The sequence below is a fragment of the Rhinoderma darwinii genome, chromosome 1, assembly GCF_050947455.1.
Source record: "Rhinoderma darwinii isolate aRhiDar2 chromosome 1, aRhiDar2.hap1, whole genome shotgun sequence".
Classification (NCBI taxonomy): Eukaryota; Metazoa; Chordata; class Amphibia; order Anura; family Rhinodermatidae; genus Rhinoderma; species Rhinoderma darwinii.
In genome coordinates, this window is record NC_134687.1 from 393,989,746 (window position 1) to 394,128,555 (window position 138,810).

General features: G+C 43.7%; 1 protein-coding gene across 1 annotated transcript; it reads right to left on the reverse strand.

Annotated features, from left to right (window-relative positions):
* Positions 1 to 20,005: 20,005 nt before the first annotated feature.
* HSD17B3 (hydroxysteroid 17-beta dehydrogenase 3) lies at positions 20,006 to 101,654 on the reverse strand. The gene is made up of 11 exons (XM_075852394.1): positions 101,501 to 101,654; positions 71,698 to 71,744; positions 68,842 to 68,917; positions 67,555 to 67,662; positions 62,099 to 62,166; positions 59,997 to 60,032; positions 41,486 to 41,520; positions 41,138 to 41,219; positions 40,385 to 40,450; positions 34,171 to 34,320; positions 20,006 to 20,095 (listed from the first exon to the last, which is right to left on the reverse strand). Exons 1-11 carry the CDS (start codon positions 101,652 to 101,654, stop codon positions 20,006 to 20,008), a joined length of 912 nt encoding a protein of 303 aa, XP_075708509.1.
* Between the last annotated feature and the right edge of the window lie 37,156 nt (positions 101,655 to 138,810).

Consider the following 138,810-nt stretch of genomic DNA (forward strand, 5'->3'; position numbering starts at 1 on the left):
TATACGCCTCGTGTGAACAGACAAACGTCTGCCCATTGCTTTCTATGGGCAGATGTTTGTCAGCGCTATTGAGGCGCTATTCTCAGACGTAATTCGGGGGAAAAACGCCCGAATTACGTCCGTAAATAGGCCGTGTGAACATACCCTTAACAGGTCATTTAGGTGAGCTATCCTTTTCCTTTATATGACTCTGTCTCTTAATACCTTTAAGTGATATTTCACTGATAGCATTATATACCTTTTGCATGTGAGGAGATATGTTTTTTTTTTCAACTGTTCATACATAGATAACCATCTTTGGCATCTTTTCCCCCTACCTGTTCAATTGCATGCTAGGTCTGCCGGAATAATATATGTTCTTTTGGTAGCTAGTAATTGTATTGTAGATTCTGAGATATAAATTGCATTATGATAAGTGCCCAATTCCACACTCACGGAAAAGTGTGTTTTGGCTTACAAGTTGTTCCATATTTTTTTATATATTATTACCATTGTGTGTTTTAATTATATTCAATAAAATGTATTTTTATTTTGATACTTTGTGTAATTTGGTTTATATGACTCCCAATTTGGTCGATTCTCAGTATATGATAAGTATATGGAATTGGAACCACGTTTACATTTTTTGGACTGTATTTAAGTGTATTCCAACTACATCGTGTGAAGGAGAGGAAGTGTATCCTGAAGGAAAGACCAATTTGATTACACGTCTAGACTAAACATGCATGCTCAGCAGAGACAAAGATGAACTGGTATATCAGAGCTAATGGTTGTCGGCTGAATGATTGTTCATCCACCAGCTATCATGCGAAACTTTAAGAACCAAAGGTTCGAAGCGTGTACATTTAAATCTCTGCCTTGGGCACTAATAGAGCTTGTTCCATCACTTGTCCCATGGGGCCATTATATGTCTCACAAATAAAAAACTGGATCCACACATGTTAAAGGGGTTGTGTGGGATTAGAGAAAAGGTCTGCTTTTTTTTTTTCCAGAAATAGTGCAACGCTTGTCCATGGGCTGTCAGGTATTGCAGTTCGACCCCTTTCACTTTAAGGGACATTAGCTGCAATACCTAACTTCTGCTGCTTTGTTTTAGCGATCGGTGGAGGTTTCAGCACTCGGACCCACACTGATCAAAACTTCTGACATGTCGCTATTGCATGTCAAAAGTTTTATAAAAGTTTAGTTACACTTTAAGACTCTAGAGCAGTGTTTTTCAATATTGCTACATCAAGAACCCAAGTCACTGAAAATGTAACCAAGTACCCCAAGACTACAATCATTAGTTATAGTGCCCGCGTAACAAAGCCAGTCACAAATCCCATAGTAAGAACAACTATATAAGCGATACATAACAGTAACAGTAAGGCGGAATTCACACGACAGGGTTTCCCGGCCGGGTGCCGGCCGTTCATAAATCGGCCGGCACCTGGCTGCATTAGGAACAATAGACCCCTAATGGGGCTATTCACACGACCGATTTTTTGACGGCCGGGAAAACTGGCCGTCAAAAAGTGGGACATGCCCTATTTTCGGCCGGGTACCCGGCCGCCCGGCTCCCATAGAAGTCTATGGGGCCGGGTAATACACGGCCATCACCGGAATGTGTCCCGAGTGATGGCCGGGTCTACCGTCGCTCGCGCACTCTCTCTCCTCCTCCTCCTCCTCACAGTGCAGAGTGCATGTGAGGAGGAGGGTCATTTTTTGCTCCCTGTAGGAGTCGGAATCCCCAATCCCCGGCCGGGGATTGGGGATTCCGCTACAGGAGAAGTGCGTGACTGCACTGTCCATATATGGACACAGCGAAGTCACTCACTTCTGCAGCGGAATCCCCGACTCTATGGCCAGGGATTCCGCTACAGGAGAAGTGAGTGACTACACTGTCCATATATGGACACAGCAAAGTCACTCACTTCTGCAGCGGAATCCCCGACTCTATGGCCGGGGATGCCGCTACAGGAGAAGTGAGTGACTACACTGTCCATATATGGACACAGTGACGTCACTCACTTCTGAATCGGAATTTCCGACCTGTGGCAGGGAATTCCTCTCCAGGAGAAGTCAGTGACTACACTGTCCATATATGGCATCACCTACAGGGGGCTGGGTGGCATCACCTACAGGGGGCAGGGTGGCATCACCTACAGGGGGCAGGGTGGCATCGCCTGCAGGGGGCTGGGTGGCATCACCTACAGGGGGCTGGGTGGCATCACCTACAGGGGGCTGTGTGGCATTACCTACAGGGGATTTGGTGGCATTACCTACAGGGGGCTGGGTGACATTACATACAGGGAGATGGGTGGCATTACCTACAGGGGACAGGGTGGCATTCCTACAGGGGGCTGGGTGGCATCACCTACAGGGGCAGGGTGGCATCACCTACAGGGGGCAGGGTGGCATCGCCTGCAGGGGGCTGTGTGGCATCACCTACAGGGGGCTGTGTGGCATCACCTACAGGGGGCTGTGTGGCATCACCTACAGGGGGCTGTGTGCCATCACCTACAGGGGGCTGGGTGGCATTACCTACAGGGGGCTGGGTGGCATTACCTACCAGGGGGGCTGTGGCTTTATCTACAAAGGGTTGTGTGTGGCAACAAATTTAAATGAAATTCATCCGATTAAAAAACGGTCAGGGAAAAAAACGGATGCAAATCGGGTCCAAAACGGCCGGTAAAAACGGCAACACGGCCCGGAACAGAATCGGAACGGATGCAATCCGAATGCAAAAACTGCCAATTTTCCCGGCCGACACTCGGACCCTGTCGTGTGAATGAGGCCTAATAATATTGTACACTATTGTGCATTGGAAGTAATGTAGGCTTAATGGGAAATACTAAATTGTATTATTAGCTCACTATTGTGTGTTTACATAGTTTGTTCATTTGTTTGCCGCAAATTCGTAATGTAAGCCTTAAGACCCCATGCACACGACCGTAAAAAAGCTCCGTTTTTGCGGACCGCAACTGCGGTCCGCAAAAACGGAGCCATTCACTTTCATTGAACACTGACACCTTTCCGTAGCACTACGGAAGGGTGTCAGTGCCGCGGAAATGTTCCGGGAATTATGGAACATGTCCGTTCTTTCGCATTTTGCGGGCCGTGCTCCCATACTTTGTATGGGAGCACAGCCCAAAAATGCGGCTGTCAGTCAGTGGCCGACCGTGCCCGCAATCGCGGGCCGTGATTGCGGGCACGGTCGTGTGCATGGGGCCTAAAAATAATGTTTAACCTCATGAGACAGCGAACTCACTCGACTGTTTCCATAACTCCCATAGACTTTAGTAGAGAGACCTGAAGCAATCTCTTTATTTAGTTTTTATGTACAAGGACTTTCTATCTTCCGATAGTTGTGGGTTTCACAAGTAAGACCCCCACCTATAAGACATTTATTGCACAAATTCCAGTAGAGTGTTCTAGCACATAAATTCACTTTAGTGCAATTTAAAATGCTGAGAAGAAGAAGATAACACTGTCTACAAAATATTGTACTTTCTAGTTTTCCAAAGGAAGAAATATATTTAACTTTTCAAAGCCTAAAAATATACAGGACAGAGTAACAAATAGTATGTTATACATATACTGAGTGCATTTAAATTCTATTTTCTTGCATATAAAACATTGAAAAATATACTATCATTGCATCTAATTGTGAAGGAATCTGAATTGTTTGGTCTGCCATATAATGTTACAATAGTAAAACAAACCGGTGGACATATAGAATCTAAGTGTAGAGTGTGATCGCCACCATGTGGCCAAACAATGCTTAACATGATGAACGGTTGCAATATATTGGAAAGGAGTATACAGTATGTATATAATAGTGCGTGCATTTTACCATAATTAATGTAAATAACAATCACAGTGATCTATAGTAAATCAATAATAGTTATTACAATACAAAATAATAAAATGCATAACTATTCAATATTTTCTAGTGAATATTGAAGTGTTGCACTTTTGATAGTATTTACAGTCTTGTGTCAATGTGAACAAGTGTAAACTGCATTGTTGCCATTCTTATGTCAAAAACTGTTAAGTTGCATGCAGAGTGAAGAGGTATTTTCAAACCCCTCCACAAGCTCAATTGAAGTCTGTACTCTACGACATTAAAAGGGTTGTTGAGATTACAAAAAAAAAGGTCAGCTTTTTTCAATAAACGGTCACTCTTCTCCATTATATATTCTCATATTGCAGCTCAGGACTATTTAGTGCCACTGCCTGCCAGCAGTCCTCATAAAAAGGGCCTGGAGACTGCACCCTTAAACAATGGCTGTCAAATACATCCATAAACACTTCTTGTCAGTAGCCACATCAAAGTGCCCCCCATGAATAGTGTCTGCCATGTACTTCCTTCAAAAGTGCCTGCCAGGACTGCCAAAAAACTGCCTGTTAACTACCTCTATAACAAAGTGCTTTGCCAGGGGGCCCCATACACAGTACCTGCCAGATGCCTATATGCCCAAAAATGTTTCTTCCCAGTGCCTTCCCCTTTGTCCCCGTAAAATTGCCTGTTGGGTGCCCCTACACACAGTGTATGTCAGATGTTCCTCCATAAATACTTTCCTTCCAGGTGCCCCATATAGAGTGCTTGCCAGGTGTCTTTATAAAAGTACGTGCCATTCACACTACCCCTAAAAGCTCTACTAGACACCTCTAATGTCAACCCAAAGTCATTGAGACCCCCCAAATTATGTCATGGTTACTATTACTGCCATTGCAAGTCCTAGTCAAGCAAGCCAGTACTCGAAAAGCCTATCTCCAAAGTCTAAAACTGTGTGTGTGTGGGGGGGGCTGGGGTTATTAAAAAAAATATTGAAATAAAAAGAATTCATATGGATCCAAATTGCCACATAGATTATTTGGGAAAATGTCATTATTACTTTTGAATGCAGTAGGGTGCCTAGCTCCAGAATACATACAGGTTAGGAGAGTTTCTTACATGTTTGTATCCCAAAACATCATGGCTGCTTCATGGCGGAAGCATACTTTATTTGAGAAAACGTTTAAAAAAAAAAAAGTATTATTTATTTTATTTAGAGTAACAATTTACATAACAGACACAGAATGTATATTATATACCCCTTATCCACCCCCACCCTTGGAGAAGCAGGCTCGGGAGCCATGGGCGTAAATGCTCGTCAAGCAGCAGGGGAAAAAAAAAAGAAAACGACTTTTGACAGCAGTAGGGTGTCTAGTTCCAGAATGCATATATACCGTATTTTTCGTACCATAAGACGCACCCAGGTTTTAGACAACAGAAAATAGGAAAAAAAATAATTTCTAAAGAAATAATTTATTCTGTTTCACCACATTCTGAGAGCCAAAACTTTTTTTTAATATTTTTTTCATCGATTAAACGGTGTGAGGGCTTATTTTTTGCGGGACGAGCTGTAGTTTCATTGGCACCATTTTTGGGTACATACGATTTTTTTGATCACTTTTTTTTAATTTCATATTTTAAGCACTAAGGTGACCAAAAAACTATTTTGATGTTTTACATTTTTAAACTCACCGTGCGAGTTAAATAATGGTATGTTGTATTGGATCGGACTTTTACGGACGCAGCGATACCAAATTATTTTATTTTTTACATTGTGCTTGGGGAAAAAATGGGAAAAGTTTTTTTTTTTTTAATTATTAGTTTTTTTTACACTCCTGAAATTTATCTAACATTTTTTTTCTTACACATTTTATTAGTTTCCCTAGGGGACTCGAACCAGCGGCCACTTGATTGCATGTGGAGTTACTTGCTGAGCTACGCTGTTTCCCTAACGCCCATAATAGTGAATGGCAGTTCCAGAAGCAGCGTAGCATGCGAGGTACGCTGTTTCCATAACTACTGTTCAGTTCTATGGGAGCTACGGAAACAGCGTACCTCAGCAAGTTACGCTGTTTCCGTAACTCCACATGTAATCAAGTGTCCTGGAGAGCACAGAAAGCTAGGTTTAGGGGGCCCCGTTCTAGAGATAGGTGCGGGTCCTCCATCTGACATTTATGACATATCCTGTGGATATGTCATAAATGTCCTTCATAGAAAAACCCCTATAAATGCCGCGGGCGCTATTGACCGCGGCATTTAACTAGTTAAAGGGGTTTGCTATAAAACACATGTAGCCCCTATCCACAGGATAGGGGCTACATGTAAGATCGCTGGGGGTCCGACCACTGGGACCCCCAGCGATAAGGAGAACAGGGGACCGAAAGTCACCCAAAGCGCTACATGAGAAGCCTGGACTTCCGGGTTCTGTGTCCGGCTTATCTGTTCCGCAGCTCCATAGAGATCAATGGAGAGCCGCTCGTGCATACGCAGAAGAATCCCATTGATCTCTATGAAGCCGCCGGACTCAGAACGCGGAAGTCAAAGCTTCTCATGCAGCGCTCTTGGTGACTTTCCGTCCACGTTCTCTTTTATGGCACAACCCGGCTGTTCCTGGCCGTTAGAGCAGCGTGTCCGCTGTAAAAGACAGCTGACACCTGCAGTGTATGGAGCGGGCTCAGCGCATGAGCCTGCTCCATACATCATCCCCCCCCCCGCTCCATGATGTGCCGGCACGTCATGGGTCGGGAAGGGGTTAAGTAGTGAAGCGGTCATGGCAGAGGCGTAGCTAGGTTCTCCTGCACCCGGGGCAAACATTCAGATTGGGCCCCCCCAACTTATTTCCCGACATCTCCTTCCCCCTCACCATGTTTGCTTTCTCTACCAATCAATGAGATGTCATTTTTTTTTTTTCACAATTTTTTTAATGTAACTTGAGCATAAAAGCATTTCTACATTTTACAAGCGATATAGTTATATAACGTAGTTAACATAAAAATATATCAAAAGAAAATAAATTAAAGAGGCCACACACAGCCCCCTGTAGATAGTGCCACACACAGCCCCCCCTCGAAGTTAACGCCACACAGACCACCTGTTGTAGATAGCTCCACACACAGCCCCGCTTGTAGATAGTGCCACACACAGCCCCACCTCGTAGTTAACGCCACACAGCCCCCTGTTGTAGATAGCGCCACACAGCCCCACTTGTAAATAGCGCCACACAGCCCCCTCTTTAGATAGCGCCACACACAGCCCCCCTTGAAGATAGTGCCACACACAGCCTCCCCTCGTAGTTAACGCGACACAGTCCCCCGGTTGTAGATAGCGCCACACAGCCCTCCTTGTAGATAGTGCCACACACAGCCCCCCTTGTAGATAGTGCCACACACAGCCCCTCTCTTGTAGATACTGCCACACACATCCCCCTTGTAGATAGCGCCACACACAGCCCCCTTGTAGATAGTGCCACACACAGCCCCTCTCTTGTAGATAGTGCCACACACAGCCCCCCTTGTAAATAGCGCCACACAGCCCGCTTCCCCCCTGGTAGATAGTGGCACACTCCACCCCTTGTAAATAGCGGCACACTCCTCCCTTGTAGATAGTGCCACACACAGCCCGATGCGCCTTTGTTAAGTAGCGCCACACGCCCCCCTTGTAGATAGCGGCACATTCCCCCCTTTTTAATAGCGCCACACTCCCCCCTTGTACTTAGCGCCCCACTGTAAACAGAGCGGTGAGCGGTAGCCTACTGCTACCACTCTCCGCTCTGACTGGCGTGACTTACCGGAGGAGCTGAGGAGGTAATGCGGCGCAGGCAGCAGCAGAGTTCCTTCTGACTAGGGTCGGTGACAGCCAGAGCCGGCCTTAGGTTGGATGGCGCCCTGTGTGGGACTCTCTATTGCAGCCCCTTACACAAACCAAAAATTAACCACATATATAGACACGCACATACTGGAACATATATACACCGCGTTCCAAATTATTATGCAAATGTTATTTTTCGTTGATTTTCCTAGATAGTCAATGCAAATGTCAGTCAGCATAATCTTCAAGCCATCAACTGTTGGAGTATAATGCAAATTTTATTGAACAAATCTCCTAATGATAACAGATTTTTTTTCAGAAGTAAAAAACTCAAAATGCACTGTTTCAAATTATTATGCACAACAGAGATCAAAACATTTTAAAAGGTTGTAAAGAGAACTAAAATGGTAATTTGTTGAATTTGCAGCATCAGGAGGTCATATTTACAGAAATCAAAAGCTCTTTCAATCAAAAAAAACTTAGCAGGCAAAGTTACATGTTAACATAGGACCCCTTCTTTGATATCACCTTCACAATTCTTGCATCCATTGAATTTATGAGTATTTGGACAGTTTCTGCTTGAATATCTTTGCAGGATATCAGAATAACCTCCCGGAGCTTCTGTTTTGATGTGAACTGCCTCCCACCCTCATAGATATTTTGCTTGAGGATGCTCCAAAGGTTCTCAATAGGGTTGAGGTCAGTGGAACATGGGGCCCACACCATGAGTTTCTCTCCTTTTATGCCCATAGCAGCCAATGACACAGAGGTATTCTTTGCAGCATGAGATGGTGCATTGTCATGCATGAAGATAATTTTGCTACGGAAGGCACGGTTCTTCTTTTTGTACCACGGAAGAAATTGGCAGTCAGAAACTCTACGTACTTTGCAGAGGTCATTTTCACACCGTCAGGGTCCCTAAAGGGGCCTACCAGCTCTCTCCCCATGATTCCAGCCCAAAACATGACTCCGCCACCTCTTTGCTGACGTTGCAGCCTTGTTGGGACATGGTGGCCATTCACCAACCATCCACTACTCCATCCATCTGGACCATCCAGGGTTGCACGACACTCTTCAGTAAACAACAGGGTTTGAAAATTAGTCTTCATGTATTTCTGAGCCCACTGCAACCATTTCTGCTTGTGAGCATTGTTTAGGGGTGGCCGAATAATAGCTTTATGCACACTTGCAAACCTCTGGAGGATCCTACACCTTGAGGTTCGCGTGACTCCAGAGGCACCAGCGGCTTCAAATACCTGTTTGCTGCTTTGCAATGGCATTTTAGCAGCTGTTCTCCTAATCCTATTAATTTGTCTGGCAGAAACCTTCCTCATTATGACTTTTTTTGAACGAACCTGTCTGTGCTCTGAATCAGCCACAAATCTTTTCACAGTACGATGATCACGCTTAAGTTTTCTTGAAATATCCAATGTTTTCATACCTTGTCCAAGGTATTGCACTATTTCACGCTTTTCGGCAGCAGAGAGATCCTTTTTCTTTCCCATATTGCTTGAAACCTGTGGCCTGCTTTATAATGTGGAACGTCCTTCTTAAGTAGTTTTCCTTTGATTGGGCACACCTGGCAAACTAATTATCACAGGTGTCTGAGATTGATTACAATGATCCAAAGAGCCCTAAGGGTATGTTCACACGCTGAGCCAAAAACGTCTGAAAATACGGAGCAGTTTTCAAGGGAAAACAGCACCTGATTTTCAGACGTTTTTTGAGCAACTTAGAGTATGTGCACACGTAGTGACCAAAAACGTCTGAAAATCCAGAGCTGTTTTCAAGGGAAAACAGACCCTGCTTTTCAGACGTTTTTTGACCAACTCGCATTTTTCGCGGCGTTTTTCGCGCCGTTTTCGCGGCGTTTTTTACGTCCGTTTTTGGAGCTGTTTTCATTGGAGTCTATGAGAAAACAGCTCCAAAAACGTCCAAAGAAGTGTCCTGCACTTCTTTTGACGAGGCTGTATTTTTACGCGTCGTCGTTTGACAGCTGTCAAACGACGACGCGTAAATAACAGGTCGTCTGCACAGTACGTCGGCAAACCCATTCAAATGAATGGGCAGATGTTTGCCGACGTATTGTAGCCCTATTTTCAGACGTAAAACGAGGCATAATACGCCTCGTTTACGTCTGAAAATAGGTCGTGTGAACCCAGCCTTACGTTTTTCGCGGCGTTTTTCGCGCCGTTTTCGTGCCGTTTTTTCTGCCGTTTTTGGAGCTGTTTTCAATAGAGTCTATGAGAAAACGGCTCCAAAAACGTCCCAAGAAGTGTCCTGCACTTCTTTTGACGAGGCTGTAATTTTATGCGTCGTCTTTTGACAGCTGTCAAACGACGACGCGTTAATTACAGGTCGTCTGCACAGTACGTCGGCAAACCCATTCAAATGAATGAGTAGATTTTTGCCGACGTATTGGAGCCGTATTTTCAGACGTAAAACAAGGCATAATACACCTCGTTTACGTCTGAAAATAGGTCGTGTGAACCCAGCCTTAGGCCTCATTTACAAGAGCGTAATATACGCGCGTGCGACGCGCGTGCTTTTCACGCGTGTCGTACGCCCCTATATTACTCTATGGGGGCATGCAGACAGTTTGAGTGCGCTGAAAAAACCTCACGACATGTTCTAAAAATCAGCTTTTTTCGCGCATCACGCACCCATTGAAGTCAATGGGTGCGTGAAAACCACGAAGGTCGCACGGAAGCACTTCCGTGCGAACTGCGTGATTCGCGCAAGAGCTGTCAAACTGAATGTAAACAGAAAAGCACCACGTGCTTTTCTGTTTACAAACATCCGAACGGAGTGTCTTAGACATGAGCGAACCGAACTTTACCGGGTTCGGCCGAACTTGTTTTGACCGAACCCGGCAGGAGACAGTCACTGTGCAGGGTGCTGAAAGAGTTAAACTGGTTCAGCACCCTGGACAGTGACTTCCGATCCCAATATACGTGAACGTGTAAAAAAAAAAAAAGTTCTGACTTACCGATAACTCCCGGCTTCTTCCTCCAGTCTGACCTCCCGGGATGACAATTCAGTCCAAGTGACAGCTGCAGCCAATCACAAGCCAAGCACAGGCTGCAGCGGTCACATGGACTGCCGCGTCATCCAGGGAGATGGGGCCAGATGTCAAGAGAGGCGCGTCACCAAGGACGCGTCACCAAGGCAACGGCCGGGAAGTTCTCGGTAAGTACGAACCTCTTTTTTTTTATACAGGTTAGTCGATATGGTGATCGGAATGCACTGTCGAGGGTGCTGAAAGAGTTACTGCCGATCAGTTAACTCTTTCAGCACCATGGACAGTGACTGACGTCGACTAGCCTCATCTCTATGATGGCGGCTGCGCGAAAATCACGCAGCCGCGCATCTTACACGGATGACACACGGAGCTGTCAAGTGCCTTTTGCGCACGCAAAACGCTGCGTTTTTTACGCGCGCAAAACGCACACGCTCGTGTAAATGAGGCCTTAGGGTATGTTCACACTCTAGCTGTAATTTACGGCTGAAATGACAGCCTGTTTTCAGAAGAAAACAGCTGCGTCGTTTCAGCCGTAAATGCTCCTCCTCGTAATATACGAGGCGTCTGTGACGCTCGTATATCTTGAGCTGTTCTTCATTGAGTTCAATGAAGAACGGCTCAAATTACGTGGCAAAGAAGTGTCCTGCACTTCTTTGCCGAGGCAGTCAATTTACGCGTCGTCGTTTGACAGCTGTCAAACGACGACGCGTAAATTACAGGTCGTCTGCACAGTACGTCGGCAAACCCATTCAAATGAATGGGCAGCTGTTTGCCGACGTATTGTAGCCCTATTTTCAGGCGTAAAACGAGGCATAATACTCCTCGTTTACGCCTGAAAATAGGTCGTGTGAACCCATCCTTAGACACAATACCATCCATGAGTTTAATTGAAAAACTAATAATTAAATGTTTATGACACTTAACTCCAATGTGCATAATAATTTGGAACACGGTGTACTGTACATACCTAAAGACAGATATTTAGACATACAGGCAAATATACATACACACATTCTGGAATATATACATACAGGTAAATATATAGACGTACAGACACATATACACACACACACACAGACCGGCAGATAAATACACAGACAGGAACATATACAAATACATAAAAGGCACATTCACAAACAGACCCATATATACCCAGTACAGATGATGTAGTAGATTTCACCAGCAGCCCTATGTAACACCAGAGATAACACACAGTAATAACGTAGTGCATATAATGTAGCAGACATTACCTGCAGTCCTATGTAGCACCACAGATAACACAGTGATAAGTCTCTGAGTACAGATAATGTAGTAGTGTTACCTGCAGTCCTATGTAACACCACATATATCAGTGATAACTCTCTGAGTACAGATAATGTAGGAGAAAAAAAAGGGGAGGAAGCCTCCAGCTCAGCAGTCCTGCGTCTTCTATTCAAACATCGCTCGGATCTCCGCGACGGCCCATGGTAAGTAACATGGAGAAAAAAAAGGGTGATTCGATCCAGCGCTGTATAGTGGTTTAAAAAGGAATCAGTGTTCCCACTTTTATTATCAAAGAAGAACAGATAAAATTTGAAGAGACGCAGTAGCGAGGTTGTTTTGTAAAGTAGATGCCTACGCGTTTCAAACACTGCTTGTGTTCTTAATCATGGCTAGTAATAGTTACTAGCTATGATTAAGAACACAAGCAGTGTTTGAAATGCGTATACATCTACGATACAAAACCACCTCGCTACTGCGTCTCTTTAAATTTTATCTGTTCGTCTTTGATAATAAAAGTGGGAACACTGATTCCTTTTTAAACCACTATACAGCGCTGGATCGAATCACCCTTTTTTTTCTCTACAGATAATGTAGTAGTGTTACCTGCAGTCCTATGTAACACCACATATAACACAGTGATAACTCTCTGAGTACAGATAATGTAGTAGACGTTACCTGCAGTCCTATGGAACACCACAGATAACACAGTGATAAGTCTCTGAGTTCAGATAATGTAGTAGATGTAAGAGACATAAACACATGCAGAGACATATATACACACACACACACACACACACACACACACACACACACTGTAACATATGAACATACAAACACAGAGACACATACTGTATGCACACAGAGACACATACTGTATACCCCCTACACACCCATATACACACAGACACACATAGACACTCACCATGTATCCTTGCTGACAGGATCACAGGTTTCTTGCAGGACAGGCTGTGGGCGGAACTTCCTCCTCTGCTTCTCGGCTGTTATTTACTCTGTGTGTGTAACAGCAGAGCACAGAGTAGAGGCAGAGCCCAGTGGCGCCCCCTACATGCTGGGAGGGTGCAGCACGGGAGTGGACCAGTCTAGTCACCTGACCTGAGTCATCTGACCTCATGTCACTGACATGAGGTCAGGTGACAGGTCAGGTGACTGGACTGGTCCACTCCCTGGCCGTCAGAGACCCCAGTCAGAACGCCGCTGCGTGATTTCCTGGCTCTTCCTAAAGCTGATCGCTGCTGCAGGTGTCCGACATACAGGGCGCCTATCAGCAGCGATCAGCTGCTCTGCGGCGCCCCCCTCCCTCCCTAATCTATTTAAGCAAAGTTAGATGTGTGGGGTCAGGGCCGCCATCAGGAATTTCAGGGGCCCAAATTGTCTGGGCCCCCCTCCCGTGGCACCGCCCATTAACAGTACTCTGTCCAGTACCATATCACGTTCTTTGAGTGATACATTAAAAAATAATAATAATAATAATAATTCTACTGAACCAACTGCCTATTTAAAGACAGCAGCAGCTTCAGGAGTACATCATAAGGGTAGGAACACACTAGTAGGATACGCTGCATAAAACTATACAGCGTATCCGCCCCGGTAGCCACAGGGAATTCCTCCAGCAAAACCGCACCAAATAGTGGTACAGATTTTCGGGTGCCATGTCTGCTGCGGAAATCCTGCAGAGAAAAAAACCTTTTATATTTACAACGCCCGTAGTTTAGGCGACGCGTCTCTCTCTTTTGAGCGTAGCCCGGCCTCCTGTGATGACGCTGTAGTCCATGTGACCGCTACAGCCTTTGATTTGCGGTTGCAGTCACATGGAATGAAACGTCAGGACAGGAGGCCGGGTTGCGCTCAGAATACAGGATCGCTTCGCCTAGACTACTGCCGTTGTAAATATAATTTTTTTTATAAATTTAAAATAAAAAAATACCTTTTTTCTCATTTTTGCAGAGGAATCGCAGCATTTCCGTGCGCAAAATTCACAACTCATAGCACTTTGTTGCGTGTTTTAAATCCCCATTGAATTCAATGGGGAAAACCCGCAACAGAGGAGCAGCGATTCTGCAGCATAAGTTGACATGCTGCGGCTTAAAAAAAACAAAAACAGACAGCAGGTCAATTAATTTTTTTGCAGATTTACCGCAATTAATTTTGTTGCATAAAATTCGCAGCATGCACGCCTAGTGTGTTCCTGTAGTGAGTTTTTTGGCATTGAATTTGATGCGGAAACTGCATCGGAATTAGCGCCAAAAAACGTCCGAACTGCCTCTCATTGATTTCATCTGAAGTCAATAGGAGTCATTCGCGTGGGAAAAAAGTGGCCTGTTCTTTCTTGCTGCAGACACCGCCTCTGACCTCTTATTGAAATCAATTTTAGGCAAAAATAGCGGATTTCGCTGTTTTTTTTGCCCGTGGTCCTCAATCACTGCAGGCGAAAAATGCCTCAAAGAACGTGGTAAGAAAGTGTAGGCTGGTCAAAATCTGCCTCAAAATCCCTGAAGGAATTATAAGGCAGTTTCTTTCTGCCTGCAAAATACTCTGTGTGAACAGGGCCTAATACTTAATCAGCACTTTCAGACACTTTACTTACTGTGTCAGAAGAGCTACTGGCTCCCACTCCAGTCCTCGTTGTCCCACGTCTTCCACGTCCAGTCCTCCACCTCCAGGCTCCAGAAAATAGCGGGGATGGGAGAACGCCCGCCACTGCGCTATAACTTGAATCCTCCTCCTCACGCAGCTACACTTATATGTTGAGGAGGAGGTTAGTAAAAGAGAGAGTGGGGAACGTACTCTGCAGACAGCGGAGGAGTAAGCAGACGGGTGCTCGCGGGTGTGCGCGGGAGCGAGTGGACGGGTGCGTGTGGGTGCGAGCAGAGGGAGGCAGTGTTTGGCGGCCGGCCCCCATGATAAGAAGTGCACAGAAGCATTGAAAATAAAAATCAGGGGGGGGGGGGGGGCCCGCGGCCCACGACTTTTCTTTTTTTTTAAAGAACGGGCCTGTTTTTATCTACCAATGGAAAATCGGGCGGGTGGAGTGGCTTTAGCAAGCGGCGGCAGTCGGCGGCAGCAGCTGTCGGCGGGCCCCCTTTCAGTTAGGTTTGGTCCGGGCCCCTTACAGCAGTACCCCTAGCGCTGCACCGATGGCGGCCCTTTATGGGGTAGATATGTTTGACATATTCTGTTCTTTTAGGTTTGGTGGGTTACGTGGTTGTTACCTTTGGCCCATTTTACACTAGCGACTGGTGACATTTTTATGACCATACAATGGATATTTAGACGTTCCACATTGTAATCCATAATATCAATACATTTGTTCATAAATGCAGTCAAAGCGATAAAACATAATAGTGGTAAAAAATAGGAGGACATCTTTTTATATTGTACAATTCAACATTACACAAACAAGAAAGTTAATTATTATGCATGAACAATCCATTTTCTCCAATGACAAACTATATTTCTATTGTTTAAAGCAGTTAGCTTTCAATATTTACACTGAGCAATTATTGTTATGATGGCTCATAAAAGTTTAGATCTGAGGCCAGTGATTGGCTGCAGCGGTCATGTGGGATATACGTCATCACTTCGTCCAAGTAAACAAAGAGCAGTGGGGCCCACCAGAGTGGCGCCACTAGAGCGACTGCAGGTTTAACAGGTGACCCTAGGGCAGGATGAAATTCTTCACCAAGTGACTTGGGGGTATTTCCAAGATTATATCTGGAGTCAAACTGGAAAATGTTGCACAATCTTATTACCTACAAATGCATCCTCCTTCGGTCCTCCTCAGAGGATAAAAGGGAGTCTACATCCAAATATGCCTTGACAATAAATAATTCACTAGTTAAATATAATTTTACAAACATAATTATAACTAACAAAACAATATTGATAAAGTTGGGTAAATGATAAACTTCAAGTGTAACCCTCATTTAAAATTTTCTCCATAAATCGATAGTACAAGCGAATATAAGAAACTTTGTAATATATCTTATTAGAGAAAAATTCCTTTCTCTCCACTTATTAGAAACTCCCCCCTCCTCCTGCACTTATGCTTTAGGGTATGTTCACACGGCAGCCTCAGTTACGGCTGAATTTACGGAGCTGTTTTCAGGAGAAAACAGCTCCGGAATTTCAGACGTAATGGCATGCTGCAGCCGCTTTTCGCTGCGTCCATTACGGACGTAATTGGAGCTGTTTTTACAAGGGGTCAATGGAAAACGGCTCCAATTACGTCTCAAGAAGTGACAGGTACTTCTTTGACGCGGGCGTCTTTTTTTACGCGCCGTCTTTTGACAGCGGCACGTAAAAAAAATGACCGTCGGCACAGAACATCGTAAAGCCCATTCAAATGAATGGGCAGATGTTTGCCGACACTTTGGAGCTGTATTTTCGGACGTAATTCGAGGCTAAAACGCCCGAATTACGTCCGTAAATAGGGTGTGTGAACCCAGCCTTACTCTGCCTCGCTGAATGCAAATTTTAGTAGTGAATTCTGAGATGAAGACAGCTCACTGAGGGATCAAGTTACTGCTGCTGCCCATAAATGGAGGGCCGGCCTTAGGGTTGTGCGACCTGTGCCATTGCACAGGGCGCATCACTCCAGTAGGTGGAAGGGGGCGCTGCGCTGGCTCCCTTCTCCTGCTTGTTTCACAAGCGCCCGTGGAACTCAGGGGTGTCGCTACCGCTGTAGCAGCCATAGTGGCTGCTAGCGGTGACACCGGGCATGAGGGCACCCATGCCGCCCATCGGGATGGTCCCAAGGCCGGCGACGCCTCTAGCAGCCACTCCCTGCTCTGCTATCTACTTGCGCCTCTGCCACTGTAGCTCCCTGAAGGAGCGGAATCCCTGTGTGGCCGGGGATTCCACTACTGGATGGAGCTCTTGATGTCTCTGTCCATATATGGACAGTGACATCAGGGGCAACTCCTGAAGCGGAATCCCCGTCCACAGCTTTGTCGACGCTGTGACCGGGGATTCCTCTCCAGGAGAAGCCAGTGACTTAACAGTCCATAAATGAACACAGACAAAGGGGCTTCTCCTGGAGTGGAATCCCCGGTCACAGCGTCAGCAACGCTGTGGACGAGGATTCCGCTTCAGGAGTTGCCCCTGATGTCACTGTCCATATATGGAGAGAGACATCAAGCGAATGCTCCAGGAGCGGAATCCCTGGCCACAGGGGGATTCCACTCCTTCAGGGAACTACAGTGGCGCTATCTACTGGAAACGGGGGGGGGGGGGGGTGCTATCTGCAAGGGTGCTGTGGGCTGTGTGGCGCTACCTACAAGGTGGCTGTGCGGCACTACCTACCAGGGGGCTCTGTGGTACTACCTACCAGGGGCTGTGTGGCACTACCTACAAGGGGCTGTGTGGCCCTATCTACAGGGCGCTGTGTGGCCCTATCTACAGGGTGCTGTGTGGCACTACCTACAGGGGGCTGTGTGGCACTACCTAAAGGGGGCTGTGTGGCACTACCTACAGGGGGCTGTGTGGCACTACCTACAGGGGGCTGTGTGGCACTATCTACAGGGGCTGTGTGGCACTACCTACAGGGGGCTGTGTGGCACTACCTACAGGGGGCTGTGTGGCACTACCTACAGGGGGCTGTGTGGCACTATCTACAGGTGGCTGTGTGGCACCACCTACAAGGGGGCTGTGCAGTACTAGCTACAAGGTGGCTGTGTGGCACTACCTACAGGGGACTGTGTGGCACTATCTACAGGGGGCTGTGTGCCACTACCTACAAGGGGGCTGTGTGGCACTACCTACAGGAGGCTTTGTGGCACTATCTACAGGGCGCTGTGTGGCACTATCTACAGGGGGCTGTGTGGCACTACCTACAAGGTGGCTGTGTGGCAGTACCTACAAGGGGCTGTGTTGTACTATCTACAGGGGGAATCTGAGTGCTGGGCTGATGTTCATTTTACTGTGAGTGGTGGGCTGATGGTTATTTTACTGTGAGTGGGGGGCTGATGTTCATTTTACTGTGAGTGGTGGGCTGATGGTTATTTTACTGTTAGTGGTGGGCTGATGGTTATTTTACTGTGAGTGGGGGGCTGATAGTCTTCAAGTGGTTTCAACCTCTGCGCTCCAATTGAAATTAATAGGAGGCAGAAAATACCTGCGGCGCCCGTTTGGAGTGCTTTTTTGCCTGCGTCTTTTGCATTAGCTATAACGGCTTAAAAACCCCACAAAATGAGACAGATTATTTTTGCCTTACAAAAAACGCTGTGTGAACATACCCTACGAGTCTAGTGTTTGTTTTTAGCCATTTTCTGTCTTACTCAAAACTATTTTTGGTAGGGGTGCCCTGAGGAAATTTTATTTTTCCAGTGGTGCCTCGAGTCCGAAAAGATTGGCAAACTCTGTAGTAGGCTAAAGGATCACGTCAGCCTATGAAAGGATCCCGTCGTGGAGCAGCTCAGTTCGTTGTGGGAACAGGGCCTAGGTGAGTACAATTTATTTTGTTTAGCGCCATTGTCTAGAAGGGGAATGTGGGGGCTGAATGGCACAATCTACAAGGAGGAGGGAGGGATTATGACACTGTCTACAGGGTGGCTGTATGGCACAATCTACAGGGGAGCAATATCTACAAGGGGGGCTGTGTGTGGCAGCCAGGGAAGGGGGGAATTATACTGTTTGGGGGCCACTAAGCGGACATTATACTGTGTAGGGGTACTACAGGGGGCAATATACTGTGTATGGCACTTAGGGGGCATATTACTGTGTGGGCACAATTAGAGGACAAAATACTGTTTCCTTGAAGAGGTTATAATATATTATATTATTAAATATTATTATTATACGGTATGGGGGGGCACTAATGAGGCATTATCCTGTGTAGGGGCACTATATAGGGCATTATACTGTGGGGGGCATTATACTTTTTTATGGGGTATTCTTTTTATGATGGGGTGGGGCACCGAAAAATAATTTTGCACGGGGCACCATCTATCCTAAGACCCGCCCTGCATAGATGCCTTGGGAGAGGGTAGGGGGGAGTACCTTCAGAGAAAGACACACAGACAGACGCTGCTTCTCATAAGTGTTTTACTAGAATCCAGCACTGGGGTGAGACAGTAAAACACTTACTAGAAGCCGGAGGACATTACACAGCAGTACTGAGCAGTGTAGCTGTGAATCAAGCACTGAGGTAAAACACTTACTAGAAGCTACAGCAGCATCTGTGTGTGTCTCTTTCCTCTGTCCCCCTCCAGCAGCTCTCACCTTCTCCTGCTCCTCCCTCCCCTTTTCATAGACTTCTATGAACAGCATGTAACCTGATCTCTGAGTGAGCTGTCTGCATCTCTCTGCCTCACTGAATATGGATTATTTAAAAGTGAATTAAGAGTGAATAATCATTGCAAGAGACAGGTGGAGGAGGAGAGGAGCCTGATAATTTGAGAAAGAGGCATTATTCTCTAATAAGATATATTACAGAGTCTCTTATATACGCTTGTACTATTGATTTGTGGGGAAAAAAATTGTAATGACGGTTACACTTTAATTTAATTATTACACACATCTATCTATCTATCTATCTATCTATCTATCTATCTATCTATCTATGTATCTATCTATCTATCTATCTATCTATCTATCTATCTATCTATCTATCTATCTATCTATCTATCTATCTATGTAATCTATCGTGTACTAGTAGGTACAAATTGACTTTGCAAATACATTGACAATAATCCTGAGTGACAGCATGTATTAATCCCAGATCTGTGATCAGATTTCTGCAGGTTGATTCTGAAAACTAATTGCCAATTTTTTTGGTGCAGCAGTCTCCATTATGCACTATAAAATGCAGCCCTATGTTGTTTTCTATCGTAGAAAACGACTTAGTTGTAGTGCATTTAGCCACGTGCGGTCAGATAAGTACTGACAGTGTATGCTGCTCTTTCAATAACACAAGTGTTGTTTTACAGTTAATGTTGTGTGCTTGCTTTGGGGGCACAGTTTTGGTGTCGCTTTATTAATGGTGGAGCCTAAGGTGTTTTAAAGCATTTTTTGCCTATATGCTCCTGAGATCCAGTATTGGCAGCCAAATTAGGTAATATCTCCAAAACAATTTATTATTTTCTTTGTTTGAAGATGTTCAAAAAACACTCTTGTACTCTCGTGCTGTGGATCACCGACAGAGGAACTTGGCTCATGATACATCCCTGGAAGAAAAAAAAAACAAAACAAGAGTACATACAATGAAGGTGTGTTATTGTTAGACCTAAAAAAAAAAAATAAGAAGTTTGTGAACCATTTAGAATTTTTGCATAAATTTTAATTAAAATACGTTCAAAGGAAAGACAAATCAGGAGTGAGTTTCAGTGGCCCTAATCTATTTAAAAAGAAAAATATATAACTGAGTCTCATTACCAAGTAAAGAGTTGTAAACAAATACTACACATTAGACAAAAGAAATTTGGCAAAAAAAAAGATATGCCAACTAATTTCTTAAAGTATCTGTCATTTTTCAGGTTTAATTAGTATTCGTTTATGATATATCCCCTTTTGAGCATTCCATTGGATTATCTCTTTTACATGTTTAGTGTGTCTAAAGAAGACTGAAACTGCAGTGAAGGCTCTAACCAATAAGATTCGGTATAGCTCAGCGGAGTATATGAAGTTACGTTGTTGACCAATCAGCAGCTAAATCCTGTATTCTAAGAGGGCTGTACATGGATAGACCCCCCTACTAATAACTAATCTGCCACCATTTTGTTAGGATACATATATACAATTCAGAAGAGCTGCATTATTAAAAGGAAATCAAAGTCACATAGTGCAGAATATATGTATTATATGATTCTCTAATGAGTGCTCTAAAGACATAGAAAAGCAGAGTTTTGGTGACAGACTCTCTTTATGCTTTCATCTGTGTACAGATAAAAAATTCAATACTCCATATGATTGGTCACCTCATGAAGAACTTAATTTATAGGGAATATCTCATGTATTTAATTTTATTTTCATTAATTAGATTTAAAGGCCATGCACTGAATTTTTTTTTATTGTTTATTTCCTAAATATAAAGTTAAGCAACTTTCTAAATAGTCTTCATTAAAAAAATCTTCTACCATATTGCTACTGTAGAGTCTGTACATCTCCTGTAGATAACGGACTGTGCTACTGCTTCTAACTCAAATCCGTCAGTCCACTTCTGCTGACGGCTGATGAAATCTGCTCTCCTCCCTTCTCTCAGTGTTAGATGTGGCAGCAAAGAGGGGGAGGATGTTATAAACGGCATATCAGAGGGTAAAGAAATGGAGGTAGCTTCCAAAAGTTCAGGAAGGGCAAATCACACGGGCTGTCAGTATCAGGATGCAGATAGGAAGGAAAGCACAGAGGGAGGAGAAAAGTCTGAAACTAGGAGAAGCTTGCAAACTGAATATCAGGGGGCTGAAAATAAATTAAGGAATGAGGCTTGCAGCCTGTAACCAGTGGTGTAACAACCGACATAGCAGCCATAGCTACAGGGCCCGGGTCAAGAGGGGGCCAGTGCCTGCCCGCCAGCACGGCCCCCCCCTATGCCCCCTCTTTTCCTGCTATGGCTGGTACAGCGGTATCGACGCCACATTCAATAGTATCTGCATCTTTAGGACGCAGATACTATAGAACACTATGGCAGAGCAGGAAGGTATTTCCCTGCTCTGCCATTTTATAGGCTACAGGCTGTTCTGCCTGGAGCCTATCAGGCGCAGGGACAGGATTCCTGCGCAGGAGGGCGTGATGACGTCACTGGATCACCATGGCCTACGCAAGGATCCCCTCGGCGTTGTGGAGCAGCTCTGTTCGTTGAGGAAACGAGGCCTAGGTGAGTGCAATTTCTTTGTTTTATTTGTTTGGGGGGCTGTATGGCACTATCTACAAGGGGAGGTGTGGGGCACTGTCTACAAGAGGGATGTGGGGGGCTCTATGGCACTGTCTACAAGGGGGAGCTGAGGGGCTGTATGGCACTGTCTACAAGGGGGAGGGTGACAATATCTACAGGGGGACTGTGTGTCACTATCTACAAGAGGGGGTGACACTAACTACAGGGGGGCTGTACAGCACTGTCTACAAGGGGGGCTGTATGGCACTATCTACAGGGGGGCTGTATGGCACTATCTACGGGGGGCTGAATGACAGAATCTGCAGGGGGTGCAATATGACAGAATCTACAGAGGGGCTGTATGGCATAATCTAGAGAGGGGCTGTATGGCATAATCTACAGGCGGAGGTGGGGGCGCTGTCTACAAGGGGGAGGTGAGGGGCTGTATGGCACTGTCTACAAGGGGGCTGTATGGCATAATCTACAGGGGGGATGTATGGCACGATCTACAGAGGGGCTGCATGGCACTATTTACAGGGGGCTGTATGGTACTATCTACAGGGGCAAAGTATGGCACTATCTACAGGGGGGCCTGTATGGCACTATCCACAGGGGGCCCTGTATGTTACGCCCATACATGGGGGGGAGACACTATCTATAGGGGGGGCTGTATAACACTGTCTACAAGGGGGGCTGTATGGCATAATCTACAGCGGGGCTGTATGGCACTATCTACAGAGGGACTGTATCGCGCTATTTACAGGGGGGCTGTATGGCACTATCTACAGGGGGCTGTATGGCAGAATCTACAGGAGGGCTGTATGGCAGAATCTACAGGAGGGCTGTATGGCAGAATCTACAGGGGGTGCTGTATGGCACTATCTACAGGGGGTGCTGTATGGCACTATCTACAGGGGGCCCTGTATGGCACTATCTACAGGGGGCCCTGTATTACAATCTACAGGGGAGCTGTATGGCAGAATCTACAGGGGGGCTGAATGGCAGAATCTACGGGGGGCTGTATGGCACAATCTACAGGGGGGGAACTATCTACAAGGGGGGGCTGTGTGTGGCACCAAGGGGTGGGGAGGGAGGCCCAATCAAAAACTTGCTATGGGGCCCAGTCTTTCCTAGTTACGCCCATGCCTGTTACTTAGAGCAGGTAACCAGTAACATATGTATAAAAAAAATAATTTCCATCTCAAAGGTTTCCATTACCTTTAAGTTCTTTATGTAGAAAATAAATAATGAGGTCTGTGCTTTCATTTTACCCCTTCCCGACATTTGACGTATCCATATGCCAAAGTTGGGTAGGGTAAGTATGGAGCGGGCTCACGGAGTGATGCGGGTGTCGGCTGTTTGTTACAGCCGACACTTCAGAGTAACGAGCGGCAACGCGATCGAGCGCGATCCCGCTAGTTTAACTCGTTAAATGCCGCGGTCAATAGAAACCGCAGCATTTAAATCATTAGAAAGAGGGGGGCGAGCCCCTCTAACAGCTCATCGTGCCCCCCGCAACGCAATCGCGGGGGCGGCGATGGTTGCTATGGCTGCCTGGGGGCCTAATGAAGTCCCCCAGGTCCGCCATCTTTGTACACCTATTAAGCCCTGCGTGTCAGAATCACGATATACTGCAATACATTAGTCTGGGTGAAAGACCATTGATGACGGCCAAGAGAAGCAGAAACCTTAGAGATCTTTTAGTAAAAGGCCACTATACGCCAAAAAAAGTTAACTACTTTGGATCACGAGGACAAAGGGTAGGCTGCTACCCATGCGGTAACTGTGTTGCATGCCCAAATATCAGTAGGGCCACAAAATTTGAAACCGTGGATGGTACCCGATCTTTTGACATTAGAGATTACATCTCCTGTAGCACCACGCATATAATCTATTACGCTGTGTGTGGGTGTCCGAAGGTATATATAGGCCTGACATTTAGGGAGCTAAGAATACGTACAAGAGAACATGTGAGGGATATTGTTGGAGCGAGCGCCATAGATGATCTCACAGAGCTGAATACCCTGCCAAGGCACTTTAAATTGTGCCACGGATGTAATCCTAAATCCTTAAAAATCCATGGCATTGAGCGTGTACATTGTGGCATCAGGGGGGGGCAACATGAAGAAGGTTTTGGCACAAAAAGAGTGCAGATGGATTGTCCAACTGGGGTCCATGACACCATCTGGACTTAACGAAAAACTTAGTTTCGCACCCTAACTATGATAAGCTTAACCACCTATTACCAGCTTTCTATTTTTAATCCCTTTTTATTATTTGTGTGTCTTGTACTAATATATCTTTTTAAATAGGTATTTATTGTACCAGTTGACTATACTCTGAGTGCCCATATATTTGAAATAAGAACCTAAAACCCAGACGATTCTCTATATTATGGATTAAGACAAATGTGCCATATACGGAAGATCTGAATTTGTGACGAGCCAAGTTCCTGCCACTTCCCTCTCCCCCTTCTCTTTTCTGTGACTATTCACTTTTTGCCGTCTGTCTTTTACAGACGACCTTAAAGAGGCTCTGTCACCAGATTTTGCAACCGCTATCTCCTATTGCAGCAGATCGGCGCTGCAATGTAGATAAGAGTAACGTTTTGTTTTTTTTAAAAACAAGCATTTTTGGCCAAGTTATGACCATTTTTATATTTATGCAAATGAGGCTTTCTAAAGTACAACTGGGCGTGTTTAAAGTTATGTACAAGTGGGCGTGTATTGTGTATGTACATCTGGGCGTTTTTACTACTTTTACTAGCTGGGCGTTGTGTATAGAAGTATCATCCACTTCTCTTCACAACGCCCAGCTTCTGGCAGTGCAGACACAGCCGTGTTCTCGAGAGATCACGCTGTGACGTCACTTCCCCAGGTCCTGCATCGTGTCGGACAAGCGAGGACACATCGGCACCAGAGGCTACATTTGATTCTGCAGCAGCATCGGCGTTTGCAGGTAAGTCGATGTAGCTACTTACCTGCAAACGCTGATGCTGCTGCTGAATCAACTGTAGCCTCTGGTGCGGATGTGTCCTCGCTCGTCCAACACGATGCAGGACCTGGGGCAGGAAGTGAGTGACGTCACAGCGTGATCTCTCGATAACACGCTGTGTGTCTGTGCACTGCCAGAAGCTGGGCGTTGTGAAGAGAAGTGGATGATGCCGATTCGTCAGCATCATACACTCCCATTCACAACGCCCAGCTAGTAAAAGAAGTAAAAACGCCCAGATGTACATACACAATACACGCCCACTTGTACATAACTTTAAACACGCCCAATTGTACTTTAGAAAGCCTCATTTGCATAAATATAAAAATGGTCATAACTTGGCCAAAAATGCTCGTTTTAAAAAAAAAACAAAAAACGTTACTCTTATCTACATTGCAGCGCCGATCTGCTGCAATAGGAGATAGGGGTTGCAAAATCTGGTGACAGAGCCTCTTTAAATCTTTGCGGTTTATTTTAATATTTTTTTCATTTACACTATTTTGTATTTAATCAATTAAATGATTGAGTCATGTGGGAGGCGTATTTGCGTCTATACCTATGCTCCTTGATGCAGCTTTATATTAATTAATCCTCTATGTTTTTTTCACGATACACTTTATATCTTTATGTGGTTTTATAAAAGAATATAAACTTATTGCAATGTTTATATATGAATTTTTCAAAGTGAATGTTTCATTCACAATTCTCTGTATCCACAAATAGTTTAAAATTTTGATATCATGTGTTATTATATTTATACACACTTTTCCCTGTTTTGACACATATATCATCTACTGCACATCTATCCATGTTCGGTTTCTTGATCAGGGACACATGAAGTGGGCAGTCCTATGGCACATCACAAACACATATTAAAATTTTATATTTACCTCTCCTCTGTTCCCATCGCCCTATGGGGAGCGCGCTCCAGATGCACGTGATCGGGACTGTTGCTGCCCCCGTCCGGCCTCCTATAGTGTGGTGCGCATGTCTGGAATTCCTGGTACGCGTCAGGAACCCGGATGTGCGCCGCAGCACTGGAGGCCGGATGTGGGGCATACCACACTTCCGGTCGCGTCTATGGATGTGCGCCGCACACCTAGGAAGGCGGAAACATCCACGTAATTGGATCGTAATCACCTGGCTACACACTATTTAGGGCATAGATGAGTTAGACACCTTTATACCCCTTGAGGAAGCGGATATCGCGAAACACGCGTTGGGGTTTCACACACAGGCACCTAGGCTACCAGGACTCTTTACCATGGGTAAGGCTATCTGAGCTTTCTAAGTCAGGAATTTTGTACTTTAGCAAATACTCTTTAGACACCTTTGTCCTTAACATAACAGTACACATTCAAAACTAATAAAAAAAGTAAAAATTAGTTAAATAAAGTTGTTTTTTGTATAAAAAAATATATATATTAAAAGTTTAAAAAAAAACCCTTCTCCCATTTTCCCCCTAGAGCATAGTAAAAAATTAAATAAATAAACATAATTGGTATTGCCGCGTCTGTAAAAGTCTGAACTATTACAATATATCATTATTTAACCCGCACGGTGAACGGCGTAAAAATTGTAAACGCCAGAATCTTTATTTTTTGGTCACCTAATCTCCCACAAAAAATTAAATAACGAGTGATAAAAACGTTGCATGTACACCAAAATTGTATTATTAAAAACTACAGCTTATCCCGCAAAAAATAAGCCCTCATACCACTTAATCGACAGAAAAATAAAATCTGGGCTGGGGTCTGTATTACTTAAGGGAGTCAGGTCTGGGGTCATTATTAGTGTAGGGGGTCAGGTCTGGGTCTGTATTAGTTTGAGGTCTAGGGTCTGTATTTAGGGGGTCTGTATTTAGGGGTCTGGGGTCTGTATTAGTTTATGGGGTCTGTATTTAGGGGGCCTGGTCTAGGGTCTGTATTAGTTTAGGGGTCTTTATTTAGGGGTCTGTATTAGTTTAGGGGGTCTGGTCTGGGGTCTGTATTAAGGGAGTCAGGTCTGGGGTCATTATTAGTGTAGGGGGTCAGGTCTGGGGTCTGTATTTAGGGGTCTGCTCTGAGGTCTGTATTTATTTAGGGTGCTTGTACTGGGGTCTGTATTTGTTTAGGGGGGTCTGGTCTGGGGACTGCAATAGTTTAGAAGGTCTGGGGTCTGTATGTATTCTATGATCTAGTCTGGGGTCCAAATTTATTAGTCTGAGTAAAAGAGGTTGTCCAGACACATCAATAGGTCATCAGTATAAAAAAACGGTCTGTGCCCGGACAACCCATTTAATGTATGGTTCTGGGCCTTGGTGTCTAAATTTGTGTGCTTCTATAGAGGCTGGAATTGGCTACAGAAGTGATGGGCAAAGTTGTCTCACCAGGAGAAGTCACCATAACGGTCCGTGTCAGATGGAGAAGAAAAGAACACGAATCCCATCAGAGAAGACGTCACTTGTGAGTCACTGGATCTATAGAGCATCTGTACCCTCCTAAAATGTCTGTTGTAGGAAATCCTTGTATTCTACATATCTTTGTGTACCCAGAACTAATATACAAATGTGTGTTACCATTCCCATTGTCAAGAGGACGTGTCCCTACACAGTGTGATACAGTCAGCGATGGTTGGAGACTGTCAGTATGTAGAGACACAGCCCTTTGACAAGACGAATAATAACAACCATTTGTCAATGCTCGCACAAAAAGGTGATGTTCACTATAGACACGGCAGAGCGGCGGTGGGAAAGGGGAGCCCAAGTTTGTGGAACATCCCAGGGCCTATGGTCTACTTAATCCGCCACTGTGTATAAGATAGTAATTACTCACTGTAATTACTCACTGTCTGCTACTGAAACACAGCTCTGTCAACATATGTCTCATGGGACTATACAGTCTATGGGTTAAGTCGCCAGCAAGTGCGGTTAAATTTATTCGACTCCCCAGTAATGATAGAAACTCCAAATATCAGATTAGACACAAGAGAAAGAAAGAGTCAGAAACTATCAATAAATGTAAATTTGCCAAATGGCATAGAAAAATATATATTTTATTGGACAATACAAGTAACACGATTAAAAATAGACTACAAATCAAAAAAGACTGTATATCTCCAAAAGTATGGGAGAGGAACATGGGTCATAGAGGTAAAACAGTACAAACAACAGTTTATATCAGTGGTTATAAGTTTATATCAGTGGTTCTAAGCGGTTTGCAAACGATAGATACAGAGGAAGCGAGGGTTAATTATAACCATACACAGTATCGGTACATATCAGCAAAAAGCGATTGGTCTAGTAACAGGCATGAAAAGGATAAGGAACCTAATAGTTAGGCAGAGAGAATCTCGGTACGACCAAACCTGCTGTCTAAGTAGACATAAGTGTTTTGCAACTAAACCTGTCGCAAGCTTAGAAGAGTAAATGTATCAATCAATAGTCATATATTTAAAGTTGCAAAAGAAACACCGCTAGTACTGACCCATATCGTTCCAGGAATGTGGTGACTCCCAGAAGTGGAGAAACCCCAACGCGCGTTTCGCGTGGATGGCTTTTTCATGGCTTTTTCACTTCTGGGAGTCACCACATTCCTGGAACGATATGGGTCAGTACTAGCGGTGTTTCTTTTGCAACTTTAAATATATGACTATTGATTGATACATTTACTCTTCTAAGCTTGCGACAGGTTTAGTTGCAAAACACTTATGTCTACTTAGACAGCAGGTTTGGTCGTACCGAGATTCTCTCTGCCTAACTATTAGGTTCCTTATCCTTTTCATGCCTGTTACTAGACCAATCGCTTTTTGCTGATATGTACCGATACTGTGTATGGTTATAATTAACCCTCGCTTCCTCTGTATCTATCGTTTGCAAACCGCTTAGAACCACTGATATAAACTAATAACCACTGATATAAACTGTTGTTTGTACTGTTTTACCTCTATGACCCATGTTCCTCTCCCATACTTTTGGAGATATACAGTCTTTTTTGATTTGTAGTCTATTTTTAATCGTGTTACTTGTATTGTCCAATAAAATATATATTTTTCTATGCCATTTGGCAAATTTACATTTATTGATAGTTTCTGACTCTTTCTTTCTCTTGTGTCTAATCTGAAACACAGCTCTGCTGCTCTGTGACAGCCTACTGTGTCTTCTCTGCTTCAAAGCATTTTTAGGGATCCCCATTTTGGCGCCGACGCCTATTGCAGTTTATCCTAAGGCATTGGGTGTATCCCTGTGCAGGCAAGTTTGCCGGGAGTATACTGGCAAGGACTTCTGTTCCCAGTTTATCTAGAATACACTGCGGCTCACTCTCGTTCGGGAGCACGCATAGGCGTTGTCCATTGAACTGTATGCCACGCTCAGAATGAGCAGATTGAACAGGCATTCTGAGCGAGTGTGAAAATAAAAGACATGCCCCCATTTCCTGTAATATGTCTTGGTGTCTCTGCTGATAGAAACAGAATCTCCCTAACAATAGGCAGTAAATGGCAGATTAGGTGGACATGAAACCTCTAGTCAGGGCCGGCTCCAGATTTATATGGGTCCTTGTGCAACACAGACTTAGTGGGCCCCTTTGCAGGGGAATTCACTTAAAGCTGCAGTAAAACGGCAGTTTGTGCCCCCATATAGAAGTTAGGCCTCCAGGTTGTGCCCCCATATAAAAGTTAGGCCTTGTTTATGCCCCCATATAGAGGTTAGGCTCCCAGTTTATGCCTCCACATATACAGCGACCTCTGTAGATAATGCCACTCAGCCCCCTTTAGATAATGCCACACACCCCCCTGTAGATAATGCCGCACACCCCCCCTGTAAATAATGCCACACAGCCCCCTGTAGATAATGCCACACAGCCCCCTGTAGATAATGCCACACACACACACACACACACATCCCCTGTAGATAATGCCACACACAGCCCCCTGTAGATAATGCCACACAGCCCCCTGTAGCTAATGCCACACACAGCCCCCTGTAGATAATGCCACACACAGCACCCTGTAGATAATGCCACACAGCCCCTGTAGATAATGCCACACACAGCCCCCTGTATATAGTGCCACCCCCCCCCCCCAATGTAGATAGTGCCACACACACCCCTCACTGTAGATAGCGTCATTGGGGCTCCCTCTAACAGTGGAATCCCCGGCCAGAGCGTTGCCGAACGCTTTGGCCGGGGATTTCAGTCCCAGAGGAGCACTTGACATCTCAGTCCATATATGGACCATGATGTCAGGCGCTCCTCCAGGAGCGGAATCCCCAGCAAGAGCGTCGGTAATGCTCTGGCCGGGGATTCCGCTCCTGGAGGAGCCATGACAGCAGCATAAGGAAGCACCCGGTGGCCGAGTGAGCCCCCCAAAGGGCAGCGGGGGCTAATGCCGACCCTGGGTCTGAGCATCTGACTGACTGCTGAGGGCTCTATGGAGAAGAAGGATACTGCAAGTCTGGGGGTCTGACTCTGATGACTGCTGAGGGCTCTGAGCACTGAGCAGTCATAGATGATTAGACACCCCCTTGCAGATAATCCCCCATAGAGCCCTTTTCAGTCAGCGAGATGCTTAGACCCCCGCCCCTTTGAAACAGCCAAAATCCCCCACTTGCAAACAGCCAAAATCCCCCTGCAAACAGTCAAAATCTCCCCTGCAAACAGTCAAAACGCCCCCCTTGCTAGCAGCCCAAATCCCCCCTTGCTAACAGCCCAAATCCCCCCTTGCTAACAGCTAAAATTCCCCCCTTGCATACAGCTAAAATCCCCCCCTTGCTAACAGCCAAACCCCCCTTGCTAACAGCCAAAACCACCCCCCTTGCAATCAGCCAAAATCCCCCCCCCCTGCAGACAGCCAAAATCCCCCCCCCCAATCCCTAGCGTCGGCCGGCGATGACTTTTTTAAGTTAATAAGGGGCAGGGGGCAGGAGGCTGAGTGCAGTGAGCGGCGCTCAGTTGTTTTAAGACAGCACTCACCTCAGTCTCAGCCCAGCTACCTCTCCTCGGTGTCTTCTCTCCGGCGCTCCTGCCCCGCTCTGGCAGTGCGGGCAGCGTCAGGGGAGAGGAGGGGCATTTTCTAGCAGATGTGCCTATCGCCGCACGTCTGCTAGATAAGGGTCCTTAAAGGAATAGCGCGGCAGGAGGAGGGTAGGGAAAAAAATATGGAGAACGGCCCTAAAAGTTTACTGGAGGACCGGCCTAGGAGGCACCTGCCTCCCGGCACAGCCTGCCCCTGGACTCCCCGGGGAAGCCAGGATGGCAGCCATGATGAGAGCCATGACGGTAGCGTCAGCACCCGGCGTCCGAGTGGGCACCCCTGAGGGTAGTGGGCCCCGGCACTTGCCCGGGTTCTCCGGGTGCTGACGCCGACCCTGCCTCTAGTGGACGTTACTTTACACAGGATTTAGAAGGGTTAAACTGCAAAATTGTAATATAAAGTAACTTACACTTTTGATTCTTATGACTCCAGCTATCAAATGAGAAAAAGTTGTATGAAAAGTAAGTAACCATCTCCCTGATTCCAGCAGTGTTTTTTTTTCCTGGACTCCCCGTTCCAGAGATATGGCCCACTGTTGTGTTGCCTCCCTAAATGCTAATTTGCTGTAGTTAGCCAACAGGGCGTGAACTACCCTCAAGCTGCCTCGTGCTGATTTTTCAGCATCAAAGGCAGGGAAGCTAGCTCCACCCCATTGGCTAACTACAGCAAATTTGCTTTTTGAGAGTCAACACAACTGTGGGGCATTTCTCTAGAACAGGGATTACCTGCTGGACTCAGGGAGACAGTGCTGTACAGGTCTGATAACCAGTTCAACTAATATGACCTAGTGACGGGTCCTTTTAAAGGATATATAGACCTCTCTTGCACTGGTTATTGTCAGGGTTCATGAGTCCACCATTATATAAACATTGAACCAAAATCATGTGCATACAATATGTGGATAGCAAAGAGGAAACCACTACTCTCATAGAAAAACATTACTGCCAAAGAACCCCTGAAATGAAACAGAAGACTACTGGAAGGATGTTCTGTGGACAGAAGAGTCAGATCTGGAGAAATTATACCAACCATGAATACGGTAGTGACAGTATGATGACTGTTTTACACTCACTAGTTGACTATAGCCTGTCACCCTATTCTATGAATTCTTAATTGTACCAGCAAGTACTACTCTAATGTCCTGTGATCAATAAACTAATTGAAGCTAAAAAAAAAACAGTAGGCGACGTTTGCAGCAAAACAGGGCCCTAAACACACAAGTCAACCTACCTAGATCACTTGAAGCTGCCTTTAACTGATTCATATACGCCACAATAGATAGCAGAAGATGTGCACTAGTATAATAAGTATAATGTATATATAATACGTGCACAATAAGTGTTATTAGTCTTAAGGCCAGACTCAGATCTAATGAAAAACCTACAAACACAAATGGGTGTCAGAATAGCCTTACAAAATAAAATACATTCTTTATTTGTATGCAAAATCAATATAAACAACAATGATGAGTACCACAAGAAAAACCTGGGTGGCATCATAGGAGAATTTGCACATAAATAATAGAATTTAAGTTTATAAGGAGTATACACACACATAAGGGGAATAACCACACACATACAGGTTTTAAGTAAAGTGCAGCAGTACAAGCCTGGAGATAGAATAATATTACTTAAAGAGGCTCTGTCACCACATTATAAGTGCCCTATCTCCTATATAAGTAGATCGGCGCTGTAATGTAGGTGACAGTAATGCTTTTTATTTAGAAAAACAATCTATTTTAAACCACTTTATGAGCGATTTTTAGCTTTATGCTAATGAGTTTCTTAATGCCCAAGTGGGCGTGTTTTTACTTTAGACCAAGTGGGCGTTGTACAGAGGAGTGTATGACGCTGACCAATCAGCGTCATGCACTTCTCTCCATTCATTTACACTGCTTATACATAGTTATATAGCTTACATAGTTATATCGCTATGTGTAGCCACATACACAAACACTAACATTACTGCAGTGTCCTGATAATGAATATACATCACTACCAGCCTGGACGTGATGTTTATTCAAAATCCTCACACTTCTGAATCTTTTCTGTGAGATTCCAGCAAGGCAAGCGTAATCTCGTTTGAAATGACAGGTTACATCGTAATCTCGCAAGATTACGTTTGCCTTGCTGTAAATCTCACAGAGACGCTACAGACGTGTCCACCCCGACGGGCGTTTTGGAGTAAAGCCTTTGCCAAGACCCCAAACAAAGGCTTTGCGCTGAAACACGCGTGCACTACTGCACTTTACTTGAAACATGTTTGTTTATGATTATCTCTAACTATTTATAAACTAAAATACTAATATTTATACTGTATATTAAAATGCCCCTATGATGCCGCCAGTATTTCTTGTGGTTCTCATCATTGTTGATTTTATGGATTTTGCATACTATGGCTATGCTCACATCTGCGTCAGGGCTCCGTTCCGACGGAACGGAGCCCTGACTGACACAAACTGAAATCAAATGTTTCCGTTTCCATTACCATTGATTTCAATGTGGACGGATCCGGTGCCAATGGTTTCAGTTTGTCTTTGTTGTACAAGCGTTCCGTAGTTTTGACGGGATGAATACCGTAGTTGACGACGGAACCCTTGCACGACGGAGACAAACTGAAACCATTGGGACCGGATCTGTCACCATTGAAATCAATAGTGATGGAAATGGAAACCTTTGGTTTCAGTTTGTGTCAGTCAGGGCTCCCTTCCGACAGATAGCTCCGACAGGATGTAGGAACAGAGCCCTGACGCAGATGTGAACGAAGCCTAATAAAGATGTTATTCTAATATGTACGGCTATTCTGACACTCATTTGCGTTTGTAGGTTTTTCTTTAACTGATTCGGTTCTGTAAGAAGACACTGTAAACACTTGGATGCATCAATTGCTGGGGGTCTCACCAGGCACTGGAAAAACAGGCTTGCATACTTACGTTCTCTGACATTTAATGCTGGATAATTTTATGGTGTTTTAGATCAAAGTTATGCAAAAAGACAGACAATTGTGGAACCACCCACTTCACCCTCAAAATTTTACCTATGTGGTCCTAACTGATCAGGAGATCCACAGTTGTCTTATTTTCTTACAGAATGCTCCTGTATGCTATTGTCCTAAGCAGTGGCTGTCATGGCCCACATGGGAATCTGTATAGGGAATAACCCATGTACATGTGAAAAGATTAAAACTGTTATTCCCCATACAGGTTCCCGGGCCGGAGTAGTCATGAACATGATCATACAGGCAGTATGAAGCCTGTAAGTAGATATCCATGGATCTCCCCATTGATGGGAACAATATAGGTGAGACTTTGACGGTGGGGTGAGCGGCTATCACTTTAATGATCAAGTGTAACGTTTAGGTGCAACAGATTTTTATTATATGTTAAATTGTCTAAACTATATAAGTACATGCATAGTTCTAATTTGAATTTACCAAAACTGCATGTGCAAGGCAGCCAAATGTCTCACTTCCGTGTGTAACATGATTTAGTGACTCTCGTACAAAGTCTCTTGGAGATTTTGTTATTATATTTGTTGATGTGTTTTTTGTCATAGGAGTAGAAACACCATATGGAGTAACTGCCTGAGAGGAAGAAAGAAAGGCAAATTAAGCACAGATGAGAAGCATCAAGTATTAACTACAATAGTAACCACAAATGAGTCAATACATTTTCATTACACAATAATTATATTATTCTTACATTTTGACCTGCCAAAAGAATCAACTTTTTGAATGTATTTCTTTACATGTACAGTAATGTGCAGACATGCAGGGGCGTAACTAGGAAAGACTGGGCCCCATAGCAAACTTTTGACTGGGGCCCCCCTCCCCTGGGTGTCACACAACCCCCCCTTGTAGATAGTGCCTTTTTTATAGCCCCCCCCTGTAGATAATGCCATACAGCCCCCCCTCTGTAGATAGCGCCATACATCCCCCTGTAGAGAACGCCATACAGCCTCCCTGTAGATAACGCCATACAGCCCCCCTGTAGATAACGCCATACAGCCCCCTGCAGAGAACGCCATACAGCCCCCCCTGTAGAGAACGCCATACAGCCCCCCCTGTAGGGAACGCCATACAGCCCCCACTGTAGAGAACGCCATACAGCCCCCCCTGTAGGGAATGCCATACAGCTCCCCCCTGTAGGGAACGCCATACAGCCACCCCCCCTGTAGGGAATGCCATACAGCGTTCCCCCCCTGCAGGGAACGCCATACAGCGTCCCCCCTCCCAAAAAAATGCGACCTACAGTGTGTCCTACAAAATACATGTATCCCCTCTCCACAGGATCTCCACAGGATAGGGGATACATGTGTGATCGCTGGCAGCGATAGGGAGAACGGGGGACTGAAAGTCCCCTGAACTTCTCCATGACAAACCTCTGACTTCCGGCGTCTGCGCAGCTCAATAAAAATGAAAGGAGCGCTGGTCACGCATGCGCACAAGCACGACCGGTGCTCCATTAATTTCTACGGAGCTGCCGACACAGACCCCGGAAGTCCGAGGTTTGTGATGGAGAACTTCAGGGGACTTTCAGTCCCCCGTTCTCCCTATCGCTCCCAGCGATTACACATGTATCCCCTATCCTGTGGAGATCCTGTGGAGAGGAGATACATGTCCTGTGGAGAGGGGATACATGTCCTGTGGAGAGGGGATACATGTCCTGTGGAGAGGGGATACATGTCCTGTGCTCTATTTTGCGCCTTCAGGACCAGACACCGTTTAGCCATTTTTAGCACGTTTTGTTGGGCTAACGACGTGATTTTTGCGACTTTTTTTCCGTAGACAATGCAGGTTTAATTTTTTTATCGTTTTTATACACACCTTTTTTGCTATTTTAGAATTTTTATTCACAAAGTTTGAAAATAATAGTAAAAAAATAAGCTTTTTTACATTTCAGCTATTTTTTTTTTTTGGTAATAACATAGTTTTACCCTAAAATAGACCTTTTATTTGTGATCGTCATTGTCTACCGTAAATTTTAATATATTACATGTCTATATTAGGGTAATTGGGTCAGCGCTAGCGTTACAACAATGATTGGCGGGGGGGAAAGTTTTTTTTGGGGTGGGTATTTTATGTGTATTTATTATTTACATTTTTTTTTCACTTTACTTTATTATTTTTTTATTACTATGGTCTGTCCCCCAAAGGTCAAAGAAGACCTTTGGGGAACTTTATATATTTTTTTTCTTTCTTTTACACCCGGTTTTTCCAATGTAACTGGAGCTGCACAGCAGCCCCAGTTACAGGGGAAATCAGCCCTCTCATAGTGACGATTGTCACTAATAGGGCTGTGCTGGGTCTAGTAAGACCCAGCAGCAGTCTGTCAGTAACGGCACCCGGCGATCATGTGACCAGTCACATGATCACCGGGAGGAATAGAGACAGCGCCGCTGCTGCTGTCTCTATTCCTGTACACAGCGCGCATTCAGCGCTGTGTACAAGTGATCAGAGAAGACAGAAGCAGCGAAAGCTGCTTCTATCCTCTCCTCAGGGTCCCCGGCAGTCACTGACAGCCGGAGACCCGACATTCAGCTGCCCGATCGCGCGAGCAGCAAGTTAAAATCCGAGCCGTAGAAAGTCTATGGCTCGGGTTTTAAGGACCCTGACCGCTGGCCGTAAAAATACAGCCAGCGGTCGGGAACCAGTTAATGGAAGAGCGGGGAGATACCGTAGTGTTCAGTGGCGTCCCGCTGTAGCAGCCATAGCGGCTGCTAGCGGAGCCTCCGGCCATGGTCATGCCGCGGGCCCCGTAGCAGCCGCTACTGCTGCTACGGCGGTAGTTACGCCACTGCAGACATGGTTAATAAACCTTCATAGCACAAGCTGCAGAACCTGCTGTTATTAAGCCTTCTACTCCCTAAAAGTAAGGGTTAGGCCGGCATGACCAGGGGGACAGGAAGGTAAGGGGTTAACATTTAAAATAGAAGGATTAGTAGAGGAGTTAGAACAAAGAGTAGGGGTGGCTTCAAGGGATGAGATCAGGGGCTATATAAGGATGAGCAAGGGGTGCTGAGGGCCAGTATCAGGCAGTCAGCACAGGATTTGTCCTGCCTGCCCTCCCTCCCTGTTTTGTTTTATGCTGCATTTTCTCAGTATGGTTCTGTTTTGCTCTTTCTTTTCTCTTTCGAATGTACATGGCTGGTGGTGTTTTGTCGAAGATGGAGTCACGGTGGCTGGGCGGATCTTTGCGGGTCCTTGGAGTTGGTGGTAAATTGGTGTAGGGGGATTCATCGTGGGTATGGTCCCTCCCAAATTATACAAATGGTCAGTAGTCTGGCTTATTTTGGCTCCTGCTGGGTGGTGTCCCGTGGAGTGGTTTACACTCAGGGCAAGACAACTGTGGTTATAACGGTGCTCTTGAGCCTGTGGGGAAACGGCTGGGGGTAAACATATATATGGTGGGCAGTTTGGCACCAGAGTTTTGTAGCTCCAAGGACCCCTTTCTCATTGTGTTTTTATTGATGAAAATAATGGTTGTTTTATGTGTTTGTTAATAAACTGGCTGCTGTGGCCAATTTTATCCAACCCAATGTCTCGGAGTGTTTACTGGAAGGGGTGAGTTGAGTTGGGATAATAAAGGGGTTGGACCATAGTACAATAAAGTAAATAGAGTAAATACCAGCTGGAAACATGAATTCACCAACCACAAGCGATATGTAGTTTCCAAAATCTCCTATACGTTAAAGTGATGTGATGGGAATAAAGAACACAAGGAACGTTATATTCCTAGCATCTAATTACAGTAAGAGAATATGGGACCATTGCGCCAGAAACTCTCATATTTATATTTATGAATTCTTATTTTTATACTAGCTATACAAATACAGCGTTTGGTCAGATAACATGGTCCTGGATTGTTGCTTCTGCTCTGTATGTGGGGCAATGAACATAACAGGTATTTTACATCAGTAACTACAGTAACTAAGTAATCTACAAGTTGTCATTTCTTTTAGATTCATGAAAGAGCATTACAAGTAATGTAGACCTTATAAATGGTGTGAAAGGCATTTGTTAATTATTTTAATTGTGCTTACAGTATCATTACAGATTGGATTTAATGAGTCAGTGAATATTCAAGCTGTCGAGGGGTTGGTTATCTTACAGTTCACAATTTCCTCTACCCAGTTCTTCATTTACCACATAATGTCTTACTAACCACTTGATGTTTCCCATAATGTAAATAGATGTGTTAATTCACGTGAATAGGCATATAAGCTGTTAATTAAGGTTGTGTGTTCATACACAGTACCAAGGGCAGAACCATTTGTAAATATAGCATCACACGTTACGCAATGGAAGTTATTATTAAGAAATAGGATAAGCCCTATGAGAAAGCATGGGACATTTCAGTGCAAAAACAGTAAAAGCTGTGATTTTTTAATCTACAGTATTTTAACACTGGACATGAAAATATTTTCAAGGTTTAATGGTCTATTCTCATGTGTTGACAAGCAACAGTAGTGTGTGTTTTACTGCAAAGTTTTTTTTATGCATATTTTTGTCCACATGGTAATTACAGGTGAAACAAATGTTTTTAGTGTGCTTCAACTTTAATTGACAGATGGACAAAAACGCAACAAAAAAATGCGGTAAAATTTGCGTGACAGCTATCATAGACATCTGTCTTTGGGAGACTGATGGTAGACCCCCATACACATTTGATCATCAACTGATCCCGCTAAAATTTTGTCATTAATAGTACTCCCGTAGCAGTGCATGGTATCCCCAATGCTGAATGTGTATAGATGAAATTCCAACAGAGTAGTGCCACCATAGCATTACCAACCAAAGTGACTAGCGTAGTCCACCGTGTCATCATAAAAGCGGCAACCATAGTGCCCTCATATCAGTGGAAGACTCATTATCCTTAAACAGTACCAACCACAGTGGCTCCATAACAAAACCAGCCACTGCACCCACATAATTGAGCCAGCTAGAGTGCCCCATTGTAGCGCAACTCACAAAATACCCATAATAGCACCAGCCTCAGTAATACACTTACCTCTTCTGTGTTACTACACCACTCTTCTGCTCCACTCAGAGGAAGTTAAATGTGAGTGACTCGGAAGTAATTTCTCCTTCCAATCTCTTGACTTTCCACAGCATTAGACATTCACTCAATAACACTGCAGCAGTATGACGTAATGATGTCACATGAAACTTGTACGTTTTGGGGGAGAATATATAATCCTCCTTCTGATTACACCAGTAGAAATGGGATGGATGGGATTAGGTAGTAATGTTATGTTTAATCTTCTGCGGAATCTTTGCACTCGTTTATGTAGTGAGATTAGAGCAAGTTTTTGCTAGAGATTAACAAATAATTAAGACTCTTTTAATGGTCTTTATGACATCAATGAGAACAAGATTCTCATTATGTTTAGAAAAGAAAAAGAGGTTGATAAAGAATGAAATATTCAAGATGCATATTTCTAAGTATCAAATTATTTACCCATATCTGAAAGAATGCTACAAAAATAAAAAAGATCACTTATATTTTTTATAATCAGTTCGCTTAGAAACACCCCTGCAGCATAGTAAATCCACTGGTCACCACAAATAATAGAAAACAAGTTAAAGAGGCTCTGTCACCAGATTTTGCAACCCCTATCTCCTATTGCAGCAGATCGGCGCTGCAATGGAGATAAGAGTAACGTGTTTTTTTTTTTTTTAAACGAGCATTTTTGGCCAAGTTATGACCATTTTTATATTTATGTAAATGAGGCTTTCTAAAGTACAACTGGGCGTGTTTAAAGTAAAAGTACAACTGGGCGTGTATTGTGTTCGTTACATCGGGGCGTTTTTACTTCTTTTACTAGCTGGGCGTTGTGTATAGAAGTATCATCCACTTCTCTTCACAACGCCCAGCTTCTGGCAGTGCAGACACACAGCGTGTTCTCGAGAGATCACGCTGTGACGTCACTCACTTCCTGCCCCAGGTCTTGCATCGTGTCGGACCAGCGAGGACACATCGGCACCAGAGGCTACATTTGATTCTGCAGCAGCATCGGCGTTTGCAGGTAAGTCGATGTAGCTACTAACCTGCAAACGCTGATGCTGCTGCAGAATCAACTGTAGCCTCTGGTGCCGATGTGTCCTCGCTCGTCCGACACGATGCAGGACCTGGGGCAGGAAGTAAGTGACGTCACAGCGTGATCTCTCGAGAACACGCTGTGTCTGTGCACTGCCAGAAGCTGGGCGTTGTGAAGAGAAGTGGCTGATACTTCTATACACAACGCCCAGCTAGTAAAAGAAGTAAAAACGCCCCGATGTAACTAACACAATACACGCCCAGTTGGACTTTTACTGTAAACACGCCCAGTTGTACTTTAGAAAGCCTCATTTACATAAATATAAAAATGCTCATAACTTGGCCAAAAATGCTCGTTTTTAAAAAAAAAACAAAACGTTACTCTTATCTCCATTGCAGCGCCGATCTGCTGCAATAGGAGATAGGGGTTGCAAAATCTGGTGACAGAGCCTCTTTAAGTGGGACTAATGTTGTAGAATGCATTCACTGTACACTACTGCATAGTATGTTGGTGCAATATGAAACATAATAAATATACGAAGTCTGGAATTTTATATTAATTACATAGAAAATAAAATGTAATTGATTGTTGTCTCAAAGTTACATTACCTGTATAATAATCCCTTTAGATTTATACTCAGCTTGAAGGGCTTTGGAGAAAGTTGTAACAAACGCCTGTCAAATAAAGTACAATAACAGTTCCACACATTAGTGCAAAGAAAATAATACAAAAAAACAAACAAAGTGTAGGGAATCCTTATTAAACTAATACCAATTATTTGCTAACAGCCTGTGTATGTAATGGAGGAAAGGAACAGGTAAGCTCCCTGTAGATGAGTTAGGTTTTTTATTTAGTATGATTCGGTGAAACATGCTCGCAGAGTGCACAGACATACTGAACTGTATTCATGGTGGTATGTAACTATAGATCTAAGCTTGTGCAATGCACCAATTCTATTGCGTATGTGTAGGACAGGAAGAAAGGGAACCATAAGGCCTAATGCACATGACCGTGTGTGCCCCCCGAGTCCTGTCGGTGATCCGTGGAAAGATAGGACATGTCCTATCTTTCCACGGATTGGAGATTCACCGGCTAAAGTGAATGGGTACGTGAATATTATCGGGTGCCACTCAGATACCGTGAAAAATGGCCCGAGTGGCGCGCGGTTGTGTGCAACTGGCCTAAGCCAATGAACTCTCCCCTACTACCATTATCATTACTACATTACCAACTCCTGAGTCCAAATAAGCTCAAAAGAGGCTACAAATACAACAATATTGTGTTGCTTCTCCATATTTTGAGCAAGATTTATCAAAAGCCAGATCATTATATAATACAGTGTGCACACCAAACTCACTTACCTTGGAAGCAGAATAGATAGCATAAAGTGGGCAAGGAAAGCTACCAAAAGCAGAGGAAATATTCAAAATAAGACCTTTTTGCCTAAAAAAAAAGTAAAATAATATAAAATAGTGATATATTATTTACATTATAACAACAGTTTGATGAATTTTTTGTCACAAATAGTATGAAATGTAAAGTGGTTTATACTTTATTGTAAACATTTACATTTCATCAATGTCTCCTATTTATTGCTTTCCTAAACAGTGTACCTCACGGGTATAGTTCAGGAAATAACTCAGATGGAAACCATACAGTGGCAGATGTGTTTTAGTAAAATGTAATAGAGTGCAAAAATTACACTTTACCTTTGCTCCATCTGCTTCAATACTAGTCTTGTCATCTAAATAAAAATACATAATATTTAGTATACAATATATATAATTTAGATAACCCAATTAAAGGACCATATTAGTATTAAAAATTGCAATTAGCAATTATTTGGACTGAGATGTGGGGAAAATGGAGTCCAAGTTTGAAAGTGGACAGGGCTCAGCAGGGGTTTCCTCACTGGTCTGCAGGTACACAGGCCCAAACGCAGCATGCTGTGATGCACTGTGTGTTTTGACACCTTGCTATCATAGCCAGAAGATGAGCGATTCGAATGTACACAAATAAATATGGTCCAAATTTCCCAAAAGTTTTAGATTTGGGGAAAATTTGGGTGTTCACAGAGCACAAATTGTGAAAAAATGGCGGATACAAGCAAGAGCTGGCCACCATTTTAGAAATGAGAAAAAGGATCCCATGACCTCGGACAGGCTTCCCAAAATGCACTGCAGTCATCCTTCCCTTCAGCACAGCCAATTATGAGGGGTATAGGTGGATGACATTACTAATGCTGGCTTGGCCTTAAGGAGCTGGAAAGGGGTTGAATACAGTCCTAGAACGCATTAGAGAGTCAGACACGAGTTTTGATGGTAATCGTAGCACTTGCAATTCATAGCAATTTGTGCTACAGTAGCTCTTCTACGGGATCAGCCAGATATGCTAGCTTTCGCTAACCACTGTATACCAGGAAAACCCCACAAGATCTGCTGTCTTGGAGATATTCTGACCGAGTTGTCTAGCCATTACAATGTGACCCCTGTTAAATTTGCTCAGATCCTTACACTTGCCCATTTTTCCTGCTTCCAACACATCAACAGCGCACGCTTAATAAATTAAAGTGCAGCTAAACGTTTGACAAACTTCTGACATGTCATAGTGACATGTCAGAAGTTTGTATTAGTGGGGGTCCAAGCACGGAGACCCCCACAAATCGCTATAACAAAGCAGCTGAAGTGCTCGTGTGAGCGCTCAGCCGCTATGTGTCTGTTCGGCTTTTTCCGGAAAGCCAATGTATCGGAGTACGGGCTCATAGACTTTGTATTGAGTCCGTACACTGATACATTTATTTCCGCAAAAAGCCAAACAGACACGAAGCGGCTGAGCGTTCACACAAGCACTTCAGCTGCTTCGTTCTAGCGATTGGTGGGGGTCTCAGTGCTCGGACCCCCACCAATACAAACTTCTGACATGTCACCATGACATGTCACAAGTTTGTAAAACGTTTAGCTACACTTTAAGTGCATTTCTGGCCGTTCGTGCACCAGAAAGGGTAATCTAGGCCAGCTTTGAGCAGACGTAGATTTCCGCCAGTTTTTGGCATAAACTGTAATTAATTTTCGGGTGACCAGGCATCCTCACGCGAAGCCAAACCCGCTCTTTTGAAAAGTGCCATAGGCAGCGTAAAAATGTAAAAGTCACTACATTTTTGCACAAATTGCAACTTTATTATGCCAGAAAACTGGCATAGAGTGCTTCATGAGTTTCTCTTATTGTATACAACTAATGTGTCAAGTTCTCTTTACAAAATGTAAGTGTGATGGTTAAGTGTAAACTTTGACTAGAAAACATCGGTAGAAAAGTTTATATTCTTTTTATGGAACATAATGTTTCTCTTCACTGGATGTTTAGATCAATTGCATACAGATGTGTCCACCGCTACCTTTGCTTGAATTTTAATGTAAGTTTTCCAGGTTATCATTAAACCATTTCAATGCAATATCGTGACATGTTAGTAAAACGCTAGACAGGCCGCAAGTCTCATCACAACCACTGGGTGGCCACACATAGACATATATACTGTAACATAGGCATCTTGTGACAGAGTATTGAAAAATCATGTCTTATTTAAAGCTGATTATCTCCTTCCATGCATCTCAGGATATACTGAGATATGAGGAAAGGTAATGGACACATCTTTGCAAGGATATTTATGAAAATCCATTCGAAAATTCATTGTGCAACACGGCAACCAACCAAAATGTGGCTTTTATTCTTTAAAGAGTGCTGTTTCCCATTGTGTAATGTTTTTACATTCATCTTCATAATTCAAATAGACTAGCGTAACTACATTAAAATAATCCATGTTTTCTTAAGGGAATTTAAAGAAAGTACAAACATTTAAATGGTTGGGGGAAGCCATTTATTTGCCACTTTTAATTAGTATTACCACATACAGTTTTAGAACAATTCTATGAATTTGTGTAGGAAATTTGCCAACATACTTTTGTGGTGCATCAGACATTAATTAAATCCAAAACAATCTGGAATAGGGAAACATTAAAACATTCTGTGGAAAGCTGTGTTACAATCCAATAATTTCATGTCAGCAAGACCTTATTTCATTGATATGTAATCCACTGTGTGAATACAAAACAATTTAAATTAGATAAAACTACATCCATTTCCTTAGAAACATCTGTATACAAAATTTGTTAGGAGATGCTTAACATTTTCATCATGAGTGGAGAAGAGCAAAACCTTAAAGGGAATGGTACAAGTATATATTTTTAGTTTAATTATATTAAAGAATGTAGAAGAGAAATAATGTTTTTTTAAAAGTAGCTATTTAGTTTGAAAAACTTCCCTGGAAACAGCAACACACTTCCTTCATGTGTTGTCTGTATAGGCAGTGCAGCAGGGTGTATGTGCTTAATGGAAGATTAAATCAATGGGAGTCAATTGACAGACATTTTAGATAATTACAGTCTCCAGGAAGTGATGAAGTACAGCCCACTCCCCTATAGACTAGAAAGAGACAGGGGGATACATACAGAGCCTTATCTGTGTGTATCATGTTGCTGTTTTGACTTATCTAGATCTCTTGCAGAACAATAGAGCTGCCATAAACCTCGCCCACCTTCAAATTATAATGAGATGACTATGCTCATTCTTTCCCAGTCTATACAGCAAAGCTGACAAGTCAGCTACAGAAAACAGGAAGTGTCAACCTATTGTGACTGCTCTAGTATCCATTGTGAAAACTGGAATATTCCAAGATTTTGTTTTATAAGAAAAGTCACATAAAAAAAATAAAAGGCAACCCCACCAAAAAGGTAAAAAAGTTTATAATTAAAAACCTGTTTTGAAATATTCTTTAATTTATTGATGATACATTCTCTTTATAGATTTTATTCTTCATATGTTCTGAAATCACTCTGATTATATGTCAATCTTGAACCTGGCAAATTAATTGTACCACTGAATGTGTATTAAAGGGGTTTTCCCAAAATGGATAATCATCACCCATCTACAGCATTCGACTGTTTCCATCAATCACATAGACACTAAATGGAGCAGCGGGCACATGCTTGACCGTCACTCCATTTAGGCTCCTCCTCACTGCAGGAGTTGCAGTGAGGAAGATCTGGGGCTTCGGGACCCCTGTTGTCATGATTGGTGAGGGTTCCATCGATCAGACAATTATCACCTATCCTGTGGATAGTTCTTAGAAAGTCAGCAGCACAACCAAATAGATATCCCAGAGGAGAAAGGCAAATATCCCAGCGATGGATGGTGCACGCAGCATAAACCAGGTAGTTATCCCATGTCCAGAGGGACAACTTGTATGAAATATAAATGAGAAAAACTGCAGCACTCAGGTTTCCAAAAATGTGTCTGTATTTATTCACCAAGCAATAAAACTTGCAACGTTTCAACCCATGCTGGGTCTTTATCAAGCCAAGAGAAATACCTGTACATCAGTACATTTGTGGATAGGTGATAATTGTCGATTCTGGGACAACCCCTTTAATGTTCTTCCGCAGCCAATTTTCTAAATTCAACAGAGATCACATCTTGACAGATATATCTAGATGGCCGGTTGCTTGTGAAATGTAAATCTACCATAGGCACTGCTCACTAAGATGTTAGTTTTAGAACTAAAATAATAAATTTTCTTGATGCTGTACAACTTATGCAGCCTTTCTGTTGGTGATATGATAAATAAGCTGCTCACGTTTGTTTCACTCCTTAGTTGATCACCGTAGTTGCAGGAGGTAGAGTAGTTGTGCTATAGCAAAAGTATTACAGACATGTGGATTTCTAGATGTTTTAAAAGTAAAATCTTTTTCGTGTACTAATCTTGGGATAAAAAAAACATGATGTATAGCTTGGCCTAGGTTTAAGTGTGCCCTATGTGGACTAGAAGTGTTGGGTCCCTCATTAATGGCTCCTAGAATGACCTCTTAGAATAATTTTTACCAGCTTGCTCCAATATATTCACAGAAGCCTCTCTAATCAAAGTTACAACTCCACCTAATAAATGTTCTCAGAGAAAGGTAACCCCCTTAAATGTTTTCACAGTGAATTACAATTTGCTCAAAAATAAAACAGCTAAAAACAAAATACAAAAATGTAACTAAATGTGCTTGAATATAAATTATAAACTAATCTCGATTCAGATTCCTTTTAATCACTTTGATGCTCTTCACATTGCAGTTACTCATTTATACCCATTTTCGTCATAGTGCACCAAGGGGTTGATCAAATGTCAAGGACAGATAAAGAATAAATGCAGATGGGAAACCTTGGAGTCTTCAATGTGACTATCATACCACTCTACATAATAATATATTAATTACATAGCAACGGCAATCCAGTGTTTGTTGTAACGCCTTATTATTTTTGTTATTACTATTATTACTATTATTATTCCATTATCAAATCAAAATCTATACATAGGTTACATAGTAAATAATGTTGAAAAAAGATACAGGTCCATCAAGTCTAATCTATAATCCTACCTTGTTGCTCTAAAGGAAGGAAAAACCCCCATGAGGTTGATGCCAATTTCCTCATTAGATGAAAAATTCCTCCCCGACTCCAAACATGGCAATCAGAATAAATCCCTGGATCAACGTCCCATCTCCAGAATGTACTACATATAACTTGTAATATTTTATTTTTCAAGAAAGGCATCCAGGCCCTTTTTGAACTTGCTCAATGAATCAACCATCACAACATCCTGTGGCAGAGAGTTCCATAGTCTCACTGTTCTCAAAGTAAAGAATGATGGTAAAACCTTCTTTCCTATATACGTAGAGGATGTCCCCTTGTCGATTCTACACGCCTAGGTGTAAAAAGATCATTAGAAAGATCTCTGTACTGTTTATTATTTGTACATTGTAATTAGGTCACCCCATAACTGTCTTTTTTATAAACTGAGTACCCCAAGTCTGATAACCTTTCTTGGTACTGCAATCCGCCCATTCCCTTAACCGGTTCAGGACCGAGCTATTTTGAGCCTTCAGGACCAGACACCCTTTAGCCCTTTTTAGCACGTGTTAGTTAAATGGCTATAACTTTTTTATTTGTTGGGCTAATGACGTGACTTTTGCGATGTTTTTTCCGTAGACAATGCAGGTTTCTTTTTTTTAATCGTTTTTATACACATCCTTTTTGCTATTTTAGAATCTTTATTCTTAAAGAGGCTCTGTCACCAGATTTTGCAACCCCTATCTGCTATTGCAGCAGATCGGCGCTGCAATGTAGATAAGAGTAACATTTTTATTTTTAAAAAACGAGCATTTTTGGCCAAGTTATGACCATTTTTGTAGTTATGCAAATGAGGCTTGCAAAAGTCCAAGTGGGTGTGTTTAAAAGTAAAAGTCCAAGTGGGCGTGTATTATGTGCGTACATCGGGGCGTTTTTAACCCCTTAGTGACCAGCCCATTTTAGGCCCTAATGACCAAGCTATTTTGTTCGTTTTTCTATAGTCGCATTCAAAGAGCTATAACTTTTTTATTTTTTCGTCTACATAGCTGTATGAGGACTTGTTTTTTGCGGGATTAGTTGTGCTTTTTAATGGCACCATTTTTGGGTACATATAATTTTTATATTAACTTTTATTAACCTTTTTGGGGGGGATTATAAAAAAAACCTGAAATTCCGCCATTGTTCTATGCGTTTTTAAATTGACGCCGTTCACTGTGCGACGTAAATAACATGTTACCTTTATTCTATGGGTCGGTACGATTACGGCGATACCACATATGTAGAGGTTTTTTTATGTTTTACGACTTTTGCACAATAAAAACACTTTTGAACTAAAATTATTTGTTTTTGCATCGTCGCTTTCCAAGAGCCGTAATTTTTTTATTTTTCCATCAATGTAGTGATTTTTTGGGCTTGTTTTTTGCGGGACGAGACGTACTTTTGATTGGTACTGTTTTGGGGTGCATGGGACTTATTGATTCATTTTTATTATGACTTTTTTGGGGGGCAATGGAAAAAAATTGCAATTTCGCCATGGTTTTTTGCGTTTTTTTTTTACGGTGTTCACTTTGCGGTTTAAATTACCTATTAACTTTATTAATGGAGTCATTACGGTCGCGGCGATACCACATATGTGTACTTTTTTTTTTTTTTTACACTTTTTCTAAATAAAACCACTTTTTATGGAAAAAAATGGTTTTATTTATTTTTTTACTGTACTTTTTATTAATAATATTTATTTCACTTTGATGACTGATTTTATTAGTCCCACTAGGGGACTTTACTGTGCGATATTCCGATCGCTGCTATAATGCTCTGGTATACTTCGTATACCAGAGCATTATTGCCTGTCAGTGTAAATCTGACAGGCAATCTGTTAGGACGTGCCTCCGGCGCGTCCTAACAGGAATATGTCCAGGGCAGACCTGGGGGCTTTTATCAGGCCCCCGGCTGCCATGACACCCCATTGGAGACCCGCGATTTCATTCGCGGGCCGCCGATGGGTGACAGAGGGAGCGCACTCCCTCTGTAAACAAAGTTAAATGCCGCGGTCGCTGTTGACGGCGGCATTTAACGGGTTAAACGGCCGCGATCGAAGTAAACTTCGATCGCGGGCGTTGGAGCAGGAGCACAGCTGTCATCAGACAGCAGAGCCCCGGCTCCTGCCTGCACGGGAGACCCGTGCAGGACTTAGACTAGGCTGACGTGAAAAGGCGTCAGCCTAGCCTAAAGCCCATTAGTGAATCACGTAAAAAGGCGTATTGGTGGTCACTAAGGGGTTAATACTTTTACTAGCTGGGCGTTGTGATGAGAAGTATCATCCACTTCTCTTCAGAACGCCCAGCTTCTGGCAGTGCAGATCTGTGACGTCACTCACAGGTCCTGCATCGTGTCGGACACATCGGCACCAGAGGCTACAGTTGATTCTGCAGCAGCATCAGCGTTTGCAGGTAAGTAGCTACATCGACTTACCTGCTAACGCTGATGCTGCTGCAGAATCATCTGTAGCCTCTGGTGCCGATGTGTCCTCGCTCGTCTGACACGATGCAGGACCTGTGAGTGAAGTCACAGCGTGATCTGGCAGAAGCTGGGCGTTCTGAAGAGAAGTGGATGATACTTCTCGTCAGAGCGCCCAGCTAGTAAAAGTATTAAAAACGCCCCGATGTACGCACATAATACACGCCCACTTGGACTTTTACTTTTAAACACACCCAGTTGTACTTTTGCAAGCCTCATTTGCATAACTACAAAAATGGTCATAACTTGGCCAAAAATGCTCGTTTTTTAAAAATAAAAACGTTACTGTAATCTACATTGCAGCGCCTATCTGCTGCAATAGCAGATAGGGGTTGCAAAATCTGGTGACAGAGCCTCTTTAAAGTTTGAAAATAATAGTAAAAAAATAAACTTTTTTACATTTCAGCTATTTTTTTTGGGTAATAACATATTTTTACCCTAAAATAGACCTTTTATTTGTGATCGTCATTGTCTACCGTAAATTTTAATATATTACATGTCTATATTAGGGTAATTGGGTCAGCGCTAGCGTTACAACAATGATTGGCGGGGGGAACGTTTTTTTTTTGGGGGTGGGTATTTTATGTGTATTTAGTCTAAAAAAAAAATTACACTTTACTTTACTATTTTTTTTATTACTATGGTCTGTCCCTCAAAGGTCAAAAAAGACCTTTGGGGGACTTTATATATTTTTTTTCTTTCTTTTACACCATGCTTTTCCACTGTAACTGGAGCTGCACAGCAGCCTCAGTTACAGGGGAAATCAGCCATCTCATAGTGACGATTGTCACTAATAGGGCTGTGCTGGGTCTAGTAAGACCCAGCAGCAGTCTGTCAGTATCGGCACCCGGCGATCATGTGGCCACCGCTGCCTCTATTCCTATACACAGAGTTCGTTGAGCGCTGTGTACAAGTCATCAGAGAAGACAGAAGCAGCGAAAGCTGCTTCTATCTTCTCCTCAGGGTCCCCGGCAGTCACTGACAGCCGTAGACCCGACATTCAGCTGCCCGATCGCTCCGGCAGCAAGTTAAAACCCGAGCCGTAAATAGTCTATGGCTCGGGTTTTAAGGACCCTGACCGCTGGCCATAAAAATACAGCCAGCGGTCGGGAACCAGTTAAATACTTTGGTCGCCCTTCTTTGCATCCGTTTTAATTCTGCTATGTCCTTCTTATACACAGGTGGCCAAAATTTTACACAATATTCCATGTGTGGTCTGACCAGTGATTTGTATAGAGGTAAAACTATGTTCTTATGAGCATCAATGCCTCTTTTGATGCCTCACATGATTTTATTTGCTTTGGCAGCAGCTGCCTGGCACTGGTTGCTAAAGTTAAATTTTCTGTACACCAATATCCCTAAGAGTATGTGCACACGGTAGCAGGCTTTTACGTCTGAAAAGACAGACTGTTTTCAGGAGAAAACAGCTGCCTCGTTTCAGACGTAAATGCTGCTCCTCGCATTTTGCGAGGCTTCTCTGACAGCCGTAAATTTTGAGCTGTGCTTCATTGAGTTCACTTCTGCACTTCTTTTGACGAGGCTGTATTTTTACGCGTCGTCGTTTGACAGCTGTCAAACGACGACGCGTAAATGACAGGTTGTCTGCACAGTACGTCGGCAAACCCATTCAAATGAATGGGCAGATGTTTTCCGACGTATTGTAGCCCTATTTTCAGACGTAAAACGAGGCATAATACGCCTCGTTTACGCCTGAACATAGGTCGTGTGAACCCAGCCTAAGGGTATTTTTACACGATAAGAGTCATTTACGTGTGAAAAGACAGACTGTTAACAGCTGCCTCGTTTCACACGTAAATGCACCTCCTCGCATTTTGCGAGCCGTCTGAGACGCTCGTAAATCTTGAGCTGTGCTTCATTGAGTTCAATGAAGAACAGCTCAAATTACGTGGCAAAGAAGTGCCCTGCACTTCTTTGCCGAGGCAGTCCATTTACGTCGTTTGACAGCTGTCAAACGACGACGCGTAAATTACAGGTCGTCTGCACAATACGTCGGCAAACCCATTCAAATGAATGGGCAGATGTTTGCCGACGTATTGTAGCCCTATTTTCAGGCGTAAAACGAGGCATAATACGCCTCGTTTATGCCTGAAAATAGGTCGTGTGAACCCAGCCTAAGTCTTTTTCAGCATCAGTTTTACCAAATGTTCTACCATTAAATGCATAATGCTAGAATTTGTTTCCTCGGCCCATCTCTATAACCTTACATTTATCCACAATAAACTTCAATCACACTTAAGACACTGCACACTTAGGGTATGTTCACACTCAGAGTCGAAAACGTCAAGAGAAAACAGCTCCTGATTTTCAGACGTTTTTTTGTGCCACTCGCGATTTTCGTGGCGTTTTTTACGGCTGTTTTTGGAGCTTTTTTCAATAGAGTCAATGGAAAACGGCTCCAAAAACGTCCCAAGAAGTGTCCTGCAATTCTTTTTTCCGGCCATTTTTTTACACATAAAAAAACGCAGCGATAAACGCTCCGTCGGAACAGAACGCCGTTTTCCCCTTGAAATCAATGGGCAGATGTTTGGAGGCGTTCTGCTTCGGATTTTTCGGCCGTTTTTCGGGCGTTTACAGCTTGAAATACGGACGAAAATAGGCCGTGTGAACATACCCTTAAGGCCGGATTCACACGAGCGTGTGCGTTTTGCGCACACAAAAAACGCTGTGTTTTAAGTGCGCAAAAGGCACTTAACAGCTCCGTGTGTCATCAGCATATGATGCGCACAAAGAACGGACATGTCGTGAGTTTTACGCAGCGGACTCACGCTGCGTAAAAATCACGGACTGTCTGCACAGCCCCATAGACTAACATAGGTCCGTGCGATGCGCGTGAAAATCACGCGCGTTGCACGGACGTATATCACGTTCGTCTGAGTAAGCCCTAAGAGTAATGCACACTCCCAAGCTCCCTCACTCGCTCAGCTGCTTGTTTGAAACAGTGTTTTTTTAAACTTAATTGCTCCTTCCAGTTAGGGCTTATTCAGACGATCGTAATATACGTCCGTGCAACGCGCGTGATTTTCACGCGCGTGGCACGGACCTATATTAATCTATGGGGCCGTGCAGACAGTTCCGTGATTTTTACGCAGCGTGAGCCCGCTGCGTAAAACTCACGACATGTCCGTTCTTTGTGCGTAATTTGCGCATCACGCACCCATTGAAGTCAATGGGTGCGTGAAAATCACGCGCACCACACGGAAGCAGTTCCGTGGGACGCGCGTGATTCGCGCAACAGCAGTGAAAAGTATGAATGAAAACAGAAAAGCACCACGTGCTTTTCTGTTTACAAACATAGAAACAGAGTGTCATAATGATGGCGGCTGCGCGAAAAGCACGCAGCCGCGCATCATATGGTGATGCCACACGGAGCTGTTAAGTGCCTTTTGCGCGCGCGCATAATTGTCTTTCCCATTTTCATCCTGTCCGACCTTCTGTACCTCAGTCTCTTCCTGGTCTGTCTCCACAGTACGCTTGCTATGCTGACGTATTCAACAAGGAGGCCGAAACTCTGCCTCTGCATCGTCCTTACAATTGTCTAGTCGAGTTGCTCCCTGGGACTTCACTTCCTCGAGGACAGGTATATCCTCTCTCTCTGCCTGAGAGTGTCGGCATACATCAAGGAGAACCTTGAGAGAGGGTTCATTAGGAAGTCAACTTGTCCTGCCGGTGCCTGTTTCTTCTTTGTCAAGAAAAAGGATGGATCTCTACGGCCTTGTATCGGTTATGGTGGTTTGAACCAAATCACTGTCAAGAACAATTACCCCTTACTGCTGATCTCTGAGCTCTTCAACAAAATACGTGGACAGAATACGTGGGGCCAAGATTTTTACACAGCTGGATCTATGCGGTGCTTATAACGTGATGTGTATGCGTAAAGGTGATGAGTGGAAAACCGCATTCAACACCAGAGACGATCACTACGAATATCTTGTGATGCCCTTTGGACTGTGTCATGCTCCAGCTGTGTTCCAGGAATTTGTGATTGACATAATCCGTGTATGTCTGTGTGGTGGTGTATCTGGACGATATCTTGATCTACTCACCAGATCTGACTACTCACCTGAAGCATGTTTGCCAAGTCTTGTCACGGTTAAGAGGGAATAATCTCTACGCCAAATTAGAAAAGTGTGTAGTCGAAAACAAATCCTTGACCTTTCTGGGGTATATAGTTTCTGATCATGGACTCCAGATGGATCCGGAAAAAGTAAAATCTGTCTTAGATTGGCCTCGCCCTCAAGGTCTTCGTGCCATACAAAGATTTTTGGGCTTTGAAAATTTCTAATCGCCAGTTCATCCTAAACTTCTCATCACTTACCGCTCCTATCTCTGCTCTCACCAAAAAGTGGGTGAACACTAAATATTGGACCCCTGAAGAAGAATCTGCATTAACTAATCTCAAGAGGGCCTTCACTTCTGCCTCCGTTCTTCACCATCCTGATATTTGTCGGCAGTTCTCGTTGGAGGTTGATGCCTCTTCCATTGGTGCTGGAGCATTTCTCTTTCAAAGACACCCCAAGGGTAAATCTGTCTCCTGTGGCTTCTTCTCAAAACTCTTCTCTGCAGCAGAAAGGAACTACTCCATTGGGGATCGTGAGCTATTTGCCATCAATATGGCCTTAGAAGAGTGAAAACATTTGATAAAGAGTTCTGCTCACCCTATTGTCATCTACACTGATCACAAGATTCTCACTTATTTACATTCTGCACAACGTCTGAATCTACGTCAAGAAGATTTTCAACATATTATTGACACTTCCTGTATTATTCCTGTTAATCCTCTACAGATCAGTCATTCTCCCTGATAAAAATTTTGTTTGCTCAATTGGCAGGAAGAAAATTCTCGTCTGGGTTCATAACTCTAGGTTGGCAAGCCATTCGGGCATTCATAAGACTCAGGGCTTTTTCTATCGCCACTATTGGTGACCCACATTGCCCAAAGATGTTATGGACTATGTCTCCTTTTGTACCAATTGTGCTCAAAACAAAATTACTCACTCCATGCCTGCAGGTCTGCTCCAGCCCTTGCCACTTCCAAACAGCCCTTGGCAACACATTGGCATGGATTTCATTACAGATCTTCGTCTCTCTGATGGATGCTCCACTATTCGGGTTATTGTGGACTGTTTTTCCAAAAATAGCAACTCCACAGCACTGGACCACAGGTGGGTACATGCCTCAACAGGACCTGGTCCACGGTCCTCAATACCAGGCAAACGAAAATAGACAAAGATGCAGCACTTCCAAAAAATTTCAGCTTTAATCACACGTGCAACATTTCAGTCAAACAGGACCTTTCTCAAGCATAGTCAACACATCAAATTACAGGTATATAAGGACTCACAGAGACAATAGTAATAAAAATGTGTTAAAGACAAAACAGTTAAATATAACTATATACTGTATAGCAATACAATTTAAAACCACAGACCATAAAGAAAGGTGATAATACACAAATGCATAAAAGTATTAAGTGACTGGTACAGCAAAAAGAGGTCCAATGTACAATAAGGGTATGTTCACATGGCAGCGTCCATTACGGCTGAAATTACGGGGCTGTTTTCAGGAGAAAACAGCTCCGTAATTTCAGCCATAATGGCAGGTTAAGGCGCTTTTCGCTGCGTCCATTACGGACGTAAATGGAGCTGTTTTTCCATGGAGTCAATGGAAAACGGCTCCATTTACGTCTGAAGAAGTGACAGGTACTTCTTTGACGCGGGCGTCTTTTTTACGCCCCGCCTTTTGACAGCGGGGCGTAAAAAAAATTACCGCCGGTACAGAACATCGTAAGACCCATTCAAATGAATGGGCAGATATTTGCCGACGCTATTGAGCTGCATTTTCGGACGTAATTCTGGGCTAAAACGCCCGAATTACGTCCGTAAATAGTGTGTGTGAACCCAGCCTAACACGGTTGATTAAAGCTGACATTTTTTGGAAGTGCTGACTCTTTGTCTATTTTTGTTTGCCTGGTATTGAGGACTGTGGACCAGGTCCTGTTGAGGCATGCACCCACCTGCGGTCCAGTGCTGTGGAATTGCTTTTCTCTGTATTTTTCCAAGATGGCACATTTTGTTCCTCTGTCTGGTCTACCCTCGGATCCTCGTCTGGCAAGTCTATTTGTTCAACATATCTTTCGTCTGCATGGATTGCCCGTCTATATCGTGTCTGATAAGGGCGTGCAATTCACATTCAAATTCTGGAGAGCCCTGTGTAAACTTCTGGATGTGAAATTCGACTTTTCGTTTGCATACTACCTGTAATCCAATAGCCAATTTGGAAGAATTAACACAGTGCCTAAAAATTATCTTTGCCGTTTCATATCTGCTCAGCTGGGTACATCTCCTTCCATAGGCCGAGTTCTCTTATAATAAGCACACAAGAGAATCTACTGCTACTTTGCTACTTCTCCATTTTTCATTGTTTACAGCCGACATCCGCGTGTCCCTCTTCCTGTACCTGCTACATCTCAAGTTCCTGCATCTAACGTTTCTTGTGTGAATTCTCTCCAGATCTGGTAGCAAACCGAGTCTGCGATTTTGCAAGCGGTGGATCGCATGAAGAAATACGCTTGTAGGAAAAGAAGGCTGCCTCCCTAATTCCTTCCCGGTGTTAAGGTCTGGTTATCTTCTAAGAATATACGCCTAAAAATTCCCTCCTGCAAATATGCTCTTAGGTTTCTCGGTCCCTTTAAAGTCTTGCAGCAGATTAATCCGGTGTCCTACAAGTTACGTTTGCCTCCTACCCTCAAAATTCCCAATTCCTTCTATGTATCTCTCCTGAAACTTGTAATCCTCAATCGGTACAGCAAGTCCTCTAATTCTACTACTGTCCCCCCGGGGTTCGGCTGATGTCTTTGAAGTCCAGGAGGTTCTGGACCGCAAAAGGGTTAAAGGAAAGACTTTTATCTTGTGAACTGGAAGGGCTTTGGTCCCAAGGAGAGATCTTGGGAGTCCTGAAGAGCACATTGATGCCCCAGCACTAATAAGAAGTTCCTCCTACACCATGGACCTAAGAAGAGGTGGCATAAGAGGGGGTACTGTAATGCCGGCAGCGGGCGCCGCTTTTGACAGAGGTTCGATCCACTGGGTCTCATAACTCGCTTGGCGGCCTCTGTCTTCTGCGGCTCACGGTTGCCAGATCCCTAGTGTGTGGGTGCTCTGGCCGCCTCTTAAAGGGGCAGTGCTCTAAATTCAAAAGTTACCCAACCACCCCAGCTGCTTCTCAGTCCTACTTAAGACACCTTCACCATCTCCCAAGCACCTGAGCATTGTTGTACTAACCCTGTGATAGCCTGCGAAGGTTCCTGCATCCTGTAACCTGAGTCCTGTGTCCGTGACCAGTCCGGTATCCTGCATCCTGTGTCCGTGACCAGTCCGGTATCCTGTATCCGTGACTAGTCCGGTATTCTGTACGCTGTGGCCTGCTTCCAGTAATCCGACACAAGTCTGCTTCCAGTAATCCGGTACCAGCCTGCTTCCAGTAATCCGTTGTAGTGGAGTAGCCCAGCGTTTCCACAACCCCATTGGACATTACAAATAGTCTGAGTTTATACGTTTTAGCAATGTAATCCACAATATACCCCTAAACACAGTTTATACGTTTAAACTTTATGGGAAACGAGTATATATTTAGAACCTTCCTATTGTAAGTAGATTTAGCAGTAATGCATATTTATTTATATTTAGTGGCTTAGGTGGCATTAGTGTTCGTAGTGTGCTGTCGCCATTTTCTTGTGTGCTGTATAAAATTGCAGTCACAGGCGTTCTTGCACCTGTATCACTTTGTTGGAATGTGCTGTTCAAACTTTTGTGTTGATTATGTGATGCATATATGTGGGGTTAGTGACTGCCTCCATTTTTTGATCTTGACCTCCTCCCATTCTGGCCTGGGTGATTTTAATTAGTTTAATGCTGGTTCCTACCATCCCCAAGAAAATGTAGGTTTAGTCCCAGTTCTGGGTGTATGTGCAGCGTAGGTTCCCACCTCATAGAGGTCACCTTGTCGTAGCAGGTGAGCTCACACAATTTGATAAAAATGTGCGCTAAGAACCTCCCTATTGTAAGTAGATTTAGCAGTAATGCATATTTAGAATTGCTATGACGTGGAAAAAAAAGCACACAGAAAAACACATTCAAAACAGATATACTCAGCTGTTTGTTGCTGGATCTACAAATACTCCTCAACTGAATCTAAAGTCATACTTAAGACCAATGCACACTCCCAAGCTCCCACATTTGCTCTACTGATTGTTTTAGATAGGTTTTTTTTTTGTTTTTTGTTTTTGCAACTCAGCTGCTTCTTCCATGTAGACCTCTGGCTGCAAAACCCACATCTTCCTTGACATCGGGTATTTAAGGAAGCAGCATTATACCAGTAGATATTTTCGCTCAGATTTGCTCTTAGGGTAAGAATTGCTAAAGAAGATATATTACAAAGAATAAGCATATGATATGCTCATTTAAAAAAAACTTTATGTATTCAAAAGCAGAGCACATCATGTAACTATTAATGAAATAATGTGGAAATGTTCCTCTGTAATATTGATTGTATGTGACATTCCAGTAATTATTTGACTGCAAACATTCATTCAACATTATAATTTACAGACATTTGGAATGAATGTAGGTAGTAGTTTAATACTGGGAAAGATTCTACATTGGAAAATGTCACCTTCAGTAAATTTACAAAAACAGCAGCTGGAAAAAGTGTACAGAGCCTTGGATGGAAATTCAGAACAACCGTGTCTAACTGGAGAAACAAATTTGTAGCAGAGACTCAACGCATGTAAGGAGTAACTAGCTAAAAAAGGCTAAAAACAGGATACGCTACAGAAGGATATATCCACATGTAAAGTTACATGGCTGTATATATGGGTTCCAACTTCCACTTGACAACCAAGGACCTTTAAATAAAAATGTTCTTTCACAAATTATATATTTGATTCAATACGGAATTACATAATTATTTATGTTTTTTATTGCCAAAAATCTCAACAGAATGTGAGCTATCCTTTAATGTTCCATAAGTTATGGGTCATTAGGTCTTCTGTTCTTGAGTCTTCTTGATTTTTCGTTGCTGGCCCAGCTTGACTTATTATATTTATTGCTTGACTGCTCGACTTTATTGGTTATTCCATTGTTGTTAACATGGCATCTGCCTTCTGATTCTGCCTTTTTCCTGCCTTATTTTGTCAGATACTGCATTTCGTAGCTATGTACTCGACTACTGTAGGGGCCTTGACATGAACATCGCACTCAAGTCAAAGGTGAACATTATCACGTTGGGTACGTGGATCCACTGGGCCATACCGCCTTGACGGTATGGCAGCTGGCCAATAGGACGCAGGTCACAGTCTATAGTTCGTATAGTGTACCTGTGGCAGCTCGGACAGTAGCAAGACAGGCTCGGCGGGGACAAGGCAGCAGGTACATGTCGGGCATAGTGTAGCAGGACAGGTGTGGTATACAACACAGCATGACTACAGCTCAGCAAGGCACTTGACAAGGATAGCACGGGATACAGGTTACAGGATACAGGTACAGGAACGGGGAACACTGGGAACTGGGAAACACTAGGGCACCACTTGCTTAGACAAACTTTGGGTATGACAACTATGCTCAGGCATGGGAGGAAGGGACTGGGCCCTTCTTATAGTCCAGGGTACTCATGGGCTAATTTTGATATTTAACTCCGGTGCGCACGCTGGCCCTTTAAGAGCAGGCACGAGAGTGCACGCGCACCCTACGGGAACCAGCCAAGGTAAGTGGAAGTGAGCGCTGGTGTCTCCTGAGGAGGAGACATGGGCCAGCGCTTGCAGACCCATGGCTGCGGCCATCAGGAGGTGAGTGAGCCTGACGGCCCGCGGCCATAGACAAGACAAACATGATAATTTCGTCCCTGCACTTGTTTTGTTTGGCAGCATTTCTATAAAAGCCTTAGGGTCTGCCACCACTTAAGTTTCTGCTATTCCAGATCTCACCTGCCATTGGCTTCTACCAGCTTTGATTCTGCTATTTCAAATCTAGTCTGAGTTTTGATTGAGGGCGACATTGTGACTTTGTGCTTGTTGGTTCCAGACAAGGCAAAAAAACAATCAGTTTACACAGAAAATTTTGTGATTCCAATGCAACACCAGATTCAGTTCTGTGGACGAAAATGTCTTCTTACTGAGAAAGGGCAAAGGAAAATAGGCAGAATAGGTAGTGTTCAAGTCCATAGCATATTGGACTTAAAAGGGATGGGCTACAAAATGTCTTAATCTACGCAGCTATGATCAGGAAGTAGTCTAAACACTTGGTCTGGAGTATTTTTATTTCTGTTGCATCATGCAGATGATAGCGTCAGAATTTGGTGTAAACCACATGAATACATGGTTCGATTCTGTCATGTGTTCATGGTGCAGAATAGAGGTATAATGGTGTATAAGATGTATTCTTGACACACACACCAGACTGCTTAAAGGGTAACTATACTTTCATAAAACTTTTAACATGTCATAGTGACATGTCAGAAGTTTTGATCGGTGGGGGTCCGAGAACTGAGACCCCCACCGATTGCTACTTCTGACATGTCACTTATTTTTGCTCACCATATATATCCCTTTATGTCCACAGTTTATCGATCTTCTAATGAATCTTCCAGCAGGATAACATGTCCTGTGACAACCATGCCAGACATGACAATGGACCTGCATGGTCTGAATCCAACAGTGAATCCTTGAGATGTGGTGGAACAGGTAATTTACAGAATAAATGTGCAGGCAACAAAACTGCAGTAACTATCTTATGCTATTATGTCAACATGGATCAAAGCCCTGAGGAATGTTTACAACAAATTGTTAAATCCATGCTACAAAGAATTTGGACTATTCTGAGGTGATTATACCCAGTATCCAGTGGTTATTACCTTATAATGTGGCCAGTCAGTCTATTATAATATTTATTTGTAATTTATTATATTTATCCTATCAAACAATCAATTACTGTTAGTAAATGAATATATGTTTCTGTTATACTAAATGTATCCTAATGTTAGACCTTAAAAGAAAAAAAAGGGGGGGTACGAGGAAGCGGTAGAGATAAGGAAAGGAGAGGTTTTTTTTCGCAATATAGTCAGTGTAATTTGAAATAAATCGTTTTTATACAACAATATTATATTAAATATATATTTCTAATTAAACCCTAACAAACCTTATAAATGCAGAAGTAAAAAAATATTGTCCATATTATTAGTACGTACCTTAACAGCAGAGATGACATTGCAATTTATTAGATTCTACAATGGAGACAGAAAAATACAGTGATAATGGGAAATTTCGTTCTTCTTGAAGCATCAGTTCTTACGTGACCCAAAATACACTGATTGACCTATATATATATATCTATCGCTTTCATAGCCTTTAAGGCCATTTTCATGCGGCAGAATTCTAGTCAATATTTGGCATCGGTATTTGTAAGCTAAAACTAGTAGTGGATGCAAAGCACTCCTGGTACTGACCAAATTACTGCCATCATTCACACTTTATTAGGTAAATGGATACATCATTTAACATTTATTTCTGAATATTTTATTATTCTAGGGCTCGCTCTGCACTGGCAGCTTTGCTACATCTAGATACCAGCAGCTGGTGACATCCACACGAGGGAACTTACTGAATACAGATGTTTTCTGATTTAGAGTGAAATGATGTTGCCTGTTACCAGAGAGCAGTAATTGTGGGGGCTCAGATCTGGGTTGAGTGGTGAACAGTTGGGTGACATGTCTAAAAGCAGAGTGGAGGCCAACCAGCAGCATGTTGAAAGCAAAGTTACTCAATTTATTGTTGTTAAATTGAACTTACTTTGATGAATTTTTAAAGAGGCTTTCATTGTATAATGAAAAGTTTGACAACTCTGTAATATACTGTTTTAATTCCTCACCATTTTCATAATTTCTGCTTGCTATCGGTGAATGGAAGCATTCTTGTTTGTATCCAAAGGCTGAAAATCTGTCCTTAAGGGCACATTCAGACGTTGCGGAATTGCTGTGGAATTCCGCTGTGGACAGTCCGCAGTGGAATTCTGCAGCAGCCGTTTTTTACATTTGTTTCTATACATTTTTAGGAAACTTAGTTCAGACGTTGCAGAAAATAACTGTGCGGAAATTAGACTGCGGTGCAGAATTTTGCCTCCACGGCATGCACATTATGTTACGGAGAAGTGGAATTTCACTGTGGATTTCAGCCTTTGCAATGCAAAAACTGAAATCTGTGGCAAATCCGCTGTGATGTCTGCAACGTCTGAATTACCTGTCAAATATGGAAATGTTGCTGCAGATTCGTTGCGTAATTCCCCCGAATCTGCACCAACATTGAACATGGCCTAATTGGCCCAATTTTCACAGGTGGACAGCTTGTTGCAAACGAGAGTGAGCAGAACATTATCAGGTTAGGTTTTTGCATTCAATGACAGCGAGCAGGAGTCTTAAAAATGTTAAGGAATCTGAACACAAAATGAGATGTATAATGTATAGTTTCAGTATAATATTTGTTGCAAAAAAATGCTCTATCCCCCCCCCCCCCCCACCCACAGCAGGCAGCTGCCCCCCTCCCCTTCATAGTCTGTGAAATGTATGGGACACCTGTACATTGCACAGAGAAGACTTCCATACTGGAGCCATGAAACTTATGTAACACAGCTGCAGCAGGGAAAGTTTCAGTAGCAGAAAAATGCCTATGTCAATGTACGGTGTATGGGTGTACGGACTGTCCGGGGGGGATCAATGTATAGACTTGAGCACTGCTGCAATGTTTGGCTGGGTTCACACGACCATGTTACGTCTGTAATGGATGGAATGTATTTCGGCCGTAAGTCCCGGACCGAACACAGTGCAGGGAGCCGGGCTCCTAGCATCATAGTTATGTACGATGCTAGGAGTCCCTGCCTCGCTGCAGGACAACTGTCCCGTACTGTAATCATGTTTTCAGTACGGGACAGTAGTTCCACGGAGAGGCAGGGACTCCTAGCATCGTACATAACTATGATGCTAGGAGCCTGGCTCCCTGCAGTGTGTACAGTCCGGGACTTCCGGCTGAAATACGTTCCGTCCTTTACGGACGTAACATGGTCGTGTAAAACCCAGCCTTTACATGCTCAGTTCACTAGGTGCCATTCACTAGGAGGTTATTTTTTTTAACATACATAGTATTGAAAAGCTCTCTTAGTTTTCAAGAATAAGAGGGATAAATAAAAATGATATATCCCATTAAATTTTCCCCGCAACTTGAAAAAGAAAAGTCAGATGGCTTTATAAGTCATTTCCCTAATCCAGAAAGAAATATTCTTAGCATTAAAATACTATACCTCATCATTGTCTGGAGAAGCAAGAAAACAGCAAGGATCAGGACTGTGGAGCATTCCCACATTATTAACTAGAAGAGGAAAAGAAAAGGTAAAGAATTTTGTACAGTAAATATAGAATGGCTGCAGATCATAATGAGAAAAATCTAAAGGTTTTATGTATTCATGAAAAGTTTTGCATTATGCGGCATAAAATTTATAAAAATAGTATTTACCCCTTTCCAGGTGTCCCATTATTGCATATTTATAGCACAAACAAAATTTTATTTAGAAATGTTTTGCTTCAATGGTTACAAATAAAAAAAATAAAAAAAATATTACTGTTGTAATTACAGCCCCTATGCAGATCTATGTGTTTCCACTTTCCATGGTTACAGATTACAGGCACACCTGTGTGTAGTCTGATCCTGCAGTCATGTATTCCTCCCCTTCCTTTGGTTTTTGCTAACCTATTCCTGAGCACTGTAAAGGCATTTGTGGTCGGTGCAGAGCAAAGTCATTCACACACAGCAAGTGATATGTCATTGAGTGACTTTTGAGATGCAGGGAATACATTGCTAGCAAATTTACTAAGACTTGGCTGCAAAATAGCTGCAACATGAAATGTGCCCACAGGTTAGAGCATTGAGAGAAGGAAGTAAAAGAACATGATTCACAGGGAACACCCACTGAGCTCAGAACTTGCAGCTACACATGCAGGCATGTCACAGGAAGTAGGTCTTACAAAAAAGATGCAATACAGAAATGAGCCCAAAACATGAAAATAAGGCCTCATTCACATGACAGGGTCCGAGTGTCGGCGGGGAAAATCGGCCGTTTTTGGCCGTTTTTCCCGGCCGGTTTGCATCCGGTTTGCATCCGTTCCGATTTCGTTCCGGGCCGAGTTGCCGTTTTTACCGGCCGATTTGGACCCGATTTGCATCCGTTTTTTTCCCTGTCCGTTTTAAAATCGGATGAATTTCATTTAAATTTGTTGCCACACACAGCCCTTTGTAGATAATGCCACAGCCCCCCTGGTAGGTAATGCCACCCAGCCCTCTGTAGGTAATGCCATCCAGCCCCCTGTTGGTGATGCCACACAGCCCCCTGTAGGTGATGCCACACAGCCCCCTGTAGGTGATGCCACACAGCCACCTGTAGGTGATGCCACCAAGTCCCCTGTAGGTGATGCCACCAAGTCCCCTGTAGGTGATGCCACCAAGTCCCCTGTAGGTGATGCCACCAAGTCCCCTGTAGGTTGCACCCATCCCTCCCCCCTTCCAGGAGAAGTCACTGACTTCAATGTCCATATATGGACAGTGTAGTCACTGACTTCTCCTGAAGAGGAATTCCTTGCCACAGGTCGGGAATTCCGCTTCAGAAGTGAGTGACGTCACTGTGTCCATATATGGACAGTGTAGTCACTCACTTCTCCTGTAGCGGAATCCCCGGCCATAGAGTCGGGATTCCGCTGCAGAAGTGAGTGACATCGCTGTGTCCATATATGGACAGTGTAGTCACTCACTTCTCCTGTAGCAGAATCCCCGGCCATAGAGTCGGGGATTCCGCTGCAGAAGTGAGTGACATCGCTGTGTCAATATATGGACAGTGTAGTCACTCACTTCTCCTGTAGCGGCATCCCCGGCCATAGAGTCGGGGATTCCGCTGCAGAAGTGAGTGACTTCGCTGTGTCCATATATGAACAGTGTAGTCACGCACTTCTCCTGTAGCGGAATCCCCGGCCATAGGGTCGGGGATTCCGCTGCAGAAGTGAGTGACTTCGCTGTGTCCATATATGGCCGAAAATAGGGCATGTCCCATATTTTGACGGCCGGTTTTCCCGGCCGTCAAAAAATCGTTCGTGTGAATAGCCCCATTAGGGGTCTATTGTTCCTAATGCAGCCGGGTGCCGGCCGATTTATGAACGGCCGGCACCCGGCCGGGAAACCCTGTCGTGTGAATTCCGCCTAACAGTAGACCATGAAAAATGTTACATTTTCATTAGATTTATTAAAAGGCCTTCACAACTAATTTTTTTCAAGTTGCAATGTATCTAAAATGAAAAATAAGGCAACTTTACAAATAGTCTTCATTAAAAATCTTGTCATTTTGTGCCTACAGCTCCTATGCAAACCAGCTCATCAATCGACAAAGAGATTGTCTTTATGAGATCTTCCACATCCTTATTGTACCCAAAGATTCCTATATATTGAACCTATCAGAGTTTAGTAGTCACGACAACAGGGGAGATTTACTATTTTATGTGTTTTAGACAAAGTAGCACGGCTAAAAGGTGTCGTAAAATGCGTCAAATTTATTAATAGTGTAAAGTATGTCAGCGATGCGGGGGCATAAGGAAGAGGAACATGTCTCACATGTCTAGTAAGTTGCGTCAAATTTTATATTCTGTGTGCGCTATTTGATACTTTTCGCTGTCTCATAAAATGCCTCAATTTATAAAATTATTGATAAATCTTCCCCAATATGCCTGAAAAAACTTTACGGTCAAAGGAAATTCTAGAAGGGTTGTGAAAAATAAGAAGTTGAAATATATTGACCTGGAAAGTGTTACAAGTCTTACAAAGCTATTCTTAAGCTCTGGGGCTCCATCACACCCCAGCGAGTACTATTGCTCGGGTAAATAAAACTGTCCTGAAAATACATTAAATACATAAACCTGGAAAACACATTATGCTAACTTCACAAGAGGCACGAACCCACAGCAAAGCCCGCATGTTTTGCAATAGATTCCAAACTTTCTATTACATCAAAAGTCTGCAACAGTTATGCCACGTGTAAACTTAGGGCAAAGCCACACGTGGCGGAATTCCTCTTGAATTCCGCAGCGGACACTCCGCAGCGTTAATCCGCAGCGGAGCCGTTTGACCATTGACTTCTACTTTTATTTAGCAGTGTTCGTTTAGACGATGCGTAAAATTCCGCTGCGGAGCATAGGCTGCGGAGCGGAATTTGGTGTCCGCAGCATGCTAGGGCTGTTGCGGAGTTGTGGCGGACTGGATGCGGACTCATGGCGGAATTTCTCCATTGACTTCAATGGAGATTCTAAATTCCGCAATGAAGTGCGCAGCTGTCATGAAAATGTTATATGTGCTGCGGATGCGTCTTGCTTTTTTGACATGACATTTCTTCATTCTGGCTGGACCTATGTATTTCTAGGTCTACAGCCAGACTGAGGAAGTCAATGGGGCTCCCGGAATTACGGGAGCGTTGCTAGGAGACGTCAGTAAATAGTCACTGTCCAGGGTGCTGAAAGAGTTAAGCGATCGGCAGTAACTGTTTCTGCACCCTGGACAGTGACTACCGATCCCAATATACAGCAACCTGTCAAAAAAATAGAAGTTCATACTTACCGAGAACTCCCTGCTTCTGTCTCCAGTCCGGCTTCCCAGGATGACGTTTCAGTCTAAGTGACGGCTGCAGCCAATCACAGGCTGCAGCGGTCACATGGACTGCCGCGTCATCCAGGGAGGTCGGGCTGGATGCCGAAAGAGGGACGCGTCACCAAGACAACGGCCGGTAAGTATGAAATTCGTTTACTTTCACTAGGGAAAGTGCTGTCCCTTCTCTCTATCCTGCACTGATAGAGAGAAGGGAAGCACTTTTCCCGCAGTCCGCAGCAGCTAGTCCGCATCAATTTACTGCACATTTTGGGCAGATCCGCCGCAGAATCTGCAACACAGATTCTGTGCGGCATTGATGTGGACAGTTGCGGAGGAAATCCGCCACGTGTGGGCATGCCCTTAGTGTTAGGTTGGATTGCCACACAGCGTTTACTCACGTTTTGGTGGAATTTTTTTGTGTGCGCCCCACAAAAAAATGTTGTGGCCAAATGTTACTTCAAAGTCTATGGTAAAATATGAGAAATCCAACCTGAACAGTGTTTTCTTTTGTAGCTTTTTTTTATTTTTTTAGCATATTTGGGGTCAGTGGCGTTTCTTTCAAAACGCACCATGCTCGAGATATATTTTTTCTGCCGTTTTTCTCATTGGCTTTTCTACAGAATTTCAAAAACAGCAAGAAAAGCGCATGTAGAAAATGAAACGAAATAAAAACTGTTATCAAAACGCATGTAAAAACCCCATAAAAACTGCATGTTACATTTAAAAAAATACTGGCTTTTTTACATGTGTTTTTTCACGCAGTTTAGAACAACACCAGATACAAGAATGATTGCTGCTAAAGGTAGTATAACCAGTTGTTTACTTTATTACACTAGTCAGATGACTGTTAAATATTTGTGTGCAGTATAATAACTTCTTTACTCAAGTCCCCTTCATCTAATGTTACATTTTGATTAAAGATCAGAGACCATTCAATGTGACAAATATGCAATGGTGGCCCAAATCTGGAGGAGAGTATATACATGTTGAGGCCTTATTCACACGAACGTATAATACGTCCGTGCTATGCGCGTGGAAATCACGCGCGTCGCACGGACCTATGTTAGTGAATGAGGCCGTTCAGACTGTCCGGACTGCACTTCCGGGTGCCGCACGCGATTCGCTCAACAGTAGTAAAAAGAATTACTGAAAACAGATAAGGACCACATGCTTTTCTGTTTGTAAACATAAAACCAGAGTGTCATCATGATGCCGGCTGCGCGAAAATCACGCAGCCACGCACCATATACAGATGCCACACGGACCTTTTGCGCGCGCAAAATGCAGCGTTTTTGCGCACGCAAAGCGGACATGTCCGTGTGAATAAGGCCTAATGGCGCAGTTTACAAAAATGCAGCAGGTGTATGGATTTCTGCATGTCCTATTCAGATGAAGGGAATTGATTTTCAGTTGCACCAATCTCTGCAATAAAATCTGCCGTATGTGAATGCACCCTTAGGACGTGTCAGTTTTGCGCACGCAGAAAACGCTGCATTTTGCGCGCGCAAAAGGTCCGTGTGTCATCAGTATATGGTGCGCGGCTGCGTGATTTTCGAGCAGCCGGCATCATAATGACACTCTGGTTTTATGTTTACAAACAGAAAAGCACGTGGTTGCTTTTCTGTTTTCATTCATTGTTTTTACTGCAGTTGCGCGATTCACGCGCGGCACCCGGAAGTGCTTCCGTGTGCCGAGCGCGATTTGCACGCACCCATTGACTTTAATGGGTGCGTGCAGTGCGAAATACGGCCAAATATAGGACATGTCGTGCGTTTCACGCAGCGGACGTACGCTGCGTGAAATTCACTGACAGTCTGACCGGCCCCATTCAGTAACATAGGTCCGTGCGACACGCATGATTTCCACGCGCGTAGCACGGATGTATTATACGTTCGTGTGAATAAAGATTCACTACTGAGGCAACTTGAGGCCTCGTTTCATCAACTACACTAAATATATTCTATATTTTTATTCCGTATACTCTTCTGTGATGTAGGCTAAAAAGCAGTCGCCTCAATATACAGGACCAAACACAAATAAACAAGTTATTTCCCAAAATATTAGATCACTATATTTTACCCAGAATTCCAATCTCCAGCCCGTTTAGATTTTCTTCAACACGCTCATATATTTTATTTTTTGTGAAGTCGGCTTGTATGATTTTAACATTTCTTCCTGTAGTGTGCTCTGTTGAAATGTAATCAAATGTACAAAAAATACATTTTAGTTTTACATGGTTCATTATAAAAAAAGTTACATAAAATGAAAGCAATAAAGCCTATGTATGTAGGATACCTTTATATTATAGCCATTAAATGGTTCCAATCCTTGTATATCATAAGTTAATATCACATTGCTTATAGTTTAATACCATATTGTAACATGGAATATGCTCCATTTCATCCACAGCTCCCTCTGCATGTAGTAGCCTTAAATATACAAATTTTCGTCTAGGTCTGCTGCGCATGCCTGAGCGCAGTTCTATTCACTTCTAGTTCAACATTGTGAAAAATTAGACATGGACCGCGCATCCACAATATATACGTTGATCTGAGCCGCTAGGCATAATTTAGAGACATGAACATGAGGTTCTTTGTAAACAATTTGATCAAACTGTATAAGCCCACTTGCCACTTCACAGCAACCTCTTTAAAGTGGGTCCCTACTCTATCGGCTGCAGCACCACATGGCGGCTACCGCCACCGCAGCACCGCTCCTGCAGAGGGAGCAACCCAGTGGTCCAAAAGCACCCATGTTATCAAACCGTGCCAAGCCTCCTTGGCTCTGGGCCACGTCCCCCCACAAGTGCAGCACTACAGCAACAGACACCACCATACAGCACTACAACATGTGAACAGATGGAATGAGCTCACCTTGCCATGCGCCCCCAGTGGCCAACTGAGAGCACAAGCAAGAGCAGGAACACTTATGAGGTCCTGAATTAACTTCTATGAACAGCAAAGAGGTGGCTGGACCGGGGGCTACTGCGCATGCCCTCCAGATGCGCGCTCCAAAGAACTCAAACTCAATTGAAAACCACCAGGAGCATCTGTGCAAGCATGGCCATTGCTAAAAGTCTGCAGCAGTTGCCATCGCCAATAGAAACCTCATATAAACGCACAAAACTAACTGGCTTTATTATCTCTCAAACGGTGAAGAACAAAAAAATAAAGGTATTTACAAATATTCATAACTTTGTAATAGGGACAGATTGAATTATGAACATTGAGATGGGAATACCCATTTAACTTAAGATTTTGTGGGTTGACACTAGTCTTTTTTTATATGTGATTGAACTCCAAAAAGTTGTCATAATTATGAGTGCGTTTATGGTGTTATTCAAGTACAAAATAATTGCAAAAATACCAATTTCCAAAGCAACCCTCTGCATTTTCTCCAAAGTTCGGCTGATCATCACAATATTCATGCCTCGATTTGCCAGCTGCAAAAGAAGAGGTTGCAGATGTTAATAGGTGTATCAGATGGCACTGTCCAAACAAATAGAGATAAAACTCTGGTGTGAATATTCTAGGCCAGTTGTAGGCAGCCTAGGGGGCCTCATGCGGCCCTCTGGGGCTATACATACACTCTTCTATGTCACACAGAGAATGGAGTCCTGTATCCAACGTTTGCAGCTGACAGGTCATAGTGAATGGGAGGTACATAAACAGCTCACAGGTCTGTATCCATACCTCCCATAGTCTATAATGAAGCTTAAACATTCATGAACAGCCACCTATGTGCTGCAAAGGGTCCCCCATTTGGAGCAAGCCGGTGGCTGCCCATGCAAGTTTATTAAGGCACTGTATGTAATGTGCAGCCCTCCAGGGCATCATCTCAGGCCCTCATAATGCGGTAAGTTGACCACCTCTGCCTTCAGTGATGCTCAGTGCAATGAACAAGACTCACATATATAAAAAGAGGATGCGGTACTTACCTAATGGGGTATTTAAAGCCTTCATAATAACAAATATGAGTTAATAAAGCTTTCAAATGACAATTTGGTAAATGCAATGCCCTCTTTTCAAAATGTGAAAAATAAGACTCTAAACATTTAACATCATATATATTTTATAAATATATACATATCATGATTTGCATATTTAGATTTAGTATTTTTTTCCGTTATTTATTTATGTCATGTTATTTATGTCATGTTATCACCAACATACATACCACTTTGTAAAACATGTTTTTGCATAAATGTGCTCAGTTAGAGCATGCTGTCCATGAGCTGTGGGGTACAAAAGAGGCCTGGGAGCGTGTAAGAAAAAAAAACAGAACAAAAAAAAAGACACAATTCTGAAATAGACAGTTCTCAGATAAAAGTTAATTACGTCAGAAATGAAAAGTGACTCAGAATTGTGTGTCTTGTTTTTTCTTGCCCCCAGGGCCCTCCCGTAGTGGACTCGTGAAAGTCACTTTAATTTCTATGGTAAAAATCTGGAAGTTTGATGAAACTTGATATCTGTTTTCCAGATTTGGAATAATTTGCTTTGATATAATTTGAATAGTTGGATTATAATGCCTGACAAGACTGATAATGCTGAAAAAACTGACATCAAATATTGCATATTACAAGGACTATGCTTAGTGCTCTTCTTTTTAAGTATAAAGGTTAAGTATAAAATGAATTTGTTAGGGTGAAAAATAAATTCTCATGTATTGTAAAAAAAAAAAAGTTAATAAAAGTGGTGACTCTTATTAGCTCCAAATGACACTCAGGCCTTATGCAAAAGAGTTTGAATAGTGAGTCCATGTGCAGTCCGTTGGTTTTCCCTCCCTAATATGTAGACAATATTAGTCAGTAGGGCAATGCACATTTTCTTATGTTTAAATGTTTGTATTCCTATACAGATTGGGTAAATTCAAAATGCAGCATGCTCCATCAGATACTGTATATCGAGCCGAGTTCTCCTCCAGAGGCACTGAATTCAGTACTTAACTCATCAATTAAAACTAAGTTCCCACAATGCAGTTTGCAGTTTGGTTCTGTTTTCTGCACCATAAGGGTATGTTCACACGCTAGCTGGCTTTTACGGCTGAAATGACAGCCTGTTTTCAGAAGAAAACAGCTGCGTCGTTTCAGCCGTAAATGCTCCTCCTCGTAATATACGAGGCGTCTGTGACGCTCGTATATCTTGAGCTGCTCTTCATTGAGTTCAATGAAGAACGGCTCAAATTACGTTGCAAAGAAGTGTCCTGCACTTCTTTGCCGAGGCAGTCAATTTACGTGTCGTCGTTTGACAGCTGTCAAACGACGACGCGTAAATTACAGGTCGTCTGCACAATACGTCGGCAAACCCATTCAAATGAATGGGCAGATGTTTGCCGACGTATTGTAGCCCTATTTTCAGTGCCTCGTTTACGTCTGAAAATAGGTCGTGTGAACCCAGCCTTATACAAACCAGAATGCACATGGTCACATGCATGAGACCTATGGGTTGAAAGGTAAATAGTTGGGTCATATAGCAATGACAGAAGACAGAATTGGTAAAAATACACCACACTAGATAAAGGCCTCTTAATGACCTGTAAAAAGATTTAATGGCAGCTATTAAGGTTTCCTTAAAGGGGTTGTCCAGTTTCAGGAAAGTTAGGTTATTTTTTGTATAATTAAAAGTCATCCAATTTTCCAATACACTTTCTGTATTAATTCCTCACCGTTTTTAAGACCTCTGCTTGTTTTTAGCCAGTAGGAACATTCATTTTTTACTTTCAGTGGATAAAAGTCTGTCCATTCTCATGTGATGGACACACAGGTGCTGGGATCGTTAGAAGATATAGCTCTGATACACATACTGTAACGATCCCAGCACCTGTGTGTCCATCACACATGACCATGGACAGAATTTTATCCACTGGAAGCAAACAATGAATGTTCCTTCTGAATAACAACAAGCAGAGATCTTTAAAATCATGAGCAAATAATACAGGTTGTATATAGGAAAATTGTATAGCTTTTAATTATATAAAATAATTACATCAATTTTCAGAATAGGGACAACCTCTTTAAGTAAATATAATAATATATTATTAATATATTATTTTAATGTGTATTCGATTTATAAAAAAAAAAAATGCAATGCCCGTCTCTGCTTTCCAAATGTCATGACAAAACATCTAATATTAAATGGCAATGAAAGCTAACCCACATAGAACATACAACTGACAATAAAGAGCCCGATTCAAGAATTTGAAGCTTACTAAAAGTTTTCTTACCTCAATTGAATATGCTTTACCGATACCATCTCCAGCCCCAGTCACAACTAGGAGAGGAAACAGATACACTTATACATTGCCCATAGATTGCTTCTGAACTGCAGAACAGGATCTGGTACAACTTTACCAACAGGTGAGGTTACCTATATTTTGTTGTAACATCTATTATTTCTTACAATGTAAATATATTCAATAGCATTAAAGGAACAGTGTCATCACAAATAATTATTTTATATGTTAAAGATGTTAGTGCTTTAATAAAAACGTTTATTTTCATTTGTGTGTTTGTGTTTTACTGTTTCTTATTTTTACACTTTTTTCTTCCCTATGGGGGCTGCCATTTTTTGTTCCATTTCTGTGTGTGTCGATTAACGACACACACAGACATGGAGTACGGCAGCCACAGTCCCATAGGGACTGCGAACGGCTCCCGTCCCATTGACTGCCGTGTACGGCGTCTGTGTGGGAACTGCGCATGCGCCGCTCCCACACAGTCCTATTCGAAATTGGCGCCGTCCGGCGCCATTTTCCTGTGGACCGGAAGTCGCGGCCGGACAGTAATATTACTACTTCCGGTCGCGGCTTCCGGACTTGTGCACATGGAACAGCGGCAGCAAAGGGAGCGGACGGGCCGGAGGGAGCCGCGGCGGCAGGAGCAGGTAAGAGATTTCAATGTATGTTAGTGTTTGTGTGTGTTTACTACTGTATGTAAACCTACTACACTGTGGGTTACCTCAAAAAATGGCGACACACAGTGTAGGAGGTTAAACCTTTCAAACCCCTCGTTTATCCCGGCACTAGCCAGGATAAAGGAGGGGGGGATGCTGAGAGCTCACTAGAGCGAGGGCTTTTAACCCAATGTTGCAATGCTGCAATTTTGGGAACTAGCTCCATCTAGTGACCAAAAATGGGTAGTATTATAAATTAGAATTAATTTATAATATTTCCTGACTATTTCCTGACTCGTGAAAAAAATAAAAAAAATTTGAACCATGTTTAATCACCCACACACTAAATGTTTAATTTTTAAAAAAAAAACATGTTTTTCTGGCAACACATTCCCTTTAATACTGCAAAATACTTCAAAGAACAATAGATAAAGTCATGCAAACAAAAGTCTGTCTCCCCTAAAAGTAAATGATGTGCGTAGCACAGTTGTATGGGGAATTATTACATGAGCTGTCATACATTTCCACTCCACTAGATGTATATCTGGATGTATTAGTCTTGAGCGTTACATGGTTGCATTGAAGAAGAGACAAATTACATCTATAAATCACTACAGGGCAGATAGATCTGTCTCCTATTTTGGAATAAAGGAAAATACGGACAGTAGGGTAACATTACACAGAAACCTTGTCAGTATCAATAGTTTTAACATCCATAATAAATCGCCAACATGTGCGCACCAGTCCTTGTTGGTATCTTCTGTGAGTATTGATGCAAGATGTTCCCCCTTAAAGTCTATTTTTATGTTACTGACATTCCAGACTACAGTGGTTCATGGCAATATTATAGATTTTTGCAATGTACTTTATAACGTCAACTGGACTATGGTTTAAGTGCAAACAATGTTCACACAGAGTTTTTTGACACGCTTTTTGACGCGGAAACCGCGTCGGAAACGCGCCAATGAACGTACGAAAATTCCTTAAATTGATTTCAGTGGGAGGCAGAAGCGTTTTTGTCCCGCGAGCGGAAAAACCGTCTCGCGGTAAAAAGAAGCGACATGCCCTATCTTGAGGCGTTTTCCGCCTCAAAAACCCCATTGAAATGAATGGGAGACGGAAATAAATTCGTTTTTTGACGCGTTTGTTTGCCGCAATTTTTGACTTTTTTTACGCGATTTTTTACTTGTTTTTCGGCAAAAACCGCTCATGGTTACTTCCTTCTTTCTGTTGAAGGGATTGCTAAAAAAAAAAAAGCCTAAAAAACGCGGCAAAACATGCGTCAAAAATCGCGGCAAAAAACTCATCAAAAAACGTGTGTGGTGCAAAACCACTTAAAAAAACCGGAGCTGATTTTTCCAGGCATTTGCCTGCAAAAAACTCTGTGTGAACATATTTAGACTTTCTCCACACAAAGTTTTTGTGTTTTTTTTTTTTTTATTATAAAATTGATTGTAAAAATACCGGCGTTTTTTTTTTATGGTACATGCCTATTCTTTGGCATTTTTTTCTAATGTGTTTTAGTATCGCTGTTTTTACTTTGGCATTTTTCACATTACAAATCACATAATTCAAAGATCATGTGATTCAAATATTCCTTTTTGAATCTTATCATTTGTAATGTGAAAAACACCACACAATAATGCAACATACATTAACACTTATTTTTTTAAACCAAAAACTAATGTATTTCTATAGGGCAAAAACACCAGAAACTGGCTGAAAAAAACGCCACACCTAGAGTATGCTGCATTTCGGAAAAAATGCCACTGACGAAAAAATTGCAATACAAATAAAGACAAACGCCAAAGGAAAAAAAACACAATGTTTGTAGTGCTTTTTCCCTTGACTTACTGCTAACAATATACAGCTTATAAGTAAAGAACGCAGAGTTCTGATTGGTTGCTATAGACAACAAGGTCAGTTTTTCTGGTGGACGATTTTGATAAATGAGGCCCAATATTCACAGTTAGAATAGTAACACCGAGTATGCTGTAGTCTAATTTCTTATGTTTTCCTGTAATACTTCACCTATAAGTTGGCACCTTTACCTACAGTTGGCAACAAAAAAAACAGGTTTTTCGAGTGGAAAAACTATTTTTTTTTAATCAAAACGATGTGCAGATCTGTTGAGGATCAAATATACAATGATTTCAGACTAAGCTGTTCCGACAGTTAGTAGCAATTTAACCCCCTTAACGCCATGCCACATGACAGCCATTAAGGAGAAGTATGGAGCGGGCTAACGGGCTGAGCTCGCTCCATACTTAGTGGGTGACGGCTGTGTAATACAGCCGACACCTCACTGCAATGGGCGGAATCAAAGATCACTTTGATTCCTCCCATTTAACCCCTTAAATGCTGCGGTCAATCGCGAGGCGGCCACCTCCGACATGCTGTCGTCCCCTCCGTGAGGTGATCAGGGGGTGCCAATGGTAGTCATGGCAGGCTGTGGGCCTCTGGTTAGGGCTTCGAAGGAGACTGTCTGTCTAGCAATATACTGCAATACATTAGTATTGCAGCATATCATGCAAGTGATCGCTGGTTCAAGTCCCCTAGGGGGACTAATAAAAAAGTTAAAAACTGTTAAATAAAAAAAAAAAGTATTAAAAGTTTAAAAAACCTTTTTCCATTTTTCCCTAAAGCAATGTTAAAAAAAATAAAAGTTAACATAACTTGTATCACCGGGTCCGTAAAAGTCCAAACTATTACAATATTGCATTATTTAACCCGCTTGGTGAACATGTAAAAAAATATATATAAAACTCCCAAATTGCTGTTTTTTTGTCACAGTATCTCTCTAAAAAATTGGAATAAAAAGTGATACAAAAGTTGCACGTACCCCAAAATGGTATCAATAAAAACTACAGCTCACCCTCACATCGCTGAAATCGACGAAAAAATAAAAAGAGTTAAGGCTCTCAGAATATGGCGCAACACAAAACAATTGAAAACATTTTTTTTTAATAAAAGTAGTAAAATATAAGAAAAAAACTAATTTGGTATCATCGTAATCATATTAACCTGTAGAATAAGGTAAACATGTAGTGTTTACTGCCTGATGGACGCCGTAAAAACAAACACCCCCCATAAAATGGTGTAATCTCTGTTGTTTGCCCATTTCACCTTACAAATATATATTTTTTCAGTTTCCCAGTATTGTATTATACGATACAATAAATGGTGCCATTAAAAACTACAACTTGTCCCGAAAAAAAACAAGTCCTCATACGGCTATGTCGACGAAAAAATAAAAATGTTATTGCATCTGGAAGGCGGGAAGGAAAAAACGAAAATGAAAAAAACCAAATTAATCAAATGGGAGTCATGCACATAGCAGTAGGGTGACTGCTATGTACATGTCTCCCGTTTGATTACCTGCATTAAACTCCTGCTAATAAAGCAGAGGCTGGACGGCAGCACGGAGGGCTTAACGGGAAGCCTCCATGACTGCCGTAGGAGGGAGGGTTCAGCCAATAGGAAGACAGGTGGGTGAAGTAGGAGGGAGAGATGGGAGGAGCCGAGGTGTGATAACTGTTCCTCCCGCTGTTTTCGGCATTGAGCCGGAAGCAGCGGGAGGAGAAACAAGGAAAACTTAGCTCAGCTCAGGTTAGGTAGTGTACTTACTGCAATGGCGTCCCCCGTCTCGCTTCTTGAGCAGCTGCGGGTAGCAGCTGCTTACCACGATCCGGGCTGGCTTGAGGAGACTGTAGCGTCGCTGGCCCGGATCCCTCAGGCGGGCCCGTCGTCTGGGTCGGCAGCCCGCACTGAGGCGCTCCCCTCCCCCGCTCCCCTCTTAGACGATGGGGATACGGCGGTGGGGGGAGAGATGTTGATGTCTGCCCCTGCTGTAATAAAGCAGAGGGCTTCGGGGGGAGCGGCGGCTGCCCAGGCTAGGTCACCCCGCCGCTCCCGTAGGACTCGCCCACCAGAGCGCCTTAGTCCAGATGTGGCCCCGCGGGCCCGGCGTCGCAGGGGGAGCCCTTCTAGGGATGCTGCAGGACAGGCTGCTGGGACGGGCGCTTCCTCCCAGGGCCTGCGTCCTGGCAGGAATCCCCAGCCGCGACGGGGCTCGGCGGTTAACAGGGAGTCGCAGGCCGGGCTCCCTGTCACACCCCCGCCTTCAGCTGATGTGTTCGGAGGGCAGTATACGGCCGCCCCGCATGGTGATGTTCCGGCCAGGGGGCAGGCTTCCTCGAGAGCATCGGGGATGATGCCAAGATCAGCGATGACGACGAGGCAACAGGTCCGGTCGGAAGTCTGGGTCCCTGCGGTCGGGCGGCAGGTTGCCGGCCCATCGGTCAGCGTGCCGGGATCCCTGTGTCGTAGATGTCGGTGCGAGTACTAGTCGGCAGCGAGAGAGGATTTGGAAGATGGAGAGCTGGATGAGTCGCATCGCGGTCAGGATTTTCCGGCTGGCGGGAATACAGCGCCTGGGCAGCCTGGTGAGTGTGTAACTCCTACGTTACCGTATCCAGCAATTTTCATGTCGGGTGTTGGGGGTGGGTCAGCGAGCAGGGTAGCGGCTGTCGGTAGTGGCGTTGCCGGGCGCGATGGTTTAACAGAGTTAGTGGGTTGTTTGCGCGAGCTAGTCGGGCGCTTAGATAGGACAGCGGCGCCGGTAGCGCCGGCGGAGTCTCCTGTGGTGGTATGGGAAGGGCCTCGTGAGATACAGTCGCGGTCCATGGTCGGGGAGGTCCCGGGGATGGCAAAGGAAGCGGTAGCAGTGTCGGTCCAAACCTAGGCGCAGAAGGATGGGGATAGGATTCGGCTTGATGATCGCACTCGGGGCGAGGTTTACGTCTGTTTCGAGGGCCCTTTAGGGGCTCACCTGAAGCAAGAGGTACGCGAATGGATTTGGAAGGATGAATATGTGGAGATATTTTCTCTTCTGCCGCTTGCAAAGTACAATTTGGATAAGAGCAAGCGGGATGAGAGTAAAAAAGAGGAAGAAGAACGCCGGCGGTATAGGCTTATCCCACAGACGTTCGCCAACTGGTCGCAAGCTTTCGCTATTTTGGCAAGCGTGATCGGTGAAAAGGCGCCGGAAAATTGCTCGCGTTGTTTTGTTACTTTAATGCCATCGGGGAGGCCTATCGGGCGTACGGGGGCCAGGCGTGGTTGCGTTACGACGAGCAATTTCGTCAGCGGAAGGCAGTCCGGACGGCGATCCGTTGGGATCAAAAGGATATTGCGTTGTGGTTGCGGGTTACGGCGCCGGTTAAGCAGTCCTTTCCAGGGAGCGTTGGCCAAGGGGGCCAGTCTAGTCAACCCGGGCAAGGTTCCGGGTCAAAACTGGGGTTCTGCTGGCAATTCAACGATGGCCAGTGCAAGTTCGGGGCCACCTGTAAATTTAAGCATGTCTGTTCGGAGTGCAATGGCTCCTCGCACGGGGCCTCAAAATGTATGCGGAAGGGTAGGCGGTCAGGCCCGCAGTCCGCTTCAGTTGGTCAAGGGGCGGTCGCCGGTGAGGGTGGAAAGGATGGCCACGTATCTAAGTGAATATCCGGATAGGGTTGCGGCCAAGTTAATTCACGAGGGGTTTTTGTTTGGTTTTGTTATCCCCCCCCCCCCTCCATATGAGGTTCCGGTGACACGGCGCAAGTCGGCTTATCTGCACTCGGCGGTCGTTTCAGAAAAGCTTTTGAAAGAAGTGTCTTTGGGTCGGATGTCCGGTCCTTTTGCTGAGCCGCCGATTGAGAATCTAGTGGTATCACCCTTGGGAGTTGTGCCAAAGCGGAAGCCTCACAAATTCCGGTTGATACAGCATTTGTCGTTTCCCAGGGGAGCGTCGGTGAACGATGGGATAGATCACGATTTATGTTCGGTTTTTTACACTTCGTTTGACAAAGAGGTGGCGTTAGTGAGGGAGGCGGGGCCCGGTGCGTTGTTGGCAAAGACTGACATTGAGTCGGCCTTTCGCTTGCTGCCGGTACATCCAGATAGCCAACGGCTGTTGGGTTGCTTCTGGGACGGGGTTTTTTATGTTGATAGGTATCTTCCAATGGGGGGCTCCCTTTCTTGCGCATACTTCGAGGCGTTTAGTAGCTTCGTGGAGTGGGTGACGAAGGGTGTGGCCGGGGTCGATTCCTTAATACATTATCTTGATGATTTTTTGTGCGTAGGCCCTAGCGAGTCCCCGGTTTGCGGTCATTTATTGTATTCCTTGCAGAAGGTTGCGACGGACTTTGGAATCCCTTTGGCGCCTGGAAAAACAGAGGGCCCGGTATCTACCATCTGTTTTTTGGGGATCCAAATTGATTCGGTGGCAATGGAGTGCAGGCTGCCTGAGGATAAATTATTGCCATTGCGACAGGAGATCAGGCGGGCTTGCCAATTGAAGAAGATCACGTTGCGCGATCTTCAGTCACTGCTTGGAAAGTTGAACTTTGCCTGTCGAATTATGCCAATGGGTAGAGTTTTTAGCAGGAGGTTGGCGTCAGCGACGGCGGGTATTCGGGCTCTACATCATTTTGTGAGGATTGGTGGGGATCACAGGGCGGACCTGCAGGTCTGGGACGAGTTCCTCGGGCAGTATAATGGTAGATCGTTGTGGATGTCGCGGGTACAGGAGATGGGCGAGTTGGAACTGTTTACTGACGCGGCAGGGTCTGGTGGTTTTGGCGCGTATGCAGGAGGACAATGGTGTGCGGGGAACTGGCCGGACAGCTGGGTGACTGGCGGTCTTATGCGAAATCAGGCCCTGCTCGAGCTGTTCCCCATCGTGGTGGCGGTGACCATTTGGGGGGACAGGCTCAGGGATAAAAAGGTTCGTGTCCACTGCGATAACATGGGGGTGGTGTTAGCAATTAACAACTTGTCAGCATCTTCTCCACCGGTGGTTCAGTTGTTGCATCACCTAGTTTTGGTGTGCTTGTCTTTAAACACGTGGGTGGTTGCGGTGCATGTACCTGGGGTTTCCAATTGTATTGCTGATGCTCTTTCTCGCTCGCAGTGGGATCGTTTTCGGCAAATGGCACCGGGAGCGGAGCTGGTCGGTTTGGCTTGCCTGGAACATCTCTGGGGTCTGATTTCGGTCCCGTGGAACGGTTGATTGAAAGGTCGTTGGCTAGCGCGACGTGGAGCGCTTATTCGGCGTGTTGGCAGCAGTGGGAGGAGTGGGTAAGAGTGCTGGGTAACGTCAGCACGGCGCAAGACAGGTTGGTGGCGTTATTGTACTGGTTGGGGGTTGCTGGGGAGGCGGGGTGTTCCCTGGCAAAAGTGAATCGTTTTGTTGCTGGTTTGGCGTTTGGATTCAAATTACGGGGTTTCCAGGATGTGTCCAAACATTTTTTAGTATGGCAGGCTTTAAAAGGTCTGCGTCGGGGTAGGGCGGTAGCAGATCAGCGGCGAACCGTTTCTTTTTCCCTACTTGGGTCGTTGGGTGCATCGCTGGGGGCTGTTTCTAATTCACCTGATGAGGTAGTGTTGTTCCGGTTGGCTTTTTCCCTCGCGTTTTTCGGAGCACTCAGAATTGGGGAGTTGGTTTCTCCTAGTGCGGCTAGGGCTGGGGGATTGCGGCAGGCTGACGTGGGTCTATATGAGGATAGACTTGAGTTGTTTTTGCGGTGGTCCAAGACTGATCAAGCGGGTAGGGGTAAGCGGATAGTATTGTTTGCCCTCCCAGGGTCGGCAATGTGTCCAGTCGCTTGTATGGCGGCTTTTAAACCACTGGTTGGGGAGCCCGAGGCGCCATTGCTCCGTCATAAGAATGGCTCGTTTTTGTCCAGGTATCAATTTGGTGCGGTGTTTAAAAAAATGCTTGGCTGCGGTTGGCGTAGGGCAGGGGTATTACTCGTCCCACTCGTTCAGGATTGGCGCTGCTACTGAAGTGGGACGATGGGGGCTGGATGACGAGGGTGTGCGGCGCATAGGCCGGTGGGAGTCCAATAGGTTTCGGACTTATGTGCGCCCTCATTTGTTGCGAGTCGGTCAGGTGTTTTGATTGTTTGACATGTGCGGTTTTGTTTCTCTTTTCAGATCATCAACCTTGCCTAGTGTGGATTTTAGGACATTCTTTTTTGCACTGGGGGGCATTGCGGGCGGACGTTCGCACAGATGGCCGCCAGCTTCGCATTCCGCGGCACGATGCGGTTGTACACTGGCTGGGCTTCCGAGGTATGTTGTGGAGCCGGGTACTTGCTGAGTTTCAGACATACTCTCAGTTAGACAGGGTTCCGGAGGTTCTGGTGTTACATGTGGGGGGGAATGATCTGGGGGTGCGCCCGTTTCGCGAGTTAGTGCGGGATATTAAACACGATCTATTGAGTTTATGGGTATCTTATCCTCAACTGGTGATTGTTTGGTCGGACATCGTTCCGAGGAAGTTTTGGCGTTTGGCAAGATCGGTCGAAAGGGTTAACAAAGCCCGCATTAAGGTAAACCGGGCGGTGTCATGTTTTGTTGCTAAGAACGGGGACATTTGTGTTCGTCACAAGGATTTGGAGTCAGGGGTCAGTAATTATTGGAGGAGTGATGGGGTACATTTGACCGAGGTTGGAATTGATTTGTGGAGCCTTGCTTTAGCAGAAGGAATTGAGAGGGCGGTGGTGGTTTGGAGGGACTCACAGGCTTAAGGTGGTCAAGGCCTGTTTCGCTGTGGCGGGGGGAGTCACATCCAACCTCGTTTGTCACGTGTCTTTATTGGGAAGGAGGCGAAAGAAGGGGAATAAAGGTAAAGTGGTTAATCAGCACATGACTCTACTTAGGCTAGTCAAGCAGAGGCTGGACGGCAGCACGGAGGGCTTAACGGGAAGCCTCCATGACTGCCGTAGGAGGGAGGGTTCAGCCAATAGGAAGACAGGTGGGTGAGGTAGGAGGGAGGGATGGGAGGAGCAGAGGTGTGATAACTGTCCCTCCCGCTGTTTTCGGCATTGAGCCGGAAGCAGCGGGAGGAGAAACAAGGAAAACTTAGCTCCCACCCACCCGCCCTGAATTAGGTCCGTTTATGAGATCAGGGTGTGGGTTTATCTGTTTTCGTGTTTTTGATGTATGCTTATGTAACTTGTGTTTGTTTTATTTCTTTTAAGCAGGTCCGGGTGTCATGGCAGCTGGCGGGGGGAGTCCTTGAGGTTGGTCAATACAAAATGGTGGGGGGGGTCGCATCGGGGGTATGCGTCTCCCAAAATGGTAGATCATTTGAAGACTTCATAGGGTGTTATCCCTTTGAAGTGGTCTTCTGGTGGTTGGAGCCATCTGCAGGGGTGAGCGGTGCTTCCGAGCTGGTTTACGGCTGGAGGTAAATAGTTGGTGGTGGTTTGCAGATGGCTAATTTAAAGGAAATCGGAAAAATGGCTTCAAGGACTTCCCCTGCTCTGTTTAGTGTTAATTGACCCATGTTGGGTCATGTGAATTATAGTAGGAATTCTCTGGTCGAATTCCTAAAAGAGTTATCCGAATGTTTCGGATTAAATTGCATTTAATTTATGTTAAATAAATAAACGGCTGCTGTGGCCATTTCACATCCAACCTCGTTTGTCACGTGTCTTTATTGGGAAGGAGGCGAAAGAAGGGGAATAAAGGTAAAGTGGTTAATCAGCACATGACTCTACTTAGGCTAGTCAAGTGCTGAGATTGATCTTGAAGGGTGAGTGCCCTGATTTTTTTTATATATTGTTATACCAGTAAAAATTGTGCCTACTATACAGTTGCTCATAAATTGCATCAGTCACATATCAGGGTCCAAAGAGTGTCCCTATAATATAACGTAGCTAGGTTCTCCTGTACCCGGGGAAAAGATTCAGATTGGCACCACCACCCCCCCCCCCAACACAACATCTCCTTCCCCCTCGCTACGTTTGCTTTCTCTATCAATCACTGGAGTGTAATTTTTTTTCACAATTTTTTTAATGTAACTCGAGCATAAAAGCATTTCTACATTTTACAAGAGATATAGTTATATAAAACTGTTAATATAAAAATAAATGAAAATAAAATAAATTCAAGAGGCCACACACAGCACCCTGCAGATAGTGCCACACACAGCCCCCTGTAGATAGGGCCACACAGCCACCCTTGTATATAGCGCCACACAGCCCCCCTTGTATATTGCACCACACAGCTCCCTTGTAAATAGCGCCACACTGCCCCCTTGTAAATAGCACCACACAGCCCCCTTGTAGATACCTCCACATAGCCCCCCTTGTAGATAGCGCCACATAGCCCCCCTTGTAGATAGCTCCACACAGCCCCCCTTGTAGATAGCGCCACACAGCCCCCCTTGTATATAGCGCCACACAGTCCCATTGTATATAGTGCCACACAGCCCCCTTGTAAATAGCGCCACACTGCCCCTTTGTAAATAGCACCACACTGCCCCCCATGGTAAACAGCGCCACACATCCCCCCTTGTAAACTGCACCACACAGCCCCCGTTGTAAATAGCGCCACACAGAGCCCCCCTTGTAGATAGCGCCACACAGCCCCCTTGTAGATAGCGCCACTCCCCCCTTGTAATTAGCGCCACACTCCACCCCTTGTACTTAGCGCCACACTGTAAACAGAGCAGAGAGCTACTGGTCCACTCCCGGGCCGTCACAGACCCCAGTCAGAGTGCCCCCGCATGAACTTCTGGCTCTTCCTAACGCTGATCGCCGCTGCAGGTGTCCGACCTACAGGGCGCCTATCAGCAGTGATCAGCTGCTCTGCGGCGGCCCCCCCATCCCTACCACCTAGTTGCGCCCGGAGCACATGCCCCGCCTGCCCCACCCTATCTACGCCCCTGTATTTGCGCCACACTCCCCCTCTTGTACTGAGCGCAACACTGTAAACACAGCAGAGAGCGGTAGCCTACCGCTACCATTCTCCGCTCTGGCTGATGTGACTCACGGGAGGAGCCGAGGAGGTCATGCGGCACACGCAGCAGAGGAGTTCCTTCTGACTAGGGTCGGTGACAGATCGGGAGTGGACCAGTCCAGTCACCTGACCTGAGTTATTTGACCTCATGTCACTGATGTGAGGTCAGGTGACTGTACTGGTCCACTCACCACCGTCATAGAACCCCTGTCAGAGCGCCGCCGCATGAACTCCTAGCTCTTCCTAATGCTGATCGCTGCTGCAGGTGTCCGATCAGCTGCTCTGCGGTGCCCCCCCTACCCTACCACCAAGTTGCGCCCGCTGGACATGCCCCACCTGCCCCCCTAGCTAAGCCACTGTATTTGCTTCCTCCATGGTCCTTTACTACTCTCTACTCCATTAACAGCAACAGACATTTAAAGGGGTTATATAGAATTAGAAAAACATGGCTGTCTTCTTTTATTGCAGCTCAGCACCATTGAAATGAATGATGTGAAGCTGCAATAACACACAGAACCTGTGAACAGGTGTGGCGCTGTTTTTGGAATAAAGCAGCCATGTTTTACTAATCCTGTACAATCCCTTTAAACAGCCAATCAGCAGCCACTTAAATATAGCGAAGTCTTCCTGTGCCAATCTCTGAGGTCAGAGATCAGGGCTGGTGAATTTGGTTGGTTGAGAGCAATCTATGATCAATCTCTTCTATCAGGGCAGATGTGAGATATCCTGGGATCCCTGAATCCTGGACTTAAGGTTAGGAGTAAGAAGCCATATAAAAGAGGCCTGCAAGCCACATGTGGCTGTAGGGATGAGGAGGGAGGAAAATGGTAAGCAGAGATCATTTAGAGCTACTCTGGCTATATACTGTATACTTCAAGCTGATTTCCCTGAGGAAAACTTTGCACGCCTTTTACAACTTAATCCCTTAATGGCCAGCCTATTTTAGATCTTAATGACCAATCAATTTTTTACGTTTTTCCATCGTCGCATTCCAAGAGCTATAACTTTTTTATTTTTTCGTCCACATAGATGTATAATATCTTGTTTTTTGCAGGACAAGTTGTATTTTTTAATAGCACCATTTTTGGGGTACATATAATTTATTGATTACATTTTATTAACTTTTTTTGGGGGGTAATGGAAAAAAAAAACATAAATTTCGCCACACTTTTTTGCATCTTAGATTTACGCCGTTTATTGTGTGATATAAATAACATTTTATTCAGTGGGTCATTATGATTGCGGTGATACCAAATTTATATAGATTTTTTATGTTTTCCTACTTTTACACAGTAAAAACACTTTTTTTTCAAAATTATTTGTTTTTGTGTCTCCATCTTTTAAGAGCCATAATTGTTTTATTTCTATGCCGATGCAGCTGTATGTGGCTTGTTTTTTTTGGGACGACTTCTAGTTTTTATTGGTACCATTTTGCAGTACATGCGACTTTTTGATCACTTTTTATAAAAAAAAATTGAAGGCAGGATGAACAGAAAACAGCAATTCTGGCATTGTTTTTTATTTTATTTTTTACGTTCACCGTGCAGGTTAAATAATGTAATCGATTTATAGGTGGGGTCGTTACTTACGCGGCAATAGCAAATATGTGTAATGTTTTCATTTTTTTTTTTTTTTTATATTAAAGTCTTTTATAAGGGAAAAAGGGGGTTTTTCATTTGGGATTTTTATTTATTTATTATTAACTTTATTAAACTTTTTGATAACTTTATTTTTAGTCCCACTAGGGGACTTCACTATGCGATCTTCTGATCGCTTTTATAATACACTGCAATACTTCTGTATTGCAGCGTATTATTGCCTGACAGTGTAAAACTGACAGGCACCTGCTAGGTCATGCCTCAGGCATGGCCTAGCAGGCATCCACTACAGGCAGACCTGGGGGACCTTGTTAGGCCCCCGGCTGCCATAGAAGCCATCGGCACCCTGCGATTGCAACTGCAGGGTGCTGATGGGGTGAGAGAGGGAGCCGTCTCCCTCCAAAACCACTTGGATGCGGCACTCGCTTTTGAGCGCCGCATCTAAGGAGTTGAATCGGTGGGGTGAGATCGATGTTGAAATCAATCCCGCCCGTTAGAGCAGGTGCCCGGCTGTCTTTAGACCGCTCGATACCCGCTTTAGCAGGCACAGGACACCCGTGCCGGGCTTATGTCACAGCACCATGGAAAGGCGGCTATCTGGCATAAGTACCCTTGACGGACGCCATGAACAGGCGTATTGGCGGTCATTAAGGGTGTTAAACCATAAAAAAGATTGGCGCAAAGTAAACGTTCTTTTATGAACAGAATACAGATGTAGCAAAATTTTACTTGATTCTGATAAATTGCTGGAGCCTGATATCACACAAAAAAAGCCATTGAAAACATTTTCTGCCATAGTGTATTTACGTGTTAAAAGTCAAGTTACATCTGTAAATAGAAAGAATTGCTCCACATTACTCCACATTGCTCCACATTGCTCCACATGGGTTTCCCATGAGGGACATTTATGACATATCCACAGGATATGTCATAAATGTCAGATAGATGCGGGTCCACCTCTGGGACCCGCACCTATCTCTAGGACGGGGCCCCCTAAACCCCGTTCTGCCACTCTGTGTTACGGCTGAAGCGTGTGATTTCCGACCGTGAAGAAGAAAACAGCGTAGCTCGCTGAGCTATGCTGTTTCCGTAAGTCCCATAGTAGTGAATGGCAGTTACGGAAGCTGCGTAGCATGCGAGCTACACTATTTCCGTATCTACCATTCAGTTCTATCTATAATAATACTGTATATTATTGTAATTGTTATGAGACAATGGCGTGACTGTGATAGTTTATTATAAAAGCAGCAACATTTTGAATGGGAGGAGGCTGGAGGAAAATTATAATCATTGCCATAAGAAATCAAATGTCAGTCTCTGATTTAATCAGAGAAATAGAAAAAAAAGTGTAATTCCAAATTAGTTCAAGATGTCTTCTGTTCCATTAACAAGCTTATATGAGCATGTGTACCGATAGTGATTTATCAGGTATAGGCTGTGTTCTGTGATACGGACAAGACAAGGCTTCATACTACTGTAGGTGAAACTTGATGCTTAAATTCTACCTCTGTTTCTTCCCTTGCCCACTATCAGCAATCAGAACCCAAACAAAAAGATTTCAAAAGAAATAAAAACTATTATTGTTATATTAAATTAATATGACAATATTAACTGTGTATGTTTTGAATTATGTTTTAATAAAAATAATTAATAGAGATGTCAAATGTTTCATCTTACACTTCTCAATGGAAAATATTTAAAGACTGTTAAGCAAAATTGTCTGGTCATGAGAAAATACTTGCATGTAAGTGCCATTTTTGGCAACCAGAAATCTAACATATTTAGGAACCACAGCACATCACACAGCTTTACTACTTACCCATGCATTATGATAGAACATCACATTTCTCGCTCAAATATGTAATTTATAGCTTTATTTTTCAAGCCTATAATTATTTTCTTGGAATAATATATATATATATATATATATATATATATACATACATACATAAATACACACACACATAGTACTCTGCAAAAGTTTTATCCAGTTGTGGAAAAATGCTGCTAAGTAAGAATGCTTTAAAAAAATAGAAGTGTTCATTGTTTCTTTTATTAATTCATAAAATACAAAGTGAATGAGCAGAAGAGAGATCTAAATAAAATCATTATTTGGTGTGACCACCCTTTGCCTTCAAAATAGCATTAATTTTTCTAGGTACACTTGCACAAAGTCATGGATTTTGAAGGATTATAGTCAGATGTATGATTAACAAATTATACCAAACAGGTGATAATGATCATCATTATCATATGTAGGTTGAAACACAGTCATTGACTCTAACAAACAGCTGCGTAAGAGGCTTAAAACTGGGTGAGGAACAGCCAAACTCTGCTACAAAGGCGAGGTTGTGGAAGACAGTTATATGTCACAGGTCCACCATGGCAAGACTGAGTACAGCAACAAGACACAAGGTAGTTATACTGCATCAGCAAGGTCTCTCCCAGGCAAAGCTTTCAAAGCAGACTGGGGTTTCAATATGTGCTGTTCAAGCTCTTTTGAAAAAGCACAAAGATATGGGCAACATTGAGGACTGTAGATGCAGTGGTTGGCCAAGGAAACTTAGTGCAGCAGATGAAAGACACATCATGCTTACTCCCCTTCGAAATTGGAAGATGTCCACAGTGCCATCAGTTCAGAACTGGCAGGAACCAGTGGGACCCAGGTACACCCATCTACTGTTCAGAGAAGTCTTTCCAGAAGTGGGCTGCATTAACCCCTTCAGGACCAAGCTCATTTTGGCCTTCAGGACCAGACCCATTTTTTCAAATCTGACATATTTCACTTAATGTGGTAATAACTCCGGAATGCTTTTACCTATCAAAGCGATTCTGAGACTGTTTTCTCGTGACACATTGGACTTTACGATAGTAAATGTATCTGCTTGTAAGACAGGCAGTTATACCACAAAAAATTGACATTCCCCACATGTCTACTTTAGATTGGCATCGTTTTTTGAACGTCCTTTTATTTTTCTATGACGCCACAAGGCTTAGAACTTTAGCAGCAATTTCTCACATTTTCAAGAAAATTTCAAAAGGCTATTTTTACAGGGGCCAGTTCAGTTGTGAAGCAGCTTTTAGGGCCTTATATATTAGAAACCGCCAAAAAGTCACCCCATTTTAAAATCTTCACCCCTCAAAGTATTTTAAACAGCATTTAGAAAGTTTCTTAACCCTTTAAACGTTTCACAGGAATTAAAGCAACGTAGAGGTGAAATTTTCAAATTTAATTTTTTTTTTGCAGAAATTCATTTTTAATCTATTTTTTTTGTAACACAGAAGTTTTTACCAGAGAAATGCAACTCAATATTTATTGCCAAGATTCTGCAGTTTTTAGAAATATCCCACATGTGGCCCTATTGTGGTAATGGACTGAAGCACCGGCCTCCGAAGTAAAGGAGCACATAGTGGATTTTGGGCCTCCGTTATATTAGAAAATATTTTAGGCACCATGTCAGGTTTCAAGGGCTCTTTCGGTGCCAAAACAGTGGAAATCCACCAAAAGTGACCCCATTTGGGAAACAACACCCCTCGAGGAAATTATCTAGGGGTATAGTGAGCATTTTGACCCCGCAGGTTTTTTTGCAGAAATTATTGGACGTAGGCCGTGAAAATGAAAATCGACATTCTTTCAAAGAAAATGTAGGTTTAGCAAATTTTTTCTCATTTCCACAAGGACTAAAGGAGAAAAAGCACTGCAACATTTGTAAAGCAATTTCTCCCGAGTAAAACAATACCCCACATGTGGTAATAAATGGCTGTTTGGACACACGGCGGAGCTTAGAAGGGAAAGAGCGCCATTTGGCTTTTGGAGCTCAAATTTAGCAGAAATGGTTTGCGGAGGCCATGTCGCATTTGCAAGCCTCTAAGGGACCAAAACAGTGAAAACACCAAAAAAGTGACTCCATTGAGAAAACTACACCCCTTGAGAAATCCATCTAGGGGTGTAGTTCGCATTTTGCCCCCACAGGTGTTTCATAGATTTTATTAGAATTGGGCAGTGAAAATAAAAAAAATCCTTTTTCTTCAATAAGACGTAGCTTTAGCTCCAAATTTTTCATTTTCTCAACAAATAAAGGAAAAAAATAACCCCAACATTTGTAAAGCAACTTCTCTGGAGTACGGCAATACCCCACACGTGGTCATAAACTGCTGTTTGGGCACACGGCAGGGCTCAGGAGGGAAGGAGTGCCATTTGCTTTTGGAGTACAGATTTTGCTGCATTTGGTTTCTGGTCGCTATGTTGCATTTGCAAAGTCCCTGTGGATCCCCCCCTGAAGTGACCCCTTTTTGGAAACAACACCCTCAAGGTATTCACCTAGGGGTGTAGTGAGCATGTGACCCCCACAGGTGTTTTGCAGAAATTCGTGTGCACATGATGTGGGAGAGTGAAAATGGGAATTTTTCTTTAGATACGCCAATATGTGGTGCCCGGCTTGTGCCACCATAACAAGACAGCAATTATTATGCGGTGTTTCCCTGTTTTAGAATCACCCTACATGTGGCACTAATCTTTTGCCTGGACATTCGACAGGGCTCAGGAGGGAAAGAGTACCATGTAAAATTGAGGCCTAATTTGGCGACATATAAAGTATTGGTTCACAATTGCAGAGGCTTTGATGTGAAATAATAAAAGAAACCCCTGAGAAGTTACCCCATTTTGGAAACTGCACCCCTCAAGGCATTTATTAAGGGGTGTAGTGAGCATTTTCACCCCACGTGTCTTTTCCATAAATGATTGCGCTGCGGAAGGTACAAATTAAAATTTTTCCCTATATATGCCAATTCAGTGTCAAATATGTCGTGCCCAGCTTGTGCCACTGGCGACACACACCCAAAAATTGTTAAAAGGGTTCTCAGGCGTATGGCAAGCCATATATGTGGAAGTAAACTGCTGTTTGGGCACACTGTAGGGCTCAGATGGGTGGGAGCGCCATTTGGCTTTTGGAGCGTGGAATTTGCTTGGTAATAGTTTTGTTTGGAGTATCACTGGTGTTTCTGTTTATAATGTGGGGCATATGTAAGCTCGGCAGAGTACATCAGGGGCATAGTTAGGTGGTATAATAATAAGGTAAAAAAAATAATAAAATGATCCATAGATGTGTATTACGCTGTGATCGATCCTTTCTGCACAGGCCGGTGTCGCACTGATAAATGTCCCTCCTTATCCCCCTTTTGGTCCACACTCCGCACCTTTGCAGTTTGGGGAATTTTGCCGGGAAAGTGTTGTCCTGGTATAATACGGGCACCCTCGCTTCCAGCAGATATGTTTGGGCCCTCCCCTTCCTGGTTCCCTAATTTTAGTGCCTTGATACATCGCCTTTTGAAACAGAAGAAATGTTCCCCTCGGGCCGGCACAACTGGATATTTTTCTTTCCTGAATTATTGGAGCCTTAACTTATTTTATTTTTTCATAGACGTAGTGGTATGAGGGCTCTTTTTTTACGGGACGAGCTGTAGCTTTTATTGGTACAATATTGGGGTACATGCGACTTTTTGATCACTTGTTATCCTTATTTTGGGAGGCAAAGTGACAAAAAAACAGCAATTCTGCCATAGTTTTTTTTTTATATACAGCGTTCACCATGTGTTATAAACTACATGTTAACTTTATTCTGCGGGCCAGTACGATTACGGCGATACCTAATTTATAGAACTTTTTTATAACTTTTTGCACAATAAAATTACTTTTGGAAAGAGAATGTATTTTTTCTGTCGCCATGTTGTGAGAGCCATAACTTTTTAATTTTTTCGTCGATGGAGCTGTTTGAGGGCTTGTTTTTTGCGAGACGAGGTATAGATTTTATAGGTACCATTTTTGGATACATGCAACTTTTTGATCACTTTTTATTAAAATTTTTGGAAGACAGTGACCAAAAAAAACAGTAATTATGGCAGTGTTTTTGAGGTTTTTTCTTTACGGCGTTCACTGCGCTGGATAAATAACATAATATTTTATAGTTCAGGTCGTTACAGTCGCAGAGATACCAAATATGTATGGCTTTATTAGTTTTTTCAATAATAAAATGACTTGATAAGGGAAAAAGGGCGATTGTGTTTTATTTTATTACTTGAAACTTTTATTGTATGTTTTCCAACTTTTATTTTTACTTTTTTTACACTTTTTTTACACTTTTATTTAGTCCCACTAGGGGACTTGAATGTCCAACTGTTTGTTTGATGTTCTAATAAATTGCACTAACTATGTAGTGCAATGTATTGGAACTGTCAGTTGTTCACTGACAGCAAGCCGATCAGGCTCCGCCTCTGGGCGGGGCCTAAACAGCTTACGTAATGGCAGACAGGAGTCCATTGTTAGGGCTCCTGTTGCCATAGTAACAGTCGCCAGCCTTGCAATCGCATGGCAAAGCTGCCAATTTGCTACAAACCTCTAGGATGCAGCGATCACAATGGATCGCTGCATCGAAGGGGATAATGGCAGGAATCGGAGCTAGCTTCGGTTCCTTCCGTTAGATCGTGATGTCCGCTGTAACATACAGCGGACACCCACTGCTGATGACGCCGGCTCAGCTTCTGAGCCGGAAGCTGAGCCGGCGCCATCTTGCCGATGGTACCGGAAGCCTCCTGACGGGGCATAGGAGGATTTTGTTACTGGCAGATCGGGAGGTAAGTATTAGCCCTCTGATCGCCTTTGCAGCCACCAGCAACCCAGCGATCACGTTGCTGGGGTGCCGTTGTCTATAAACTCCTCACATGCTGCGATCTCTATTGAACATAGCATGTGAGGGGTTAATCGGTCGGATCGGAGGCTAGCTCTGGTCCTGGCCGATACCTCAGGGTGCCAGCTGTAACATACAGCTGTCACCCGGCGGTGATGTCACTGGCTCAGCTCCTGAGCCAGCTTAATCTCCATCACCTACAGTAACGTGAAAATGCGGTAAGACCAGTTTTAATCACGTTACTGTACGTGTTTTGGCGGGAAGGGGTTAAAGAATTGTGGCCAAAAAGCCATACCGTCGACGTGTAAACAAGGCCAAGTCACAGATCCGTGCAGTTAGCACGTGTATAAACGTTGACAGCCTGGAACGGGTTTAATAAGTGCAGTGCTGCTTCAGTGTGAGAAGGACTGCACTCTCATGTCGGCCGGGGCTTTGAGAGCCCCAGAATCCACCCCCCCCCCACTGTAGATAGTGTGACTAACAACCCCCTGTAGGCAGCGCAAAACCCTCTGTAGATGGCGCCACCTAAGCTCCCTCCAGCATCGGAATCCCCGGCCAGCGCTCTGGCCGAGGATTCCCCTCCTAGAGGGAGCCGCCGCCATCTCTCTATCCATGCTGTAGATCAGGGGTCTCAGGCACGCGGCCCGCGTGCCGCATGCTGCCTCTGAAGCTGTCATCTGCGGCCCGTGGGAGACAGAGCCGCTAGTATAGGCTCTGCTCCGGGACTCTGTGGAATATATGGACAGTGTTGTCAGGGTCTTCCCCAGAGCCAGAGTCCCGGGCAAAGCGCTTGTATAGGCTCTGCTCCGGAACTCTGAAATCTCCTGACATCGCTGTCCATATATGGACAAGCGATGTCTGGGGTTTCCCCAGAGCCAGAGTCCCGGGCAGAGCGCTAGTATAGGCTCTGCTCCGTTACTCTGTGGAATTCCCTGACATCACTGTCAATATATGGACAGTGTTGTCAGGGTCTTTCCCAGAGCAGAATCCCGGGCAGAGCGCGAGTATAGGGTCTGCTCCGGCACTCTGTGGGATCCCCTGACATCGCTGTCCTAATATGGACAGTGTTGTCAGGGTCTTCCCCTGAGCCAGAGTCCCAGGCGGAGCGCTAGTATAGGCTCTGCTCCAGAACTGTGGAATCCCCTGACATCGCTGTCCATATATGGAGGGGGTGTGGCAGCATCTGCATAGGGCACTGTGACAGCATCTACAGAGGCTGCCTAATTTTGACATTTGTGTATCTGCCAAACGCTGCCAACTGAGTCGCCTAAACTGTAAAACTCAATTGAAATAAGCATGTGGAGTAAACTCGCAAATTTTCGTTAAGTTTAAACCTAGCGGTATTATTATAGTAATGTAGTATTATTATAGTAGTGTAGTATTATAGTGACGTAGTATTATAGTAATGTAGTATTATACAGGGTGGGCCATTTATATGGATACACCTAAATAAAATGGGAATGGTTGGCGATATTAACTTCCTGTTTGTGGCACATTAGTATATGGGAGGGGGGAAACTTTTCAAGCTGGGTGTTGACAATGGCGGCCATTTTGAAGTCGGACATTTTGTATCCAACTTTCGTTTTTTCAATGGGAAGAGGGTCATGTGACACATCAAACTTATCGAGAATTTCACAAGAAAAACAATGGTGTGCTTGGTTTTAATGTTACTTTATTCTTTCATGAGTTATTTACAAGTTTCTGACCACTTATAAAATGTGTTCAAAGTGCTGCCCATTGTGTTGGATTGTCAATGCAACCCTCTTCTCCCACTCTTCACACACTGATAGCAACACCGCAGAAGAAATGCCTCCCGATCTGACCCCCTTAGACTTTTATCTTTGGGGTCATCTGAAGGCAATTGTCTATGCTGTGAAGATACGAGATGTGCAGCAACTGAAACTACGGATACTGGGAGCCTGTGCTAGCATTTCTTCTGCGGTGTTGCTATCAGTGTGTGAAGAGTGGGAGAAGAGGGTTGCATTGACAATCCAACACAATAGGCAGCACTTTGAACACATTTTATAAGTGGTCAGAAACTTGTAAATAACTTATGAAAGAATAAAGTAACGTTAAAACCAAGCACACCATTGTTTTTCTTGTGAAATTCTCGATAAGTTTGATGTGTTACATGACCCTCTTCCCATTGAAAAAACTAAAGTTGGATACAAAATGTCCGACTTCAAAATGGCCGTCATGGTCAACACCCAGCTTGAAAAGTTTTCCCCCTCCCATATACTAATGTGCCACAAACAGGAAGTTAATATCACCAACCATTCCCATTGTATTTAGGTGTATCCATATAAATGGCCCACCCTGTAGTACTGTAGTATTGTTATAGTAATATAGTAGTATTATTATAGTAATGTATGTAGTATTCTTATAGTAATGTAATATTATTAGAGTAATGTAGTATTATAGTAATGTAGTATTATTATAGTATTGTAGTATTATTGTTATAGTAATGTAGTATTACTATAGTAATGTAGTGTTATAGTAATATAGTAGTGTTACTATAGTAATGTAGTATTGTAGTATTGTTATAGTAATGTAGTATTATTATAGTAATGTAGTATTGTTAATGTAGTATTATTACAGTAATGTAGTATTGTTATAGTAATGTTGTGTTTTAGTAATGTAGTATTGTTATAGTATTGTAGTATTATTATAGTGTAGTATTGTTATAATAATATAGTATTATTACAGTAATGTAGTATTGTTATGGTAATTGTCACGTACTCTCTGCCTGCGGCTCCCTTGGTCTCGAGGACTCGCTTGGGCATCGCCCGGCCTGGCAGACTGAGGCAGTCTGCAGCCAATAGGAGCTCAGGAGCGTCAGGCCAATCAAAGCCTGGCCGATGTTCCTGAGCTCCCGCCCTCTCCTTATTTAGTTCAGCCTGGGATAGTTGGCCTTTGTCTGTAATTAGAGTTTCCTTGCCTGCTGCTTTCCCTTGTTTCAGACTCCCCTGAGCGACTTGCTTTTTGACTTCTTGTGACCTGACCTTGGTTGGACTCCTGACTTTTCTTTGCCTTCTGACTTTTGTTTTTTCCACTCTCTCCCGGTTTGACCCTGCCTGCTTGACTCCGCTTTTTGCGCCCGGACTTGTTTGCGGCGCAATCTCCCTGCCTCTCCCACCATGTACTTCCCAGATTTTCACTTGTACCAGTATAGGGAACGCCACCCAGTTGTGTGCCGTCGTATAGGTCGGGTCGTACAAGTTGGTAGGGACAGAGGTTTGGGAAGAACAGGGACCTCACTGTTTACTGTGTATTTGTTCATGTATTATAGTAGTTCAAATAAGTAATTGATTAACGATAATTTTGTATTGTATCAAATTATGAAATCCCATTTTTTCTATATGTGGCCCACTTACCCGGCCAAGTTTGAGACCCCTGCTGTAGATAGTGCCACCACCCTGCAGATAGCAACCCCCCGCAGTAGATCGCATCGCACCCCCCACTGCAGATAGCGGCACCTGAACTGAGTCTAGGAGCGGAATATCCAGTGTCAGATCGCACTGACAAGGAATTCCGCTTCTAGAGAGCCCCTGATGTCACTGTCCATTTGGACAGTGACGTTAGTGGCTCTCTCTAGGAGCGGAATCCCCAGCCGACATTCTGGCTGGAGATTCCGCTACTGGAGAAGCCCCTGGTGTCACTATCCATATATGGACAATTACGTCAGCAGCTCTGTCTAGGAGTGGAATTCCCATTGTCGGATCGCTCTGTGCCGGGGATTCCGCCACTGGAGAAGCCCCTGGTGTTACTATCCATATATGGACAATGACGTCAGCGGCTCTCTCTATGAGCGAAATCCCCGGTGTCAGATCGCTCTGTATCGGGAATTCCGCTGTCCATATATGGACAGTGACGTCAGGGGCTACTCCTGGAGCGGAATCTAATTTAGAGTTAACCCCTGACGTCACTGTCCATATATGGACAGAGACATCAGGGGCTTCCTGTAGGAGCGGAATCTTTGGCCAGAGGGATTCCGCTTCTACACGGAGCTAGAGTGGTGCTATTTACAGGAAGGGGGTGACATTTACAGGGGGGTGGCGCTATCTGCAGTGGGGATATTGCTAAATACAGGGGGATGTTGCTATCTACAGGGGGTGGCGCTATTTACAGGGGGTGTGGCACTATCTACATGGGTACTGTGGCATTATATTGGCACTATCTACAGGGGACACTGTGGTACTATCTACATGGGCACTGTGTGTGGAACTATGTGGGCATTATCTACAGGGAGAACTGACACTATGTGGGCACTGTGGCACTATTTACAGTGGGCACTATCTATGTGGGCACTGGCGCTATCTATGTGAGCAATGTGGCACTATCTACAGTGGTGTTGTGTCACTATCTACATAGGCCACTGGGGTGTTTTCAGGGGGTTGGGACAAGAAACCCTAACTAATAAAATTCATCCATTTTTTTAACGTCCATGAAAAACTGATGGCAAATTGCGGTTACAAACGGTCATACGGACAGGAAATGGATTCAAATTTTGAGGCACATTGATGCAAGACAGCCATGAAAAACTGACAGTTGATTCTTTGTTTACTGCCATTTTTTTCCACGGTCGTGTGTATATAGCCCTCTCCACTCTTCCCTCACAGCGATCCAGGGTGACGGAGAGAGAAGAGGACTAATTGTTACAGAGCTCTACAGTGTATGGATAGATAGATAGATAGATAGATAGATAGATAGATAGATAGATAGATAGATAGATAGATAGATAGATAGATAGATAGATAGATAGCTTTTTTTTGTGATTTGTCTGCTCTTAATAAAAATTAAAAACACTGAATTAATTAAACTAATCTAGAAAATGAAAGCCTCATAAGTCTTGTAAAAAAAAAAAAAAGCAAAGTAAAAATAGTTGTGATATTCAAAGCGGTTCCAAAGATATTATCGTTTAAAGAAGTGCATATCAAAAGTTGAAAATTTGACCTGGACACAGAGGCATCAATGACCCTTGGTTATTAAAGGGTTATAGATGCAGTGTATTAAAAAAGGGGGATAAGAAAGAACACCATTTATCAGTGTGACACCTGCCCTGAAAATCCTGTGCTGTGCATAAAGGATTGCTTCAACACGCACAAAAATATCCATGGATTATTAATCTTATTATTTATTTACCCCATTATTATACCACCTTATTATGGCCTTATGTACTCCACACAGCTTACATATGCTCCCACATTATAAATTAAAATACCAGTAAGATCGCAAACAAAACTACTGACAAGCAAAATCCACGCTCCAAAAGCCAAATGGAGGTCCTTTCGAGTCTGGCAGTGTGCCCAAAAAAGCAGTCTATGACCACATATTGGGTATTGCCATACTCAGGGGAACCAGCTTAAAGAGGCTCTGTCACCAGAATAAAAATGCTCTATCTCCTACATCAGTTTATCGGTGCTGGAATGTAGTTACTAGCAATGTGTTTTTATTTTAAAAACAATGTTTTTTAACAAAGTTATGGAGTTTAGAACATTTATGCAAATGAGGTCCTTAATGCCCAACTGGGCGTTTTTAAATTTTCAACCAAGTGGGCGTATGACAAAGAGGTGTATGACGCTGGCCAATCCGCATCATACACCTCTCTGTACACCCAAGCTAGATTCACTGAACAGCGCGGTCACGCGAGACCGCGCTGTGACGTCACTTCCGCCCACAGGTCCTTCATCCCTGCGTCTGAAGACAACATCTTTCGTCTCCCTCCAGGCCGATGAGAAGTCCCAGTCGTCGGATCGGTAGTAGCAGCAGCAGCAGCAGCCTGGAGGGAGACGAAAGATGTTGTCTTCAGAGGCAGGGATGAAGGACCTGTGGGCGGAAGTGACGTCACAGAGCAGTCTCGCGAGACCGCGCTGCTCAGTGAATCTAGCTTGGGTGTACAGAGAGGTGTATGATGCGGATTGGCCAGCGTCATACACCTCTTTGTCATACGCCCACTTGGTTGAAAATTAAAAAACGCCCAGTTGGGCATTAAGGACCTCATTTGCATAAATGTTCTAAACGCCATAACTTTGCTAAAAAACATCGTTTTTAAAATAAAAACACATTGCTAGTAACTACATTCCAGCGCCGATAAACTGATGTAGGAGATAGAGCATTTTTATTCTGGTGACAGAGTCTCTTTAACTCTTTATTGGGTGTGTATCTCCAGCGGAACATGTTAGGTACAAAATATTTGGCACTGAAATGGCATATCTGTGGAAAAATTGCAATATTTACTCTGTAACATCCCTTGAGCACTAATTTTGGGAAAGTTTTACTTTGGGGTCAAAATGCTCACTACGCCTCTAGATGAACGCTTTGACGAGTGTAGATTTTAAAATGGGGTCATTTTTTTTTAGGGCTTTCTTTTATTATATCACTTCGGATTCTGCACTAAAAATACACAACTAATCTGGAGCTGATCCATTGTGTGGGCACATGGCTTTAGGGCTGCTCCAAAAACAATTTACATGCTGTCTTGCCATGGTGCAGTTATTGTGCACATCTCTGCCTTATCACTAACACCTCATGAATAAACCTTTACTGCACATAATGATGTTATTGTTGTCCTGCACACACTGATCACATTGAAAGCATTTCACGTGGTCAGCCGAAATGTAACTTTGCATGTTTGTGCATATGAGGTACCATATATGAATCTTCCATTGATAAGTGCAGCCATTTCTTACATTAAAAAACTTAATAGGACCCTGAAGACCATTAAAAACTGCTTTTTCACATATTCTGTAAGTGGCATGATAGTCACTACATCTTTAAAAGAAGAAACACCACTACTGTATTGCTGTATATTTTGTTGCTCGGGAGTTTGCTACTGTGCCATAGTAAACCTTATAATTTGATTAGAAGTTCCTATATCTTTTAATTGATGAAATGTGAGTTTGCTCAAAATTATCTAGATTTGGTACTTAGTGTACCTAAAATAAAATAAAAGCGTCAATTAATTAAATAAATTAAAATTGATGCGTAACTGTGCCCCAAATGTTGAAGTGTAGTGCTGTGTGATGGCATCCTATCCATTTGTGTTCTAGACATCTTCCTTCAACTTTTTTCTTACACAAAAAGAAGCATTTTCATGTCCGTCATATTAGCGGTCATGCGACTAATACCATCTAGCTAAGAGGTTTGTGTCTGAATGCAATCACTCCATGGTCTCTTTTTACTATGGTGGAGGCAAGAATTGAATCTGGCCATAGGCAGCCGGTAGCTAAATCAGGGGCCAGTGATGGGGGGGTCATGCTGCTCTATTGAAAGGCAAAAATGTGGCGGCCAAACCTGAACTCGCAGAATGTCAGACCACAACAGTGGTATGGACTGCAATACCAGAATGAACATCTTGGACTGGACTTGACTTCAATCTTAAAACCAAAGAGATTGCTGAACACTCTCTAATGTACAATCCAGATGTAAGTTCACAATCTCTTGTGGTTGCAAACTATAATCAATGGACTTACTGGGATTTTTACTGGAACCCCCCCTTTATTTTTGCAGCTGTTCTCAGAATTATTTAATATTCGGATATGGTTTGTGAAAGAAGTATTCGGCACACTCTTGGAAAAGTGACATATTTTTAATTTTGATTTTCTCTGTGATGCCAGTGGTTTAAGTGCACCGTTTTGTTCGCGAGACCTTCATCAGGCACTGAGCCGTTCTGGGGATTGTTTAGAAGTTTTACTGGCGCTTGAGGTATAATAGCGGCTTGCCGCTGTATAAAGCGCCTTATAGAGCAGCAAGCCGCTATTATACCTCAAGCGGCAGTAAAATTTCCAGACAGTCCTCAGAACGGCTCAGTGCCTGATGAAGGTCTCGCGACCGAAACGTTGCACTAAAGCCACTGGCATCACAGAGAAAATAAAAATAAAAAATTTTCACTTTTCCAAGAGTGTGCCGAATACTTCTTTCACATAACTCAATTGGGTTGGGACCCTATCTCAAGCACCTAAGAAAGCTATCTGAACACCTATATTCGGATATGGTTGTCAGCATTCTTTTCTTTTAACTGTTGCCTTGCATTACTGGGATTCAAATCAAAGGGCAACACCTGTGTGGAGTTTGTATGTTCTCCCCGTCCTTGCGTGGGTTTCCTCCAGATGCTTTTCTCCAAGGCTCCCATGCTACTGGGCTTGCTATGAAATTGTCCCTTGTATAAATGTATGTCTGACATAGGGAAATTGGATTGTGAACCCTATTGAGCACAGGGACTGATGTGAGTGGTGAAAATCTATGTACAGGGCTGCAGAATATGTTAGCCCTATATAAGCATCATGAAATAAGTAAATATACTTCTCCACTAGTCTTGTATATGACTTTCAGGAGGTCCAGCTCAATTTTGCTACTGTTCTATTTTCTATTATTTATTAACTGTTAAATGACAAACCGTTATTTATATGCGACACGAATGTTAGGGAAAATGTTAGGGAAGGAAACATGTGGACCGCCGAAAATCCAGTCAAGGGCTGTCAACCCTGCCATAGAAAACAACCTGGATCTTTTAATTGTTCAAAGAAACAAGTGCCCTTCTTTACTTGCTTCAAATAGTTAGTGAAATGTTTCGCCAGACTAAAGTGCCTAGTTGCTATAGAGCTCGCCCATGAAAATCAAAAGGACTTATGAGGACTTCAGTGAATATGCTACACAACATAGTTTCCACTTTACTAACTGATTCCATTCAATTGTACTGCATTATAATAACAAAATTGGTCAAAAAACATTTTGCAATACAGTAGCATCTCTATGCACAGTTTATATTACTAAATAGACCATCTTTCAAAAGGTTAGAATTAAAGACTTCAAAGGCAGTATGTGATTTGGATAAGTTTGAAAGGGTTTGTCTCTAGAAGACAATCCCGGTGTGTGTGTGTATATATATATATATATATATATATATATATATATATATAGCAACAATTCCAAAAGACAAGACAGCACTCCAAATTCAGTGAAAAAGGGATCACTTTTAATCACCTCCTGCAACGTTTCAACCCTACTCAATGGGGTCTTTTTCAAGCCATATAATATATGACATCATAGATGTGGGTTCCTAGGAGCCAGAACAGAGAGCCACCATGAAATACTACATTTACCCTTAAGGGAAAATGTCTCTCTGGCTGCGCCTTCCCCTGGCAATGCAGCAACAGTGCCGATCTGATAGGGGTTAATGACGTATATCGACCAATAAATGCAAAAAAATACCCTGTTTTTGGCATACTTTTGGCTAATGATAGTCTATTGGCACACCGGCTGATCGCATATCTCAGACATATTGGGAACTGAGCCTTACTTCACAAATTTTATATCTAAGTAATTGAAATGTATAAATTAGAGCCCATGGTGCAAGGATATTTATCGAGATATATATATATATATACACACACATACATATATATTTCCAAACGAATAGGCAGCACTACACTACACTTTGTGTAGTGCTGCCTATTCGTTTGGAAATATATATGCGGGACTGGAGTCTGAGGTCCTAAGGCTTGTGCACACACAACTACGCTTATTTTGCATTTATATGTGCTGCTCTTCCTTTTTCTACTATATATATATATATATATATATATATATATATATATATATATATCTAATGGAAAAGCAGCAGCACTCACAATGCAATTCCAAGATGGTCTCAGGTGCAAGCAGGTAATCCCGATCCAGGGGATATAGATCAATATTGAGTAAAATCCCACTGCACTCCGTGTGAGTGAAAAAAATGGTGGTTTATTAAGCCAGCACAAGCTGCTATAGGACAAGCTCCGTCCTGCTATAGGACCTTTATAAAGCAAGCATCAACGTTGCAGCTTGTGCTGGCTTAATAAACCACCATTTTTTTCACTAACACGGAGTGCAGTGGGATTTTCTTCAATATTGATCTATATCTAGATAGACAGACAGATAGTTAAATAGCACAATATAAAAGATAGATAATGGAGTTAATTGTTGTCATTTTTCATAACAAAATAAACAGAAAAAAAACGTTTTTATAAAGATAAAAGAGCCATACCAGTCATTTCACAAGTTGTGAAAAGGAAAACATTACCTGCCCATTCTCCCATTTTTGGAAAAAAAGATGATGGCGATATACCCCAAAGGCGTGGAAAAAGGTACTTTGAAAATGCAAAACATTTCAGTATAACTTGAAGGCATAAAATAAGTCCAAGTGCAGTAAAAAACTGCCGAACGAGCAGCTCCATGCCAGCCGATTCCAGGATTAATGTAGTGCACTGCCTCACTCTGTTACTTGCTCCTTAGTCACTTGCAAGAGAACTTATGTTTAACAACTGCTAGGGAGAGGTTTGAAATCACATGTATTCCAAGAGTCATGGTTTATATGGTTACTCCTTCTCTCCTCCTTTTTTTAGTTTTATTATACGCTTTGATCATTTGCCATAAAGGATATGCCTTGCAAATATTTTATTTGGATTGTTTAGTATTGATATATCTATAGAAAAAACAATGTCAATTGGTTTGAACAATGGGATCATATAGGAAAAAAGACAACATGCAAACAAACATTACATACGGTACCTACAATCATGTGACAAGTAAGGACCCCTAAAGTATGTTTTTTTTTAACATACATGGATATATTAACATTTCATAATTCAAACAGTATATAAATATAAAGATGATGTAATTGAACAAACTTTATCTGCATAGTATAATATATAGATCTGCAATAAAAGGTACGACTTTAAGTTATCCCAAAATTTATTTTGAGATTCCCTATTGCTTGAGATTAAATGCTCAAAAAATTGTAACGTACATAGGAGTTCAACCCATATAGTCTCCAATTATTTTAATCAAAGAATTAGCTGAGTTAAATCAGTATATAAACTAGTGATATAAAATTTAAAACATCACTATTTAATTTGTAAAAACGACATTCAAATGTACAAAAGTTAAATCCCAACAATAAAAGTCAAGAACAAATGTCGTTCTAAATTTACAATGCTCCCCAGTTAAAGAAAAATTCTGGTCATTACATAATTGTACAGTATAAACCCCTCTGTAAAATATCAGTGATGACTAAGCTTGAAAAATGGGTGGGAAAAATGGAAAAATGATAGATGTGCCCTTGGGTCACACTAAAAAATAAGGGATAAGGGACTAAGAGGGGTTTTCTGGGTTCTTAAACAAGGTATTTATTGCCATAGAATGTAAAAATAACAAATATTTCAACATATTTACTGCTGCAATTCCCTTCCGTTCCAACGCTGTGGCTCCGTGCATGATGACACATTATCCCTACTTTCCCCAAATTATTGCTGGCCAAATTTGTTTCAAGCCCTCCTGCTCCCACCTGTTTAAGATTATTTACAAAATGTTTCCATATGGCTTTGGGCCTTTATTACTAAGGGCAATTTGAGGTGCAGTTTTCACATGAAGATCAAAAAAGTAGTTGAGTTGTTAAACTATCCCATGACTACTGACTAAGTGCAATCAGAGTTTATTAATGGGGAAAATTTTACGATGGGGATATGCAGAGGAAGTCATTCGCAGCATACTGCGGACTATGCATATTAGTTAATCTGGAGGCAAACTCTTAAGCGAAAATCAATAAATAAATTAAACTAGACAGACAGATGTAAAAAACACTCTTCCTAGGAAAGAATGGCTACAGAAGGTGTAAGATGGACAGCTTTTTGGATGTGTGGCCCTTGTACCTGACACGGAACCCCACTCGAGGATGGTACAGTAATAGAGGCAGACACAGTACAGTTAAATAGAACAGAACTTTACTCTGGCTGAGGGCACAATGTGTACTAGTTACAAGCAGAGGCACTAGACTTGGCGGTTACAGTCTTAAATGGGTGCACAGCTTGGGGGTTACAGTCTCAGATGGTCACTTATCTTGGCAGCTACGGTCTCAGATGGGATTGGTGGTAACAGTCTCTGTTGAGCTCACAGAGCATCTCATGGTACAAAGTAAGCATGGGATTACTGTGAGATTGGCACGATGTCAGTCACTGGTCTCTTGTCACACTTGCAGGCAAGGGTGACAAGGCTTTCACCACCCTTTGTACAGGAACCCACTAGAAGTGGTCCGAAACCACTTGCAGAATGCATAGGAACTTCTTCGGTCACGGAGAACTCTCCCTGGCAGACCCAAATAATTCAGTAGTCAGTCCAAAACAGGAATCAGTCCACAAACACTCAGCAGTATATACAGGGTCACTGCCTCTTCAGCGAAATACGCTTACAGGACCCACTTCTATACACAGACCTCCTCTCCCTATACAAAACTTCCTCCTTGAGGTGCACCAAATCCCCTCCTTAAAGGGAATGTGTTGCCAGAAAAACATGTTTTGTTTTTTTTAATTAAACATTTAGTGTGTAGGTGATTAAACATTGTTCAAATTTTTTTTATTTTTTTCACGAGTCAGGAAATATTATAAATTAGATTCTAATTTATAATATTTCCCATTGCTGGTCACTAGATGGAGCTATTCCCAAAATTGCAGCATTGCAAAATTGGGTAAAAAGCCCTCGCTCTAGTGAGCTCTCAGCATCCCCCCCTCCTTTATCCTGGCTAGTGCCGGGATAAACGAGGGGTTTGAACGGTCTATCCTCCTACACTGTGTGTCGCCATTTTTTGAGCTAACACACAGTGTAGTAGGTTTACATACAGTAGTAAACGTACACAAACACGAACATACATTGAAATCTCTTACCTGCTCCTGCCGCCGCGGCTCCCTCCGGCCCGTCCGCTCCGTCTGCTGCCGCTGGTCCAAGTGCACAAGTCCGGAAGCCGCGACCGGAAGTAGTAATCTTACTGTCCGGCCGCGATTTCCGGTCCACAGGAAAATGGCGCCGGACGGCGCCAATTTCAAATTGGACTGTGTGGGAGCGGCGCATGCGCAGTTCCCACACAGACGGCGTACATAGAAGTGGATGGGACGGGAGCCGTTCGCAGTCCCTATGGGACTGTGGCTGCCGTATTCCATGTCTGTATGTGTCGTTAATCGACACATACAGAAATGGAACAAAAAATGGCAGCCCCCATAGGGAAGAAAAAGTGTAAAAATAAGAAAAAGTAAAACAAAAACACACAAATAAATATAAACGTTTTTAATAAAGCACTAACATCTTTAACATATGAAAAACATTTTTGTGATGACACTGTTCCTTTAAGGGCTATCCAGCTGTTATCAATCATATCTAAGTTCATAACTGAGATGTGATCGATAACAGGTCAACCCGGTGTGTCAGACACATGCAGGACCCGCTGTCATTGAAGCCGCCAGTCCCGTAGACCTGACGAATTTAGGTTTCAGTGCACAATACAGCTGCTCTGTATTAAGGATACAAAGCAGCTGTATCTGAAAAAGTAAAAATAATTTTTAATAAAAACCTTTTACAAAGTTGCATAAAACACTCTAGGGCACTGTAAAGGATCTGCCAGACACAGCTTCTGTGTCGACGCTCATGGGTAATCAGTCTGCACCTGCTCCTAAGTCTGAGAGAGTGACACGATCTTCTACCAGTCAGGCTGGGAGGCTGAGGAGTGGGAGAGCCTATCACAGCCTGGCCAGACGGAGCTAGCTCCCGCCCTCTGTCTATTTATACCTGCATTTCCTGCTCCTCCTTTGCCTGTGATTCTTTTCTGTTTCCTGGCTCTGCTGCTCCTGCTCTAATTATTGACCTTGCTTCCTTTTTGACCCTGGATTTACTGACTACGCTCCTGCTCTGCGATTTGTACCTCGTGCACTTCTGGTTTGACTCGGCTCGTTCACTACTCTTGTTGCTCACTGTGTTGCCATGGGCAACTGCCCCATTTCCCTTAGCTTCTGTGTACCCTTGTCTGTTTGTCTGTCATGCACTTATTGAGCGTAGGGACCGTTGCCCAGTTGTACGCCGTCGCCTAGGACGGGCCGTTGCAAGTAGGCAGGGACTGAGTGGTGGGTAGATTAGGGCTCACTTGCCTGTCTCCCTACCTCGTCATTACATAATCACAGGCCCATATACCTTTTCTACTATGGTCCCTGACACAACTATGCACCCCCTTGAGACCCTGGCTCAGCAAATGCAGGGCCTCTCCCTACAGGTCCAAGCCCTGGCTCAGAAGGGCAACCAGCATGATGCTACCCTGGTAGTGCCCCCCACCTCACCTCTTGAACCCCACCTCAAATTGCCTGACCGGTTCTCAGGGGGCCGGAAGACTTTTTTCTCCTTTCGGGAGAGTTGTAGGCTCTATTTCCGTTTAAAGCCCCACTCCTCAGGTTCTGAGAGCCAGCGAGTGGGTATTATTATGTCCCGGCTCCAGGACGGACACCAAGAATGGGCCTTCTCCTTGGCTCCTGATGCCCCTGAACTTTCCTCTGTTGATCTTTTTTTTCCGCTCTCGGGCTCATATATGACGAGACTGACAAGACTGCCTTTGCCGAGAGTCAGCTGGTGACCTTACGTCAGGGTAAGAGACCCGTTGAGGAGTACTGTTCTGACTTTAGGAAGTGGTGTGTAGCTTCTCGGTGGAATGACCCTGCCTTGAGGTGCCAGTTTAGATTGGGCCTGTCGAACGCCCTGAAAGACCTGTTAGTTAGCTATCCCTCTTCTGACTCCCTAGATCAGGTTATGGCTTTAGCAGTACGTCTTGACCGACGTCTCAGGAAACGACGACTGGAAAGTTTTTGTGCCTTCCTCTCTGACGCCCCCATGATGGCTCCCGAGGTTCCGTTGCTTCATTCTTCCACGGAAAACTCGGATGAACCTATGCAACTCAGGGCCTCCGTCTCTCCCCAACAACGTAGAGAGTTCCGCAGGAAAAATGGTCTCTGCTTCTACTGTGGGGATGACAAGCATCAAGTGAACAACTGTCCTAGGCATAAGAATAAGCAGCCGGAAGAACTTCCGCGCCTAAGTGACCATCGGGGAGGTCATTTGGGCGCACAGGTATTTCCCGTATATATGAAACCTAATAAGATCTTGCTTCCCTTTCAGGTCTCTTTTGAGGGTAGGTCTGCCACCGGCAGTGCCTTCGTGGATTCAGGGTCTTCTGCTAATATTATGTCTGTGGAATTTGCTATGTCTCTAGCTATGCCATTGATTGACTTGCCTAAACCTGTCCCGGTAGTGGGTATCGACTCCACTCCTCTTGCTAATGGTTATTTTACACAGCACACCTCTGTTTTTGAACTCCTTGTTGGCTCCATGCATTTGGAGCAGTGCTCTGTACTGGTGATGCAGGGATTATCGTCCGATTTGGTTTTAGGCCTTCCCTGGTTGCAGATGCATAATCCCACGTTTAACTGGAATACTGGGGATCTTACCAAATGGGGTAATGAATGCATGACGTCATGTTTTTCTGTTAATTTTTTCTCTCTCCCTGAGGAGGTGAACACTCTACCTGAGTTTATTCAGGACTTCGCTGATGTTTTTTCTAAAAAGGCCTCCGAAGTGTTACCTCCTCATAGAGAATTTGATTGCGCTATCGATTTGGTACCAGGAGCTAAGCTCCCTAAGGGTAGGATATTTAATCTCTCTTGTCCCGAACGTGAAGCCATGAGAGAGTATAACCAGGAATGCCTGGCCAAGGGTTACATTCGCCCCTCTACTTCTCCGGTAGGTGCTGGCTTCTTCTTCGTAGGGAAGAAGGATGGTGGTCACTGCCATGTCACACTGACCTTGGTCAGATAAGACTCTGTTCACATCTGCAAAAGAGGCTCCAAATCAACTTGGTGCCTGCATTAAAGACAGCTGTCTTAAATGGTCACCTGTATAAAAGACTCCTGTCCACAGACTCAATTAATCAGTCTGACTCTAACCTCTACAACATGGGCAAGACCAAAGAGCTTTCTAAGGATGTCAGGGACAATATCATAGACCTGCACAAGGCTGGAATGGGCTACAAAACCATAAGTAAGACGCTGGGTGAGAAGGAGACAACTGTTGGTGCAATAGTAAGAAAATGGAAGATATACAAAATGACTGTCAATGCGCTATTACTTACAACATTACTCACCGGAACTGTGACAAAGGCTCTTAACAGAGCCTCTTTTGCAGATGTGAACAGAGTCTTATCTGACCAAGGTCAGTGTGACATGGCAGATGGACACATACATTTTGATCAAACTAGGAACGTTACATTTGTTTAAATTGAGTCAGGAGTAGCTGACAAATAGGTCATTATTGTCTGGGTGGGGTGACTTAATTCAGACCCATTCCTCAGAACCCAAAAGGAATGCAGACCCAGACCCAAAAATCTACTCAGGCCCCATTCCCCAAAATCAATTCTAAACCAATACATGTAAACATATTTAAGGTGGAGTCCCAAGAAGGGGCCTCAGGTGGAGGCCACCAAGTCCCCCTGGGTGGTGGAGGCCCCGGGGAAGGTCCCCCAGGTGCCCTCAATATAATCTGTCTATGTATGGAGGAGTTATAGAAATGCTAAATGCAGGCCATGGGCTTTCATACAGATCATACAATATGGTCCCAGCCCTGTAGATATGGTCCCCCTGTAGATATGGTCCCCCTGTAGATAGCCCACCCCTGTAGATAGCCCACCCCTGTAGATATAGTCCCCCTGTAGATATAGCCCACCCCTGTATATAGTCCCCCTGTAGATATAGCCCACCCCTGTATATAGTATCCCACAAATAGCTCCCCCTATAGTGCTCCACAGAAAGCCCACCCCTGTATATAGCCCCCTTGTACATATAGTCCACCCCTGTATATAGTGCTCCACAGATAGCCCACCCTTGTATATAGTATATACAGGGGTGGGCTATCTGTGGAGCACTATATACAGGGGTGGACTATATGTACAAGGGGGGGCTATATACAGGGGTGGGCTATCTGTGAAACACTATATACAGGGGTGGACTATATGTGGAGCACTATATACAGGGGTGGGCTATATCTACAGGGGGGCTACATACATGGTTGGGCTATCTGTAGAGCTCTATATACAGGGGTGGGCTATATCTACAGGGGGCTATATACAGGGGTGGGCTATTTGTAGAGCACTATAGGGGGAGTTATTTGTGGGACACTATAGACAGGGGTGGTCTATATGGGGGCACTATCTACAGAGGCTCTATGGCAGGCACTATCTACAGGGGGCTCTATGGCAGGCACTATCTACAGGGGGCACAGTGTGTGTGTGGGACACGGTGTATGGTGCTATTATAATTAGAGGTGCAGTGTTTGGCGCTATTATTTTTCGAGGCGTAGTGTGTGGTATAATGATAACTTTATATTTATTTATAGGTGCAGAAATGTTGGAAAAGTGAGAAGCTGAAGACATGTGAGCGGCAAACTGCAGAAATGGACCTGGAGAAGTCATCATAGAGGTCTGGACCAAATGGAGAAAAAGAACTAGAATCTGAGACGTCACCGGTGAGTCACTTAATGTAAATGTTCATTCTGCCTCTAATCAGCACTTGTAGTCACTGTATGATCTGCAGCGAGATGATGGGTGGTATGATTATGATAGGATTTATTTTTTGTGAAACGGCATCTCCCAGCATATCCTTACCATTGTTCGGGCTATGCTGGGAGCTGTAGTTTTACGCCGTACAAACCTATACGGCAGGGGTTGCACTAAATTGAGCTGTATTTGTTCTGGGGCTGTATATATGTACTGAGCTTGGTTCTGGTGTTGTGTATAGAACCATATTGCTTGTGAAATGTACAAATAATGTTATGCTCGCGTTACATAAAAAGAAATGACACGTCGATTGGTAGAGAAAACAAACACGGCGAGGGGGAAGGAGATGTTGGGAAAGAGGTTGGGGGGGGCGCCAAACTGAATCTTTGCCCCGGGTGCTGGAGAACCTAGCTACGCCTCTGCCAAAACATGGAATAGGTGCAAATCATTCCATTATACTTTTTCTGTGACGGTTTCACTTTGGGTTTTGACATACATGTACTGAAGCAAAATACCGATCACAATACTGGCATGTAAAAGAGACCTTAGTCTGTGTTCACACTTGCCATTGTTGCAGCGGTTTTGTTACTCTTTTTGGCATTTTATCTGGGGAGGGGTTTAAAATTATAGGAAAATATATTTTTGTCATCTTTACAAAAAAAAATGGCAGTAATACACTGCAGCAGAACAGACATGTACAGTGAAGGAAATAAGTATTTGATCCCTTGCTGATTTTGTAAGTTTGCCCACTGTCAAAGTCATGAACAGTCTAGAATTTTTAGGCTAGGTTAATTTTACTAGTGAGAGATAGATTATATAAAAAAAAAAAAAGAAAATCACATAGTCAAAATTATATATATTTATTTGCATTGTGCACAGAGAAATAAGTATTTGATCCCCTACCAACCATTAAGAGTTCAGCCTCCTCCAGACCAGTTACACGCTCCAAATCAACTTGGTGCCTGCATTAAAGACAGCTGTCTTAAATGGTCACCTGTATAAAAGACTCCTGTCCACAGACTCAATTAATCAGTCTGACTCTAACCTCTACAACATGGGCAAGACCAAAGAGCTTTCTAAGGATGTCAGGGACAAGATCATAGACCTGGCACAAGGCTGGAATGGGCTACAAAACCATAAGTAAGACGCTGGGTGAGAAGGAGACAACTGTTGGTTCAATAGTAAGAAAATGGAAGATATACAAAATGACTGTCAATCGACATCGATCTGGGGCTCCATGCAAAATCTCACCTCGTGGGGTATCCTTGATCCTGAGGAAGGTGAGAGCTCAGCCGAAAACTACACGGGGGGAACTTGTTAATGATCTCAAGGCAGCTGGGACCACAGTCACCAAGAAAACCATTGGTAACACATTACGCCGTAATGGATTAAAATCCTGCAGTGACCGCAAGGTCCCCCTGCTCAAGAAGGCACATGTAGAGGCCCGTCTGAAGTTTGCAAATGAACATCTGGATGATTCTGAGAGTGATTGGGAGAAGGTGCTGTGGTCAGATGAGACTAAAATTGAGCTCTTTGGCATTAACTCAACTCGCCGTGTTTGGAGGAAGAGAAATGCTGCCTATGACCCAAAGAACACCGTCCCCACTGTCAAGCATGGAGGTGGAAACATTATGTTTTGGGGGTGTTTATCTGCTAAGGGCACAGGACTACTTCACCGCATCAATGGGAGAATGGATGGAGCCATGTACCGTCAAATCCTGAGTGACAAGCTCCTTCCCTCCACCAGGACATTAAAAATGGCTCGTGGCTGGGTCTTCTAGCACGACAATGACCCGAAACATACAGCCAAGGAAACAAAGGAGTGGCTCAAAAAGAAGCACATTAAGGTCATGGAGTGGCCTAGCCAGTCTCCAGACCTTAATCCCATCGAAAACTTATGGAGGGAGCTGAAGATCCGAGTTGCCAAGAGACAGCCTCGAAATCTTAATGATTTACAGATGATCTGCAAAGAGGAGTGGGCCAAAATTACATCTAACATGTGTGCAAACCTCATCATCGACTACAAAAAACATCTGACTGTTGTGCTTGCCAACAAGGGTTTTGCCACCAAGTATTAAGTCTTGTTTGCCAAAGGGATCAAATACTTATTTCTCTGTGCACAATGCAAATAAATATATATAATTTTGACAATGTGATTTTTTTTTTTTAAATATAATCTATCTCTCACTGGTAAAATTAACCTAGCCTAAAAATTCTAGACTGTTCATGTCTTTGACAGTGGGCAAACTTACAAGATCAAATACTTATTTCCTTCACTGTATATACAGCTTTATGGCTACAAACTGTCCAAAGAATGTACAAGGGTCTTCATAGAATGGTTCCATGGATTTGAGGACTACCAGTTACAGATCTCCAGATCTTATTTCCATGTAATATCTTTGGGATATGAGAGAACATTAAAAGGGTCATCCCATGAATCATTTCTTATCCCAAAAGTAGAGAAATGCTGTTAATAGCTGTTTTTAAGCAATTTGAAGTGTTTCTAGCATTAAAAAAAAAATCCCATCATTTTTTTTTTTTTTTTTGCTTACCTGTATCCCCCTTATTGCTGCTGCTAATCTGTGCTGCTGGGTGAGGGGCTCTGAGCAGAATCAGTCTTCTACCTCTTGGCGCTGACAACATGGGATCCAGTGTAGTGAAGATATATACTGTGTGACATCCACTGTATTAATTCCCTTAGAAACCAATGAAAATATAATAAAATAGAACAGTACAAACTGAGTGGGCATGTGCAGGGTTTATATCTGCTGTTTGGATGCAGATCTTTACAGTCCTAACAAGCTGAGGAGTCTTCTCAGCTATACTGCCATGTTACTGCAGAGGCTCTGCTTCTTTCCTGACAAGCAGGGAAAAAAAACTTCTATTGACTGCTCTGCAGTGAACAAAGGCAAAGTGACGTACTGGCTAAGGGGAGAGTGACTGATCATGCGTGTCCACCAGCACTCAGCTCATGGTGGGCATGCACATTGCTATATACGTTGAACGCCATGTGGTGCCATACTTTGTAAGTAAATGTCATAACTCCTCTCTGGATCATTTTTTTTTTCAGCATGTAAATAGCAGACATTGTACCTTTTTATTATCTTTACAAAAAATATTATATTTAATGGTGGGACAACCCCTTTAACTCGTTAACATCACTATGACGTAACTGAACGTCCTGGTACGGGAACTGAAGTATGGAGCTGGCTCATGTGCGGAGCTCACTCCATATGCTGCAAGTGTGTATTAGGACGGATTCACACGAGCGTGTTCAGTCCGTGATATACGGACCGTATGCCAGCAGTATTTCCTGGACCGAAGACACTGCAGGGAGCCGGGCTCCTATCGTCATAGTTATCTATGACGCTAGGAGTTCCTGCCTCGCTGCGGGAAAACTGTCCCGTACTGTAATCATGTTTTTAGTACAGGACAGTAGTTCCGCGGAGAGGTAGGGACTTGTAGCGTCGTAGACAACTATGATGCTAGGAGCCCAGCTCCCTGCACAGTTTGGTCCGGGAAATGCGGCCGACATGCGGTCCGTATGTCACGGACGGAACACACTCGTGTGAATCCGGCCTTGCAGCTGACACCTTGCACTAAACGCCAGGAACAGCGATCGCTCTGTTCCTGGCCGTTTAACAATTTAGATTCCATGGTCAATAGAGACCACGGCATCAAAGCCGTTAGAAAGAGGGGGTGGCCCCCTCAGACAGCCCATCGGGCTCCTGTGACCTGATCGCGGGGTGATGATGGTTGTCAAGGCAGCTTAGGGGCCTAATGAAAGCCCCCAGGTCTGCCTGCTTTCTGCCTCTGCTAAGCCCTGCCTCTGGCCTTAACAGAAACCTGTAAAAATGACTATACACTGCAATAAATGACGATCGTTGGTTCAAGTCCACTAGGGGGGACTAATAAGTGTAAGAAAAACTCAAACAAAGTTTGCAGTAAAGAAAAAAAAAATGAAAAGCTCAAAAAATTCCAAACCCTTTTCCCATTTTTCCTCTAAAGTGATTTAAAAAAATAAAAAATCGGTATCGCTGTAAAAGTCTGAACTATTACAATATAACATTATTTAACTCACACGGCGAACAGCGTAAACAAACAATAAAAAATTAAAAACATCATAATCTCTGTTTTTTAGTCACCTTAGCTTTCAAAAAAATCTTATAAAAAGTGATCAAAAAGATAGATGTACCAAAAAATGGTACTAATAAAAACTACAGCTCGTCTCGCCAAATAAAAGCCCTCACACTGCTCAAACAGAAAAATAAAAAAAATGTATGGCTCTCAGACTATGGCGACACGAAGTAGCAAAAGATTTTTAAAAAAAACTATAGAAATTTGGCATTGCCGTAATCATATTGACCACCAAAATAAAGTAAAGTTGGCGTTTTTACCACGCGGTGAAAGCCGTAAAAACAAAACCCAAAAAACAATAGAGAAATCTCAGTTTTTTCCAATTCCACTACAAAGAGTTTTTTTCAGTTTCCCATTATATGGTACTTTAAATGGTGCAAGTAAAAACTACAACTCAACCCACAAAAAATAGACCTTCACACTACTCCTTTGATGAAAAATAAAAAGTTATGACTCTTGGAAGGCAGGGAGTGAAAAACAAAAATGAAAAATGTCTTGGACTTTAAAGAGGCTCTGTCACCAGTTTTTCAAACCCCTATCTCCTATTGCAGCAGATCGGCGCTGCAATGTAGATTACAGTAACTTTTTTTCTCTTCGTCAACACCCAGCTTCTGGCAGTGCACAGACACACAGCGTGTTCTCCAGAGATCACGCTGTGACGTCACTTCGTGCCCCAGGTCCTGAATCGTGTTGGACGAGCGAGGACACATCGGCACCAGGCGACAGAGGCTACATCGACTTACCTGCAAACGCCGATGCTGCTGCAGAATCAACTGTAGCCTCTGTCGCCTGGTGCCGATGTGTCCTCGCTCGTCCGACACGATGCAGGACCTGGGGCAGGAAGTGACGTCACAGCGTGATCTCTCGAGAACACGCTGTGTGTCTGTGCACTGCCAGAAGCTGGGTGTTAACGAAGAGAAGTGGATGATGCTGATTCGTCAGCATCATACACTTCTATTCACAACGCCCAGCTAGTAAAAGAAGTAAAAACGCCCAGATGTACACACACAATACACGCCCAGTTGTACTTAACTTTAAACACGCCCAGTTGTACTTAAGAAAGGCTCATTTGCATAAATATAAAAATGCTCATAACTTGGCCAAAAATGCTCGTTTTTGAAAAAAAAAACGTTACTGTAATCTACATTGTAGCGCCGATCTGCTGCAATACGAGATAGGGGTTTGAAATTCTGGTGACAGAGCCTCTTTAAGGGGTTCTACATATTTTAGAATCCAGATCAGGGCTGTTCTGAAGTCAAAATAGGGGGATTAGTTGTACCACATATATTGCTAACTCAATAGTGAAATTATTTTAAAAAATTAGGAAAAGTCAGTTAGAACAAGTTGTATCTTCTACACGCATTCAACCTTTATCCTACATAATAAGTGAACTTCTTAGTGTTTTAAAAGGCTGAGTTTTATTGCTAGACATTATTATAATTTCACTTGTTAAAAAGGCACAACTACCACCTTGAATTTGGGTGTCATTAAGTAAAGGTAAAAATTCTCCAGGCAGAACAGTACATAGCACACCAGTAACACATTATCACGGACTACAAGATGTATGACTACACAAGCTGCTAAAATAAAAGCAAAGCAAATAAACACACAACATCAAATAGACACAAGCGGTTTGAACTCAAACGATAGAGCAAAGTTCAGGGAAAAATATACAAGTTATTCCTCCATCAGGAGCCAGAAAATGATTCACTAATACCTGCTAACAATCCTGAGTTTAAGGGCAGACTCTTGATGTTTTGCTGCCAAAGAGTTGGCCAATTAGAAATATTATGAGACTTTGTAAAAGATACAGAACACTGTATAAATGAGTACACCCCCACTGAACCTAAAGCTATATTTTTATTTCTAAATGATCACCGTTACAATTCATGGAAAGATGACAAAATTATAATTTATTAAACATATACTTCATAACAACATAGAAAGATATATCATTTATATCTGTAAAATAAAGACATTTAGCAACTTTGCTTTTAACCAGGGTTGTAAAAAGAAGTACACCCTTGGTTAAATGCAACAAATAAGAAATATACTAGTACTTAGTATGTCCTCCACTACTTTTAAGTACTACGCTGACCATCTTTAGCATGGAGTCTTCAAGATCAAGACATATGGTAACATATAACCTGTTCCACTCCTGAAGGATGACCTGTTTGAGTGCCCTGATGCTTGATGGGGGTTGCTTCTGAACACATTACAATAACCTTGCAAAATTAAAGACAAAACTAAAGACAAGGGGATGACGGGGGCATGTGCCCCGGGTGCTGGCACCCGCAGTAAATGTTAATAATATTACCATTTTAATAAGGGTGGGGATACATATAGGGCCATATTTACAGCTATTCCTAGTCACTGTTGCTGAATATTCCCCCTTTACGTCAAAGGAGGCTTTGTATTAATGCAGTTACATCAGTATTCGTTAGCGATTGCACTGCGGGATGAATGCCAAATATATGAAGATCTCCCGCCACTTTTGCATTTGTGTCCTGGTGTTAAGTAGTGGTGGATGTGTTCCGTGAGAGTGGTATTCTGTATTGGAAAATACAGTGCTCACTATGTTGTAATATGGTTTGTATTCTATATCAATAGCTGTTGGTCTTGCATTAACACCCCATCTCCTTCTCAAACTAATCTATATAGAATAGTATATCTCTAAATAATATAATGACCAAATAATACCTCTATACAAGAAGCACATCATAACCAACTATTATCACCACATAGTGACCGAATCATATCACCATAAAGTGAGTGAATAATATATCACCATACAGGGAGTGAATAATACCAGGTTAAGGCCCCATGCACACGACAGCAAAAAAACTCTGTTTTTGCGGACCGCAATTGCGGTCCGCAAAAACGGAGCCATTCACTTTCATTGAACACTGACACCTTTCCGTAGCACTACGGAAGGGTGTCAGTGCCGTGGAAATGTTCCAGGAATTATGGAACATGTCCGTTCTTTTGCATTTTGCGTGCCGTGCTCCCATACTTTGTATGGGAGCACGGCCCGAAAATGCGGCTGTCAGTCAGCGGCCGGCCGTGCCCGCAATCACGGGCCGTGATTGCGGGCACGGTCGTGTGCATGGGGCCTAATACCAACATAGGGTATGTGCACACACACTAATTACGTCCGTAATTGACGGACGTATTTCGGCCGCAAGTCCCGGACCGAAAACAGTGCAGGGAGCCGGGCTCCTAGCATCATAGTTATGTACGATGCTAGGAGTCCCTTCCTCGCTGCAGGACAACTGTCCCGTACTGTAATCATGTTTTCAGTACGGGACAGTAGATCCACGGAGAGGCAGGGACTCCTAGCATCGTACATAACTATGATGCTAGGAGCCCGGCTCCCTGCACTGTGTTCGGTCCGGTACTTGCGGCCGAAATACGTCCGTCAATTACGGACGTAATTGGTGTGTGTGCACATACCCTTAGAGTGACTGAATAATATTGCACTGTATACAACAGCTGAATAATAAGGCTATACGGCGACTGAATAATAACACCATACAGCAAAAGAAAGATATACCACCATACAGCAAATGGATAATACCACCATACAGCAAATAATTTATAACACCGTACAAATTAATAATACCAACATACAGCAAATAAATAAAACTGCAAATTCAGTGACCAAAAAATACTTGGTGTGGCACCTGAGAAAAGAGTATAATAATGCTGCAGACTATGCAGTAAAATACAGTTCTGATCAGACACCGGTACAGGCAGTATGAACACACATCCAGTGACTCATGGGTGACGTCTTTTCTGATTGTAGTCGTGTGCCTACGTGTTTCTTTTTCATTCAGATCATCATGATGAATTCTTCCAGGCATGAATCTGCACAGACATTTTTTGGATACTCACTTCTAAAACACATCCCCACCCTCTGTAGCAACACAAGCTCCATATTCTGTTGCCACCTTTTACTGTGTTATTCTGCTACTACTTCCAATACTGTGAAACCCCTGTGCCTGCTGTGCACCCCAGTGTTCCCAAATACTGTACTGCAAAAATAATAGTGCCTATAATGTAGTGCCCTCAAAAATAAAAGCAAAATACAGATAGTGCCCTCCCCAAAAACTGCCATGCAGATTATAAAGCATTATTCACAAAGAGTACCCTCTAAAGTGCTTCACAGTAAATCGCTCCATACAGATAGTGCCCACCATATTGCTCCTAAGTAAATAGCACTATAATACAGGATCTCTCAAAGTGCCCCACAGAAAATTGTGCCATATGCTCTATAGAAAATTGTGCTCTATACATGGTGTCCAATATAAGGTTATGCTACATATATAGTGGCTCCCAAAGTGTGCTATATAAAATGATGCCTCCCAAAGTGCCCCATATAAAATGATGTCCCTCTCAAAGTGCTCTATATAAATTATGAAACCAAATATAAAACTATGAACCTCTAAGCACCCCATATCAAATTTATCCCCTATATGATATTGCCTATTTTCAATGCTCTCCTATCCCCATACCTAGGAGGATCCACCGTTGCCTACTCTTCTGCACCAACAAGGCAGTCTGCTGCAAGGTAATGACGTCATTGTGCTGCGGATGTGGCATTTAGCAACGTCTGGTACCGTTGTCATTGATAAAACAACAAGGGTGAAACAGTTGGTCCAAATTTATATTATTGTTATTTATTGTTTAACCCCTTCAGGACCAAGCTCATTTTGGCCTTCAGGACCAGCCCCATTTTTTTCAAATCTGACATGTCACTTTATGTGATAATAACTCTGAAATGCTTTCACCTATCCAAGCGATTCTGAGATTGTTTTCTCGTGACATATTGGTGTCAGTAGAAAAACTTTGGTCGATAAATTCTATATTTATTTTGTAAAAACACCAAAATTAAGAGAAAATTTGCAAAAATTTGCATTTTTATAAATTTAAATGTATCTGCTTGTAAAACTGATCGTAATACCACACAAAATAGTTACTATTTCACATATCCCATATGTCTACTTTATGTTTGCATCATTTTTTGAACATTCTTTTATTTTTCTAGGACGTTACAAGGCTTAGAACTGTAGCAGCAATTTCTCACATTTTCAAGAAAAATTAAAAAGGCTATTTTTTCAGGGACCAGTTCAGTTCTGAAGTGGCTTTTAGGGCCTTATATATTAGAAAGTCCCCATAAATCACCCCATTTTGAAAACTGCACCCTCAAAGTATTCAAAACAGCATTTAGAAGGTGTTTTAACCCCTTAGGTGTTTCTCAGGAATTAAAGCAAAGTAGATGTGAAATTCACAAATTTCTTTTTTTTTTTTTGCAAAATTCAATTGTAATACATTTTTTTAAGTAACACAGAAGGTTGCAACTCAATATTATTGCCCAGATTCTGCAGTTTTTAAAAATATCCCACATGTGGCCCTAGTGTGCTGGATTGAAGCACAGACCTCAGAAGCAAAGGAGCACCTAGAGTATTTTGGGGCCTCCGTTTTTAGAATATATTTTAGGCACTATGTCAGGTTTGAAGGGCTCTTGTGGTGACAAAACAGTGGAAACCCCCCAAACGTGACCCGATTTTGGAAACTACACCCCTCAAGGAATTTTTCTAGAGGTGTGATCACTTTTTTAACCCAATATTGTTTTTGCAGAATCTTGTGGAAATCTGGCATGAAGAATAACATTTTCATTTTTTTTCACAAATACGTAGTTTCTAGGACATATTTGTCCTACATAGTACATGAAACTAATGAAACACACCCCAACATTTATTACCTAGTTTCTCCTGTGTCCAGAAATACTATTCTTAGGGATTTTTCAAAAATGTTTTAAATTTGTGTGACTAATTATAACGTGAAACCACATAGGTATTTGTCACGGTTTGTGGGTATGTGGACCCACTAGGCCGCACCGCCGTAGCAGGGAGGCAGCTGGCCAAACCACAGGGAACCCCAGAAATACAAAGTCCCGCACAAGGGTACCTGGATAGGCCAGACAGTGGCCGCAGCTCTAGCACGGATGGAAGTGGGTGCAGCAGGTAACGCCAGACATGGCGGTTGACAGCAGGTGCCGCAAGTTGCGCCAGGAGGTGAGTGGACCCGATAGCCCGCGACCATGGACACTACAGTATCCCCCCTCTTACGCCCCCTCTTCTTGGGACTAGAGCGAGAGAAGAACTTCTTAACGAGAGCAGGGGTATCGAGGTTCTCCTCCGGCTCCCAGGACCTCTCCTCCGGACCAAGCCCTCTCCAGTCCACCAAATAGAAAGTCCTTCCTCCTACCCTCCTGCAGTCCAGGATCTCCCTCGCCTCGAACACATCAGAAGAACCGCTGGGAGCAGTTGTGGAACAGGAAGTCTTGCTGTAGCGGTTCAGGACCACTGGTTTCAGGAGGGACACATGAAAGGAATTGGGGATTCTGAGCCGCAGTTTATAGGAGACAGGGTTAATCTATTGCAGAATTTCAAAAGGACTTAGGAACCTGGGAGCAAACTTGTATGAAGGCTCCTTCAAACAAATGTTCCGTGAGGACAGCCAGACTTTGCTTCCTGGAAGATACTGCGGTGGCTCTCTTCTTCTTGTATCTGCTTTTCGCTTCATGCGATTGATAGCCAGCAAAATAGAGGCCCGGGTCGGTTGTCAGATTTGTAGGAAGTCCGCAAATGCAGAGTCATCAGCGGGTACCTGAGAAGTAGTAGACACTGGAATAGGGACTCTAGGATGTTGACCATATAAAATGTAAAACGGAGTGGAAGTGGTGGAATCGCTTGTGTGGTTGTTGTACGAGAACTCGGCCCATGGAAGAAGCTGTCCCCAGTTATCATGCTGTAAGGAGATGAAGTGACGGAGATAATTCTCCATGATCTGGTTGATCCTCTCGACTTGCCCATTGGACGGAGGGTGATAGGCTGAGGAAAAGTCCAATCTCACATCCAGGAGTTTACAGAGAGCCCTCCAGAACTTCGAGGTAAACTGAACCCCCAATCGGACACAACGTGAAGGGGCAAGCCATGCAAGCGGAAGATGTGCTGAATGAAGAGACTCGCCAGTCGGGGAGCGGAAGGTAGACTGGTCAGTGTGATAAAATGGGCCATCTTAGAGAACCGGTCCACCACCACCCAGACAGTGTTGCATCCTGCTGAGGGAGGAAGGTCCATGACAAAGTCCATCGCAATGTGCTACCAGGGGGCATTGGGTACAGGCAGAAGTTGAAGCAGGCCGGCAGGCTTGGAGTGAGTAACCTTGTTAGAAGCACACACCGTGCAAGAAGAGACAAAGTCCACAACATCCTTGGGCAGCGTGGACCACCAGAAGTGACGAGCAATCAGGTCTCGGGTTTTACGAACACTAGGGTGCCCAGCCAGTTTAGGAATTCTTCTCCTGTCTGCTAATCGAACAAAAGTCCTCCCCGGAGGGATGTCTCTAACCTGCAAAGGATTGGCGGTGATAATGCTGGACGGGTCTATGATAATTTGAAGAGACTCCACCGTGTCTTCCATCTCAGATGACCTGGACAGGGCATCGGCCCTGACATTCTTGTCAGCGGGATGGTAGTGGAGCACAAATTGGAAACGGGGTGAAGAACAGTGACCACATGGCTTGACGGGGATTTAGTCGTTGAGCGGACTGAAGGCAGGTGAGGTTCTTGTGGGCGGTGTAGATCAGGATGGGGTGAGCTGCGCCCTCAAGCAGATTTCTCCACTCCTCCAGAGCCAATTTGATGGCCGTAGCTCCCGATCCCCAATACAGTAATTGCTCTCTGCAGAAGAAAAGAGTCTCGAGTAGTAGCCACATACTACTGCCTTTCCTTTGGAGCTCCTCTGGAACAGAAGTGCACCTGCACCAACAGAAGATGCGTCCACCTCCAAAGAAAACTGTCGAGATACGTCAGGATGATGGAGGATCGAGGCTGAAGTGAAGGCTTTTTTTAGACTAATAAATGTGGACTCTGCCTCTGGGGTCCACACCTTGGCGTTCACACCCTTCTTGGTAAGGGTGGAAATAGGAGATGTCAGTGATGAGAAGTTTTGGATAAACTAACTTAGAACATTTTTTGGCTCCTCATATGTGATCAAACAGCTCGGATATAACTGGCAACGGGTATTTGTTCTTGACCGTGATCTGGTTGAGACCATGATAGTCAATGCAGGATCCAAGGGATCCGTCTTTCTTTTTAACGAAGAAGAACCCAGCCTCGGCCAGGGAGGAAGACTTTCGTATGAAACCCCTCTCCAAATTCTCCTTGATATAGGCCAACATAGATAGAAACTCTGGCAAGGAGAGAGGATATACTTGGCCACGGGGGAGAGAGAGGCATTAGGAACCAGGGCAGTCATAAGTCCGATGTGGAGGCAGCGTCTCAGCCTCCCTTTTGCTGAAAACATCTGCAAACGGGGGGGGGGGCAGTCCTGCCAATGATTGAGGTAGAGGAGGCTGAACAGGATGGATCTGCAACAGACAACAACCAAGGCACTTGGAGCCCCATTGGAGAACCTCTCTGGAATTCCAGTCCAGGAGTGGGGCATGTAGTCGAAGCCAAGGCAGGCCCAGCAGAACAGGATTGATGGCCTTGGGCAAAACAAGGAAAGAAATTAGTTCAGAATGAAGGACTCCAACCTGGAGCTTCAATGGCTTGGTTTTAGAAACAATGGGATCAGGCAGAGGTGGTCCATTCACTGAGCCAAAGATGTCTCCAGGAGAACTGTGGGCAACTGAAGATGATCCACTAGCTCCTTTTGGATGAAGTTTGCAGCAGACCCAGAATCAAGATAGGCAGAAACCCGAAGCGTCCTCTCGCCGGATATTAGGGTCACAGGAATAGTCAGCTTGGAACAGAATGCTTTATTAGGTACCGCTCCACCTAGGGTTGTCTCTACAACCAATCCTAGACAATTGGGTCTCTCTGGACTCTGGGGACACGAACGCACAATATGGCCTCCGAGGCCGCAATACAGACAAAGTCCCAAGGTGCGTCTGCGTTGTTTCTCCTGGATAGACAATTTGACATGGTTCATCTGCATAGGATTCTCTGGTGGGACGACTGAGGAGGATTGCTGGAAAGTAGAATCCAGCTTAGGAAGTTCTCTCTCCCGGAGAACCTCTTGGGAACGCTCCCAGATCCTCATGTCAACCTGGGTGGCAAGTAGGATAAGATCGTCCAGGGTAGATGGCAGATCGCGAGCGTCCAGCTCTTCCTTAATCCCCGAAGACAGTCCCTGCCAGATTGTGGCCACCAAAGCCTCATTGTTCCAGGTTAACTCAGCAGCCAGGGTACGGAACTGAATGGCATTCTCACCCACGGAGAGGTCTCCCTGGTGTAGGATTAGCAGAGATGCAGCAGCCGAAGAAACTTTCCCAGGTTCCTCAAAGATCGTGCGGAAGGTCTGTAAAAAGCACTGCAAGTCATGGGTCTCTGGTCCCTGATGTTCCCACAGAGGATTACCCATGCCAGGGCTTTGCCAGTAAGGAGAGAGATGATGAAGGCGATCCTGACGTCATCCGAAGAGAAGGACCTGGCATGTAGACTGAAGTGGATCTGGCACGGATTCAAAAATCCCCTGCAGGTCCATCGGGTCTCCGTCATAGCGTGGAGGTAGCGGCAAGAAGCACAGGGGGTCGGTACTGGTACAGATAGGAAGTGTACCAGAAGGAACAGCAGGAATGGGTGCGGTGACGACTGGTTGGAGAGAGCAGCCGATGGGCTATGTTGTTCACCGACAGGAGGAGTTGGTCTTGCCGTGACTGGAGGTCTTGCATCTCGGCCAGCACGGTTTGTGTCGTCACGGACTCAGGTTGACCAGCGGGGTCCATGGCCTGAGCGTACTGTCACAGTTTGTGGGTATGTGGACCCACTAGGCCGCACCGCCATAGCAGGGAGGCAGCTGGCCAAACAACAGGGAACCCCAGAAATACAAGAGTACCTGGATAGTCCAGACAGTGGCCGCAGCTCTGGCACGGATGGAGGTGGGTGCAGCAGGTAACACCAGAAGTTGCGGATGACAGCAGGTGCCGCAGGTTGTGCCAGGTGTGGCGAATCCCTCAGGTCGTGGCAGATGACACAGGACGTGGCGGATGACACAGGTGCCGCAGGTTGCGCCAGACGTAGTGAATCCCTCTGGACGTGGCAGATGACACAGGACGTGGCGGATGACACAGGTGCAGTAGACACGACTCCAACTAGTAGGCACAGGAACAAGAACACAGCACGGGATACAGGAACGGGTAACAGGGCACGGCTAACAACTGGAACGGGAAACACTAAGGGACCATTTGCAAGACAGACTTGGGGTATACTAACAATGCTCAGGCAGGGATCAGACGGGCTGGGGCCTTCTTATAGTCCATGAAATCATGTGTGTTGATGATGATGATTTCCTACATGTGCGCGCTGGACCTTTAATAGCGGGCACGAGCGTGCGCGCAGACCCTACGGGACACAGCGGACCGAAACGGAAGTGAGCGCTGGCGTCTACCTGGGAAAGAGATGGGGACCAGTGCTCACAGATCCATGGCTGCAGGCGTCAGGAGGTGAGTGGACCCGACAGCCCACGGCCATGGACGCTACAGTATTCATGTAGGGGTATAGTGAGAATTTTGTTAGGGGTTTTTCAAACATTTTTTAATTTGGTGTGACTAATTATAACGTGAAACCACTTTAGGTATTCATATGAAAATAAAATTACTCCGCTTCAAAAATCGATTTAGAATGGCCAATTTGTAAAATGAACGGGTGTATAAATAAAATAATCTAAAACGCAGTGGAGGTATGGTAAAGTTTAAAGCAAATATTGATGCATAGGCCTGGATTTGTGGGGCATGTCTCGCACTGGTGGATAGTATCTTTTCTAAAGCCTTTTTTGGAACACACCCGACATCTTTTCTGGGGTCTTCTTTTCTTCTGAGCTGGGGGTATTACTGAGGGAAAGTGCTGGCCTGGGATTATACGGCAACTGTAATCTCCCAAATAAGTGCCCTCCCCTTCTGGGTTGTCAAACAAAAGGACCTTGATAATGGTCTCCTGAAATTGGAGAAATGTATTTCTATTGCCTGCGTATCTGGACAGCACAAATGCATTATACATTGCCATTTGGGTGAGGTGGATTGCCAGCTTCTTGTACCAGGTCTTACTTTTCCGCATGGCACTATACGGATTTATGACCTGATCAGATAGATCCACCCCACCCATAAAGCGGTTATAATCCAGTATGCAGGCAGGCTTGGCAGTTGTGGTGCGGGAGCCACGAACTGGAACGTGGATGCTGCTATCCTTATGGATGCTGGTTAGAATGTGGACATCTTTCCTGTCCCTATATTTCACTAGCAGCATATTCTCGCTGCACATTGCTTTGCTTTCTCCTTTTGGCAATGTCTGGCCCAGGAGGGTTTTGGGGAGGCCCTTAGAATTATTTTTTTTATCGTGCCACAGGCCACTGTCACTCTTGCCAAAAGGCACTTTTGGAGAGGGATGCTGTTATAGAAATTGTTTATATAGACATTATATCCCTGGCCAAGTAGCATAAGATCCCACACAATTTTTCCGCTGACACTAAGGGAAGGGGGGCACTCTGTGGGATCAATTTTGGAATCCCTTCCCTCATAAATCCGCAAACAATGTGTGTACCCGGTGGAACTTTCGCAGATCTTACTTAGCTTTATTCCATACCGGGCCCTTTTATTTTGGAGGTATTGACGGAAGTGGAGTCTTCCCTTAAAACTGACGAGAGACTCGTCAACCGCAATATTTTTACCTGGGGTGTAAATTTGGGCAAATTTTAAATTAAAATGGTTGATGACAGGCCTTATTTTATATAAACGGTCATAATTTGGATCATCGGGGAATGGGCAGCAGGTATTATTTGTGTAATGCAGAAATTTGAGGATGACCTCAAATCTTTTTCTGGTCATAATGATGCCATAAAGCGGGGTATTATATAGGACATCCGATGACCAGTAGTCCCTAATGCTGGGTTTCTTTATGAGGCCCATATTCAGTAACAGGCCCCAAAATTAGCAAAGCTCCTCTGAGTTTGTGGGGGGGTCTAAATTTGGCCTTTGGAATAGTAGGATGTGGGATTGTGTGCGAGAAATTGTTCCACTTATAAACTTGTCTGTTTGACCATTAAGTTGATATATTCAGCGAAGAAAAATTATTTGAAAAGATCAAAAACTCCGAACCCTGTGGTCTCCACCTGTATTCCCGAGGATGCGGTGAAGTCGGGAACCCGGGGGGCATAATTTGTAGCAGGAATCCATATCGCCTCACTAACGGGGGCTGGTCAGAACCAGCAACTCTTCTGTGCTGCTGGGGGGGTGTAATGTCCGTGACTGCGGGCTGTCCGCTTCAATCCCCTCCTGACAGCCGCATCCACGAGTCGGCAAGGGCTGGCCCCAGCCTCCACTTACCTCAGCCGGATCCCGTAGGGGCAGCGCGCGTGCCACCGGACCTTTTGATGAACTTTGACCCGTGAGTACCCTGGACTATAAGAGGGGTCCCGCCCCCTGCTTTTATGCCTGAGCGTTGTTGATGTTTCCTAGTTTGTCTATGTGATGGCCTCCTAGTGTGTTTCCTGTTCCTGTACCTGTTCCTGTTCCTTGCATTCCATACCATCCTGGTCTAGCACTGTGCTGTCCCAAAGTCGTGTCGTGCTGTATCTACGTCTGACCTGCTTCACCTCGCCTGACGTCTACATGCTACCTAGTTCCAGCCGAGCCTGCCCTGCTGCTGTCTGAGCTGCCACAGGTACCTATACGAACTATAGACTTTCACCTGCTCCCTGTTGGCTAGCTGCCTTACCGCCAAGATGGTACGGCCCACTGGGTCCACAGACCCTTCGTGACGGGGCTCATCAGACTCGCTAGACGAAGATGTCAGCACGAACTGCATTTCATCCTCGCTAGCAGAGTCTGTATCCGAGCATAGCATAGCGTATGCTTCCTCTGGGCTATAAAATTTCTGTGCCCTATTGCAGTAATGTACACTACAATGTAACAGATATAATTTTATCGTAACCCTAAAATGTAACTGTCCCTAAGAAAAATGTAAAAAAAATTATATATATTTTTTATTAACTAAAAAAAAAACTGTCACTCTCAAAAATGTAGTAGCGGGATGGAACTGACTGGATCACTGCGTAAAACTGTCACTGTATGTGGCAAGGCAACAGTGAATGGTGGCAATCTGTGTGGACACTGACACTGCTCAATGTTCTCTCACTGGGCAGTGAGGGCGCGATCTGGGGTTATTTAGGGTATCGCCTAAAGTAATATGGTGCAGTAATTTCACTGGGGTAATGGGTGGGCGATTTGGGGATTATTTTAGAATTACTGGGACAGGAGAGATCTGGGAGGATCTGGGGAGATCTAGAAGAGATCTTTATTCACTTTTTCTTTCTGACAGGGCTTCACACACCGACTCTCACAAGCTCTCTGACAGAAATGAGCTTGTCAGAGCCGGTGATGAGAATCCTGCGTCTTTTGTTTACCTATACCTATGACTGTGTCATTCAGTTTTGAATGTCCAATCACAACGATCGACGTCACAGGACCGCTCTGATTGGTCCTGTGCCGGCGAGCGGTAAGTGTCAGTTGTCACTCACCGCCACGATCTGCCCGTTGTCACCATGTCATTTGACATGGTGACAGTTTATTGTTGTCACGTAACTGTACGTGAGAAGGCGGGAAAACCCCGCCGATTATCACGTACAGTTACGTGATTGGGCAGGAAGAAGTTAAGCAGGTGCTTACAATAAGGACACAGGTAACATGTCACCTGCTATGTAGCATAAATGGCACGCGCCCCTACATCAGATAAGAGGGGGTTTATATAGCATTAGACTGAACACTTGTAACATACAACATTATCTTTTGAGCTTGAAACCCAACCAATCCAGGAGAAGCAGTCATTGTTCGTAGTGGTCTCCTTATCTTCTTTCTGCAGAAGGGTGTCGATTGCGTGGTTGGGTAAGTCTTGAATCCCTCTGTGTGGTTTTGTAAGAGTCTTTTTGTGTGCGCAGCTAAGGGTCCCAAATCAGGTGTGGTGACACCGCTGCTTGGGAGAAGCAGCCATAGAGCTAAATATCATTCACTCTGTCTGCAGATGCCAATAGAGAGAGATTCTTACATCTGGATTTATATAGCTAGTTCAATGTCAGCATTTGAACTCAGAAACTCCTGTATCCCAGTCAGCAGTTCTTCTCATTGAGCCACTGGTGGTGTCGGATAGCTCCACTACTGACACTATTGTCTAAGTTCTGTTGATACTTGTCTCTCTGGATTCCTTGCCTTGATTCCCTGTTTAGTATCACCCTTTTGGCTTCCTGTATAAGCCTGTCCCCCTTACTTCCTGCTTGCCAGACTTTTGACTTTCGTACCTGTAGTCTAGTTCCTTTCTGCCTTACTCTACAAACTGTTGCTACTCCTTTGTGCAACTAACTTATGGAATAATATGGACTGCTCCTTGAGAACTCTTATTATTATCACCCTCCTACCAGATCGTTTCAGGCACTGGACTTCGAATCTGCTACAAACCTTGACAGAATAGTCTGGCCCCATGTCCTTTAACAACTTTGAGGCAACAAATTTGACAATCTACAAGCATTTGGCACTGCCCATCAAGATTTTTTTTTCTCAGTTGCAAGATTTTGTGCAAGATCAACAAAGAGAGATTATGGACTTCCAAAACAAAAATAAGCCACTACTATCACAGTTCAGTGGTGTTCGTCGCCATTACCAAGGTTTCCTTAATCAATGCTGCCTATATTTTTACTTGCAACCTGCTCCATTTACCTGTAAAATGAAAAAGGTATCGTTTATAATCAATCTTCAGACAGATGAAGCTCTAGCGTGGTCCTCTTCTTATGTAGAAAGAATAGTAATCTACTGAATGATTTGGAACACTTTATCATTGCTATGAATCAAGTCTTTGATGATTCTAATCATTGTGCCACAGGTGAAGCTAAATTGCATAATCTGCAGCAAGGAAAACACTTAGTTTCAAAATATACAGCAGAATTTCGCCGCTGGGTAGCTGATACCACTTGTGGATTCTAGTGGCACAGAAGAGCCAATTTCGGCAAGGGCTGTCAGAGCAAGTGAAGGATGAGCTATCCAGAGTAGAAACCCCAGATGAGTTGTACATTTGAAATATTCAGAGACTTACTGAAAGAAGAAAGAAAAGATTGCGGGCATTAGGAAATAATCCTGTCTTCTCCTTCTGCCAATAAACTTAAAATACCCAGCAAAGTACTGAATCTTCATCTGAATCTATGCAAATTTATGTTATTCAAAAACTCCTTACTACAGCAGAGAAAGAGAGATAACATACAGAAAATAGTTTCCCTTATTGCAGGGGGTTCAGGGCACTATGCTGTTTATTGTCTAAAAAAGATCCGTAGGACAATCAATGTCACCGATGTAAAAGAACGGATGAAACTGGAGACATCTGATCTGTTAGATTTCAAAATCCATTCAATTTCTTCTCTGGCTCAGGGTGAAGACAAATTTTTGGTACCCGAGTCCCTTTTCATAGTGCCAATACATATCTGCACTTAAATATGTGCAAGCCTTGACTCTGGGGCTGGTGGAAATTTAATGGACATAACCTTTGTTCATAATAATAATAATAATATCATATTGCTAACAAAGTCAGCACCAGTAGACATGGAAACAGTTGATGGGTCACCCTTATCATCCGGGTCTGTTACTCATAAGACTATACGGCTTCAAGTTCTCATCAAGCCTGATCATCAAGAAGTTATTCATTTCTAACTGATTGCTTCGCCAAAGTTTCCAGTTATTTTGGGGATTACTTGGCTTTTTACTCACAATCCATGCATAAATTGGAAAACACATTGTCACGATCTGTGGATCTCTTGCAGTCCAGGATCTCCTTTACTTCGAACACATCGGAAGAACCGCTGGGAGCAATCGCAGGACTAGGAGTCTTACTGTAGCGGTTCAGCCCCACAGGTTTCAGGAGGGACACATGAAAGGAGTTGGGGATTTTGAGGGTAGGAGGCAGCCGAAGCTTATAGGAGACAGGGTTAATTTGTTGCAGGACCTCAAAAGGTCCGAGGAACCTGGGAGCAAATTTGTACGAAGGCACCTTCAGACGGATATTGCTTGAGGACAGCCAGACTTTGGTACCCGGAAGATACTGCGGCGACTCTTCTCTTCTAGTATCCGCTTTTCGCTTCATGCGATCGACTGCCAACAGAATAGAGGACCGGGTCTGTTGCCAGATTTGTAGAAAGTCAGCTGCGGGTACCTGAGATGTAGCTGAAACAGGAAGAGGGATTTTTGGATGTTGAACGTACACAATGTAGAATGGTGTGGAAGTGGTGGACTCACTTGTATGAGAACTCGGCCCATGGAAGAAGCTGCACCCAGTTATCATGCTTTAAATATCCATGATCCGGTTAATCCTCTCGACTGAGGAAAAGTCTAATTTCACCTCCAGGAGTTTACAGAGGGCACTCCAGAATTTTGAGGTGAACTGAACCCCCCGATCAGACACTATGTGAAGGGGCAAGCCATGCAAACAAAAGATGCGCTGAATGAAAAGATTTGCAAGTCGAGGAGCAGAATGTAGGCCAGTCAGCGGGATAAAATGTGCCATATTCGAGAACCGATCCACCACCACCCAGACAGTATTGCATCCTGCTGAGGGGGGAAGATCCGTGACAAAGTCCATCGCAATGTGCTGCCAGGGAGCATTGGGTACAGGCAGAGGTTGGAGAAGACCGGCAGGCTTGGAGTGAGCAACCTTGTTAGAACCACACACAGTGCTGGAAAAGACAAAGTCCACAATATCTTTTGGTAGCGTGGGCCACCAGAAATGACGAGTTATCAGGTCTCGGGTCTTCCGAACACCAGCATGCCCAGCCAGTTTGGAGCTTTGTCCCCAGCGAAGAATTATTCTCCTGTCTGCCAACCGAACAAAAGTCCTCCCCGGAGGGATGTTTCTAAATTGCAAAGGATTGGCAGTGAAAATGCAGGATGGATCTATGATATATTTAGGGGTCTCCACAGTGTCCTCTGTTTTAAGTGAGGATTGAGGCTGAAGTGAAGGCATTCTTGAAGCTATTGAATGCTGACTGTCTCTGGAGTCCACAACCTTGGCGTTCATACCTTTCTTGGTAAGGGTAGAGATGGGGGCCATCGGTGAAGAGAAGTTTGGGATAAATTGCGGGTAGAAGTTAGCGAATCCCAAAAAACACTGTATGGACCACAGGCCCTGAGGGCGTGGCCACTCCAGGACGGACTTTACTTTCTCAGGATCCATCTTGAGACCCTGATCCGAGATGATGTAGCCCAGGAAGGACAGAGGATTTTTTTCAAACGTGCACTTCTCCAGCTTGGCATACAGACGATTCTCCCTTAATTGCAGCAGGACTTGACAGACATGCTTCCGATGTGTTGTCGGATCTGGGAAGAAAAATCAAAATGTCTTCGAGATAGACCACAATACAGTTATAGAGGAGATCTCGGAAGATATCATTCATGAATTCTTGGCAAAGGGAATTTTTTTTGACCGTGAGCTGATTGAGACCACGGTAGTCAATGCAGGGTCGAAGGGATCCGTCTTTTTTCTTTACAAAGAAGGACCCGGCACCGGCCGGGGAGGAGGATTATCATATAAAACCCCTCTCCAGATTCTCCTTGATATAGGCCGACATGGACTGAGTTTCTGGCGAGCAGAGGGGGTACACCCGTCCATGGGGCGGTGAAGCATTAGGAACCAGTTCAATCGGGCAGACGTACACCCGATGTGAGGGGAGCATCTCCGCTTTCTTGTTGCAAAAGACGTCCGCAAACTGTGCAAAATGAGTGGGTAATCCTGTCAACGACTGAGACATAGGAGGCAGGACAGGCTGAATCTGTAACAAGCAGTGGTGGAGACATTTGGAACCCCATTGGAAAATTTCTCCGGAACTCCAGTCCAGGAATCGGGGCATGAAGCTGGTGCCAAGGCAGACCCATCACCACCAGATTGATGGCTTTGGGCAAGATGAGGAAATTAAACTGCTCAGTATGAAGGGCACCCACTTGGAGCTTCAGTGGCTTGGTCTCAGACACTATGGGATTGGGCAGAGGAAGTCCATTCACCGAGGCACCAGCCAGGGGTGTCTCCAAGGGAACCATCGGCAACTGGAGCTGATCCACTAAGTCCTCTTGGATAAAATTTGCCACGGACCCGGAATCCAGGTAGGCAGAGACCCGGTGCGTTTTCTCACCGGACACTATGGTCACGGGAATGGACAATTTGGAAGAGAATTTATTATTTAGTCCTTTTCCACCAAAGGTTGTCTCTCCAACTAATCGTAGGCACTGGACTCTCTAGGGCTTTTGGGGACACAAATGCACAAAATGGCCTCCGAGGCCGCAACACAGACAGAGTCCCGAAGTGCGTCTGCGTTGTTTCTCCTGGACAGACAACTTGAAACGGTCTATTTGCGTAGGCTCCTCTGGTAGAACAGCTAATGAGGGCAGCAGGGGTTGCCCAGCGGGGTCCATGGCCTGAGCGTACTGTCACGATCTGTGGTTATGTGGACACACTAGGCCGCACCGCCGTAGCGGGGTAGCAGCTTGCCAAGCAACAGTGTACCAAGTCTATACAAAGTCCAAGCACAAGGGTACCTGTAATAGTCCAGACAGTAGCAGCGGCTTGGGCACGGATGGTACTTTGACAGCAGGTGATGCAAAACATGGCAGGAGGTATCAGGCGTGGCAGATGACGTGATGTAAGACAGCAGGCGTAGCCAATGGCACAACACGACTCCAATACTAGAGAGGGCACAGGAACAAATACAGCACGGGTACAGGATACAGGTAGCAGGTCACAGGAACACAGGGAACAGGATACAACTAAGGAACCATTTGCAAGACTAATAGAGGTGTACAAACAATGACTTTTTATAGTCCAGGGTGATCTGGGAGTAGTTAGTTAATTCTTAACGTGTGCGCGCACTCTAGTGGTCACTGCAGGAAAGGACGGCCGCATGTGCTGGCATCTCCTGGGAGGAAGCCGTCGGTAGGATGAAAGGGGTCTGCGGCCTGCGACCGCGGCCATTGCACACATTTTCCCTCTGAATACGGTCAGCTAAATTGTCAGCCTAAGGCCTCATGCACACATCCTTCACCGTTTTCACGTCCGTTTAAAACGGATCCGTGTGTCCGTTGTCACTCCATGTCCGTTCCATTTTAAACAGATGCTGTGCTTCCGTTTGCCTTCCGTTTTAAATGGTCCGTTAAATCCTATCTTGTGTGTTGAATGCAGGAAACTTTGGCATGCCCTGTCATTGATTAGCAACGGATCCGTGAAAAACGGACTGCACACGAATGCCTTCCATGACTTTAATGGGCCCCACGGTCACTGAACAACAGACAAAAGTAGGACATGCACTACTTTTGACGTAACAGATGAACGGAACCGTCAAAACAACAGAAGTGTGCATGGCCCCATAGAAATGAATGTGTCAGGGTGCTATCCATTAAAAAAACGAATAGTATTCTGAAGAAAATAACTGAAGTGGGCATGAGGCCTAAATCTACTTCACTACTTGAGTATTTCTCAACTTTCCGTTAAATACTTTCTGGATTTCTGTGTTAAAAAGACTGCAGATAAGCTTCCTCCACATCATTCATATGATTGCTCAATAGAAATGTTACCTGGATACACATTGGTCGTATCTACTCTCTTTCTCAACCAGAATTGATATTTAGATGAGAAATTGAAAAAAGGCTTTATCCAGGCATCTACATCTCCTGCTGGAGCACCTTTATTCCTTGTGAAGAAGGTCCCACCTTATATCCCTGTATTAACTATAGTGGGCTTAATATCGTCCGTTAAAAACCGATATCTTCTCCCTTTTAATTCAAGAATTACTTGAAAGGCTTCGTACAGCTAAAATATTTGCCAAGCTTGATCTAAGAGTAGCATATAACCTTGTTCGAATCTGTAAAATACACTCTGAATATCTTTTAACCCAATAACAGCGGAGGGCATATATAACAAACAACACCGGTCATATACCTCTAGGAATTATTCCCCGCAGTGCTCATGCCCTGGAATTTACAGTAACACTTCACATTACTATTATATTAGCCTACAAAAGATGTAAGTGCAAGAGCAACTATTTTAAAAAGGTATATCTTTATTAATACAATTTTTAAACATAACAAATAAAAATCAGTCCCACAACAAGAAAGGGACACATCCAGGGATCATGTTAAATCATTATATGGAATTCTTAGAAAACATACCCTCATATGTGCAATGTAAAAGGTAATAAACTGTATAAGTGGGACATCAGAAAATGTCTATATCAAATGTGGGACAAATCACAAAAGCATATCAATACATTACCAATCCACATTGCAAGACTACACTGGATGCGTCTGCCCGGACACGTGTTTCTACAAGAATGAATTCATCGGAGGGTGGGGTCTCAACCTGCACGGTCTCTATTTAAACTTACCTCATACTATCAGTGGCAAGCTCGTCAGCTGTATGATGTCTATCTATGATCTCTTATCTACACTTTTTTTTTTTTCTTGCATGTTTATTTGAGCCTGGTAGCACAGCAACACTGACATCGTTGTCCAGGTATTACTGAGTACTGGTGTTTTTATAATAATTTATATAGGTCACTTTATAGCTTGGAAAGGATTTGTAGGGGTATGTATATGTGGGTAGTATATAATACATTATACAGGACATTAGTTGCATCACCTATTATGATCTATTAAATTGGATCTATCACATTTACTTGTACGATGCACTTTAATAGTATACTGTATATATGTGTCCCACTAGGACCTTACTAAAGTATAGAGGATTAATGTTTAATTGATTCTGCACGGTTCACATTGTTTTCTGTTTACTGCGGTGGTACTGCTGCCACTGTGTGTTGCAAATACAGCGGGTCTGTGTGGCATCATCTACAGGGAGGTGTGTGGCATCATCTACAGGGGAGCTGTTTGGCGTAATCTACAGGGGAGCTGTGTGGCGTAATCTACAGGGGAGCTGTGTGGCATTATCTACATCGGAGCTGTGTGGCATCATCTACATTGGGGCTGTGTGGCATATACAGGGGTTTGTGTGGCATCATCTATAGGGAGGTGTGTGGCATCATCTACAGGGTGGCTGTGTGGCATCATCTACAGGGAGGCTGTGTGGCATCATCTACAGGGAGGCTGTGTGGCATCATCTACAGGGAGGCTATGTGGCATCATCTACAGGGGGGTTGTGTGGCACACACATGGGGTCTGTGTGGCATCCCCTACAGGGGTTCTGTGTGCCATCTACAGGGGTTCTGTGTGGCATCATCTACAGGGGCTCTGTGTGCCATCATCTACAGGGGGTCTGTGTATCATCTACAGGGAGGCTGTGTGGCATCGTCTACAGGGGGCTGTGTGCCATCATATACAGGGGTGCTGTGAAACAATCATGACAATGACCTTCCTTTGGGTGTTTTCAGGGGGTTGGGACAAAAAAAAGCCTGACAAATGAAATTCATCAGTTTTTTTTAATGGCCATGAAGAACAGATGCAAAACGGATGTCAAACAGCCATTAAAAACGGACAGACGGACTGGAAATGGGTGAAAATTTGGAGACACACTGAAGCAAAACAGCCATGAAAAACTGACAGTTGATCAGTTTTTAATGCCATTTTTTTCACGGTCATGTGAATATAGTCTTAGGGTATGTTCACACGCAAACTCAAAAATGTCTGAAAATAAAATTACACCATTGTAAGAATTTTATAAAAATTGTACAATGGGGCAATATGTGGTCATCTGCTTTAGCGTTCTCTTTAAACAAGATAAACCTGCCAAGTATACACAACGTGTATTGCAATGGAAATATGCTCAATGTATGCACATAAAATATAATTCTACTTTGTCTCCTTTTTGCTGTAATCCTACGTTCACCTTTGAATTACCATTTTACAGATCCCATATACTACTGATGTTGTATTGGTCCGAATTCTGCCGTTTGTCATTGGAATCAGTTAAGACTTTCTTGATAAAGTCACAGTTTATCTTCAATCATATAATGCTATACATAATATTTTTTTTACACATAAACAGTGCATATTTTAACCCCTTCCCGCTTTGGCCATTTTTGACCTTCCTGACAGAGCCTCATTTTTCGAATCTGGTATGTTTCACTTTATGCGGTAATAACTTCAAAATGCTTTTACCTAGCCAAGCGATTCTGAGATTGTTTTCTCGTGACACATTGGACTTTATGTTCCTGGCAAAATTTGCTCGATACGTTCAGTATTTAATAGTGAAAATCAAAACTTAGCAAAAAATTAATTTAAATGTATCTGCTTGTAAGACAGGCAGTTATACCACAAAAAATTGTTGCTAATTAACATCCCCCATATGTCTACTTTAGATCGCCATCGTTTTTTTGAACATCCTTTTATTTTTCTAGGACGTTACAAGACTTTGAACTTTAGCAGCAATTTCTCACATTTTCAAGAAAATTTCAAAAGGGTATTTTTACAGGGGCCAGTTTAGTTGTGAAGTGGCTTTGAGGGCCTTATATATTAGAAACCCCCAAAAAGTCACCCCATTTTAAAAACTTCACCCCTCAAAGTATTCAAAACAGCATTTAGAAAGTTTCTTAACCCTTTAATTCCTGTGAAATGTCTAAAGCAAAGTAGATGTGAAATTTACAAATGTCATATTTTTTTGCAGAAATTAATTTTGAATCCATTTTTTTTGTAACACAGAAAGTTTTACCAGAGAATGCAACTCTATTGCCCAGGTTCTGCAGTTTTAGGAAATATCCCACATGTGGCCCTAGCGTACTACTGGACTGAAGCACCGGCCTCGGAAGCAAAGGAGCACCTAGAGGATTTTGAGGCCTTATTTTTATTAGAATATATTTTAGGCACCATGTCAGGTTTGAAGGGCTCTTGCGGTGCCAAAACAGTGGAAATCCCCCAAAAGTGAGCCCATTTGTGAAACTACACACCTCAAGGAAATTATCTAGGGGTATAGTGAGCATTTTCACCGCACAGGTTTTTTACAGAAATTATTGGAAGTAGGCCGTTAAAATTAAAATCACATTTTTTTTCAAAGAAAACGTAGGTTTAGCGTTTTTTTTTTCTCATTTCCACAAGGACTTAAGGAGAAAAAGCACAGGAAAATTTGTAAAGCAATTCCTCCAGAGTAAAATAATACCCCACGTGTGGTCATAAATGGCTGTTTGGACACACAGCAGGGCTTAGAAGGGAAGGTGCGCCATTTTGCTTTTGGAGCTCAAATTTAGCAGGAACGGTTTGCAGAGGCCATTTCACATTTGCAAAGCCCCTGAGGGGACAAAACAGTGGAAAGGCCCCACAAGTGACCCCCATTTTGGAAACTACACCCATTGAGGAAATTATCTAGGGGTATAGTGAGCATTTTGACACCACAGGTTTTTTGCAGAAATTATTGGAAGTAGGCCCTGAAAATGAAAATCGACATTTTTCCAAAAGAAAATGTAGGTTTAGCTAATTTTTTCTCATTTCTACAAGGTCTGAAGGAGAAAAAGCATGCAAAATTTGTAAAGCAATTTCTCCCGAGTAAAACAATATCCCACATGTGGTCATAAACGGCTGTTTGGAAACACGGCAGGGCTTAGAAGGGAAAGAGCGCAATTTGGCTTTTGGAGATCACATTTAGCAGGAATGGTTTGCGGAGGCCATGTCACATTTGCAGATCACCTGAGCGGTCAAAACAATGAGAACGCCGAAAAAGGAAACTACACCCCTTGAGGAATTCATCTAGTGGTGTAGTGAGCATTTTGACCCCACAGTGATTTGGGCAGTGAAAATAATAACGATCCTTTTTCTTCAATAAGACATCGCTTTAGCTCAAAACTTTTCAATTTCTCAACAAACGAAGGAAAAAAATAACCCGACATTTGTAAAGCAATTTCTCCAGAGTACGGCAATACCCCATATGTGGTCATAAACTGCTGTTTGGGCACACGGCAGGGCTCAGAAGGGAAGGAGCGGCATTTTGCTTTTGGAGTGCAGATTTTGCTTGATTGGTTTCTGGTCGCCTGTGGGACCAAAACAGTGGAAACCCCCCAGAAGTGACCACATTTTGGAAACTACACCCCTCAATACATTCACCTAGGTGTGTAGTGAGCATGTTAACCCCCTAGAAATTAGGCTGGGTTCACACAACCTATTTTCAGACGTAAACGAGGCGTATTATGCCTCGTTTTACGTCTTAAAATACGGCTCCAATACGTCGGCAAACATCTGGCCATTCATTTGAATGGGTTTGCCGACGTACTGTGCCGACGACCTGTCATTTACGCGTCGTCGTTTGACAGCTGTCAAACGACGACGCGTAAAATGACTGCCTCGTCAAAGAAGTGCAGGACACTTCTTTGAACGTAATTTGAGCCGTTTTTCATTGAATTCAATGAAGAACAGCTCAAGATTACGGCCGTCAATGACGCCTCGCAAAATGTGAGGAGGAGCATTTACGTCTGAAACGACGGAGCTTTTTTCTCCTGAAAACAATGTCATTTCAGACGTAAAAGGCAGCTATCGTGTGTACATACCCTTAGTGTGCACTCTATGTTGTAGAGTGAAAATTGGATTTTTTTCCATAGATATGCCAATATGTGGTGCCCAGCTTGTGCCACCATAACAAGACCGCTCTCTAATTATTATGCTGTGTTTCCCAGGTTTAGAAACACCCTACATGTGGCCCTAATCTTTTGCCTGGACATTTGACAGGGCTCAGGAGTGAAAGAGTACCATGTAAAATTGAGGCCTAATTCACCGATTTACAAAGTATTGGTTCTCAATTGCAGGGCTCAGATGTGTATTAATAAAAAGAAAATGACCCCATTTTGGAAACTACACCCCTCAAGGCATTTATTAAGGGGTGTAGTTAGTATTTTCACCCCACAGGTCTTTTCTATAAATGATTGCGCTGCAGATACTGCAAATTAAAAATTTATATTTTTCCATATATAGGCCATTTCAGTGGCAAATATGTCATGCCCAGCTTGTGCCACTGGAGAGACACACCCCAAATATTGTTAAAAGGGTTCTCCCGGGTATGGCGATGCCATATATGTGGAAGTAAACTGCGGTTTGGGCACGCTGTAGGGTTCAGAGGGGAGGGAGCGCCATTTGGCTTTTGGAGGGCGGATTTTGCCTGGTAGTAGTTTTGTTTGAGCATTGCTGGTGTTTCCGTTTATAATGTGGTGGTATATGTAAGCTGGGCTGAGTATATCAGGGGCATAGGCAGGTGGTATAATAATGGGGTAAAAATCCATAGATGTGTGTTACGCTGTGCTCAATCCTTTCTGCACAGGCCGGTGTCTCACAGATAAATGTCCTTCCTTATCCCCCTTTTGGTCCAGACTCCACATCTTTGCAGTTTGAGGAATTTTGCTAGGAAGTGTTGTCCTGGTATAATACGGGCACCGTCGCTTCCAGCGGATATGTTTGGGCCCTACCCTTCCTGGTTCCCTAATTTTAGGGCCTTGATAAATCGCCTCTTGAAACAGAAGGAATGTTCCCCTCGGACCTGCACAACCGCATATTTTTTATTTCCTGACTTATTGGAGCCTTAACTAATTTTATTTTTTCATAGACGTAGTGGTATGAGGGCTGTTTTTTTGCGGGACGGGCTGTAGTTATTGGTACCATTTTGGGGTACATGCGACTTTTTGACCACATTTTATCCTATTTTTTGGGAGGCCATGTAGCCAAAAAAACGCAACTCTGGCATAGTTTTTTTTTGGGTTTTTTTATACAGCGTTCACCATGCGTTATAAATTACGTTAACTTTATTCTGCGGGTCAGTCCGATTCCGGCGATACCTA

Excerpts from the sequence above, each read along its gene's own strand:
- HSD17B3 (XM_075852394.1), bottom strand. The coding sequence starts at position 101,654 with ATGGAGCTGCTCGTTCGGCAGTTTTTTACTGCACTTGGACTTATTTTA. Across the intron at positions 62,167-67,554 it reads GCTGGAGATTGGAATTCTGG|TTAATAATGTGGGAATGCTC; the intron begins GTAAAATATAGT and ends TTCCTCTTCTAG. Across the intron at positions 20,096-34,170 it reads GCCTTGCACATGCAGTTTTG|GGATGTATCATGAGCCAAGT; the intron begins GTAAATTCAAAT and ends TTTTTCTTCCAG.